The sequence below is a fragment of the Telopea speciosissima genome, chromosome 3, assembly GCF_018873765.1.
Source record: "Telopea speciosissima isolate NSW1024214 ecotype Mountain lineage chromosome 3, Tspe_v1, whole genome shotgun sequence".
In the NCBI taxonomy this organism is placed as follows: Eukaryota; Viridiplantae; Streptophyta; class Magnoliopsida; order Proteales; family Proteaceae; genus Telopea; species Telopea speciosissima.
In genome coordinates, this window is record NC_057918.1 from 6,349,793 (window position 1) to 6,493,971 (window position 144,179).

General features: G+C 39.5%; 6 protein-coding genes across 19 annotated transcripts; 2 read left to right on the forward strand and 4 right to left on the reverse strand.

Annotated features, from left to right (window-relative positions):
• Positions 1 to 860: 860 nt before the first annotated feature.
• LOC122656547 (protein RST1) lies at positions 861 to 45,147 on the forward strand. 10 transcript variants are annotated; one of them, XM_043851109.1, is made up of 25 exons: positions 861 to 1,255; positions 1,341 to 1,622; positions 1,779 to 1,862; positions 2,013 to 2,295; positions 4,853 to 5,103; positions 5,760 to 5,940; positions 6,075 to 6,262; positions 6,398 to 6,498; positions 14,211 to 14,286; positions 19,687 to 19,818; positions 19,916 to 19,997; positions 22,939 to 23,011; positions 26,107 to 26,272; positions 26,450 to 26,580; positions 26,672 to 26,763; positions 31,093 to 31,187; positions 31,262 to 31,477; positions 31,663 to 31,740; positions 33,504 to 33,686; positions 39,998 to 40,894; positions 40,966 to 41,262; positions 41,997 to 42,659; positions 42,761 to 42,908; positions 43,879 to 43,997; positions 44,693 to 45,147. In XM_043851109.1, exons 1-25 carry the CDS (start codon positions 863 to 865, stop codon positions 45,068 to 45,070), a joined length of 5,589 nt encoding a protein of 1,862 aa, XP_043707044.1. In that variant the 5' UTR covers positions 861 to 862; the 3' UTR covers positions 45,071 to 45,147. The 10 variants fall into 10 exon arrangements, with proteins under 10 accessions (XP_043707044.1, XP_043707046.1, XP_043707045.1 ...); XM_043851111.1 differs by having other exon boundaries at positions 5,814 to 5,940; XM_043851110.1 differs by having other exon boundaries at positions 2,016 to 2,295.
• A 1,585-nt stretch (positions 45,148 to 46,732) lies between these two features.
• LOC122656370 (L-tryptophan--pyruvate aminotransferase 1-like) lies at positions 46,733 to 51,145 on the reverse strand. 2 transcript variants are annotated; one of them, XM_043850858.1, is made up of 6 exons: positions 50,758 to 51,145; positions 49,274 to 49,589; positions 48,523 to 48,803; positions 47,299 to 47,603; positions 46,965 to 47,176; positions 46,733 to 46,829 (listed from the first exon to the last, which is right to left on the reverse strand). In XM_043850858.1, exons 1-5 carry the CDS (start codon positions 51,051 to 51,053, stop codon positions 46,992 to 46,994), a joined length of 1,383 nt encoding a protein of 460 aa, XP_043706793.1. In that variant the 5' UTR covers positions 51,054 to 51,145; the 3' UTR covers positions 46,733 to 46,829; positions 46,965 to 46,991. The 2 variants fall into 2 exon arrangements, with proteins under 2 accessions (XP_043706793.1, XP_043706792.1); XM_043850857.1 differs by lacking the exon at positions 46,733 to 46,829 and having other exon boundaries at positions 46,901 to 47,176.
• Positions 51,146 to 62,096: 10,951 nt separating this feature from the next.
• LOC122656368 (zinc finger CCCH domain-containing protein 27-like) lies at positions 62,097 to 90,809 on the reverse strand. Of its 4 annotated transcripts, none has more exons than XM_043850852.1 (7): positions 90,523 to 90,809; positions 80,463 to 80,581; positions 78,160 to 79,109; positions 75,800 to 77,053; positions 75,167 to 75,514; positions 71,128 to 71,677; positions 62,097 to 62,335 (listed from the first exon to the last, which is right to left on the reverse strand). In XM_043850852.1, the coding sequence occupies exons 1-7, from the start codon at positions 90,588 to 90,590 to the stop codon at positions 62,289 to 62,291; spliced, it is 3,336 nt and encodes a 1,111-aa protein (XP_043706787.1). In that variant the 5' UTR covers positions 90,591 to 90,809; the 3' UTR covers positions 62,097 to 62,288. The 4 variants fall into 4 exon arrangements, with proteins under 4 accessions (XP_043706787.1, XP_043706788.1, XP_043706790.1 ...); XM_043850853.1 differs by having other exon boundaries at positions 71,128 to 71,628; positions 75,163 to 75,514; XM_043850855.1 differs by lacking the exon at positions 62,097 to 62,335 and having other exon boundaries at positions 71,492 to 71,628.
• A 2,066-nt stretch (positions 90,810 to 92,875) lies between these two features.
• Positions 92,876 to 99,468, reverse strand: LOC122656369 (extensin-like). Its single transcript, XM_043850856.1, has 3 exons — positions 99,118 to 99,468; positions 95,302 to 95,580; positions 92,876 to 94,240 (listed from the first exon to the last, which is right to left on the reverse strand). Exons 1-3 carry the CDS (start codon positions 99,370 to 99,372, stop codon positions 93,071 to 93,073), a joined length of 1,704 nt encoding a protein of 567 aa, XP_043706791.1. The 5' UTR covers positions 99,373 to 99,468; the 3' UTR covers positions 92,876 to 93,070.
• An 18,229-nt stretch (positions 99,469 to 117,697) lies between these two features.
• Positions 117,698 to 120,753, forward strand: LOC122656570 (galactinol--sucrose galactosyltransferase). The gene is made up of 4 exons (XM_043851149.1): positions 117,698 to 119,042; positions 119,145 to 119,322; positions 119,525 to 119,892; positions 120,102 to 120,753. Exons 1-4 carry the CDS (start codon positions 117,780 to 117,782, stop codon positions 120,657 to 120,659), a joined length of 2,367 nt encoding a protein of 788 aa, XP_043707084.1. The 5' UTR covers positions 117,698 to 117,779; the 3' UTR covers positions 120,660 to 120,753.
• A 1,220-nt stretch (positions 120,754 to 121,973) lies between these two features.
• Positions 121,974 to 143,203, reverse strand: LOC122656802 (FKBP12-interacting protein of 37 kDa-like). The gene is made up of 14 exons (XM_043851454.1): positions 142,929 to 143,203; positions 142,781 to 142,829; positions 142,597 to 142,658; positions 139,118 to 139,185; positions 138,966 to 139,002; positions 136,537 to 136,624; positions 129,268 to 129,332; positions 129,108 to 129,185; positions 128,661 to 128,708; positions 128,358 to 128,411; positions 127,660 to 127,821; positions 126,383 to 126,452; positions 123,558 to 123,613; positions 121,974 to 122,271 (listed from the first exon to the last, which is right to left on the reverse strand). Exons 1-14 carry the CDS (start codon positions 142,953 to 142,955, stop codon positions 122,116 to 122,118), a joined length of 1,020 nt encoding a protein of 339 aa, XP_043707389.1. The 5' UTR covers positions 142,956 to 143,203; the 3' UTR covers positions 121,974 to 122,115.
• Positions 143,204 to 144,179: the final 976 nt, after the last annotated feature.

The window sequence follows — 144,179 nt, forward strand, 5'->3', positions numbered from 1 at the left end:
GAGTTTAAGGGTGTTAAACAGTTTGATTCTGTTTGGTTTGGTACAAGATTTTCTAGGTAAAATAAAACCGAATCGTTTAGCAAACAATTTCAAGGTCTAGATTTCAAATGACTTTAAATGGTTTCATTAGTTTTTTTATCTTTTTAATTCTATATTGAAATAGACGTAAACTTAACTTTGAATTAAATTGGTTATTGTTCATAGATGTTTATATGTTTTAATTTTGTTATTCAAAAGGTTTGAATGTCTCTTTATTTTTAATAGGATTTGTTTATTCTTACCATAATTTTTTATTTTGAATGGTTCAACTTACTATGTAGATGTTAATCGATTTAAATGGTTTATTGTGGATTTAATGGTTCGATTAAACGATCTCGATTTTGAAACCACAACAATCGAACCAACTCGGAATTCGGTTTCGATTTGGTTTTGAGACCCCTGGCTCGATCGCTCTTTGATAAAGACCTACTTGGCAGTGACCGGTTTGGTCAATGCTTAAACCATGGAGGAGAGAAAAGAAGGATTACCTTTTCCAGAAGTTGCTTTTGTCGGTTATTTTTCTCAAGAAAGGGAGAGTTGCAGACAATTAAACCGAAGAATCATTAATTTTTACCTCATTCGTCCTGTGAAAAGCAACAAACGCAGTCTTATTGTCCTGGAGCCTATACCAGTATAGCCATAGACAATGGTAGCACAGTAAGTATGGACAACAATGCATGCTCTACTGTAAACTGTAACTGTGCCAGGGAAGAGCTTACGTTAGGTTATGCTGCCACCGTTCTTCTCTTGTTAACGAACTGTACTGGGTACTTGCAAGAGGCCTCCCAAATTTAGACGAATTGATTTGAAAACCTAAAAGCGAATGGACTCATACTCTGTCCTCCTCGAGAGGATTCGTGTTCCTCAACCTTCAATGCAGAGATTTGCAGTTATTTCCATCTTTGAAAAGCTCCGATCTGCTCCGTCAAACCTTGGCGCGAACTCCGATTCCGGAAGAGATGCCATTTCTCAGTGTCTTCACTCCACTTCTGCTGCCGTCGTCGATCAGTCAGTTCGGGAACTTTGTCGTTTCGTCAAAGAGGGTCACCTTGAGGTTCCTCACGGTTTACTTGAGCTTCAATCGGCTCTCGACGGCTGCGACTTGCGTTTCGTCAATGTTTTCGTTAAAGGGATAGGTTTCCTTGTTCGCTTCGTATTTCAGAAGAACGACACGTCGTGGCGGTTGGATTCTCCGGAGACTCATCCCTTCGTCAAGGTTTCAAAATGATTTGACTAGGTCTTATTGCGTATAGTTATCGAAGATTTTGAATTCTGATGTAATGTGGGAAGTTTTATTGCAGGTTGTTTCATGTCGAACTGAGGTTTATGGGGAGCTTGTACAGCAAGTTATCTGGTTAATAGCGCAGAACAAGCGCACGGGACTTGTGGAAGTTTGTAAATTCTTGAGGCCTTTCTTGAATTTCTTGATATTGAGGGCATCTTCATCTGCTTCATCGTTTTCGTTCGCAAGGATTTTAATTTCCTCTATTGCTTCACTGTCTTGCTCGTTTCCTTTCGAAACTATGCCCATTTTGAAGTTGATGATGGAATGCTTCAAATATTTCCCGCGGAAAAATGCAGAAGTAAGTGTACTTGTTGGTCGAGTTCTCCTCCTTACTCCTTGGGAACTTTTTGACAGCTTGGTTTGCTCATCTCAATTACTCTTTTTTTAATTTCAATCCTGGCAATGAGTATTTTGTCGCACAACTCAGCTTCTTAAAGTTTGAAGGATTTATCAGGACATGAAAAATCTCATTGACGTTGCTGAATATCTGGTGGATGCATTTACGGTGATCTTGAGGCAGTCAGTTGAAACTGGATCGGTATGTTTCTGAAGCTTCATTGGTACACTCTTAGCATGCTATGATGTGTTAGAATGGTCACGTTATGTCATATTTAAGAAGCTAATTATCCGAATTTCATTATTAATTACAAGGTTTATTTGTGTTAATTTATCTCTTGCTCTTTTTTAGCAGGCTACCAAAGATGCTCAATTATGCAGCGTGAAACTGTTGGAAACTCTTCTATCATTTTATACTGATTTTCACAATCTTTCTGGTGGGAGTGAGCTCATTTTCAAACTGTCAAAGAGTGTATTGCTCATTCAGAAAGAGCTTCGATTGCCGTACATACCAGAAGAATTGTTATCAGTGAAAATGTCCTTATTTCTCATACTTACTCGAGCAGAATTTGAACATGAACAACTCTCTGTGCTGAAACTCGCAGTTATCTTGTTGAAGTGGAAAACTGAACATGGTGCGTCTCGTTTATTTGTGCTGACCTGCATGCGTTGAATTTGGTCTATTTTAGTGTTCTATTCCCCTCCCCCTTCCTGAATAGGAACAGGAATTCGTCAAAGATAATTTCTTATATCTCTAATCCTCTTCACCCCCTTAGCAAGTCCCCCTGAATAGGAACAGGAATTAGTCAAAGATAATTTATTATATCTCTAATCCTCTTCACCCCCTTAGCAAGTCAATAACTAAAATGAAAAAAAGGGGGATGTCAACACATCCGGAATTAAACAGTTGGTTTCTATCAATCGACTTTTGGATTTATGAAACCGTAGATTGCAGAGCTTTATTAATTTATTTTCTGGTTTAAACTATCTGTCATGTTGCTGAAACAGTTATTAGAAAAGCTTGCTCATGGTTTTATTTTGAAGAATTTCGTTATCGGCAATAATCACAAAAAGAAATCATGCCACACTACTTTGCCAGCTAGGCTATAGACTGGTTGACTGCTTAGATTTGATTGATTAAAATTTTAAAGGGAGAGAATCCCCCACAGCACCTGTGTGGGGAGGAATCTGCATACCACATCAGTGGTGATGCGGAGAACGGTATCATCCACATGGGGCCCACATGGTTAGAGCAGGAAAGATAAAATAATATAAAACCCATTTGAGAGGGAAATAGTACCATGGAGTTGTGGAAAACTTTTTCCCAAGTTTAAATTTACTCTGAGACGGAGATCACAGAGTCTTGTGCTCTTATAATGTGCTTTCGCCAGTCTCGTGGTGTATCTACGTAAAAAAATCCCATCAATGTTCTCACTGGTTCATCAATTAAGAATGGGGAGATTTACTTTATATGATCAATAAGTTTTGTTAAGTTATGTAATTATGCTGCAGGAGTATTTATGTCTAATCCCCTGCAGTGTAGCTGGCGTCTAGTCTTTTTCTGTAACCACGATAGAGGGAGTGTCCTCTAACGTGATTAGTATGTTTAGGTATTTTTTTGTTTATACTTTCCTTCTTTTTCTATGCTGTAATCAGTGTTGGACTCTTAGTATGATTCCTACTAAGAGTACAACTAATATTAGTATTATAAATAACAGGCAGAACACGCTAGACAGAACAATTCATTCTATCGTGTTCTGCAGTTTCCTCTCTCTCTCTAGTCTTCTACCTTTGGTGGTGTCTGATTATTTGTTTTAGTTTCAATTTTTACTGGGATAAAATGTCTGCTGGTGCCATAACAGAGTGACACTTACACTCTGTTTGTTTTGATGGGAATTAATTTCCAGAAATTTGGCCTTCATTTATATAAGTTCTTTTGTGTTTGTTTGCCATTTGTTCTTTCTTTTTTTATTGTACATGACAAGGAAGCACACTGAGTATGGTTGAATGAGAAAAAGAATTCAACCATATGATGTGATTGGTGTCCTCCATAGGTGATAATTGCTTCACGGACCAAGATGCTAGCACTTTTTACTGGAAAACAACATTAAAAAATTAAAGGCAAGTCATTTTCCAAAATTTTGTATTTTTGTTTCAGTAAAATAATTTTTATTCTTTAGGCCAATGCAATTTCTCTTTGCTTTCAAGCAATTCCCAGAAAATATTTTCTGTCAAAACAAACGGAGCATTAGAGATGTTCGTGGAAGAGTATGAGAGGTCCATCAATGTCATGGTGGCTCAAAAACCTCAGTCATGTGACATGGGGAATGGGTGGCCTCTTCTAGTTGTTTCATGTGCAAAGAGGATGGAAAGAGGATCTTGTTTCTTTATCCTTCCCTGCTACATGGAAACTTCAAATTATGAGTCATACTTATACTTGAGTCTGACACTTAATTTAAGCCATGCTAGAAATGGAATTTTTTCATTGCACCCAATTTGTATCCTTTGTTGTGTCTGAGCATAACATAGATCTTTCTTTTGACATGGTAGTGGGTGCTGGATCGATATATGTAAAATAATGCTGTGATGCTATTATGCTATTTATTAAAAAAATGGGGAAATTTCTAGGCCTTAGGAAACATTTTATGCCTTGCTTCTTGGGGAATGTATGGTGACAGATGTAACTGGGGCATTTCATTTTGTAACATCTAGCCTTTACAGAGTGATATTGATGTGCCGGGGCATCCCAGCACTTATATTGAGAAAACTTAATTGGTCCTGTAACTTTGTTTTCAAATATGACATATTACATACAATTCATGTAATTTTCTGGTGCATCAGCTTATCCCAACTCCCAAGTATATTCTTGTTTTTCTGACACTTGTTAATCTAGTAGTTGAGTTTATAAACATTTATCATAATGTATGTAATGGATGGAATGGATATCACTGCATTTTTGAGTTTCCTGAAAGGGTAAGCCAGATTCAACTCTTATTAGTGTTGGACAATGACAATTTTCTTGTTACGTAGTCAGTAATTATGATGCAAATGTTAAATCGTAATTTTATTCTCATAGAGGTGAAATATTGCATTGTTCATCTGAATGCAATTATTTCTCTGAAGTATGTTGGAATGATGATTTTTTCTTCACTGTTAATCTGGTGAAAAAATGTTTTGTATTTTCATTTTCAGAATACATCAGTGGAGAAGCTGCATCTGGTGCTAGTGAGGAGTTTCTCTTCCTTTTTCCCGTCATCAGTCTTTTATCATCTCCTTCTAATTCAATTAAAGCGGCAGCAGCTGGATTTCTCTCTGTGTTGGAAGATCTCTTAGTACATTTTTCAGTTGCTTCTAAGAAAGTACCTAATATCAGCGGGGAATTTCCATTTATCAGCAAACCTGAATCAATTATCTGTAGACTTTTGTGGGATCTGTTGCTGCAGGTTACTTTCTGTTTCATCATACAAATAATTCTGTTGAGGGAGATGGCTCTCATTTTCCTTTTTTTGCCTTTTTCCCCCTACCCTTTTCTTCAATTTATTTGAAAATGTTGATTGTGACTTTAAGAGTACTTGTTGGGGTGAGGCGGGGCAGAGAAAATTTTAGCTGACCCAACCCTGTTAGTTGCTAGAAAGATTATTGAGTTGAATTGAATTGAAAGTGGGATTGAAGTGACAGAAGGATTATTGCTTTTCTTGAAAATGTCATTGCAGTGTCAGAAAAGAGTACTCCTGTTTCTTGATCCTTCCATGGCTCATAGTTATTGCTGCTTTGCAAAATATCTATCTGCATTATCTGAACTGGCTGTTTGCATTCTGCATGGGGAATGTGTAGTTCTCTTCTAATTGATGTCTTTTCCTGGAGGATATGGCCCTAAATAGAGTAGGGATTAATGTTGCAATAGTGTGAACAACTTTCTTGTTTCTATTTGTTATACTGAGGGTTAAGTTTTCTTACCCTAGTGATAACCACTATTATGAGACATTCTGGTTGGGGTTCAGTCCTAATGTGATAAATCACAGTCTGCTAGGATAATACTTACCATATTGAATAGGGATTTGAAATTCGATCATCTGTTTTCCTGTGCTCAACTTTTCAGGACCCATCTTCGTTATCCACTTCTTACTTTCTAAGTTTGGCTTCCAGTGGTAAGACCAATATTAAAGTGATGAACAGTGATCGGAAACCGTGGATGTCTCAACTTAGGGAATATTCTTTATGGACCGTTGAAAGAAAAAAGTCTCCACTATTACCTCAATCGGAAGGAATTCTTTCATCAGGTTTTTACCTCTAAATTTGGACAAGTATTGATTAATGTATAATTGTCAAGATATCTTCTAATTTAAGCTCTTGTTTTATGACTCTTAAGTTTATTTCCATCCCATGACAGTTTTGTTACTTTTTGACCTTGTAGAAATGCCTTTTTTACTTGGTTCCATAAATGCTGTTTTAGTCATGCATCATTCGTTGGGGAGCTCTGCTGTCGATTCTTTGGCAGCCATTGGCTTTATGGATCCTAGACTGGGTATACCGTTGTTGCTAGCGATTCTTTTTTATAATAAAGTTTTCTGCAATAATAAGAGTAGCTCCCGTGAAATTTTGGTAAGCTGTCATTGTCCAGTTGTTTGCGATTAATTCTGTACTTAGTGCAGAATATATATTATGAAACAATTTTCTTTTCCCCTTGTTCCTGTTTTCCTCCAGTTTTCATCTTAATATGTTACACTTATTTTGCAGATAAAACTTCTTGAAGTTCTTCCCTCGCTTGCTTCACATTCGGTGATGATACCACTTATTGTTCAGACTATTTTGCCAATGCTTCATAAGGAAGCAAAACCGTATGTTATCCATTTATTTTATGGTTGACATTGCCTTATGTTATACTGATGGGCAATCATCCACGTGTTATGACTTATGAATGGCTATGAGGTGTGAGTAAATAGTATATTTCTGATTGTTTTTGTTCTATAACAGTTGTACTGTTCCTTTTTGAAGTTTGTTAACCTTTCTCCTGAAATATGCTGGTTTCTTTTTGGATGAATAAATAAATTCATTACCAAAGGAAAGAAAAGGGGGGGGGGGGAAGAGTGTACAAGAGCACAAAGAGCATACAAGCCGCAAACAAATTACAAGGCCCTACCTTAGAGGAGGCTAGGCCTGCAAAATTCAAAAGCCCACATGGGCACAAAGACAGAGAAGGAAGCCCAATAGAAAATTCAAAAACCCACAAGAGCAAGGTAGCCCAATAGAAAGAGAAGGGCAGCCAAGTCACTTCCAGGTAGGGATTCACAAACCCTAAACTTATCTCAACACAACATCGATCAGCCGCCAAGACGAGAATCGAAGCATCACCGGCAAACAAACAGCCACAGCAGAGGGCGCAGGCCTTGCGGAGGGTCACGGCCAAGCAGAAGTTACAGCCACGGCGGAGGGGCACCGGCCTTGCAGAGGGCAACGGCGAAGTGGCTGCCAGCCGAGCATAGCTCGGAGAGGGCAGGCTATGCAGCTGGCAGTAACATGGCATTAACCGAGCGAGCCAGGCGTATCAGATAGAAGGCTGACCGAGAGAGGCTGGCGGCCAAGCAGTTGCAGTCCGTGTGGTCTGGCGACCAAGCAACAACTGAGAGCGTTGGCGATGCTAGACAAATGACTGGCGAGGGAGAAGGCGAACGGGGTTGGAGGCGAAGAGGCGGGCCAGCAGGCCAAATGAGGAAGGCAGCCAGCGAAGGAGATGACCCAACAAAGAGAGCGGCTGTTGGAGATGTAAGCCAAGTGAAGCAGCACGATTAGGCAAGAGAGACCCCAACGAGCTTGGAGACAGACCTAGCGGGAGGGCAACTTACTAGGCAGCAAACCAGGCAGGCTGACGATCACGAAAACAACAAACCAAGAGGGCTGTCAACTGGCACGACTGCAGACTGAGCAAGGATGGCGACCTCTAGCACTACGCTGGTCCAAACAAGAAGACTAAGCTTCAAGTCCTGAAGAAGAAGAGGAGAAAGTGGAGGAGGAAGAAAGGGAGGGAGATAAGGAGCAGGAGAAGGGAGGAAAAACGAGGGAAGGAGGAGCCCAGCCTCACGGCCAGACTCCAAAACCCCATGAAGAAGAGGAAAAAATGGAGGAAGAAAGGGAGGGTGAGGGGGGGGGGGGTGGGGAGGATGAGAGAAGGAGAAGGGAGGAAGAAGGGGGGAGGAGCAGCCTGACCATGAGGCCGGGCTGCTCCTCAGCGGCGGTGCTGTTTTTTTGCTTAATGTCGCTAGGTAACGGCATATTTTAACCAAAAGGAAAATCCAAACATGCTGGTTGAATGGTGGTTATATGTAAATTATGCCCCCCAATAAAAAAAGTAGTAGTTGAGATAAGTCTTATTGAGTTGAGTTTTATACCCAAGGTTTAAAGTATCGGTATCGGATGTTGTATTGGTCAGGTGATTTTAAGAGACGTATCGTATTGGAGATACGTATCGAACAATACAGATACACATAGAAATGGTCAAAATACACATGGGAATTCTCTTTTGGAACAAAAAACAATATAAACATGCATTATATAACAAGTGTCATGCATAAACACTAAAATGGTGAACAATGTATAACCAAACCATAGATCGAGAACTCGCTAGATCTCGCCAAGTTTCTCGGTTTTTGGAAAAGCCGAGACAAGACTGCTTGCGAGTCTCAAAAGTGCAATATCTCGGTGAGATCTCGGTTTGGATCTCGGTTTCGACCCTTTTCTTACCCCACCTACCACTTAAATACCTTACCTAACTTGCCAAAACTCGACATATCTCGGTGAGATCTCGGATCTCGGGTTGACCCAAAGTTGAGGCTTCGAGTTGGGAAAAAAAAAATGCACCAACTCAGCGAGATCTCGACTCGTCTCGGTTTTTCCAAGAGCTGAGTTGGTACCGAGACCCAAGTGTTAGTACCTTAAACCAAACAACTGCATTAAATTGAAATTGTTATAAAAGATGAGGTTTCTTACATGTTGTAATCGTCTATAGCCATGAAGAGTATTTGATGATGCAAAGGATGATGTTGTAGCTCTCCTTGATTCGTTTTTTAGTCTAAAAGTGTGAAAAACCAAGATTAAATGCAAGTTTTTAGACTCTTGGTTGAGAGTTTTCCTTCATTTTTTTCATTAGATTAGGAGTTGTATCGAGTTTATGAGTGAAAATGGCTTTTTTATGGAATGTATTGATGGTATCGATATGTATTGGTGCGTATTGGTAATGTATCGAGCCGTATCGGCCGATCTGTATCGAGCCGTATCGGCCGATCTGTATCGAGCCGTATCGATACGTATTAAACTACCCGTATAACCCTTTATTGGATGTATCCATGGTATCGATTTGTATCGGTCGTATTGTATCGTATCGGCCGATACATTTCGATACAATTCGAGACAGTCCATTTAAAAGAGAAAAAGAGACGTATCGGTATGTATCGTATATCGATACGTATCGGTCCGTATTGTATCGATCGATACTTTAAACCATGTTTATACCTACCATGTCTGGTTATTTATCTTTGTCCTCTGATAGTAATGCCTAGCAAGAATGCGAACATTGTATGGAGTATAGCATTAAAGTGTCCACATAGGCTTGCAAGAGTGGGATCTCCAACTCTAAAATATGAGTAGGCTCAACTTTTAACTTTCTTGATGTCTAAAATCCTATAATTGAATGGAGTGTTTGCCAGAAACCCATTTTTCTTCATCAATGGGATCGATATCTGGAACTTAACCGCATTGACTTGAGCTCAATTATTCTTTGGATCAATTTAATCGGTCTCCCTCTTCATTTCTGGAGTGCTAAAGGCCCGAGTATCATTGGTTCGATCCTGGGTAAACCACTGTACTCGGATGGGAGAACCAAGAAAATGGATCGTTTAGCCTACGTCAGGATATGGGTTGAGATATCCGTTGAAGTCCCACCACACCACCTACCTCCATCACTGTCCTGGACGATGAAGGTTTTTCCTTCAGCCAAGAAATTATTTTCGAGTGGCTCCTTCCTCATTGCCACCTTTGCAAAACTTTTGGGCACCTTTCAACCAAATGCTCCCCTCCAGCTACTGCTAACCCTCCGTCGCAGTTCCTGCTGGTTGAAGATCCTTAACACCAATCTTCCCATTCTCCTAGTAATCATCCTCACACCATCTACCCCCTCCCCCTCCTTCCCTTCTCCATCAAGACCTTCTTCCCTCGTCTTGCCAGCATCCCCTCCGTCGTGCCCAGAGAAAGCACCGACATCGCCGCCGTCATTGTCGTTGTGGTCAACCTTCCTTTGGGTCGCCCCTCAAGACACAGTGGAGCTCGCCTCTACCTACCGCTGGTACATACCTCTACAAGGACCAGTGGTTGGAATCGATTCTCGGCTCTGCAATCTGATTTGGTTGGCTTGCCAGTTTCAGATCTTGTTGCCCCTTCGGTTGGTACCCAGACTTGTCGCCATCCTCAAGGTTCTCCTCCTGCGTGCTATCTTCCGGATCCAATCACCTCCTTTCCCTTCTTTGTCACTCTTGCTCCATCCTCTCCCTTGTCTCCTGAGATCTCCACCCTGTCCCCTCGAACCCCTTCTTCTGCCTCTACTTCTGTGGCTGTGTGTAGCAACCCCCTTCCCCCCTTTTGCTCCTCCAGCCTTCGTCACTTCGTTTGGGGCCCACCAGTCTTATCGCAAGCCTTCCATGCTCTTCTTCTTTTGTGTGTCCAGCTACTCACATATCAGCGCCCCCTGGTTCTCTTTTTTAAACTCTTATAAGCCCATCCCCTCTGAGCCCGTCTTTTGAATCTTTACCGTCCTTCCTTACGGGCCAGTCAATCAGTCAACTATTCTCGGCCCGACCCGACCCATCTATTGGTGGCTTCTCTTGCTTGACACTACCATCCTCGGCCCCTTACTCCAGGCGGCCACCTCAACACCTCTCATCCCTGCATTGTTGGACCCCACCCACCTTCATAACCTGGCCACGCACCCTCTTCCCCCTCCTTCTACCTCCCCTTCCACACTAGTTCGCACCTATTTCAGGATCCACAAGAGCCATCTGTCCTGTCTCCCTTCACCTCTTCTTAACTTTGTGAGGTCTTTGTTGCACTACTCCCACCCTTCCCAATAAATCATGGGATCCTATGGAACACTCGAGGTCTTATCTCAGTGACCAAGCAAGCCGAAGTACAATCTCTTATCAAGCTCGATAAATCTGTGTTCTGTTGTCTCATTGAAACCAGAGTAAAGGAGTCAAATGCCACCTGCATTGCCTCCTACATTGGTCCCTTTTGATCGTTTCAAGGATTGGCGATCCACTTCAGATTGCTCTATCTGGGCTGTGATTCGATGGGATCAGTCTGACTGTAATTCACTGTGGTTCAGCAGATCCATTGACAATATCTGTTTCCTGCACTCTGGATGAGCTAATCATTTTGTGTGGTTTGAAAGATCCAAGCTGCTCTACAGCTGTATACTCACTATACTGAGACCATTTCAGGGTTTGATGCTGATCCTTAAATCCTTGGTATTTTTTTTTGGACGGGAGGGGAGGGAGGGTGGCTCATGTAAATTTATACTATAGAAATTGCCGTAGATCGTAATAGTCTAAACAGGTCTGATGCAATGGAAGGGGTTGGGCAGTGTGGGTCTGAGGGGAAAAGGTTTCTCAGTTTCTCTTGGACGAGGGAAGAGAATGGCTCTTTGGGAGGGAGTGATTCTTCGTATATCTTGATTCGAAATAGACTGGTGCAATCTCCATTTGGGGTTAGATGCATATGATTTTAGGTTTTGGTAGATAGAGGATCCATTCCAATCACCATCCTCTGGTTGGATGATAAACATTGTATTGCAAGAGACGCTCTGCTACATGGATGATCAAGTGAGTGGATTCCTGCATTCCCCTCTCTTCTTTTATTTTATTTTCAATTTTTTATTGGAAATCCAATGTCGGATCTGATATTATGTATATGCAGGTGGATCAGCTCATTTGATATTTAATAATTGGATATCAGATATCATTTGATATTCCAACTCTCGAATTTTGATCTGATTTGGAAAGCCATCTCCTTTGAAGTGTCTTCCAAGCTCAGCCGTGCCCATCTTCGTGCTGTCAGGGACACCCCTAGGAATAGGCATATTGCTGTTTTTTGGGGCCTCGACCTGCCCGCCCTTTTTTCTTCAACCTCTGCGTAGGTTGGTTTGTTTCTCACTTTCTCCCCCCCCCTTTTTCCCTTGTATATTCTTTCCTTTTCCTGCCCCCTCCTGGGGTTTGGTAATACATATTATTCACCCAAAAAAAAAAGGGATCGAATATGGATATAGGCATATCTGTCTCGTATCTGACCCATTTCCATACCTATTACTATTCATGATTGAGTGGTTCTTTTAATGTCCTTGTTGATAGCGTGTTTTTGGTGAAACATGTAGACCTTATCGTTCTTTTGTGATTGTCATGCTTCCCTTGGTATTGTTGTAAGGTTACAAAGTCAGGATAGAACTGTTTGAAGGCTTTTGGCAACAGGGGCCCAGTTGGATAAAAAAAAATTGATGGAAGAGTGACTTTTGATTTGTGGCAAACAAAGCTTTACGGTTTGCCGATGTAGCTGGGTAATATACGACACATTAAGGGTAATGCAGAGTAGGTCTTTCTCTGACCTTCATGCTCCCTTGGTGTTACAGTGCTTGCAGAAGACTTTGGAACCTAAGTTTCTGGGGTGCCATCACAATATTGGCGTCAGTATATTTGTTGCTTATCCTAAAAAAAGAAAAGCCTAGGTTAACAAATGGATTTGAAGGATGACAGCATGTTTAAGTGACTTTATTGAGGTTTTAGTTGAGTTGGTAGAATTATCTCTTGGTGAAATCTGTAGCATGGTTGTCAAGGTGTAGGCGACACCTTGGCGTCCAGGCACCTTCAAGAAATGCGACCGCCTTGGACACCTAGGTGTCGCTTTCTGGCCTTGTGACAGCATGTCTTTCAATATATCAGTTTTTTGACACTTCATGAGCTTACGTTGATTTATGTCTATTACTTTGTTTTTTGATGAATATGCTTATATTATATCCAATACTTTGTTTAATATACATTGGTTTCTTATATTAGGTCATTACTAGCATAATTATATCATATTGCACTTGGCTTCTATGTTGGATATAATCATAATTATCATTGCTATATTACATATTTACATATACATTTACTGCATGCCTAGGGGACCCAGGCGACGCCTAGGTGGAGGGTGTTTTGTCGCCTAGGTGCCCTTCCAACACCTTGGGGTGCCTAGTCCCCTTGACAATTATGATCTGTAGGACTCAAGGTTTGTTTGTTAGAGCTATTAAGGGTTTTTCCTGATGTGAGAAAAATTGAGTTGCATGGTTGGTGTAGCAACGGGTTGCAGTATAACTATTGCTGTAGATTTAAAGTTGTGGAAATCGGATTTAGTTGGTATTCAAAGGACAATAGAAGATTAGAGTGAAGAATTAGGATTAGCTTTGATTCAAATCAACAAATTACAACTTGATTTTTGTCGTGGTGAAGTAGACAGGTAGAAGAATAGTTTGTGAGACTTGATGGAATTCAAGCTAGGGTGGAGATTGTTATATGTGTGGCTTCAATTGAAAGATACAAGTTTTGGTTAAGCTGTGTGGCTTCAGCAAATATCTCGGAGATTTATACACTCTCGATTTTTGGTGTTAGACTTTCTTAGAGCTCTGCTCATCTCCTATGTTAGAGGGATGTAATTGCTATTATCGGGTAGTTTTGTGAATTTGTACTGTCTTAGCACTAGAATTATCATAGTCTAAATAGTCATTTGGGAATTTAAGGGATTGGTGGGTGTTGTCCTTTGGAAACAGTGTTCCTCTTGCTGAAACTGGAAAGTGTAGTGTCCATGATTGGGTGGTTGCAATCTACTTTTATCTTGATTTAGTCACCTTTGGATGTGGCAATATATCAGGTGAACCATTTATGTTGTGTTTCTTGTGTTTTTGGTGGTTTCTGTAGTTTTCTTTTGTATTTTGTGTTGCTTTCAAATGTCAATCTGATGATTCATTCCTCCAGAACAGCTGGGGGTTATCCATTAAGCAGAAAAACCACAATATTGGGAATTTGGGATGATGTAATTATTACTGGCCAACGTTATGTGACTTCACTTGTGTTTGGAAGTCCCAAAAGATTTGGAGAGTACCCACATTGCTTTTTTTGTTCTTAATTTTCCCATTTCCTTGCATATGTTTGATTGCACTATTTCATTTTGTTATTTAGGCAGTATACTGGATGTACTGAAAAGCATATACACCTCGAATTTGGCGGTGCTTGCAAACTCTTGTTTGTTTACTTTTTGGTAGTTGAGGTGCATTCTATCTCTAATATAACCAGTATATTTGAATAATGAACATATCTTGTCATTTTTGGTTTCCATTTCATTTGACAACTATTGTATTACATTTTCATTTGCTCATATGGACACTTTTAGTTTTCTATCATCCTCCCCCCCAACAAAAAAAAGTCCTCTCTCTCCCCTTCTCATCTCAATAATTTTTCTTTATTTTTATTTGTATCAGGGTATTATATGCTACAGCTATTCGTTTTCTATGTAAGACGTGGGAGGTTACGGATCGTGTCTTTGGGAATTTGCAAGTAAAATTAGCCTTCCCTTCTCTTCCATAACCATTCTTTCATTTCCTGATGCTTTTTATGCAGTAAGGAGTGTTTTTCTCCCTGACTTGCTTATTTTGTTTGAAAGGGAACATGACATTAAGTATATGAAAAAAAATAATAGAAGATTGGCTGTAGTTGGGAACTTGGGATGATAATTTCTAATAATAATTAATTAGGGCATGTCAATCACTGCACAGGAATGTGTCTGATCATATTCTCTCTTGCAGTGGCCGGAAAGGGACGGACATTACAGATTTAGTATGTTATAAGTTGTGGTTATTTCTTCATTTGCTATTTTAATCCATATTAAAAGTTGATGCATTAAAAAACCAAACGGGCAATGAATAATTTCTTTAATTTCTTTTTTTTTTTTAATATATTTAAAAATTCTGAAATGATTTTAATCTGCATCTGTTTATGCATACAAGAAATTTCTTGTGTAGCATGGTTTTAAAGATTGGTATTGGATCAGTTGGCTTGTTTAGATCTTTTGATCCACAAAAGTATTGAATGGGACTTGTCCCATTTATCATATCTAGTTGATTGGCTGACCCCTTGTTCATATAATCTGATCTGGACTGATTGAGGTCGGTATCGGTTGGGCTGATCCAACCTCCAATACTAATTCTTCAGTCCTTGATTTTTAGGCATTTTGCTCAACAAGAATGAAGAATCTATGGTGGACTTATTTCACATGCTATGAGAAAGAATAGGCTGCCATTTCTCTATATGAGCATGTTAGACAGGTATCTCTTTATGATTGCCCTTGGCGGTTATATCTCCCATCTGGCCACTTAGTTGGTGCTGAGATCTTGTCTGAAGCATAGTTGTCAAGGTGGCCTAAGGCAGTGGAGGGGTGCCTAAGCGTTTAGGCGAGAAGGCACCCGCCTAGGTGACCAGCTCAAGTGTTATTTTTTATTTCCCCTCTTTTCTAACATTATTGAGTATGCTACAGTATGCTTATATCATTAAAAATCAGCATTAAGCCACATCAAGTCATAGAAAATCAACTTTAAGCAATATCAAGTCATAAAAAATCAACATTAAGTCACATCAAGTCATCAAAAATCAATATTAAGCCACATCGAGTCATCAAAACTCAACATAGAACTAGAAGACAGCAAAACTGAAGAAGCAAGCTATTGGAAGTTTGAAATAATCAAAACATACATTTGGTTTATACTATTCTTGGAATTGGTTATTTTCCATGTATACCTAGTCTCTCATTTGGTTTATACTGTTCTTAGAAAATATGATCTTATCAATAAGTAATTAAACTACTCTCGATTTAGAGAAATATTCTTGTTTTCTAAGAAGTTTGACTGATCAAATGATTTCAGTTTTTACATGAGACTTTTTGTATTAGGTAGAGCACAAAACCAGCTTTCCAACAAATTCAAGATTGCCTAAATCTGATTTCTATTGAAGTATTTATTGATGTAGATTCATCACCGAAATGAGCTTAATTCTTTAGAAATAAGTCTAGGGTTGGGATATATATATGTTGGGCCTTTGATCCCAAAAGTTTTTTATGTAATAGGCCACTTTAATGAACCTAAAATAGGGGTATATAGGTTGCATACGGGATTAGCCCAGTATTTAGTTTATTTTTATGTTTTTTTAATTGAACCGGTTCAAATTGGTTCAATTTAAGTGATCATGTGACAACTTAAGTGGTCATGTGATGTACTATTAGTCCAGCCATGTTTTGAGTCTATTTCTTTTAGTATTTTAGTTTCCTAGTTAGTTTAAGTTACCTAATAGGTTAATGATTGGGTTAGGCCTTTCCTTTTTAGAGTGGAAGTCTATTTTTTAGTATTTTATATAAAGTTGTAAGGGGGCAAAGCCTTGAATACGAATTTTGATTAATGAAAAAAGCTTTTGCTTGTTGGCTGCCATTGTTGCTGCTCCTATGCTCCTTGTGAGTGTGCATCCTTGTGGTTCTATCAAGGTGGAAAGGGATTGGTGGAATCCAATTGACTCCTCGCGCCGTGACGGCTGGGAGGATCCCAATTCGAAGGTGGTTTTATCATTCACTTCTGTCCAAGCTGATGCTAGTGGATTTCTACTGCAACTTGTTCATTAATTTCTTCTTCTAATCCTCTACTCCCTTCCCCAATTGATCCCGCTTTATTTTTGCTTGAATTCCATTAAACCCTAGTTCCATTAAACTCTAGATCTTGCTGCTCAGCCATATTTGTCCATCAAAACCCTAATCCCCTCATCCTTCATTAATTTCCCCAAACCCATAGTCGATCCCGACTTACTGCCTAGTTTTACAGAATTTTCAAAACACTTAAAACTCGATAATACCTACATTATTAGAGTCCTATAAACCTGCCTAGCTATACCCCCTAAGCCCCCCTTCCATTATCCTAACCTAAGCTCTAGATTTGACCTAAAACTGCAATTCTGTCCTACTAAAACTGTAAAACCAACAACCCCTGAGTTCCTTGTTATTGGTCCTGGTTTAATTGGCTTCTAGTAGGGCTTTACCCTATCTAGAACTACATTAGTTATGTTCTTGTCAAACCTTATTTAGTGTGTGCTCAAATGCTGTAAAAAATGCTCTGAATGAAAATATTTTTTAAAATATTAAATCAAATGAATACTTTACCGCACTTTTGATTTTTAGCAATGTTGTACCATATTAAGATTTTTAGAATTTTTAGATTTGAGAAAAACCCTAGCTTTAGAAAGTGGAAAATTTCACCTGTCGCCAAAAACCCAGTTTTTGTTCTTGAACTGGGGGGGGGGGCGACTTTTTATCCTTTTGGAATTTGATTTTTTTAATATTTTTATTGGATTCAAATAGGAGGATAATTGCTTATTTTTGAATAATATCTGGAGTAAATGTTTCATTTACTTAAATGATATTTGGCATAAATAAGTGTCAGAATCTGTTCCGATACCAATTAAACCAGTCATAGTACTAAAACTCGCGAGATCTCGGTTTTTCCTAGGGTTGAGATGTGATGACATACGAAACGAGAAAGTACAATATCTCATCGATCTTGCGAGATCTTGAGATCTTGAGATCTCGACCCAAACTCCTTATATGAGTGCCAGATCTCGAAATCTCGAGATCTCGACCCTAACTCCTTTATATGAGTGCCAGATCTCGAGATCTCATTGGGAAATCTTGGTATACAGACACCTATCTATGCAAACCTTGGGATATAGACACTTATTCATGCCTAGTATCATTTAAGTAAATATTTTTGTATTTGTATTTCATTTACTTAAGATATTATTTATAAATAAGCAAATACCCCTTATTTGAATCCAATAAATATTGTTAAAAAATCAAATTCCAAAAAGAAAAAAGTCAATCCCCCAGCTCAAGAACAAAAATTGGATTTTTTTTTACGGTAGGTGCAATTTTAAACTTTCTAATGCTGGGGTTTTCTCAAATCTAAAAATTCCATAAATCTTAATATGGTAAAACATTGCTAAAAACCAAAAGTGCGGTAAAATATTCATTTGTTTTGATGTCTAAAAAATATTTTCATTCAGAGCGATTTTGACAGCATTTTCGTACACCAAGTTAATTTTGACCAGTATATAACTCATTCAATATAAATCAGATTTAAGCAATCTTGGTCTTTTTGGAAAGCTTTCAAAACAAAGCTTTTATAAGTAAATGAAATGCAAATACTAAAACATTTACTTAAATGGTATTAGGCATAAATAAGTGTTTGTCTTGTGTCTGTCCTGGTTTCTGACATATGTGTCTATCCTGATTTCCCACTAAGTGAAACTCCCATTTGGACTTTGTTTTTGCAAAATCTGATAGTGCCATTGTGTTTAAATAGCCTAAAATAGGCTGAGTACTAAGTTGCAGACCCAAACTCGGTCTAAAACCCACTGAAACCAGGTTTCTAGTTGAAAAAAAAATGCACCAACTCGACCGAGATCTCAAGATATCTCGAGACAACTCGGTTTTTCCTAGGGTCGAGTTCCGAGTTTTAGTTCTATGAAACCAGTGCAGGGCACCCTGCAATAAGGCGACAATTTCCTAGACCCCTAGAAATGTCCCTGGACGCCTAGGTGGCTCCTATGGTCTGAAGTCATGTGGTAAGTTTAGTGCCAAAGCACCATACCATGTGGCAAAATCATCATTCGATTTTGGTCAAGGTTTGGGTTGCTGATGATGCAAAGGGAAATGGTCCAATACATAGAGCAACATATGATTAGGGTTGACTTTAAAATTTTGACAGCTGGCAAATACTCATGGTTCCCTATCTATCCAAGATTTAGAATGGCCACACCAATCCTCCACTGGCTCAATGGCTGAAAATATGAGGGGAGAAAAATCCACTAGATGGTGGGCCATACAATTGCGATGGCCCATGGAATTTGACTTGTTGAAATCTGAGGGGTGCTTACCTATCCAACAGTTAGATTGGCCACATCAAGTCATCTACCCTCTTCATAGGAGGACCACATTGCGTTTCAAGAAATACCTCTCTAGATGTGCTTGTCTAAGGTTATGTTTGGAAGTCATGAAGAGAAAGAAAAAACATAATGAGACGAAAATTATGGATGCAATGATTGATTTATGTGTTATCTCATTCCTCATTCAATTTTTTTTTTGAATTTTTTCTTTCTTTTTTTGGCATCCAAACACAGCCCAAGGAAAAACAAAACGATTTTGTTTCCTTGTGATTTTTATTTTGCTTCCTTAGTTGTTTCTCCATTGTTTATCAAAGATTAAGACACTGTTATCAGAAAATAGTACAGTGAATATATTAGTTACCTATACCAAAGGTAGCTCTTCATGGGAGAGATTGACTACATTTTTATTTGTGAAAAGAACACAAGAGCTGGTTTGTCTTTGTTTATGTTGGTTTACGGTTACAAAAACTGCAAGAGCACTGATGCATTACTTGTATGTGCAACATATCATGGCTTCAAATAGAGTGGAGCAGCAGAACAGGATTCATGTAGCCAGTTCCAAGTAGTTGGGGATAAGGTTTCTTGAGTTGTTGAGTTGAACATACAACATTTTGACCCATTTTCAGATGAATATTACCAAAGATATTGCAGTACAACATGAATGATAGGAAAACTTGGTGAAAGATAACGCTAAAGTGGAATTAGTGGCTACTTGTTGGGAGGAGTTTTTGTACTTGGCTTTGCTGAATGGAGTCCAATTCTACCATGATGCCCAATGTGGCTTTGAATAATGAAATTTGTTGCGTCTAAAAGGATGTTAAACACAGTTTCCATATTGGAGCCATGGACCTGGGGAATGGGATTTCTTTGTCATACCAAATTCCTTGATCATTTTCTTTATTTCATTTGCTATAGTTTTATTTTTCTAATGCCTTCCTATTGATCTGTTCTTGCTTACTTTCTGTTCGTATCCTTTTGAAGGTACTTGTACATCCAAAAAGGTTCAGTGAATTCATGTCGGAGAGAAATATTTGTATGAGTATGGCTGCTTCTGTTCGTGATGTCTGCAGAAAAAATCCTGATAGGGGTGTGGACCTCATCCTGTCTGTATCGGTATATGCTATTCCAAAACCTTTTCCCACTTCTTGTTCTCCTATTCATGTTCTATGGTCATTCTCTCCATGATTTAACATTTGTTCTGAGTCAACAGGCATGCATTGAGAGCCAAGATCCAACTATACAAGCTCTTGGTTTTCAAAGCCTTTCCCATCTATGTGAAGCTGATGTGGTTGGTAAGGCTTTCTCATTTCTTGAGTTATTATCACAGTTTTAGTTAGTGTTGTTTTGCATTCCAAAGGACCATGAAAATATTTACTTTATTTTGCATATGATATTTCTAATGCCTGTAAGAGGTAGAGAAAGTTTTCGAACGACAATGAAATGATTTCTCCTACTTTTGGTACTTTCGGAAAATTTAGCAACAGAAAATAACAATCAAAAGATGAAATTCTTCAGAGATAATATGCAGTGTAGGATCAAGGATTAAGATTTCCTATACCTATATAAAAAAAAGTGGTACCTCTCGCGCATCCCACCATCACCATTGGAATGCCACCAATCGGGTTGTGAATGAACACAATCCTCTCGAGATGACATATACTCGTCCACATCAGCACCCATCTGGGTCTGGCCTATCCCCAGCCTAATCCCTGATAGGGTCACCTTGATCCTTCTCCCAATGGTAGAGGGGATCCTCATCATCTGAGTCAACATAGAAAATGTTGACAAGCTCGATTTGCTCGTTATCACCGTCCATGCCTTGGCGAATTGGTGCATTCTCAGTTTGATATTATATTGCACATACAACAACTTCTCCAGTTGTTTGTGACCCAATCGATCCGCCTCTTGTTGTAGATGAGTGAGAATGTACTCTAGTTGCACTCGCATCCGGAGGCGGAACAAGTTTGAGAAATAATGAAGTGGACCTACTGGGGTTTGTGGATTCTGTACCAGTCACCCCGGCTGCACGACTGAAACTCCCAAGAGCACCCTGAAGTTCTTTATCTAGACTCATGTCAAAGATGCCTTGCATTAGTACAAAATCAAGTAATTACATTCGTTATAAGTTAGTGACTACCAAGTCTCACCTCATTGTTGCATTTCACATATATACTTGCATTAGGCTCCAACTTGGCGACCACATTTGCCACTGCTTCTAGTAATGATTTTTTTCCATCCCAATTCAACACTTGTAGTGATACTTGGGATTGAGATAGTATGCTGACAATTATTCAAATAACTTGTCAATCCTTATGAATATGTAAATAGAATGTAAATTAACTTAAATATCTTGAATTAAACATATAAAACTCACCAACTCTATGTAGTGGATGCATCAAATGCTTCTCCCATCTGTCGTCAATAATTTTAAGGTATGCCTTCCCACCTCGAGGTATCGTAGCTCTTGTGCGATCCTTCATTAGCTCCATGGCAACATACATCTATGGCAACGTAGGCTTCTTCTCTGAGTCTACCATCCTTAGGACCCTTCCCACTGTCTCTAGTAGAAGAAGGACCTTCTTCATGTCCTGCCAGAATTGGTCACTAGAGATGGTTGCTGCCTTACCCTTGGCAAACCTGATTCCCACTAACTAAACCACTCCTAAATTGCAAACATGGACCTCATGCCAACCATCTTCGCTTGAAAGCTCTTTAATGCAATTTAGTTGGTGGCAAATCGAGTAATGTCAGGCCTCTGCAAATCCCCTTCCCACTTTTCCCTTAACAACTGTAAAGAAAATCTATTGTTATAGACAAATGTGGTCACCTATCTTGCCCGCTCGACCACACCCCTTACCAGGGATCTCTTCCCCTTGTCCTTAAGCATGAGGTCAATGCAATGGCTACACATGGTGTCCAGAAGAGGTGGATCCTATTGCTGTATCTGTTCATCAATCTCTCCTCTGCTTTCTTAAAGTTATTTCTTCTGTCCGTCATCACTTGGACAACGTTCTGTGGCCCGACCTCCTCCACAACATCCTTCAACAACTTGTATATCTACACTGCATCATTTTTCTCTTTGGATGCATCCATTGACTTTAGGTAGACAGTCTTACCATCACAATAGACTGTGAAGTTGATGAACTGTCTAGTAGGTCTAGTCCAACCATCACACATCATAGTCACTCCATAGTTCTACCATGTCCCCTTCAACAAGGTACTAAAACTCGGGTCTCGGTACCAACTTGGCCCTTGGAAAAACCAAATCGAGTCGAGTTCTCGCGGAGATCTCACTGAGTTGGTGCATTTTTTTTTCCTACTCGAAGCCTCAACTCTGTGGGTTTTAGGCCTAGTTTGGGTCTGAAACTTGGTATTCAGCCTATGTTAGGCCATTTAAACACAATGGCACTATCAAATTTTGCAAAAACAAAGTCCAAATATGAGTTTCAATTTGGACCATAAGTTGGTAGGCAATGACATACTAAAATACCCTACTCTACACATAATTTAGTAATAGAAAGCAGGCAAAACATTCAATTAATAGCTAAACAACTTAAATAAGAATTAAAAATGTTAAAGTGATACATCAAACTGTTTAACAGTGTTACAACTATCATCACATAAAATGACTTTGAATCAAGTATTCACTCCCCGCTAGTGGCACATAGTCTTCCCATGACATAGTGTTGTTGTAATGTTGCATATAGTGCTCCACATCATGCATATAAAACTTCTGTCGAGTTAGGTAAGTAAATACATAATAGATGGGTCATTTCCATGGGTCAACCCAAGATCTCGCCGAGATATGTCGAGTTAGGTAACTAAATACATGGTAGAAGGGTCATTTCCATGGGTCAACCCGAGATCTCGACCCGAGATCCGAGATCTCGACGAGATATTGCACTTTTATGTACCGTATGCCATCTCAGCTCGGTTTCTCGGAATACCGAGAAACTCGCCGAGATCTTGCTGAGTCGAGACAAGTTTTAGAACTATGATGTAGTGTATATTAACATGGATCAGTAATTTGTCAAAAACTTTTAGGTACTATCTTGGTTACTGCATGAGCTAGCTACCATAAAAGAACTCACACTATGATTCAGTTAGGCTGTTTTTATATCAGGATGTTTTTGTTTCTTGTTCTTCTGTTTTTTCCCAAATTGCTAAATTTGGTTGATGAATTCCAAATTGTAAGAATTTTAATATTTTATTCAATTATTATTTTTCCTGCAGATTTTTATACTGCCTGGGATGTAATTGCAAAGCATGTGCTGGACTATACAGCTGATCCAGTTCTTGCACATGGGTAAGAATATCTTGATCATTTTTCTTTGTACATTCAGAGATTATTTTTAAACTTGAAACCTAGCATTAACATGTACGTATGATCTCAAGCATATCTATCGAGGTTTTTAGCCAGCTTATGTGCATGTTATTTGTATGGTGTTGTCATCACTGCTATTTGTGGGAGTGATTAGTAGCATTTTTTATATTTCAAAGGGGTAAAAGTACAATGTACAATGAAGTGTTACAACAACAACAATACAACAACAACCCACCCTCTAGCCAAGGAATGAGTACAATAATCCGGTAAATATCCCAAAACATTTAGACCCACCTGCAAATCTGAAATTGAACAACCCACCCTCTAGCCAATATTTATGAAATGTGAGGTACTCAAGGTTTAACGTATCCGTATCAGGGATTGTATCGGAAGGGTGATTTTAAGAGACGTATCGTACACTACAAATACACATGGAAATACACTTTTGGAGCAAAATACATTATAAATAAGCAATATATAAAATGTATCATGCATAAACACCAAAATAGAGAACAACGTATAACTGGACAAGAGATTTTCATCGAATTGAGTTCAAATTCTTGCAAATGATCAAGTTTGATGCATCAACTAACTTAGTTTTACCTAAATCTATCGATTTATAGGAAAAAATAGGATTAAAAACCATGATTTACACACAACGATTATGTTTTTCTATGAAATCTCCTTTTTCTGTAGAATCTCCTTCAATCTCTGATCTCAAAAACAAAATCATAGTCTAATAGTCACACGGGCCTTGCTGTATCGACGTGTATCAGTTGGAATCAACCGTATTAGTCTATATCAATCCATATTGGCTGATACATACCGATACGATAATCTCACAGAACCCTTTAACGTATGTATCATAAGCATCGGTCCGTAGTGTATCGTATCGGGCCATATCGGCCGATACAATACAATACCAATCAAGACTTACTATTTAAAAAAAAAGATATGTATTAGTATGTATTGTATCAGTATCGATACGTATCGGCTGATAGGATACGATACTTAAACCATGGAGGCACCTTAAACATAATATTTATGAAACATGGGTACCCCAAGCCATAGTTGTCAAGGCGTCAAATAGGCGTCCAGGCGGATCTGTAGGGGCCTAGGCGATTGCCGCCATAGTGCAGGGCGCCTTGCACTGGTTTAATTGGTATCGGATCAGGTTCTGATACTTATTTATGGCAAATATCATTTAAGTAAATCGTTTTATATTTGTATTTCATTTACTTAAGATATTATTCATAAGTAAGTAAATACCCCCTATTTCAATCCAATAAAAATAGTTAAAAAATAAAATTTCAAAAGGATAAAAAGTCAACCCCCCAGTTCAAGAACAAAAACTGGAGTTTTAGCAGTAGGGGAAATTTTCAACTTTCTAATGCTAAGTTTTTTCTCAAATTTAAAAATTCCGTAAATCTTAATATGGCAAAACATTGCTAAAAACCCAAAGTGCGGTAAAATATTCATTTGTTTTGATATTTAAAAAAATATTTTTATTCAAAGTGATTTTGACAGCATTCACGCACACCAAATAAGGTTTGACCGAAACCTAACTCCTTCAATACAAATCAGATTTAAACAATCTTGGATTTGTTGGAAAGCTGGTTTTGTGTTCTACCTAATACAAAAAGTCTCATGTAAAAATAACATCATTTGATCAGTCAAACTTCTTAGAGAAAAACATTTCTCTAAATCGAGAGTAGTTTAATCACTTGTTGTTAAAATCATATTTTCTAAGAACAGTATAAACCAAATGTATGTTTGGATTGTTTCAAACGTCCAATAACTTGCTTCTTCTGCTCTGCTGTCTTCTAGTTCTATGTTGATTTTTTATGACTTTATTTGGCTTAATATTGATTTTTGATTACTTAATGTGACTTAAGTCACTTAATGTTGATTTTTTATGACTTGATGTTGCTTAATATTGATTTTTATGACTTGATGTGGCTTAATGTTGATTTTTTATGATATAAGGTACATATTGTAGCATACTAAATAATGTTAGCAAAGAGGGAAATAAAAAATAACACTTGGGTGCCTAGGCGGGCGTCTTGTAGCCTAAGCTCTTAGGCACCCCTCAACTGCCTTAGGTCGCCTTGCCGCCTTGACAACTATGCCCCAAGCATAGAGAGGGCGGGCCTTGGTGCAATGGTAAGGTTGCTCCATTGTGACCTAGTTGTCGTGGGTTCGAGTCGGGAAAAAACCTCTCCATGAAACGGGGGTAACGCTGGGTGCATTATGACCCTCCCTAGACCCTACAGTGGTAGGAGCCTCGTGCACTGGGTACGTCCTTTTTATGTACCCAAGCATAATATTTACCAAAGTTTTTGAAACATGAGGTATCTCAAGCATAGTTCTTCTAAACGTTAAGTACCCCAAGTGTAATTTACCAAAAAAAAACTTTATTTCTTTCAAGGCTTTCGAAGGGATTTGGCATATGGTTCTTTGGCCTAAAAAAAAGACGTTCCCAGTGCACAAGGCTCCCGCCACTGCGGGGTCTGGGGAGGGTCATAATGTACTCAGCCTTACCCCTGCTTTCGAAGAGATGCTATTTCTAGACTCGAACCCGTGACCATTTGGTCACAATGGAGCAACCTTTGCCGTTGCACCAAGGCCCGCCCTCTTCTTTGGCCTGAATGGGGTATAAACAATTTTACAAGAGTAGAGTATGTTTCCTCTTCTGTACTCTGCTTGCTTGATTATTTGTTGAATGGTCTTTTTCCCTCGCTCTTTACAATCTTTCCTTGTCTCTTGCTCCTCCTCTTTCTCCTTTAAGACAATTTTATTGTCAAAATGCATAATCATCATGACTTACTCAATTTCTCCTACAACAGCAACATAGCCTTATCCCAGCTAAACATGCTCAACTTCTCCAAAACTATTAACTATATAAACCATTTTTTATTTCAGTATTGATAGTTGGTTGTTATTGCTGTAGTTGTTACAATTTGCTTGACACATTGCAGTTGTAATTTCTTGATCAAGTATGAAGTTCTAAATTGGGATATCTATTTATAAGATTGTTTTATTTACTTGTTCCTATCGTCATTTCTGTTTATGGACAGCATATGCATTCTTTTAAGATGGGGCGCAATGGATGCAGAAGCATATTCAGAATCCTCAAAGAGTGTGTTGCAGACTTTATGGCAAATTGGTTATAGACCACCTGGGTTTGGACCCATGTGGACAAAGGCTCGGGTCTGTGCTTTTGAATCCTTGACTCATTATGAGGTCTGCGGTTGAACTTGAAACAAAATTTTACACTCTGCACTTCTTTGATGCCTTTCTCAATTAAACCGTTGCAAAGTCTGGGTACTTTTTCCTCTTGCTCCCCTCCCCATATGGTATTAGAACTTTAATTGGTTATTTGTGTAGGGTTTTACTCCTAGGCTGTACTATGTTTTCCAGGTAGCTCATATTCAGAAAAGCATTCCTGATTTCAAGAAAAGGAACGTAGACTTCCTTATAACCGAAGATAATGCCAATGTACTGAAGGCCATGGTGGAATTTGAAGTCAAGATTATAACATTTGAGCACATGTTAGGAATTTGTCTTTGCTTATTATTTCTGTCTTGGGTTAAAGAATATGACAAGGTGAGAGTACTGATAAGCTCTTCTCAATTGACCCAGCAACCGACGCCGACTGTTAAAGGAGAAAAGAACTGCAGGGAATAAGGTTGAAAAGTTGCTCGATGTCTTTCCTCAGGTTATATTCCACTCAGGTATCAGGAAATTTTGGGATTTGTGTAAAATCTTTATAGATGAAAAGATGCCAGTGCTTCTCAAATTCTAATTAATTCGGTAGAAAAAAATGTCTTTTCATAAATTAATTTGGAGGTTGGAGTATCATTTGGCACCATGATTAAGTCATTTTTTTTTGGTGAATAAAAAATCTATTACCAAAGCCCAAGGGGAGCGAGAGGGAAAAGGGGGGGGGGATATACAAAGGAAAGAGAGGGGGGAAAGAAATAGACCCCAAACCCAACTAAGAGGGGGAATGGGACCGTAAAATAGCACTATCTTAACCCAAGGAAACAAGAATATGCCTGTTCCTTGGGGAATCCAAAAAAGCCTTATGAGTCAAAAAACTAAGCTATGAGGAGACATCCAAAAAGATGGCTTTCCAAATCAAGTCAAAGGAACGAGAGTTGGAGGTCCATCTCCTAAGGTTCCTCTCCATATAAATGTGGTAAAGAGCTGCACCAAACACAAGTTTACCAATAGTGTCGCAGATAGAGCAGCCAGGGTAAGTCATGACCAGCCAGAGCCACTCTCTAGCGAAAGGGAGGGGTCTCTTGCTACGAAGCTAGATAAACCAAAGGGCTTTTTTCCAAATGGTAAAGGTAAAGGGGCAAGCAAAGAAGAGGTGGTCAATGTCTTCGGAACTGCTCCAACAGAAGATACAAGAAGGGGGGACATGGATTCTTCGGTGAAGGTGGAAGGCTTGGGTGGGAAGGCAAGGGTAAGAGTTCTCCAGGTCAAGAAGCTATGGCGAGGGATGTGACCTTTGAACCAAACTAGCCTATGCCATAAGACAGTAGGGGTTGGGTCCTAACAAGGTTCCAGGCAGATCTAAAGCTAAAAAGGTCGTTTGGGGAGGAGAGCCAAATAACCTTGTCCGCATGAGCTGGGGGGAGGAGGGGAAGGGAATTCCAGATCAGGGAGAGGATGAGAGGAAGAGGAGAGGGGGGGCCAAGATCCATGAGAGATGATGGAGGATAGGGGGGTTGACTTGGGAATGTCGGAGGAGTAAATTGCTCTAGCCCCAAAGAAGTTATAGAGGACTCCATTGGGGTGCCAGGGGTCAAGCCAAAGGGAGATGGAGGACCCATCAACAATAGTAGAGGAAGTGGCTTTAAGCGCCAATGGGCGGGAGGAGGAGGATCTTACGCTAGACCCAGGACGAATCCGAAGGGATGGAGACGGTCCAAATGGAGTCATTTTTTGAGGAGATGGGAGTAAACCCATTGAACCCAAATGGAGTCATGCTTAGAGGAGATTTTCCAAATAAGCTTCAGAATTCCCGCAGTATTGGAGTCACGGATACGGCAAATGCCAAGGCGTCCTTCAGATTTGGGAAGGCAGATGGATTTCCAGCTGATTGGATGGAGGAATTTGGATGTTTCCTTCCCTTTCTAGAGGAAAGCACAAAAGAGGGTTTCCATTGCTTTTATGATGGCTTTAGGAAGACCAAAGATGCCACACCAATAAATTTAAGAAGATTGGAGAACCGATCTATTGCATTCAAGCCTACCCGCGTAGGAAAGAAGTCTGCCTCTCAAGAGTTGGAGACGTTTGCGGATATTGTCAAGCGTGGGGGTGCAATGACGACTAGAGAGCCTAGCAGGGATAAGGGGAAGGCCCAGGTATTTCATTGGGAGGGAGCCCAAGGAAAAGCCCGTTAGCCGGAGGAGGGTGTGGAATCCGAGATATACCGGAGAGGAAGAGTTTGGATTTAAGGACGTTGATACGGAGGCCAAAGAGACTCTCGAAGAGGTGAAGGGAAGACATGATGGCAGAGATGGAGGAGGAGGAAGCTTTGGAGAAGATCATAAGATTGTCCGCAAAGGCCAGGTGGGTGAGGTTTAGGTGCTTGCATATGGGAATAGGTGAGATAAGGTGAAGGTCCGTTTTGGCTTGGATGCTCCTCGAAAGGACTTCCAGGGCCAAAGATAAAAGGAAAGGGGAGAGAGGGCATCCTCAGTGAATCCCAACTTTGGAGTGGAAAAAGCGCGCTGGGGAACCGTTGACGATAACAGAGAAAGAGGGGGAGTAGATACAAGCCAAAATCCAGCGGATGAAGGTGGGGGGGAAGCCCATCTGGGAAAGCACATCGCAGATGAAGTCCCATCTGAGGGAATCAAAAGCTTTGTGATGGTCAGTCTTCATAAGGGCAGTGGGCGAGTGGGATTTTCGGTCGAAAGCACGCACAATTTCAGAGCAGAGGATGATGTTATCCGCAATGCTTTTGCCATAGATGAAGGTAGATTGCCAAGGATGGGATGACAAGCTGGATTTTGTTTGCCAGGATTTTGGCAATGAACTTGTAAAAAAGATTGCAAAGAGAAATAGGTTTGAAATCAGATAAAGAGGAGGCTCCATCTTTTTTAGGGATGAGGTAAAGCAAAGACTGATTGACCTAGGCAAGCTGGTTGGGGTTAAAGAAGAAGCTATGGACAGCTTTGATGTGGTCTTCTTTAATATGGTCCCAACAACTAAGGAAGAATCCCATGCTGAAACCATCAGGGCCAGGGGCCTTATTGGATTTATGGGACAAGATAGCCTTGGTAATCTCCTCATCAGAAGGAATGGCAAGGAGCGAGCTAGCCAAAGAGGAGGGGACAAATTTGTTTATGAGGCCAGGAGGGAGGGGAGAGTTAAAAAGGGAGGAGAAAAAGAGGATGGCGTCGGACTTAGTATTGAGGACAGAGGAAAGCGGGGATCCATCCCAAGCAATGAGCAAGGTGATGGAGTTGGAGCTCAACCGGGATTTTAAAGAACGGTGAAAGAAAGCCGTGTTTGAATCACCAAGCTCCAGCCATTTAATACGGGAATCTGGCGGAGAAAGCTTTCTTCCAAAGAGGCGAGGGAAGAGAGCTCTTCAGAAAGCTTTCTGTCCTCCTCAGCCAACAACGGGTTGAGAGGATCTGATTGAAGGCGGGATTGCGCAGTGGCAAAGGTCAAATCGGTGGTAGGAGACCCGGGTGAGGATATTACCAAAGGTGGAAGAGTTCCAGATTTTGAGGGCAGATTTGGTGAGATGGTGCTTTTTGGTGAGACGGGATATTACCAAAGGTCATTTATTAATTTATTGTATTGTTGGCTTCTTAATAGTTTTCTTCAGTGGTATGGGCAACTTTGATCTTCCCATTGTTTGTTGCAATCTTTAATTATCTATATTGTTGTCAATTTGTAATGCATCATATAATATAATACAACACTGGATGGACGGCTTTAGAAGTAGATATTTGGTATGCTCAAGTACCCCCCCCCCCCCCTCAATTAAAAAAAAGGATATGCTCACTACTTGACTTAGGGTGGAAAACTGGAGATAATTCCTTGAATCATTAATGTTGACTGGAAGTTCTCCCTCATTTGTATTGTCTTTCAAAATGCATGCTACATATAATGCAAGTGAGACATGCTGATGCATTAGGTTTGAGTCAAGTAGTCATGTAACATGGACTTGATGATTTTTTGTTTCCAGCTTGTAACTTAATGTTAAACCTACATTTGATTGCATGGAGAATGAGGAAAGGAGAAAAAGTGAAGGGACATGAGAGGGTTGATCCCTTGTTTTTGCAAATTTGAGAAGCTTGAATTTTTTGAGAACTCAGGAATTAAAAAAGTTCTTCCTGCCAGTTTATTCCAACCTCAAAGGCTCAAAGTAGGACAAAAAGCCTTCAAAGTTTGGCTCTTTCTATTACTTTCCTTGCCAACAAAACAGCATTGCAAAAGCGAGTTTGATTTTACTTTACTTTCCTTTCCTTCACTCTCAGAACTAACTTTTTTTTTCTTTAATATCTGGACAACCAAGCAAGCCTTAGTATTGGGCAGAAGTGATGGGGGTCTTAGCTCGTACTGTTGTGCATGGGGTGGGGGAGATAATAAGTTGCTATCAATAGATTTTTTTGGTAGTGATTTATGTATTCTACCATCCATTTATACTGTTTTGGTTCCTTATTTTATGGCGGTTGAAAGGATATTTTATGTTTGGCTGATGAATGCATTTTACTCCTAACTCTAAATAAAATATTACGCTGTTATTTGGACTGAAATATTCAGTATTTTTACCAATCTTGAAGGCTTGACCATCATAGCTATGTAAATAGAAAGTGTCTTTTTCCTTTTTCTTGATTTCATCTTGGTAGCAACCTGCTATGGGGTTACTCAATATGTTGTCTTTTATTTGGCCAATTGATAGTAAAATAGGTTAGTATTTTGATTCAGTGAATCAATAATTACTAATTTCTCTGATTGTTGCATTTGTTGTGTTTGTTGGTATATTTCTGCCCATCCTCATTCTCGTCATCATTTGCTTCTGTAAGCAGGAAAAGAAAACAGTTACACTCGAGATTTTCCTGGTGCAGCTCTTCTGTTACTTTCTGTAACTTCTAAAGATGTACATAATCAACGGACACCAAAGGTGCATATTAACAGCAATGTTTTACATTTACATGCTTTTATTGGAGATTTTCTTATAAATTTGAATTGGATCAGGAGCTATCAAACTTGCATACAGCATATGAAAATGCTCTAGTGGAAGTAGCAGAGTCTCTGCAGCTCTCAAGAAATATTCTGGTTGCACTTCTCTCACTGCAATCATGGAAACCATTCATGCAGCGCTGGATGAAAGCAGTCTTTGTGTTTGTTGATGGTAAATTGCCATCCACAGCACTAGAAAAAACTTCGAAGATTGCTACTGATATCCTGAAGGTTTGTCGTCTCATTTGGTTGATGCATGGAATAGTAGCTTTGTTCTTATAAATATCAAGTAGATTACTGTACTCACAGATTGCCCTTGAAGCTTCTTTCTTCTTTATCTGGTGTAGCTTGGTGCAATGCCACTAAAACCTTTGGTTTCGCCATCATTTAAATATTATTCTGTTATATTCAAGCAGAGTATGTGCAGAATTGCAGAAGAATCCATTCCTCGATGTGCGGAGAATATTGCACTAGCCATTGGGGCATTTTGTATGGTAAGAGTCTTTGTATTTTGCTGTATATTTTGCTATATATTTTATCTATCATTCTAGAAAATTGTACCATAATCTTGTGTGTTGCCTTGGCTGTTATTTTAAAGCTGGTAAGAGTATATACTTTGCTAGATATGACCCTCCCCATCCCCGCCACTGCTATCACTGTGTACATTATGACCCTCCCCAGACCCCACAGTGGCGGGAGCCTTGTGCACTGTGTACGCTCTTTTTTATATTCAATTTTCGTATGTGTTCTATATATAATATATTATACGTGTAGAAACACTAAACAGATCAGAACAATACCTATGTATGAATAACGAAGCAGAAAACAGAAGAGAGAAAGTTAGAGAAGATAGTAGAGAGAACTAGGGAAAACCTAGCTCACTGTTGTGTGTATCTATCTACTTTGAGCCTGGGCTAGTAATATATATTAGTCTCCTAGAGTCATTGTTTTATACAAGAACAAACAAAAGACAGTAAAGACCTCAGTTAGACTACTTAATTTAATAACTTAAACGACACTACATATAATAAACACCACCATGAATAGTCAACTGTCACCACAGTTACGAAACAACTCCATCATTGCAACTTTAACACTCCCCTCAAGCTGGAGCATAAACATCAACATGCTTAGCTTGGAACAGTCCTCAAGGAAAGAAGGATGAAACAACACCTTAACCAACAAATGGTGTAGCAAGCAACAAATTCATTATAACATCTCTCATGAAATGACAATCAACCTCAATGTGCTTAGTGTGTCTTGATAATAAGTTTGTGTGCAATATAAATGCTGCCTGATTATCATAAAACATATCAATAGACTTGGTAATAGGAATTAAAAATCCCAAGCTCTTGAAGAAGTGACTTCAACCACATTAACTTAGCTACAGTATGAGTCATACCTGTATACTCAGCTTCAGCGCTAGCATAGTTGTCAAGGCATCGCCTAGGCGTCCATGCGCCTTTTGCTGGAAGGGCGCCTTGGTCGCCTAGGCGGCTAGTTGGTATCACCTTGGTTTTTATGCTCCGTCACTGCCTTTTCGCCGTGACAACTATGAGGCTATGAGCGCTAGACCTCACCATTGTGGTCTGTTTGTGCTCCGAGTAACAAGATCTCCACCAACAAAGGTACAATAGCCGATAGTAGATCTCCTATCACCTACAACACCAGCCCAATTAGCATCAGAGTGTTTGAATGGGCTTGGATTGGTGTATTGTTTAGGTAGTTTCCTTCTTATGATTCCTTCTTTGACTGTAATTCTGATTGGTTGACATATTATAAATAAAGGCAGGTTGAGCGATACAACACACACTGGTTCTCTCCACCTTCTTCTCTTTCCATCGTCTCTTTCTCTGTTTCTCTTATTGTTTCTTCTCTTCCTCAATATCTAGGTGACTGGTTATCTGGTTATTGAGTTCTTTCTCTTGCCACAACACCAGTCTATCATATTGTCTTGGCAGTCAGAAAGAAGTGGCGGATTCCAAATTTATAACAATGATTAGAGGGTTAATATAGTGATTGTCCTGTCAGGCTGATATTTAACATAGTGGTTCTTTTAGTTGCTAGTGATCCAAACATGGGTCCCAGCTCTTCTGTATGGTGCTTATTGTGAAAGTTGAAAGTGCATACCTTCTCAGGGGTTATCATGTTCTCCACTTACAAGTTACGACAATGGCTACTACTAATTTTCATTTATAGATTGCAGTCTGCTGCTTCTTGATGTTCTCAATTCATTAACAGCTTTTCTTATTTCCAGGTTTTGCCTCCATCTGCTCACGCAATAACAGCAACTGCATCAAAATTCCTACTGAAGTGGTTGTTTCAGTATGAACATGAATATAGGCAATGGTCTGCTGCAATTGCACTAGGGTTGCTCTCTCGTTGTTTACATGCAACTGATCACAAGCCAAAATTTCAGATCATTGCTGGACTTCTTGAGGTACATAGAATTCTGCCGCAATTCTCTGTGTAACATTCTTGCAAATGGTTTGTTGGAGGCATTCATGCCTTTTGGAAAGAATTGCTAAATTAAGTTCTCATTTAGGTGAAGTATGACCGTGCAAGTAATGCAACTCCCAGTTCCAAAACACCCTAATTAGGTTGCTATGGGCCCACCAAATCATAGTTGTCACGGAGACTAGCCGACTAGGTGACCAAAGGTGTTGGAGGAACACCTAGGCAACAAGATGCCCTGGGCATGTAGTATATGATTATTTGTAAGATTGCAATGCTAATTTTATAGAGTTATGCTTGTATGCAACATAGAAGCCATATCAATGTAATATGATATAATTATGCTAGTAGTGACCTAATATTTTTTTCCCCCCTGAATATTACCTAGGACCCGGGTCAGCCGCTGAGATTTTATTAATATCCAAAAATTGGATAAAGAATACAAGGGGGGGGGGGGGGGACGTACCACCTTACCCCAACCCAAAGGAGCAAAACCTCTCAACTCAAATTTGGACCCAACCCAAACAATCATGTGGGGAAAAACCTAAACACTACTTTCTTAGAAGTGGCAAGCCAGCACTATCTTCCCGAAGAATACGCTGCAGCTCCCCCGGAGTTTGGCTTCCAAAATGGTAAAGGATGGAGTAGTCTGAATCACAAGCTAGATTGGCCATCCAGTCAGCCGCCTTGTTACTTTCCCTATATGCAAAGGAGACCAGAGGCCAAGTAGAACAAATTAGGGCCATGACTTCCTGGAACCAGTACCAACCTCTCCAAAGATTACACTTCTTGAGATTAACCATTCTAACAATGGAAGCAGAATCTGAATTAACCACAAACTCCTTAAAGCCTAAAGCATGACACAGTTTCAAACCATCTCTCAGAGCTCTTAGCTCAACAATCGAGTTTGTGCACTCACCATAGAAGTTTGAGAAGGCTGCTAGAACAACACCTCCTTATCCCTGATGACCCCTCCATCCCCACCAACTCCTAATTACCTCTAAAAGCACCATCTACATTAAGCTTCACAGAGACGAAAGACTAACACCAATAAACCGGGAGAGGACGTTTCATCCGGAAAGGAGGAGTCGATGAGCCAAAACACTGTAGAATTAAACCTTCTCTAGGGGAAGTTGAACGTTTAATCTCGGGAGGGTACGGAAGGCCTTTCACCCAGATTTTAACACTGTCAATAATAGACCTGCAGAATGCCTACATTCCTCGTGTCTTTTAGTGTTCCTCTCCTTCCAAAGCTCCCAAACAACCAGGGAAGGTAAAAGCCCTGTAACATAGGCACTAAGGCTGCTACAACGCGCCGATTCATGCCAAAGAAAGATACGGCTTTTGACGTCCTGTGATGGCAGCGCCTCAATAACAAAGACACGAGAAAAAAATCCCCAAATCTTTGCCGCAGTGCCACCTATAATCAGGCAATGATCTGTGGTCTCCCTCCTGGGGCTCCCGCAATAGTTGCATTTGGAAGCCAGGGGAATACCCACTGACATTAAAGACACATCTGTAGGAATTTTTCCATTCAGGAGCTGCCATGTAAAAAAGGCTATCTTCGTGGGCACAGATTGGTTCTAGGTCCATTTAGCATAGGCAACCTCAGTCGACCCGTACCGCACTTCATTCCAGGCTGATTTAGCTGTGAACCGACCATCACTAGAGAGAGACCACACCAAAACATCTTCCTCATCTGAAAAAGCAAAGTTACCATTCAAAATGCTTTGCCTTACCCTTGCTGAATCAATCTAGTTCAACAAGTCCTGCTTCCATGTGCCAGCCTCATCAACAGCATCCTTAACTTGCAAATCCGTATCAACAAGAAGAGTGTTATCCATGTAATCAATCAAAGGGCCAACCCCCACCTAGTTATCTAACCAGAAAGAAATTTCGCCAGTGCCAATTAACCATCTTGACTTTGCCAGCAAGGAATCCTTATGCGCCAGAGCATTTCTCCAAGACTTCGAGCCTAATCCACTCGACCTTGCCAATGCAACATGATTATTTTTAAAAAACTTTGCCCTGAAGAATGTACTCCACAGAGAGTGGTCAAAAAAGATCCTCCATAACCCTTTAAGCCTTAGAGCGAAGGAGAAATCCTCCATCAACATAATCCCCGGCCCCCCTTCTTCTAGAGGCCTACAAACCTTCTGCCAATTCACCCAATGCCGGCGCTTTCCCTACTCCGAACTCCCCGTAGGAAATCAGCGAAAATGCCATATATCGTCCTTAGGACAGCCTTAGGTGGCTCCAAAGTGGCAAGCACATGAATGGGGCTAGAGGTAAGAACGTGTTTTAACAGCGTCACACGTCCCCTAGAAGATAAAAGCTTTCCTTTCCAACCCGCTACCTTCTTTCTTATTTTTCCAACTAAATCATCAAAGAAACAAATTTTAAGCCTTCCAGCATGGAGCGGGGCCCCAAAATAAGTTATTGGCAGCGCCTTCCTTGCAAACCCGTAACAGCCCCCACCATTCGAGCCCTAGCCGTTGAAACCTTATTACCCAACACAACAACTTTTTTGTTTATTCACCAACTGCCCCGAAAAACCTTCATATCTACTGATAAATCCCAAAATTTGTTTCAAAGAGCTCTTCAAACCCCTAGCAAAGATGATGATATCATCACCAAACAAGCAATGAGAGATTCTGGGACAACCTCTTGAACGCAGGAAATACGAAGCATGCCCCTCTGAGAACAGATTTTTTAGCCCCTACTAAGAACTTCTTCTGCCAAAATAAACAGAGCAGGTGATAAGGGATCCCCTTGTCTCAAGTCCCTTGTGGATTTGAAGAAACCCTAGGCTCTCCCACCCATTACTATAGAAAACCATCAGTTCTCTATAGTCTTCCTGATTAAACTAATCCAAGCATCGGCAAAACCATATTTAGAGAGAACCAAGTAGAGGAACTTCCACTCTAGGCAGTCATACACCTTCGCCATATCCAGCTTGAGAATCACATTTCCTCCCCGAGTCTTCTTGTTCAAGTCTTGGGCGATCTCTTGAACAATGGAAATATTATCATGTATACACCTACCCTGAACAAAAGCACCCCGATCTTCCGCTACCAAAGAGGGGAGCAGCACAGCCAATCTGGAAACAACAATTTTGGCATTAATTTTATAGGAAAAATTACAGAGACTAATGGGTAAAAAATCAGACATTACCTCCGAGCTGTCCTTTTTTGGAATAAACACCAGATTTGTAGAAGTGAAGATTCTTGGAAGAAACACCCCTTTAAAAAAATCTTTAATTGCTACCCAGATGTCATAACCTACAATCTCCCAGCAAGCCGTGAAAAAATATCCTGAAAAACCATTAGGACCCAGAGCACTGTCACTCGACAAGGAGAATATTGCCACTCTCACCTCCTCCAAAGTGGGTGGAGCTAAAAGAGAATTATTATCTTCCTCTGTCACAACCTGTGGAATATGAGAAAGCAGCTCCTCATCAACAAACATCCTTGAGAAGCAAAAATGTCTGAAAAAACTCACCACCGCCGCCTGCACCCCTTCCTGGTCAATGATCCACAAGCCATCCCCAGTTTTTATTTTGTGACTTCTGACATTAACTAGAGTGAAAAAAATTTAGTATTTCGATCCCCGTCCTTTAATCAGGTGGCTCTGGATTTATGCTTCCAGAAAATTTCCTCTTGCAGTAACACCCTCTGTAAAACTTTCCTTGCCTCCACAAGGGTCTCCATGGACTCTGGGCTAGTATGATGGTCATTGTCCGCCTTCGTCCTGCTAACCGAATTCTCAGCATCCCTGACCTTCTGGTGTATATTGCCAAAAACCTCCCTATTCCATGTTCGAAGCGCACTACACAGGCGTTTAAGCTTCAAGAACAATACATTGGGAGGCGAGCCAAACGCAGGCATCTCCCATTGGCTCTTAATAAAGTCTTGAAAGTTCGGATGCAATAGCCACATTTGCTGAAATTTAAAAGCTGAAACGGACTGGATGCCAGGGTCTGAAATAGAAAGCCATAAAGGTGCATGATCTGAACAGGCTCTGCTAAGATGGGTTACCTCACACCTGGGAAAAGCAGATAACCATGTCGAGTTCACCAGAAACCGATCCAACCTGGCGAGTACTCTTCATGCGCCACTCTGATTATTCGACCAAGAGCAAATGTTGCCAACATACCCCGCAACCATGAGGGCAGCTCCATTCACAAAATTCCCAAAATCATCCAAAGACAACGAACACCCCGGCTTACCACCTATCTTTTCCTAGGGGGACAAAACAACATTAAAATCACCTCCTACCGACTAGGGAAATGAGGTAGACCTAGAAAACCGATCTAAAGCCTCTCACATTTCCCTCCGCTCAATTGCCGAGCAAAGCCCATGGACAAAAGAGATATGAAATTAAACACATGGGCCGCCAGGCATTCCAACGTGACAAACTAGCGATGCTCCTCCACCACATTAACTCACATCGTGCTCCTCCAAAACAACCAAATTCTCTCAGTAGTACACACCGAATTCAAACCAATCCTTTTCGTCACAACTTGCGCTTTAGAGGACTATGCTTTTGGCTCTGCAATAGCCACAATATCAACTTTATGCAAATTAACCATCGCCTTTAGCCACCTGGACTGTGCTTTTGGCTCTGCAAGTGTTGTCACTCTCGCCTTCTCAGCTTCACAAGACTCCGTTATCACCTGAGGTGCCACAACACCATCCTCATCACAAGGAAGTTCACCCTCCTCCAAGACTTCAATGGCCAAAGCCGAACCAGCCTCAATGCTATATACCTAAGCAGGACCACCATCTGTATTAACTTCACCACCCCGAACGCTAACGTCAAAACCCCTGACAGCGACAAGCAGCACCAGGCCCCTCTATTAAAGGACTATGAAGCACGGAAGCCCTCTGGGCAGCAGGCCTCCATCGACCTCCCCTCCCAATCAAGCCACAACTAGCCACCATACCTCCCTGCTTAGGCGTACCCCACAGTGCTGCAGAAACACCGCATGAAGAACCCTCTCCCCTTGGGATGAAGACTCCCTCCTTATTCCGATGACCATCTCCAATGCCAATAGTCACAGCTCTTGCTCTCTTGACCCCCTAAGCAGTATCCGCCTTGCCTGGCTCAGAACGAAAATCGCCGTCCTTCACCCTTACAGCCTTTCTACAAATTTCCTTTGAATGCCCTAACTTCGAGGTGTCGCAGTACAAGGGTAAGCCTTCATAAATTATCTTCAGGTGGAAACCATCAGCACCACACCCAATCCAAACCTTCGAAGGGAGCGATGCCCGCAGGTCAACTTCAACGTACACATGGGCAGCCACCGTGCGCGTACAACTGGTCGTTGCACTATCCACTTTCAAAACCATTCCAATCGCACCAGCAATAGAAACCAAGAAGTTCCCTTGGTAGAAATTAACAGGCAGCCCTGGCAAGGAAACCCAAATTGGCGCAAATGGCGATTCCCATCCTGAGACGAAATCCGAAGTCCACTTCATGAAACGTAAAAGAAATCCTTAGACGTGAAGTTGTCCCTTCATCCAAACCTTAACAAAATCCACCCGGATCAAAAAACGCAGAATCACGTCTTGGGTCCAAAATCGAAACGATTACATCCCCTTGAAGGAATAACGACTTCTGCAAATATTCCTTGATCGAGAACAATGAAGGTCTGCCATAGCTGCACTTGGCGATCAATGCAGTTGAAAAAACACGCTCACACACATCCACCTCCTCCTTGGAAAAAAACACTGCAGGCTCCCCGAAAAACAACGAAGGCTTCTTGACCTCCATCTCTACAGGAGACGTGGCCAGCGATCGTGAAACCACAGACGCAACAATTCTGGCAACGCCCCTGCCACAGCAATCCCTAGGCAAGGATTAGGTGGGCGATCCTCCCGAGGAGGAGGACTCGCCATTAGCAAAACCCTACGAAAACTTAGCTAACTTGCGCCTCCAGAGCTAAACCAACCCAATCCTTAACCTAATAGGTAACTTAAACTGACTAGGAAACTGAAATTTACTCAAAATCTAATGACCTAATATGAACAAACAAACATTTAATAAACAAAGCATAGAAAAAAATATAAGTATGTTCATAAAAAAACCGAGAATAAACATTTTTTTGTCTCAAAGTGGTCTATGTTGTTCTCACACACTAGCACATGCAATTGAGTGGAAATTTATCATAATTAGGTGATGCTCATGAAAAGTGGTGCAGTAGAGGCTTGGTATTTCTGAAATTTGTGCATTCCAATGTGTAAATTCAATTGGATGCTTCTGCAGTAACATTTCACTGTTGGTCTGTGCTTTCAGGTTGCCCTTAGTAGCAAGAGTACTCTCGTCAAAGGAGCCTGTGGGGTCGGCTTAGGTTTTACTTGTGAAGATCTCTCTGGCACAGTTGCAGCTCCTGATGATTCTGACTTGGAAGGAGAAACTGATAGGGTGAAGGAAGTCAACTTACTAGGAAAGATTGTCAGGACCTTGTCACTGATCATATGCCAGCTTATTCCTTCTTCATCTGATTCTTTGCAAAGCCTCTGTGAATATTTTCCTTTGGATACTAATGATATTGATACATACATAGATCCTGACTTATCCAGTAGCAACCATGAAAACCAGGGGGAAGACTTATGGGGTGTTGCAGGACTAATTTTGGGTCTAGGAAATTCCGTCAGTGCAATATACAGATATGGGGCACATGATGCTGTGCTCAAGATAAAATCCTTGTTTATATCATGGATTCCTTGTGTGAATGCCGATTTTCAAAATCCTTGTGGCCACAGGGTAGAACCTGAGATACCATTATCTGTGGGATCCTGTCTTGCACTTCCCATTGTAGCAGCCTTTTGTCAGAGAGTAGAGCTTATTGGTGAGAGTGAAGTAGACCATTTAGTTACTGGCTACAAGGAGCTAATATGTGAACTTTTGTCTCTGAAGAAATCTGGTGCCTTCCACCAGAGTTTGTTGATGGCTTCTTGTATTGGAGCCGGAAGCCTTGTCTCATGCATTTTGAGTGAAGGTGTGCATCCAATGAAAGTTGAAGATGTGATGAGCTTACTGGAAATGCTTCGAAAATGTTATACAAGCCCGTACCCTCCCATTGTGCATTTAGGTGGGATGCTTGGAGTTGTTAATGCATTGGGTGCAAGTGCAGGGACTCTGACTCTTGTGTATCGTCAGCCTTCTCTACGAACTGTTTATGGACAAAAGGTCATTACTTCTCTGCGTAAATACTATTTTCTTAGCATGTTTATGTGTCTTATTGTATCTTTATTCAACAGGATTCATCCTATATCAGGGAGCCTATACTAGCAAGTCCTGTTTGTGAGCCACAGTCATCATCATTGGTGCAAGAGATATTTTTGGTTTCACAGGATTCCAAGGATCAGCAGCTCCAAAGGTATGCAGCATGGGCACTTGCATTTCTTAGACATCATTGGTGGTCTAAGGAACTCCAGATTGCAAAGCATGGTTCCCAGAGTAATCAAATTGATTCTGGGCATGTTTCACAAAGCTTTCCAGAGGACAGTGTGGTCTGGAAGCTCTGCACGTGGTTGATGGATCTTAATTCTATAGGGGTTGGTTTTCCTCTTCCAGTCTTAAACTTATTTGTGTTTGTGGTCAAATTCTGGATTGAAATCATGAAATTATTCCAGCGGTTGGTTTGTTGATTATCTGGTTTCTCATAGTGATTAACTGAATCCGAAGTAATCATCATCTTTCATGCAAATGATCAATTTTTAACTCCTCTCTCTCAAAGCTTTTCTCTCAAGCATTTTTCACATTTTTTAAGTTCTAGATTTTTTATATGGAAGGGGTGATTCTGCATCTTCAACTTTTTTTATTTTTCTGATCTTGCTGGAAACTTTAAGTAGTTCTTGTTTTGAAGTTCAGACCAAGAATCAAACTGAGGAAACAGAGATACCTTAATTTCTCTGCTCATCAGAAGCAAAGTGAAGTGTTGGATGCACTCCTCTTCCTCCACAATTATAACTGAAACTTCTAAAAGAGTATTTGTGGCCTAGAATTTGTTGTGGTTTCTTTGTGTTTATGACATTGCCCTACATGATAGTACTTGGCAGAAGCTTATGGGTGTTCCCCTCTCTTTTCGCCTGTTCTTTAATCATCTGTTGTTGCTTTATTTGAAGCTGTCTGGTTAATTATACTTTCAAAAGATTGGTCTTCTATATTTCTATGTATCAAAATTACATAATCGAGCCATTAAGTATTTACTATACTTACATTCTGATACATCTCTTTGTTAGTAATTACTGCTGATTAATTTTCATTTTGTTGGCTCTCTGAAATCCAGGTAGGTATTACCGCACATGTAAACACAGTGGCAACTGTTCTAAGGTGCTTGTCACGAGCTCCCCGATTACCATCCTTGGATTGGGGAGTGATCATTCGACGCTGCATGAGATTTGAGGATCAAGTTTCAGGCAACCTATGTCCAGATCCAGCTGTTCAGAGAGTAACACTTAGAGAGGATTGCATACAGTTCTCACTGGCTCATGCAAATCAAATTAATCCCCTCCTACTTTTCCTGGATGAGCTTTCTGACCTCTCCAGGTTCAGGACACTTGAGTTGAATCTGCAGTTAAGTTTGCTCCGTCATCTGGCTGACCTGACAAAAATTTTCTCAGTTTCTAGGCTGGAGAAACTTTTTGATGATATGGCAGACTACGTACGATCTCCAGTTTCTTCATACCATACCTACAACTCAAATAAGAAAAGTTTGTTACGAATTTCGTTCTGGAAGGGCCTGAACCAGTGTCTTGATGAAGCATTTGCTGAGTCTCAGGAGTATGTAACAAATATGGAGAAGTGCATGGAGTTTTTGTTTGCTTCATTGCCTGTATTGCCTTTTGATGCCACCTTAAGACCGGAAGAGGCAAATTGTATAGATGAGTGGTCAGAGGGGGTTACCTGTCTTGGAAAGGCTCCAAGGCAGTGGTTAATGAATCTTCTGGAGGTATAGAAATATGAAAACAATGCACATATTCATAATTATTAAGTCAGAATTTATACATACAGGTCTATTCTTATAATTTCTACTGCTACTATACCCTGCAGGTTCCGGAGGGGGGTCTAGTACAAAGAAGCCACTTTACCGAACTTGTGAAAAGAATTCAAGCAAGAGCCAAGCTAGTTATGATTGGTTCGATTCCATTGACTGAACTTGGAAAACTAAAAGCTTCTATACTGAACACGGAATCAGATGGTATGTTCCTTCCATGAACATTAACTGCCACATTGAGGGTGTTGATACTTACAAGTATTCCTAAATAAATAAATCAACAAGGATACGTGTGCTTGTTACTGTGACTATGTGACGGTCTTGTGGCATGGGTGTCATTGAATAACATTGATGTGTCTGATCTTGTCTTTGTTTCATGCCATTGAATCTGTGAGCTGGAGCACCTAGCTGGCCTGAGATGCCAAGTTTGGGCTGATAGAACTGAGCCTGGGGCTTGGTCTGAGCTCAGGTGTGTCTTGAACGTGGAACGCTGTGAGATGGATGATTTTATTTTCCTACTCTTAGAATTGGATGGAAATAGTTGCAACAATTTACAAGGTCCATATCACCAACTGAAACCATATCTTGTCTTTAGGCGACTTTAACAACCAGAACCAATCGTATTCAGACCGACTTGGAGAGAGTGATAGGGAGGAAAGAAGGGAGAGCCTGATATCTTCAGAATGAGGGCTGGAGGAATGAGAGAGGTTAATAGACACTATCTCTCCTTTTTCCGTGTAGAGACAAAGAACGAGAGTTTTCTTGTCACTTGAACTTTATTAAGCAATTAAAACTCAAAATTAAACTTAAAATTACTGCTTTCGTGTGTACGAGAGAACACAGCATATAAGACCCTGTATACTGTACAAGGCCCCATAAAAGTTCACAGAAACTATGCAACAAGAGATCTCTAGCTTTCCTATGTTTGATGCCTCATTATCTCAGAGTTCTTTAGTAATTGAAGCCCCTAGACTCTCTAAAGCCCTTTCATACATATGCCCTGGTATTTTTTTCTTTCCATATGCTCCTTGCAGTGGCAGCAGGGAGTGAAAGGGAACACTGAGTATCCATGCACCTAAAAGTTGTTTTCATAATTGCATTCCAGATCTGATGATGCAGGCATGTTTCACCCTGTCTGGTGCTTTTAGTGAAGTCTTTAAGCTCATAATTGCAGGTATCTGGGATGTATTAGTAGAAGTTGCTGCAGCTCTACAATATGCTGATGGAGGAATCAAAAGACAATGGCTCATAGACGTGGTAGAGATTAGCTGTATAACCAAGTATCCTTTCACGGTATGTACTCGTTTCTTTCTCATAGGTTCAGTAGAGAATAAAATCTTGGGTGCTAGTGTGGCACTCCTTATTCCTAAGGAGCATAAAAAAGTGAAGCACGGACACAATCATGCCCGTACGGTGTCCTACATCTATACATGACTTCACCCGCTTTAAGTAGTTGGATCTTGGCCATTCTTTTGGGGATGTTCCTTAAAGGAGCGTCAGTCACCCTAGCATTTTCCTAAAATCTGACTGATGAGCTGGAAGTCAGGTACGTGTTAAATATCTATGGGGGCAGGTCAATTGTGCTAGTGACAAAAAGCAGTTACCTATTTCAAATCTGTTATTCTCAGATCATCTAAAGATATTCTCCAATGTAAGCAAAATACATAATGGATTGTTGCATCTTTTACAGTTCGGTCTACACCATTTACATAGTTGTGAGATGGCACTGTTATTATGGAAGACCTGTGGTGTTTGCTTTTTTTTTTCTTAATATTGCATAGTCTCTCCCCATTCTAATATGGATCTATGAATTATTTTCTCTGGGAGACTGTTTAGAGGGTTTACATCTTTAGACTATTCTTATGTAGTGATCCACCTCATGTTTGTGTATACCATTGTTAGTCTTGTAAGCAAGTTGTTCTGATTCATGTGGGGGAAAACAAATTCATGTTACCTTCTGACATAACCTCACTCTTTTTCTTGCACAGGCACTACAGTTTCTCGGCTTGCTGTCTGGCAGCTGGTGTAAATATATGCCTCTTCTGATTCTGGATCCAATGTCTGTGTTAAGTGACTTACCAGTCACACTTCCTTCTCTTTTGTCAGACAGCCACTGGAATTTTGTTGCAGAATCTGTAGTATTGAATCTATGGGTATTGATGGAACGCATTTATGACTGGTCCACAAGCTTAGGGAGTGGCAGTGATGGCTTTGGGCAGCAGGATATCGATGAAAGAGAAGATTGGAAGGCTGTTCTACTCGTGCGTGTGATGCATCACACCTGTGTTTCTTTACTAGAATATTTACCATTTGAAAAGCAGTTGAAGCTTGCTAATATGATGGTCCCTGAATATGGGAGTTGCTAAGCAACATCTTAGCACTGTGCCTACTTCCCTAACCAATCCTCACGAGCCTATGTCCACTCAATGCAGCTGGTCATAATCCAAGCTTAATTAAGTTGACATTAATTCTGATGGAGCATTGGATATTTACCAGGTCAGAGTTGGATCTTTCTGCTGTCAGCTTCAGTATATGAGAGAGTCCCGTCCACAGGTTGCAGCTTCATCTTGGGCATGTCACTTTTGATGGAGATACAAAAGAAATGATTAATCTACTTGAATCCACATAACCTGTACCTTTTACGACTGATTGTGCCACTGGAGCCTGTAGATTTCTTCATAATTCTCAGTTCGGCTTCTGCTTCATATGTTTCTAAAATTGGTATTCACAGACTGATTCAGTTTGCTGTCTCCACGAAACTCAAATGATTGGGTGCATTCTTGGCCAGATTGTCTGTATGATGCTGTATTTCTTGATGCATGTACTGAACTTTTAATTTATTTAATTTTCTAGTTTCTATACAAACACCCTACCCCCGGCCAAAAAAAAATTACTTTCATGATGGAAAATTGGAATTATCTCCAATGTTTTTTTTTAATTTTTTTGGTCACCTGTGGATATACTTTAAGCTTTGGTTGTTAAATTCGTGTTATCATTATAGAAGTTCGAGGGAAAAAAAAGGGAATGTATAACACATTTATAATATGTTTACGGGTAAAAATATAAAATTTTCCTTACTTTTTGTGATAAGTACTTAATATTATATTTGCAAATTAATATTCAAAGCTGTGAAATTCGTATATAGTGCATGAAGGAGAAAAGCTGGGAACATTGATCCCCAAAAAAAAAGAGAAACTGGGAATGACGACAGCTGTGCCGCATCCTAGACCGTCTCGTCTCTCCCATACCCCCCACCCCCCACTATATGGAAATGACTCTCTTGCCCTCTCCATCCTAACCCCTCCATTGGGCACAGCTGTTGGCCCCAGGAAAAGCTTGCCACGTGCGGGCGTGTCCAACCCTCTCTCGTACATGAATTAGCTATACCTAACAAAAACTACAAGAAAATTAGTACCCATTAGCAATGACTTTTTTTCCCTCGTGTCAAATGTTTCTTTACGTGAGTGTGGAATCCACTAGAGACCCATTATTGTACAAGGGCCTGTAAAGGATTTAGTTCGCCATTCAAAGTACCTATACACATGGGAACGAGAATAGTGGAAACCTTCACGGGAAGGACTCACTGTATGATGTAGAATTTTAAGGATCAACCAGCTTGTACAGTCTTCCCTGCTATTGGTAGTCTGCTTGCCATCTTGCGACACACCTAAACTCATCCTCATTATAAACTGACGACATCTGTGATACTAATCCGGATCAAAATGGAATCCATCACCAAGAACCCCAGACTCGGTCCTTAAATTCCCATAATACTATATTAACTTCTCTTCACTCTTTCTCCACTCCCATTACGGAGACTACAGTTCCCACAATAAAAGTACTTGGCTAAAAGCAATTTTTCAGCGGGTAACGAGACAACCCTTGCGGGCGGCGGGGGCAAACACCCAAAACATATTTTTCAAAAAGCCAAAAAACAAAGGATTTTGAAACTTCTCCTTAAAAACACATTTTACAACAATGTAAGGCTTGTGATGAGAATGTGCAAGCCAAGACTAAAAAACTTCTGTTTCATAACCTTTTTCCCAAGACAGTTTGATGCTTCCTTCAGATCGTGAAGGACCCAAGCACAACAATCAGGCTCTGATCTTCGATTTAACCCATATCCTGAACAAAGGCATCAACAAATTTTGATCAAGAACAACAAACAAATGAAGGTCAAGGTCAAGAAATTGTACATCTGAACCACTACACCCATCAATTTGATTTCATTTCTCATTGAATATTACATGTACATTTTACCTCATTCTCAAATCTATTAAGACCTTGTCATAAACTGATGTTTGACAACCTCTCCACAAAGAGATTAAATTTCTCATCTCGATCCAACATGCTAATCCTGACATACTTTGCCTCCATACCGAAGTGTCTCCCACCTCTCGTGATGATTTTATGCTCTCTTAGAAAGCTTTCACAGTCTTCTATATCCCCCTCACATTTCAACCATGCAAAAGCTGGAAAATGTAAAAGCAAAGCTCACACACACAACAAAAAAGTATTAGCATATCAATGAAAGATGATCACATCTTGTATTAAGTTGATTCTAATTTGAATTAATCATTTCAACAGTCATTACCAGGATGGGGTTCAGTGAATCCACCAATATAGTTGCAGAATTGTGGTGAGAACTCAGGAAGACTGAACAGACCACTGCGTCTGACTACATCTCTCAGCCGTTCCCATCTCTGAGTCATCTGATGGTAAGCATACAAGAAGAAGCTATCGGAATCCTCAGGAAAGCCCATATGTTCATTACTATCTGATATTACTTGGAGGATTTTTGCAGCCCGGAGTTGAGAGTCCTTTGATACACCTATGGTATTGAGTACTATAAATTCAGTCATCTTTTTGGCCACCTCCTTATCCTTGACAAGAGCCCACCTGCAAGGACACAGAAAGCACAACTTTGAAAAGGTTCTCTCTCCCTCTCTCTCTCTCTCTCTCTCTCTCTCTGATTTAGATTTTACGTCTGTAAAATGCCCGGTGCTACCAAGGCTCTGTTAGGTTAGAAGTGAAGAAAAGGGAAGGGAAATGGAATTAAAACAAAAGATCAAATAGAAACTTTTCTAATCATTTCTAACAATTCCGTAACTAACTCAAAAAACTTTCTAAATATACTAAGTAAATCTTACTTCACTTATCAACCAAATTCCCTGGATTTGAATAAGAAAATAAATAACCCACTTCAGAATTTAACTACCATATTTGGTAAGAATTCAAATTAGTCACACAATCAGGATTACAAAGATTCCATTTGATTTAAATTAATTACCCAGTCCCTTGATTTTTCCTTTACTTGCCATTTGGATGGAGCAGAAGTGAGAAATTGTTCAACAAAAAGGGCATACCCAGTGAACGAGGCTCCCACCACTGTGGGGTCTAGGGAAGATCATAATGTGTGCACCCTTACCCCTGCTTTCGCAGAGAGGCTGTTTCCAGACTCAAACCCGTGGCCACTTAGTCACAATGGAGAAATTGTTCAACAATCTGTCCTAATTTGTAAGATAGAGCAAGAATAATAAATGGAGAAATCATTGGCTGCAAATAAGATCTAATCACCTAACCCCACCTAAAAACCTGGTTGTGGCAACTTCTAAATGCTTATAGTTGTCTCTGTGTCTCCTAAAGCATACAACTTCATAATATGGAATCTTGTCACTATGTTAAAAGAGACTTAAAGATTAGCATTGTATGTGAAAATCAATGACCAATATAAATTAGATCATACTCTTTGAATGAAGATTTCCTGACTTCAAAATTGATTAGAGCCAGGCATAGCATAATGGAACTGGTAGCTTACCCAATGCGTGTCCCGGCATGGCCAGTGATTTTGGAGAAGGTGAAAAGCATGAGGTCATGATCTGCAGAAGTTGTAATTGGAGTGTATTGTGGCCAATAGTAAGCAAGGTCATATACCACTGTCCCTCTACTCCTGTTAACCACTGGTTGTCTTATAAAGCCATCAGGGTTGTTCGGAGAAGTAACAAGTTCTATGTAAGGTTCATCTTTAGTGAAATTATAAGCGTCTCCGTCCCATTTATAGAGTCCTGACTTCAAGTAGTCTGTCAATGATGGGTATGGCTACAGACAATGAGAAAGTTATTATTCAGAAAAGAAGATGAACAAACATTGTTAATAACATACAAGGCACATCAATGAGGGTTCAAATAGGGCACTTTTCTGCAACCCTAAAATTTAGTATCATTAACATGCAAATTTGCAAATTCAATGTATGCTAGAGATCAATATGACCCTAAGCAGGAGAGGGTACCTAAGTACCTATAAGTCTTCTCCAATTTCATTGGATTTGATAGAATTCATAGAATTAGCTGTTAAGGAGAGGGTGCCCAATACCTATAGATCTCGAACTATTCACATTCGAGGTGGAATTATTACTATTACATTACAGTTAGAACACAATAGCAGTAAATAAGACGGGGAACAGAGAGAAACCAGACAAAAGCAGAGCAGTATAGAGTAAGGTGGGGCACGCACAGGCACCGACCCACATGAAATGATAGAAGGGGGGAAATTCAAGAAAAGAAACTCACCGAGTAGTAGGGAATAGCGGAGACAACGCTGATGGGCTTCTGAGGAGACGCATGAGGAGGAAGAAGAGAAATAGCATAAAGTGCAGCTTGGAATAGCTGGGTGGAACCCGTCCCCACCACGATGTGACGATCATGGGTCACGGCATTCCCGACCGATCGGTGGAATCTGGTAATCTGTTTGGCGAATTCTGGCTCCAGGAACCAGCACAGGTTATTCAACTCCGAGAAGTAACTCATTGAATCCCAACCTCTTATCACGATCTTGCTCTTCTCTCCCGTCCTTCTCCAGTATTCTTCGAACATCGTCGGATCCCCACTGCAAATCCATCACCGTATTCAGAGATGAGATGAAAAGAACACAAACATTCAATTTACTCTCTCCTTGTGTTCATCTGAAAATCGGTTCTCACTTAAGAACGCCTTTGATAAAATAGTTGCGGGAGAGAGGGTTCTCCGACTTGCAGCATGGCCCTTGCGCCAGCACCAGGGCACATGGGAACATCAACGGATCATTAATTCATTATCCTCTCAGGTTCCTGTCCGGTACAGTTGTCCAATTTCTTTCATACAGGACGAAAATGATGACCTAACCCCCTGCCCTAACACACTTTCCAAGTGTGGTTAAATTGTCATTTCCAACCCCCATAAGAGGAACTGGATAACCAGACGTGACAGGAACCTGACAGGAAAAAAATCAACATCAATACGAATACGTTTTTAGGTTTCACATGGGTGACAAGACAGTCATTTCATCTCCCCTTGTGTCTGGCGCAACCCACATTGCTAGGCAAGGTTCTTTCTCCCACCAGTTACAGAAAAACTCGGATTAATCTAAGCGAAGAGGGTTTTCGAAAAGACAACATTATGGGAGCGGGTATGAAAGCATTAACAAAGATGGGATTTGGGCCTTTCATGGGGGTGGGGTAATCATTTTACACCCCTATCTTGTGTAGGATCATGCTACCTTTCAAGGTTCGGGAAAAAGAAAACTAATAAAAGTTCTCATTCAAATAGATCCTCCTACACGTGCTCTTATTGACTCTTGCAACAATGCAAGCGCTAGACGACTAGACAATGATTTATCACCCATTTTGGTACATAATTATCAAAAGATTCCAATCTGACGGTGCTAAAATGTTTCACCCCAATATAAAATCTGATCTATTTATGTATGCACAGGAGCCACACAACCAGGTACCCTCAAGGATCTAAAAATCGGATCGAATCCACTGGGATCGGGATTAAGACGATTCAAACGGATTCGATCCGATCCCAGATTTTTAAATACTGGTCCCGATTACCGAGCTGAGAAGACCCAGATAAGACCTAACCTCGAAGATGGAGCCAAGTGGGCACAGCACAGGACCATAGGCTATCCATTCCAAGGACAGCCAAGGTGCCAGTTAAGGGGTGACACCCAACGGTGCAGGTTAACTTACCATAAAAACTACCAAAGAAAACTAGTTGGGTGCAGGTTAACTTACTGATCTAGGTTTATAACCTGTTTCCCGCCGTCTGCCGCCTGTGCGCGCGAACTTGAACTGGTGCTGCTTCTGCTAACTTGCGCCTCCTGCTCTGAAACGCCACACATAGCCGCCTCTCTCGTGTTCACCTCCTTCTGGAAACACAGTTCTTGGTGAAGTCTCTGATGATGATCAGTTTCTATTTCGATTCCTCGCTCGTATATAAATCTACTGAGTAAACTCACATTCAGTGTAAGCGACAAGAGCAGCAAATGCCTCCATGAAAACACCCAAGAAACTCGCTTCACTTTATCCATTCTTGGATCACACCGTCTCTCTGTTTCTTTAATAGCAGCTCCAGAGATTTTCTCTTCTCTGAGTTCTATCTCAACACAGTAATGGAGTTTTTTTCCCAAAACAACCAGAAATCTTGGACTTCTTTCAAAGACGTGGTGAACCAAGAAGTGCTTCTAGGAATCGATTGATACTCGTTTTCCAATTCATCTTTATGATTTCTTCTTCCTTTCTTTCAATCTCTCTGTTCCTCAACAGATCGTCGTCTCTCAGAAGATTCAGCTACTCGTTGTGATTTCGAGCTTCCAAAGATAAAAAATTGAACTATTTTTTTTTCCCAAACCAAGATGAAACGGCATTAGCAAAACGCGACGAGTTCATAAAGGCCCTTTCTTGCAACTTGAAGCACTTCCATAATATATCTCTGCTCCACAAAGCCAGAAATCACTTCGAATCAAAACCTTTTGCCTTTTGGCACGCAGAATCACCTATTTCAATGCTGGATCTCAAACCCAACCGCACGAAAACGTAGATTCGCTGCTCGATTTAGATATTTCCACTATACCCTCCTTAAAATATAGTGTACAACTTTTAAAAAAAAAATTGAAAAGAAACGCTTGAGAAGTATATAAAACCAAAAAGGAAGAGAGCACAAAACCCACTAAAACACCAGACAACGAAAACGTGTGTACATCAGAGAAGTCTACATTAGGGAGAATTTAGAACTCAAAAGATACTTTTAATAACCAAACATTTGAGATCTTCATAGAGATTGCGCTCTTCAAAAAGAACTTTCTTCCATTACCGTGAACCTGTGAACCAATCAACACAAAATAGAATTCGCCTCTCCAGTGTACCACAGTAAAAAGAGAAGGAAAAAAAATTAACAACCTTTACTGAAACCCATTATCTCATCCAGAAACCACGATTCAAAGAGTGTTTCTCGAGCTTTGTGGACTCTTTTTGGAAAGGAAAAAGCTCTGTTCTGCTATTTGATTCTGAAGCTGCGACAGTTTGGTTTCTCAGTATTTTATGCAGAATGCCTGAAAAGCGATGGGGACACGACGATACAAGTTTTGTCAATCTTTCAACTTTCGGATTCTGATCTATGGGTTGAAAATAATTCTTTAGATCGGGTTATGATGTGTACCGTACTTTCTGTAGCCTATCATATTCTTGCTTTTTAGAGTCCGACCGGATCTAGTTAAGGTGATCTAACCGCTTAGGTTTCCGACCCGGATCTTATAAGTTAAAAACACAATTTTTGACACCTCTGTGATGCTGCTAATGTTCTGGAGAGCTTTATCACTCAAATCATTATTTCCAAATCGAAAGTGAAATACTGTGAATGACATCACTGTCCAATGGCATGTCAATACAATCCTTACTTATTTTTTACGAGAAAGTTCTCTCCCATAATAATAATAATAAAAAAAATTCACCTAAAGTAAAACAATGGTCATCATTTGCTATAAATGTCTGCCTCTATTCTATTAATGAATGGTTGAAAATATCATATTATCGTGGGAAACTCTTTCTTTGTCATGTAGACCCATCATTGTCAGTGTAGGAAAACTCGGGTCTAATTTTTAATTGGAAAGTAGTTCTATGTCCGAGAGTGTGACCTACACCAGCACTTCCATGTGTCTCTCTTTCTTCTCCTCAAAACAAGGGATAGAGATGTCTTTTCATATGGAGAGGAGAGAGATAGACTCATGGGAGTACTACCATAGGCCACACTCCTAAACAGAGAATTTTCTCCCTTTCTAATTTTAATTTTTTACTAGTCTTGACTACGAAGTCATCTTTCTATTGTTTTTGATGTGCCCTTAAAAATAGTTTATCTAACCCATTGCTATGTTTGGATGCCAATAAAAGAAAAATAAAAAATTAAAAAAAAAATTTAAAAAGAGAGATAGAGACAAATCAATAATTGCGTATTATATTTTTGTCTCATTATATTTTTTTTCTTTTTCTTTCTAAACATCCAAACATAATGTATCATTACTAAAACTCTCTCACCATGGAATAGATTTAGTTTGCAAGATTATAACTAACTCAATGCAAGGGTTTTCCATGAGAGAAAAAAATAAAAAAAAGATTAAGTTTTCCTTCATTGAGAGATCTTTTTACCAACAATAATGTGATGCTATTATTGGATTCTGAATTCGTCATTAACTCCCAACTCCCAACTCTTAAGTTACTTTTGACAAGTCAATGATGTTATTCAAGATAGTTGCTTTAAATAAGGTCGATACATTAATTAAATCATTGAGGGAAGTTTTCTTCACACACAACGCACAATACGGTGAAGGAAATGGCAGCCATCAATGGTTGTCCTTGCCAATCCCCTTACAATATAGGGTCGATAATACCCCTGTAATGACCATCTCCCTTGACCTTGGGTGTAGGAAAACTCGATCTTTTACTCCATCATTTGAAATGAAAAAATGCGGGATATTCTCCATGCATAGTTACATAAAGTAATCGTCATTGATGTTGGTTTTTTTTCTTTTATAAGTTAAAAAGATCATTTTCAGTGTACAAGGCTCCGCTCTACAAGAACTGGAGAACGTCACAATATATGCAGCCTTACCTCTGCTTTGTGTACAAGCTGTTGACCACTAGGTTGCAATTGAACCAATCATGATTACATAGAGAAAAACCCTTTCAAGATTGAGAAAAATTACGTTAGAAATAAAAGGAAGTTGTACCATAAAAAATAAAAAAAAATAGAATTTATTACCACTGAACTGAAACACTAGTTATGCCTAGTGGGTCCTAATGTGCACTTATCAGTTTGTAAGTGTTTGGGAGAGAAAAAATAATTGAAATCCTTATCCAACATTACAAAAAGAGTATAGGCCATTTAATGGGTTGGTTTTGACCACTTACGAATGGATGCTAATATGGGCTTTTATTATATTTAAAAATTGAAATGTGAGGCTGTGCTGTAATGTTCTTTCTATTTTTTTAATCTTGTGATCTGATTTTCTCATATTCTTTCTTTCAAGCATTTAAGCATATAGAGAGGCAAGTGCTCCACTATAATATTTATCGATCTAGTTCAAGATTTCACGATTTACCATCTTGTGTACTAGAGCGGAAATCTCGGCAACACATTCGACCAAATCTTTTAATTAAAGATTTTGAATGGAAAAACTTTCTCATCGAATTTTTCTCTAGAGAAGGATCAATGGTCATCATTGTAGTTGGATGGGTGTCAAGAAACAATGAAGCACATTTCGGATGATTATAAGTGCCTAGCCCATTTGGTAGCATGTAGTGCATAAAAGCTCATCACTATCAGGGTCTCGGTTTAAGTCTCTTGGTTCACTCTCCTTCCCCTTAGAATAGAATAAAGTAGGATCTATCACAAAAAAAAAATTTTAAAAAATAAAAAATGAAACACATTTCAGAGCTCCAATAAATAGGATACAGTAATACTAATGATAGATTCATGGGTATTTTCCTTCCATGGGTGAATGAAATTTTTTCTTATTATTTTGGTTAATAAAAGGGATTTATAACTTTCTTTTGATTATTGATCATTGTCTTATTTTCAAATGATCTTTAAATTAGGGGTAAAAATGATTTTTAAAATTAATTTATTATTATATAATTATCGAAAGCTATCATTGATTTTTTATTTTTTTCGAATATACATGTGAAATGATAGGATTTACCCTCATTGAAAGAAAAAAAATGTTATATTAGAATGTCGGAAAAATAAAATTATTAGACACCTTAAGGGGTACAAGAAAATTTCTTCATCTAAATATTCTTTGTAGCCAAAAACTTCCCATCGCCTCGCATGACAATGGCGTCTCAACCATGGGTATTCATTATGCCATGTGAAAAGATTTAAGTGGCAAATCCAATTGTTGGATTATAAGGAATGGCTTAGATTGGTTATATTACAATTTTCAAACCAAGTTCTATTATTTAATTTTCCATGTAATTGTTGGATTATAATGAATGTCCATGCAATTTTTTTCTGTTCATACAATTTGTTGATGGTTTAATTTGTAACGCGACCAACTCAAACTCATTTAGAACTTAACATGAGCACGGAAGACCTCTAAAAATGTCATCAACATGGTTACAAGAAATTATTCCACCAAAAGGGAAAAGAATGTTGGTTTCACAAAAAAATTTCTTTATAAACCTACATCAATATTGGACACTTTGGATTCATCATTAACTTCCATCCTCTATTATTTGAGATCGAAAATATCTTTTATCAATTTAATCATAGGGTCAAATTCCATAATTGAAGAGATTCTCTCTCCACCATGGGTGTAAAGAAATTGAGTCCTTAATACAAAATCTATTACATTTCACCTCTCTCTCTCTCATCTCATACCGAAAGGTATACTATGCGTTAAGTAGTGCCCACATTCGGTGGCTTCAGGAGTTTTGTGAAACTGACGTGATTGATTGTACTCACCCCTCTCATCAATAAACTCCCCATTTACCAAAAAAAAAAAAAGAGTAATGCCCACCACTATAATACATATGATCATTCATATGATCATATTGAGACGAAGGGAAACTAAATCCCAAAGGAAATAACATGGGGAAAGCTTGGTAATACGTTTTTTTTTTAATAAGCTTTGTAATACTTTGATAGAACAATCTAGATCCTCTACGACGTGTGCTGCCCCAACAGTCGTGTTGCACAGACACAAGACGGTGTGCAATGACCATCTTACCCTTGTTCGAGCACCTTGTCCGAGTGGGGGTAAGACGATCATTGCGCACCGCCTTGTGTCTGCTCAACATGATCGTTCGGACAGCCCGTGCCATAGAAGATCTGGAGAACATGTTTCTAAAATAGGATTGTATTTCTCTCACCCAGTACTAGCATCAGTAGCATGGGTTATTCAAGGAAAAAAATGTAGCTTCTATCCCAAATAATAGGAGGTCTCATCACATGATCACATCACACTAGTAGTAAAGGAATTTTCTTCTCCTTGTCACAATAATAAAGGAAAATTTTTACCTTTAAAATCTGAATCAAGGTCATGCATTTACTTATGGGACCAATTCGGATTGAAATCGACCTTGATTGATTCAAATCTAATCAATTTGATTCATTCGATTCATGGTCCAAAACCCTAGAATAATTGAATTAACAAATTTGAGACTCATATTTAGGCTTGTAAACAGATCGGATTCGGCTCGGATATGGATTGGATGTAATCGGATTCGGATATTTTCTGGTCGAGTACGGATACCTTTAAACGGATTCGGAGGCGGATCGAATTCGGATTTTTCGCCATCCGTTTACACCTCCACATTGTGTAACTCGCACCTTCCTCCCCCTAGTGGGTACAATTCACTCTCAATCCATAACTTTAGACCATGAATCTCTTTTCCTCATATTCTAAAACCTGTTGAATATTCAAAAACCCCAAAGATCGTTATTTATTTAATTTTTTATAATTAAGTATTCGGATTCAAATTTCTATCGGAGTATTATGATTTTTTTCTGAATATCTCTAACCGAATACGAATGTTCCTAAACGGATACGAATGCGGATCAAATTCATATTTTTTATTATCCATTTACAACCCTACTGATACTCTATAAAGGGTTTTGGGACCGATTCCAGTTTTGAAACCCTACAAAGATTGATACTTTGATTGTGATTCAAGATGCAATGAATTGAATCAGGTTCGGTCCCTGTCAGAGAAATTTTCCTTCGATGTGTTTTATAGGGAAACGATTATAATAGGCACTAGGGAAGTAGGGAGGGCTCGTTTTCCGTTCCCATGCGAGTGGTTCGTACTTGTTATCTTGTGACAAAGCAACGAGAATTTGCAGTACCACATTTGAAAATGGAAATGGAAATGCAAAAGTACAGTGTAAAATATGAGTTTTAGGGATTTTAGTTCTGTCTTTCTTCATATCCAAACGGTACCGTCTAGATCCAATCAGGGTTTAAGTAAGCGGAATCGGCAACAGGATAAGCTTCTATTATATTCGATTAAGCCGGAAACGACTATAAACGTAGAAATCCAGTACAAAATGATCGATTCGGCCAGAATCAGAATCAGGATTGGCCAAGAATTTTAAATTCGAAAGTAGGGGTTGAATTGGTCCTATCGATTCCAATCCGGATTGGATCAGAATTGGGTGGAATTGGTCCTAAAAACTGATTCCGATCCAAATTGGCTAATCCGATTCCAATTTTCTAAACTATGGAATTGGCCAATTCTGATCCGATTCAATTGGATTGGACAATCTATTTTGAATCATCGAACCACGGGCCCAGTTTTAAGGACTATTAAATTAGATTAAAGGCAAAGGTCGAAAGACATCTTACTCGCATATTAGAGAATTACTAGGCTCAGGTATGTACGAGTGTTCAATACATATTCCACCCAGTTCCATTTAGAGCACATAGAAGAGCATTTTTTTAAAGTAAAAGGATCATGTGTTGAGTAATGGTCGTACGTGCAATGAAAACAAATTAGGAATGAGTTGGACTTACCACAACTCTGTCTTATAACCACAGTTATAGGTATTGATAGTTATATCAATCACTATCGATACAGATTAGACCGTATACGCCCATATCGGATGCAAATTCAAAAAAGGAAAAAAGGTGAGGGAACCATCCCTGTTATCTCTCTCCTTCAAACATGAAATGACTTCGCTGCCCTCCTATATACCATATCGTTTTGACAACTTCATTGGTGTGCTCTATGCCGCTTGCTCAAGAAACCCTCTCCCATTCGAAAGAGACATTTTTTGGTCGATACTTCCAATCTTTATCAATATCATATCAACATAAGATACTGAAGATTCGGATACGTTTTAGCCGATACACCGATACATATACTTAGAACCATGCCCATAGGTGGTCTATGCCCAAGAAATTGAAAGTACTAAAAACAAAAATACAGTGATTAAATTTGGAGAGAAAGAATTCCAGTGGGTCCTGAGAAATGAGAATTTTGAGATGTAACTAATGAAGCTGTGAATGAATGACCAATTGTTAGATCCTGAAAACTGGAGTTTTCTAATGATAAGTCGCTTTTCCAAATTAGAATGTAAGCTATAGATAGCAAATGCGTATATATATATATGGTATTTTGTTTCTTTCACCATTGAACTGGCAATTAATGGAGAATAAAAACTGACTTTTATTTTGTCATTCTGGGCTGGGGACCAATAATCAAATTCAATAAAGTTTAAAGCCGTCATACCATGAATGTAATGCACAGAGGTCAAGAGGACCACCATTAAAAACCTTACACACTAATATTATCAAGATGGAATATAATTGAAAGTCATGAAGTGATCAAACCCTAGTGTCTGTAGAGGTCCATCTTCTTTTCACATGGGGGCGAAAATGACTATTCTAACCCCTACCCGAAAACACTGTCCAAGGTGGAGCCCATTCCCCCTATTAGAGGAATTGGAAGAATTGAAAATACCCGCGAATTGAAGGTGATAATTATTCTGTCACCTTTCACCCTGGACCATGAAGAGGATGTTTTGAGAATTATTTTTAGAGTTGAAAGTGGTCCTCTCTCTCTCTCTCTGTGTGTGTCTGGAAAGCCAGAGTGAGCTCTAAGTTAAAGCTCCTTTTGAAGGATATGCTCCATCTCTGCACCTCTGTCAGCTGCAAGTGGCAAATCACAGTAATGGAGAATTGACATTTTTGTCATTTCCAAGTGGGATGGTCCCTCACAACTATGCCCAGAGTCATTGGGTATGATGGAGTTTGCAGAAGATTGGGTTCTTCCTACTATCAAGAACCCTAGATTCCTCCCCATCTTCCCCCACTAAAAGCCCAGTTTGGAAAGATTGAAAGAGATTCTATGGGCCCTGAAGTGACCAAACAACTTTGATTGGATGATTAAAAACATAAAACACAAAAGCGGTGAGGACTCATCATAGAACACCACTACCTATCTCTCCAATGCCCGGAAGGCCCAGCTCTGAGATTAAGTACACAGAGCTCATCTGAAAACAAGCTTTTTAAGATGTGTTAAACTCCCAAAAAGATAAAAAATAAAAAAAACATAGTGACCTGAGAAATTGGATTATAGACTCAAGTCATAACCCAATTTGATTGAATCTATTGTTCTAAATCTTATCTCTTTCAAGTCTGAGAAGTATACTCTTCTGTCAATCCCTGCAATTTCTTTTTATTATCTCTGGATTGCTCCTAACAATGTTAGTTTTAGGAAGAAACTCCCCAACCCAGTTACGCTTATTTAAACTATACATCGTTGGTTAACTAACTCAGAATCATTCCATGGGAAAATTCTAAGGTAATTTCTGAAGTTCAGACTGATGATGTGTGGGGCAATGACGATTATCGTAGGTTATCATGTTGGGTGCCATAATTATCATTCATTGGAAGTTATGATACTTCAAAAAGGGCAGCGGAATGAGCTACTCTATTATCTTATTCTCGTTTTATTGCAACATATATGAACAATGGTTCTGCAGTGAGTTCACAAGAGTCAGAATTGCAAAGAGTTTACCAAGGACTATACCAAAGACTACAAGTAGGGATGTAAACAGATTGGATTCGGCTCGGATAGTGCTATATCCGCATCCACATCCGATTAGCTTTCGGACGGATTCGGATAGTGCTAAATGGATACGGACACGGATACGGATCGGATATTTTATCCGTTTACATGTAAATATAGTTTTTTGGATAGCTATCGCCTATCCGTATCCGTATCGGTTAAGCTTTCGGACGGATTCGGATAGTGCTAAACGGATACTGACACAGATACGGAAACGGATTTCGGTTATTCATTTACATCCCTAACTACAAGGAGCAAAAGATCAGGGGTGGGTGCATGCTATAGTTTGGATGGACTGTCAAGTAATAGAATGACTCAAGCAAAAGAATGTGAAAGTGTGGCTTAGGGAAATGTTAAGATTGTAAAAGGAGAGGTGACTATCGGTAATACATGGGCAGTAAGGGTAAGGCCATACAAGCTCTCGGCTTGGTAACTAGGGATGTAGATATTATGATTTTCTTAAATGATATTTTCATCATCATTAAAAAATAAAGGGAAATTTACATCTACCATCCCTGAGTTTCAAATAATTATGTCTACCATCCCTGGAGTTTTATCTATTTCTTAAATCTCCCTTGTATTTTGAAAGATTCTTACAAAGTACCCCTATCGTTAGCTAAGAATAATTAAGTGATGATTTCATCGCCTAAATATTAACTAAATGCCCATAATATCCTTAATGAAGGTAGTTTTACATTGAGACAAATAACAATAGGGTAAAATGACCAATTCGTAATGAGAAAGGGCCAAAGAAGGATATATTTGGTGGGCCACTTTAGACATTTCGTTATGCATATGCAGAACTCCATTGGAATCATTAATAGGAATATTTCCGTCAATTCATAATACCAAAAGTTGCAGGGATTAGCAGGCCGAGAGTCTTCTCCTCTACCTCCGATTTTGACTACGATAGGCCCAATAATCATCCTACGTTGAACCCTTTACCCTACCCTTACACTGAGGAGGCTCAGTAGACCGAGTATATCTGCTACTCTCGCCCCAAGCCCAAGCTTATCCCGCTTCCAGCCTCGCGGTAAAGAAGCACCCACAGTCCTCGACAACAGTAACGCATACGGCTACGGTGGTAGGCCAAGTAGTTTGTCTTTAGTTATTTTTATGTTAATTGATGAAGATACTGTCTTCTGTTTTCTAATAGTAAATAGACACCATTTGATATTTGGTTTCTGGTTTGTGCTCTAAAATTAATTGGGGTTTTGATCCATCATTACTCATTTACTTTGTTTTTCAGAAACTCGACGTAATGAATTTGGTGCCCATTTACTCTGTTTTTCAAGAATTTGACATAATAGTTTTGGTACTCGGCCAATTACTCTGTTTTTTAGAAAATTATTGGTTTTGCTTTCCATTTTGCCTGTTGAAAAATTAGAAATTGGTTTTTGTTGAAACCTTGTGGATGGTGGGGGGGGGGAGGATATTTCACTCTTGAATCTTGTCATGTTAACTAACAACCTGCGGCATTACTTTATTTGATCTAGCATGTTAATACCCCTTTAGTTGTTTTAGATCGAATTTCTAGAGCCTCACAACTAAGGATTGACCTGGCAAACTGAGCCCTTGACGAAATCTGGAGGGAGCAGCACTTCTGAGACAAGCAAGGATTCGGGCTTGTCCCTCTCCAAGTCTGAAAGCCATGTTAAAGCTAGGGAGGGTGGCAGAGAAAAAACAACTAAAGAAAATTTGAACCCTAATACTCAGAACTCGTCTTTCACTCTGCTACTCACCAGTGGCGGAGGTGTTGGGGCTAGTGCCAGGGATAAGTGACGGTGTTAGCGAGTTGCAAAGGGCGGAGATGGGAGGCGGAACCAATAGCAGGGGTGAGAGCGCAATTGCAGAAAAGTGGTTGAAGAAGGAAGATGAAGAAGGAAAAAATGGGCAAAATTATCATTTCCTTCCAAAACTAAGAGAGTTAATACTTAGGGGTACAGAAGTAATTTTATAAATTCCAAGGGTGGTAGCTGTAATTGTTTAAAAACCCATGAGTGGTAGACGTAAATTTCCAAAAAATAAAAACCCTGGTACCATTATTGTTTCTTGTAATCCTGTGCATTTAGGCCAAGTTTGTTTTTTTGGTAGGAGCATTTAGACCAAGTTAGAATGGGTTAGAATAGTTTTGTATGATCTTTTATTTTTCCATTCTAATATGCAAATTAATCTCAGCTCTGCCCTTTTTTTTCTTTCTCCATCTTTCTTTTCCCCATTTGATTTCAGCTTTTTGGTCAAGGAGAGCTAGTGTTGCATTGGGCTCGCAATAAAACAAATCCAAAGAGAGTCTGGTTATCAGGCCAGTGTGGGCTGGCCCAAGGAGGTCATCTTCACCAATGGGTGAGCTATCTCAGGGCTACTCTTCACTTGAGCCCATAAAAAATCTGCAGCTGATGTAACAGTATTTGTGAGAAAAATACAACGAACACATATGAAAGAATGCTGTTCCAGGGAAAAAGAATTCCTAAGACACAAAGGTGAAGATTGGTGTTATTTTTTTCCCCCTCTTTTCCTTCATATTCTTCTCAAGAAATGAAAAATTCACTCACAGCTAAAGTAAACCGAAAAAGGATAGATACAAAAACCTGCGGGTCACCAATTTCATGAAAACCTGCAGATATTACAATAAGAACTTAACTGTTTCTACAGTAAAAAAGGTTGAACCCGCTGAGAAGCATATGTAGGTATTGGTATGGTCATGGTCCCTCAATCACAGAATTGGATCCTTGAGCATTAAAAGGCTCTGTAAAAATCAACAATAACAGAATTTCAGAAAAACAATAGGCCAAAGGTTCTGTGCACAGCCATGCATCGCACGCAAAACATTGGATGAGGACAATAGGGGTCAAAATGACCAAAAACCTCTCCCCCTATCTGACAAATAGTTCAATCGCCATGGGCGAATATGCATGAACCACTTTCCTAAACAATATTATGTATCAAAGCATGTATTTCTTTAACTTCCACCAAGTATGTTATACATTAAAAATGTCTAAGAAACAAGAGCTATTCATAACAGAAACAGAATTTTATGGCATTGTAATCAAAAGTAACACAACCATGACAATTTCCGAGCCTGAGAAAATTGTAACACATCCATGACAATGTCTGGGCCTGTGAAAAGGTGAGGGAAATGAAGAGAAATGTGCTTACAGAAATGGGTGGCGAAGGTTGCATTCTGAACCAGATAACATATCCCACTCCGAAATCCTAGTTCAATATGCAATTACCACGGTGTTTTAAGAATCGGGATCAGTCAACCGGCCGATCCTGACTCTGGTTGATTCAATATGGCTGATTCTAGGGTTTTTTGGGCCGATTCCGTGTTTTGAAACCTTGGCAATTACCCATATGGCAAGACAAAAGCTTTGCTAATCAGGTCACTTTCTCCACCGGAAATCAGTCATCTATTCCAACCCTTTTGTGTTCCACAAGATTCAACCACTGGTTTCTCCCACTAAAACATATTGAAATCCTTCACCCAATCCTATTTCAAACTAGGTGATGCGACCTAGGGTGTTCCCAAACCCTGCTTCAGGGTCGCTATGGACCACCCAAGTGCTAAGTGGCTCAACAATTAAAGGTAATGGAAATTTTGTAAATATGTTGAACAATTTAGGCTCCCTTCGGAAGATGAAAATAGAATCAAGGACAAAGTGGTGATATGTTTAGAAGAAAAGGATAGAATTGAAATTTAATTAAAAATTGGAAGAAGAGGTAAACTATGAAGGGCTTTATTGTAAAAGGCCAAGATGTCCTTACTTGTAAGTAAGGGATTCATAATCTCCTTCCACAATCCACAAAGAAATAACAAACCAGCGGAGAAGGGAAGCACTTGAGACTGGGAAAATTTCTAATTGAATCCCAGTGCATGAGGCTCCCGATATTAGAGGGTCAGGAAGGGGCAAATGTATGCAGCCTACCCCTGCTTCCCAGGAGAGGCTGTTTCCAAATTTTGAACCCGCAACCAACAGGTTGCAATATACACCTAACTGTCGCCAAGACAAGGATCGCAACCCATAATCTTGTTGAATGCATGAAATACAGCCCCACATATCACAAAATAAAATATATTTTATTCTGCAACTGGTTCTGGCGGTAGCCAAGTAATCAGACCTGAACTTCCAACCAAATCTCTAAACAGGGGGTTGATTAAGAGCTGAAACTTGAGGACTTGGGTCATCTACACCAAGGGTGCTCATGCCCAAAATATCAGGTCAAATGAATGACGAAGGAGATCGATCAACTGTTTATGGGCTGCAACTATCGCCCAGAACAGAAAGGCCAGCAAAGAGTAATGACAGAAAATATAGGAAAAGAGGAAAGAAGAAAGGAAAGCTGACCTGAGAAAGGAGAAAACAGATTCGAATCGAGCAAGAAGGAAAGGAAGGAGGGAAAGAAGAGAGAAGAAAAACACTCAATCAACCACCTGAAAGTAATGTTGGCAGTCATGACCCAATACATTAACCTGGCCCCTTCTTAAAGGATCCGAGAATCTCCAAGAGGCCCTAGAAGGAGCGCTCAGACACTCACTATTCAAGGCAATGTCACCTACGATAATCAAATCTCTCCACTCTGGCAAGAATGAAACCTCCACCACCATCATGATAACCTTCACGAATCATGAACCAGTACACCAGATAGTCCACGGCACACTTTGATAACACCCACCCCCACCCCACTAATCGGTCCGTTTAAGAATCACATCTATTGATGCAGATTCAAGGCTCAGAGCACACACAATGCGAGGAGAACCAGACCAGGAACACCCCCCCTCCTTGTGATTCTGATTTTAGGCCTATTTTCTGGTTCAAAATGAACCATTTCAGTTCGGGTTCTCCAACAGTGGGTCAGTTTAAGCACTATCTTTTAATTTATTTTATTAATTAGTTTCCTCATAAAGGCTGGAATCCTGGGTATAAATTCCAATCATTTTTCTATTCTGTTTTGGCAAGTCCTAGTCAGTATAGGACTTTTCTATAGCTTGTGATTAGGAGGAGTTTTCCTGATTTGTTTTGGTTTTCTGTTTCATGGTCAGTTTATGAGTTCTAGTCAGTCTTTAATTTTATTTTTAGTTCCTGTGAGGGTTAGGATTGGCTCCAGTCCATTTCAGCAAGCATTATCTAGAATTTCTCTTAGATTCGAACCCATAGCTGACGATCGAACTACAATAAATATCTTTTGTTTCCTACTCACACAAACCCATATCCTTGCTTTTCTATCAAATCTCTAATTCTGATCTTCCTCCCCAATATGATATTATGGTACCAGTATAGACCGAAGTTCCATCATGGAGAAATAGGAGTAATGCACCAGAGATAATATTTTTCCGTAAAGTAAAGACCCAGAAACAGGTTCAAGAGTACCATCAATATTTAGCACTCTCTATATAAGTTTGTAAGGGGCTCCAGCCTTTTGAAAGTTTTTGAGTAAGGAGAATTGGCTTCAGCCTTTATTTATTCTGTGGTGATTCAGAATTGGCACTGTGGTGATTCAGTCCAGTCCTATTGTGGTGATTCTTCAGTAGGTTGATTGGTGGTGATTTCAAAGTCATATCCTCCTTTCTTATATTCTCTATTTTCTGGTTTTATCTTCCATTCATAAGTCAGTTCTTCCGGGGCATATTATTCTGGTTTCTAATTTTGAATCTCAGTTTTTTATCTATAAACAATTGTTTATGTCATTTATTGCTAGTCAGTACTTCTCTTGATCCTTACTCTGATTCATACCTTTGAATCAGTTCAGTTCAGCAATCGGATTGTTTTCTAGTTGAGCTTTCTTATTCAACTAGGATTCTCAAGTATCTTATAACCTACCCATTAGAATCTGCTGAACCTTAACTGAGATATTCCTCTAATCTGGAACACCCTTTGACCAGCCTTAGGTATGTTTGCTTTTTGAGTTAGAAGTTTTCTCCCATTCTGGTCCAGCAACTCTGTTGTGAGTTTCCTCAACTGAATGGAATTTGACCAGATCTCAGAATCTGACCATCTGATCACTCAAGGAATTTGATATCGTGTTCTCCTGTATCACAATAGCCTTTGAGCAGAGTTTCAGTCACATATGAGTTTTTTTATTCTGTTTTAATGAACTTCTCCTAAATTATTTTCCTTCGTTTGTGATTTTGGTTTTGGTTTATGGAATCCTTACCTTAGGTGACCCTAAAACCACATAATCTATCAATTAGACAGGAACCAGGATATTAATACAGTAATACCATCATGATCTCCAAATGCCCTTCAAAACACGTGACAGGGACTACCGAAGGAGCTAAAAATGATTTGCCCATCGCGCAGGGGGGAGGGTGTGTGGGTGTGTAAGTAAACCGTCTACTCATGGTAAATCTGATGAAGGCAATTGATGTGGAACCCGGGTCACAAAACTCATAAACTCGATCAAGTCTCTTGCGGTTCAAATCTTCCTTCATTCCAAATCTCAGACTCAAAGGACAACTCGTCAAGTCTCTTGCAGTTCGATTGGCTTGGCAGTAACAAGGTAGGGATAAAACAAATTACCAAAGGAAGAGAGAAGTGTAGGAGGGAAGGAAATAGAAGAATGGAGGGAAAAAGGAATAAGAAAGATTACCAGAGAAAAATTTTTCAGAATCGTAGAGGAAGGAGAAGGTAGCCACACAGAAAATGGATGCACCACACCGGTAACATCAAGCAGCTCAAAATTTTTCATTCCAAAATCTAACTGAGAATCATTGGCTTACATGCTATATAGAGTTAAGAAAAAGAAATCCCAATCCTATCCTATAACTGAAAAACAATAGTTAACTACTCTTAACTTTATCTACGACTCCATCGACATGAATAAATGTAAAAAGAAAAAAGAAATTTATAAAAATAACTAAAAAGAGAGATAATTCAATACCTTGACCATCTTCCGAAGTGAAAAAGAATCTAAAGATAAAACGTTGTAGGAGCAGTTCCTGAGCATAAGGATGGAGTCTCACTCAGTAAAGAGAGTTGTAGATTTGTAAAATCATGATAGAGTCTCCGCGCGCTAGTGCGCTACAACTAGTAGAGCAGCTTGTGGAAAAAGGCTAGCGCACTACTCTTCCTACGCATAATTGCATCACAATTCCATAAACTAGACTATATCCTTTGGCTACCAACCTAGCCTTATATCTTTTAATGGTACCATCTGATCGGTGTTTGATTAAATAGACCCATCAGCAACCTATGGTACCGTGGAAGGTCCACAAGATCCCAGGTACAATGATATAGCCTCTTCTGAAATCCTCTATTATTCTAGGATTCCAAGTCTAGAGGCAAAGGAAGAGAAAGTGGTTCCTGATCGACTCTCAAACCCGCTCTAATACCAAGTTTGCACTTATAATATGCTAAAGCAACAAAGAGGAAGTCAAGAAGAGAAGAGCGAAAGAAGGAGAGAGAAGGAGAGAGGAGAAGAAGAGATTACGCAGAGAGTTGAGGAGCTTAGGTTGATGCCACTCCCCTATATTCACTAACGTGAGAAAAAATAAAGTAAGATTCATAAATCCCCTTTACTAACATGTAATACACATATGTGTCTATTTCCCATTCTGTTACCTATTCTACCCTAGCTATATGTTACTCTAATAAAGCCTGATCCCAACAGCCCACATGAAGGACTATTGGATGAAGAGGTGAAACACAAAATCCCCTTCCATAATGCACAAATAGAATCCACCAAAACGTTGGTACACCTATTGCATCCATCATAATCTAATTATGTTTGCAACATCATCCTCTATTTCTACTTCTTTATTTATGATTGAACCTAGGTACCTAAAATTTTCACTTTGTGGTATCTCCCCATCAATTTTCACCACCTCACTTTCAGTTTTATTGTCACTAAAGTTACACACACTATACTCTGTTTTTTGTTCTACTTATCATAAAACCTTTTGATCCTAAGGTTGGTCACCATAATTCTAACTATGCATTTATCCTTTTTTTTTTTAATTTCATCCACCAAAACAATAATATAAAAAAAAAGCATAAACCAAGGGATCTGATCTTTAATGTCTCTAGTTAGCTCGTCTATGAATAGCCAAAAAAATTTGTGCTAGGCGATCCAAGGCGTTCGAGGTCCTCCCTAAGTGCTTAGGTGCTTACGCGGCACTTAAGCAGCGCCTAGGTGGCCTAAATCGCGTTCCAGTATTATTTTTTTAATATGTCAGTTGTATGTGTGAAACAATCAAAACACACATTTGATTTATATGTTCTTGGAATTGGTCATTTTCAGGTATACCTAGTCTCACATTTGGTTTATACTGTTCTTAGAAAATATGATGTTATCAATAGTCTTAGCTAAATGCTGGTCTAGAAGTCGAAGAATTCTTCCCTTCAGTAGAGAGTGGCTTTGGATCGATATGACTTTTGCTGGTTCTTCTATTCGCGACACAGTTGGAAAGTTAGTTTTTTGTGCAGTCATCAACCACATCTGGATGGAGCGTACCCTTAGGAAATGGACCTCCAAATCTCGATCTCATCAGCAGATTTGGAATTCCATTTCCTTTGAAATCAAAGCTCGGCTCTCTTCGGCTCCTCCCTCCTTTTGAAATGAGGCCAAAGCCCTTCTTTTCTGTTTTCTCTTTCGCTCCCTAAGGGAGCTGCGGTAGCTTTCTCTCTTTGGTAATGAATTTTTTATTCACCAAAAAAAAAAAAAATTTAACATGCTCTCGATTTAAAGAAATGCTCTTGTTCTCTAAGAAATTTGATTGATCAATTATTTTTACATGAGACTTTTTGTATTAGGTAGAACACAAAACCAGCTTTCCAACAAATCCAAGATTGCTTGAATTTGATTTATATTGAAGGAGTTATGTTCCGGTCAAACCTGAAATGGTGTGCGCGAATGCTGTCAAAATCGCTCTGAATGAAAATATTTTTTTTAGATATCAAAGCAAATGAATATTTTACCGCACTTTTGGTTTTTAGCAATGTTTCACCATATTAAGATTTATGGAATTTTTAGATTTGAGAAAAACCCAGCATTAGAAAGTTGAAAATTTCACCTACTGCCAAAAATCCAGTTTTTGTTCTTGAACTGGGGGTTGACTTTTTAACTGTTTTTATTGGATTCAGATAGGTGAGGTATTTGTTTATTTATGAATAATATCTTAAGTAAGTTTACTTAAATGATTTTTAGCATAAACAAGTGTCAGAACCTGGTTTGATGCCAATTAAACCAATGTAAGGCGCCTTACAATAAGGTGACAGCCGCCTGGACCATAGTTGTCAAGGCGCCGCCTAGGTGTCCACAGGCGGTTTTGTTGGGGCCTAGGCGACCTCCGCCTTATTGCAAGGTGCCTTGCACTGGTTTTTATTGGTATTGAACCTGGTATTGACCCTGGTATTCAATAAAAATAGTTAGCAAATACCCCCTATTTGAATCCAATAAAAATAGTTAAAAAATCAAATTCCAAAATGATAAAAAGTCAACCCTCCAGTTCAAGAACAAAAATTGGATTTTCAACGGTAGGTTAAATTTTCAACTTTCTAATGCTGGGGTTTTTCTCAAATCTAAAAATTCTATAAATCTTAATATGGTAAAACGTTGCTAAAAACAAAAAATACGGTAAAATATTCATTTGTTTTGATATCTAAGAAAATATTTTCATTCAGAGCGATTTTGACAGCATTCACGCATACCAAATAAGGTTTAACCGGAACATAACTTCTTCAATATAAATCAGATTTAAGCAATTTTGGATTTGTTGGAAAGCTGGTTTTGTGCTCTTCCTAATACTAAAAGTCTCATGTAAAAATAAAATCATCTGACTAGTCAAACTTCTTAGAAAATAAGAACATTTCTCTAAATCGAGAACAATTTAATTACTCATAGGTAAGACCATATTTTCTAAGAACAGTATAAACCAAATGTGAGACTAGTATAAACCAAATGTATGTTTGATAGTTTCAAACTTCCAATAGCTTGCTTCTTCATTTTTGTGGTCTTCCAGTTCTATGTGATTTTTTATGACTTGATGTGGTTTAATATTGATTTTTGATGACTTGATGCGACTTAATGTGGCTTAATGTTGATTTTTGATGACTTGAGAAGGCTTAATGTTGATTTTTGATGATATAAGGTATATATTGTAACATACTAAAATATTGTAGCACACTAAGTAATGTTAGGGGGTAATAAAAAATAACACTTGGGGTTGCCTAGGCAGGCGCCTTGTCGCCTAAGCGCTTAGACACCCCTCCAACGCCTTGGGTCGCTTTGCCGCCTTGACAACTATGGCCTGGACGCTGCCTTGACAACTATAGGCTATTCCTTCCAACAACATTTCTTTAACACCAAATACTCTACGAAACCACAGCCACATTAGAAGTCTACCAAAAGAATCCTTATTGAAGTAGGATCCTAAAAGCAGGAATCATCATAAAGGACAGTGGACCCAACTAGGATAAGGAATGGGAATCCTCATGAAATTTGAGAAATCCTAACCCAAATAGGAATTAGTAATGGGAATCCTAATCACAGTAGGAAACCAATGGAAATATTAATAGGTAATTGAAATTGTACACCAGTCAAGAAATTAGAATTCAAACAAAAATAAAATAAAATTTCTAGTTCAAATAGGTAATAAATCAGAAATCGGATTCAAATAGGAACTGAGCAAGCAATATCAGACTGTAATTGAGAATTTGAATAAAAACGAATGGAATAGAACAAAACAAAACAAAATTATGATTATCCCTAAATAATAGCAAACTTTAGGAGTAATAGAGGGAAAACTCAGAACAGAGGTTCACAATTCAGATTTGAGTTCTATATCAAAACCACCAACAGATTTCAAAACAAGCCTCTCAAATGAATCAGAAATTATTCCTAAATCTAGATTAGAGTTTAGAAGTGAAAACCTTACCAGAATTTGAAGATTCGAATTCAAAACTTAAACTAAGAGCAAAACCCAGAATCAAAGTAAGATACAGCAACAGCCGACAGCAGCAAGCAAATAGTAGCAATGGCTAACAATAGCCAAGAAACAGCCCCACAGCCTTCCCCAAACAAAATAACCTAATCCATTCCAATAACCTTAATTCAAGCATGCGTAACACCTATATACAATGACTGACATCTGCTATAACACTTTCGGACTCCTAACCTACCAGAAGAGCATCTCTTTAGGTTTACCTAAAGAGACTGAAAATAAAGAAACCAAATAAGAAAGGTACTGACTCTAGACATAACCAAGCTTGAGTCAATTTCTAAAAGCTAGAGAAACAACCCAAAGCAAGCTTTTGGGCTTCTGGCACTTCAAGCATTAAAGATTCTGAAGGTTGGGGAGACATTTTTAAACTTGAGAGGCTGGCTTCTGGAAGCCTAGAAGCAAAAGCCCGATAAGCGTACCCAAATATGCCCTAAGTAAGCCTCATCTTGAGTTTTACTAGCATAACCTCCATTACCAAGCGAGTAGGAATGCCAACATTTCACATACATCATGCATAAAATAACAACAAAGAACCCAAGTTTTGTAAAATCTCATAGGCAGGACCCCTGAAATTACTGTTCATAAACTAAGCAGCTTACCTATATGCACAGAACTGACATGTGTGCCTTCCTCAACTATCAAAGTATCACTTTTAGGCGAATGAGTTTCACTTGAGGACACAGGAGAAGAACTGGACTGGCAACCTTCTACCACTTCTATACACTCAGCTCCACTCTTTATCCCTTCAGAATTCCTAGAGTCACCATCCCCAGCTGCAGTTACATCCTGAGAACCAATGCTTGTTGATTTTCCTGTACTTGATGAAGACAACCCAGATACTGATGTTCTAGTAGGAAGTTCAGCTTCTGGGGGGGCCCTGGGAGTAGGAATGGGAGAATTTTCTCTGCCACCAGGCTCACTAGTAAAATTATTGGAAGTAGCCAGCCACGCAAATTGTAAGCTGTGGCCATGCCAACATTTACCATTTAAGAATGCCCTCTCAGCTGCACGACGTGTTGTGAAAGTTATACGAGCAGAACAATTTGTGGATGGACCCAAACCGGCCGATCGAGTACAGGAGTCTGAATCATCTAGTTCAACTGCAGAGAGATCACCGAATGATTGAAAATGTTCCTTCAGAACAGCAATCTGGAAATATAAAGGAATCAGTACCAGCATAATGAACCTCATGTTGTTCACCAACAAATAATTAACAACTGGAAAGAAAATAAGACACTATGAAACTTCTGGGAAGTAAATAGCACATCATAATTTACACCAGGATTTAAAAGAGGGAATCATTAGTCAAATAGATAGGGATGATAGACTATAAGAACAATCAGGAGTTCAGGACACATCTAGCTCATAAGCACGTGCTGGGTCAGTTACCTGCAAAATGGACACTCTGTATGCCCTCCCCCCCCCCTCACACACACCACCAAAAAAAAACAGAAATTTTGAGACACTCTACCCCATTATTTCTAGGCAAGTAACTAGTAATCTTAAGTGCCCAAACTAGGGATGCACATCTTTGAATGGACAAGAATGTCAACTTAATGCCAAGTTTAATATAGTTGAGTTTATCATTCTTGATTGCAAACTTCTTTTTCACTTTTTGGTGAGGGATTGCAAATTAGTTGTATGGCCTATGTAGATTATAAAAGATTGATAGTATAATGTGTGTTGGGTCTTTGATTCCATGGGTTTTCAATGTAATAGGCCACTTTTATGAGCCTAAAGTATGAGTAATAAGTTTGCATACGGGATTAGTTCAATTGAACTGATTCTATGTGGTTCAATTTAAGTAGTGGTCTAGTCCAGTTGCTCACTTGCTCGATGAATTTTTTCAAGCTGGGGAGAAGATGAATAACAGCAGATCAGGAGGTCGGTTTGGTCTGAAATTCTGATCGAATTCCCCTCCTGGGTGGACTAAAACTCGATCAAAATATTGGCCAATTCTGATGAGTGGATTGGAGTGGGGGTGGTAGACTTGGGGAATAAGAAATTAGAAGGTTAAGGGGAAAGACTTAGAAACTAGCAGAGTTGAATGGCTGAACTTACTTGACAGTGGACTAATTGTTGAAGACAACCTTCTAATGGCTTTAGAGTGATGTAGGGATGAAGAACAAAATTGATAATAGCCTCCCAGGCTTCCCACCACAAGGAGTACCAGCCCCTTCTACCTTAGATCAAACACTAAGGAAACTCCATGGGGAGCAAACAAGCATGCAAACAACAGCAATATGTTGAAGCAGAAATCATGGGCTTTCTTGTGCTTTCTTGGGTTGCTTTATAGAATAATAGAAGAGAAAAGCAAGGTTCTAAAATTAGAAGGTTCCCAAATTAAGAAGTTTCCAATTGGTTCCCCTTTGCTTGGAATACAAGGCACAATCAGTTTCTAAACTGATGTGAACTAATTGTTGACACTTTTTTTTTTGGTGAATAAAAAATTAATTACCAAAGAAAGCCCGAGGTGGGCAAGAGAGAAATACAAGGGAAAGCCAGGGGGGGGGGGGAACAAGTCCCAATCCCATTAGGGAGGGGGCTGTAAAATGGTACAATCAAGGTCCCAGGCACTAACAATATGCCTATTCCTGGGAGAGTCCAACAAAGGCTTGTGGGGGAGGAAGCTCGATTTCATAGAAACGTCAAAGGAGATGGACTTCCAAATCAAGTCGGAGGATCTAGAGTTGGTAGACCATCTCCGGAGGTTTCTCTCCATCCAAATATGGTAAAGTGTAGCTCCAAAAACTAGCTTCCCTATATTGTTGACACTTACTAACAATGAAAATAGAAAATAACTAACATCAACTAGACCAACTGGACTGGACCACTACTTAATTGAACAACATAGAACTAGTTCAATTGAACAAACCCAAAACAACTTAAAAATAACTGAGTAAAGAAATAACTATCAAATCCCGTATGCAACCTTATTACCCATACTTTAGGCTCATAAAAGTGGCCTATTACATTGAAAAGCCATGAAATCAAAGGCCCAACACATATATAACCCAACCCAAGGCTTATTTCCATTAAAATAAGGCTATTTAGGTGATCTAACTGCATCATAATATTAGTTATCAATGCGATCCCGGGTTCACTAACTTGATTACGGGGTCGCTAGGGGCCCACAAGAATGGTAAACACTTAAATTTAATGGTTGAGTCTAGGGTTAGGTCGATCACCTTTTCTTTTCCTGCCCCTTAGCCTTCACTATTTGGAAGAAAGCCTTAGACTCCACCCTTCGCTCAGGAGTGGCTTTACTTGGATATGACTTTTTCTGGCAGCTCTATTTGTGATGCTGCCAGCAAGCTTGTGTTTGGGGCCATTACCTCTCACATTTGGATGGAGTGGAATCTTCGAAGATGGACCTCCAACTCCCGTTCCATTGATTTGATTTGGAAAGCCATCTTCTTCGATGTCAGCTCTAGGCTCCATATGCTCCCCCGCGATCCCCTTTTATGATTCCCCAAGGAACAGGCATATTGTTGTATCCTAGGGTTTGAGTGTCTCTTTTCCAGCCTCCTGGACAGCCTTCTTAGGGCTTAAGGATTGTATAGCCCCCCCCCCCCCTTTTTCCCTGTGTATTCTCCCCCCCCCCTCTCTTCCCCTTTGGGGTTTTGGTAATGAACTTTTTATTCACCAAAAAAAAAATGATGTCTCACACTGTTCCTTTTAGTTGATCAGCCAAGAAACCTATGGTTCTGGATTTATGGGGGTGCCGATCCAAGATTTCTCAGACTGCGGATTTGAGACAGTTCCCCTCTAAACTGTCTACACCATGCTCCTTGGCACGGTTCTGTTACCAAGAGTCGTCTGCATTTGCCAAAGGAAAACTTAAGTATGCATATCCTTCCATGTATTCACATTTTTACCGTGTACTCTCAAGTCTCAACCATCCATTGTTTCACAATATTCAAAAACTTGACTTTTTAATGGATTTTCAAAGCTTTATTTTACCACATCGCCACTTTACGTGTAGATAAGGAGCCTTGGGTCCTACTTGTTCACAAAATTTGTGTCCCACCTGATTGCCATTTGGCAGATGTTACAGCTGTGGAGGAAGGAATTAGGGTGGGCCATCCAGAAAAGCATTTTCCTCAAAAATAAGATGTATTATGTTTTATTTACACTGTGCTCCTAACTCAATGTATAATTTACATTTAATAATAATAATAAATTAATAATCTAGTAATACATACATATATATATTTAGTAATGATACATATATGTATATCCATGCTTCTCTTATCATTTCCTGAAATATTAACAAATAATTTCAAATTTTACAAACGGTCAACAAGTATAAATATTTCAATAAAACATGTTTGACAAGTTCCGGCATGTTTCTTACTTTAAGTGACTGAAATTCCTATTGACCGACTATTTCAATCTGACAGGGATTGATATACGTTATACGATGCATTCATATCACATTCTGCTTTTATGGGTGATTCTAATTAACTGTACAACATACATGTAAATCTTTTTAACACTTCATGTTCCATTCCTCTTGAAAAAGGAATATAACCACTTTTCTTATTTGCCCAAATATAAAAGCAACCAAGAGCACAAAGAAACAAGTGCATGCATGCAAGGGAGTGAGTTGCAAATAAAGAGAAGAGAATCACTTACATTTACAAACTCAGCTGGTAAAGGCGAAAGAATTTTAAATGCAGTAGGACGGTTGTCCAACTTGAACCTATTCACCAGAAAGGGAGGCCCTATTGGTGCAGATGGACGACTTAGCTGCTTTGAATTCTTAGGCGACTGTAACATCAGGGGTGAGCTTGTTTTGGAACTGGGAGATACACCATTCTCCCCCATGTTTTTATCCACCGTATTTTCAGCACCCGGTCTTTCCCCAGTAGTACCAAGATCTGTGGGCCGTGGACTAGCAGCCTTCGCAATATCAATTGCTGTCCCCACTTTATGTCTCTTAATAGCTTGGTCAGAAGCTGCTTCACCTTTGACTGTTATAGCCTGCACAAACCCAATATCTAGGTTTGGTTGTCTCTCATTTGGTTTACAATTCTACATATTCATGCTATTTGAAATTTCTTGATAAAAAAGAAAAAAAATGTGCTCAAACTTAGTATGAGGTTCTGTTACAAACAAGCTATTACCACATCTAGGACTGGTATAGCAATTTTATTTCAGGTAAAAAACCAAGTACTAGCCAAATGGTGATAAATTATAGGCCTCTCAACATGCCAAAAATATTTAAATTTACAAAAGAGTTGGACAAAGATGGAAATTGGCTCTTACTTGTTTTTCAAGCTTATCCAGTTGGCGGCGGAAAACATTGCGTTTCTGGTCCAGCATTTCCTGCTTTTTCCGGAGTTCCTCCTTTAAAAGCTCCAAATTCTCTATCTTCTTTTGCACTGGAGGGATAGCCTTGGGACCATTTACCGCAACAGGTTTAGGGTGAACAGCAGCAGGCACTGGAACATTAGATGCAGTTATACTGACCTTCGGAGGTGCAGAAGGGGTATTTTCCTTTGCTCCATCAGTAATAGATGACTGAGATGGAACAGAAGCAGTTGTAACACCATAGGGAACTGCTGAGACAGTATTGCCACTGTTTATGCCATCATCAGGAATGCTGTCCCTATTAGCCCACCACAGCTTGATGAAGCGGTTGCCCATCACAGCATCAGGAGCCTTCAGAGCAGCCTCTGCCTCTTCTCTTTTAGAGAACTGAACAAAGGCTCTTTCGCTATTCAGTGGAATATAAATGTCAATAACCTCCCCAAATTTTTGGAAATGTGTAAGAAGGGTCTCCCTCTTGTTGCCTTTTTGGGGAATCCCATTAACAAAAAGTGTACGTAAGGCCTTCTGCAATGATCGTCCACCATTACGCCCATGATCATTTCGTCTCTTTGGAGTAGCAGAAGAATTCATAGATTTTGGATCAATGTCCCCCATAAAAGTCGGTTTCCCTCGATGAGCAGTACCTGAAAAACTAGGTAATGCTTCCTCAAGATCTTCCTTTGCTTCGTCCCCAAGAGAACCCAGGGACGGTAGCGCATTATCATTTGTCCCTGTAGTTTCTATTTTAGTTCCCGAAGTCCCAATTCGTCCCCAAACAGATGAAGCTGAACTCTGTGAACCTGCGGTTGTTGTGATGCTTTTACCTGGCCGTTCACTGTCAATGCCATCAGAAACCCTTAAGCTGTGGCGATAAGAAGTATCAGTCTCCCATAAGGACTCAACATCATTAGTCTTGGGGGAAGGGAGTCTTAAAAGGGCACTTGAAGTCTCTTGACGGTCAGTATTCCACAGAGGCTGGTCAGGATCATAGAGGTCAGCTTCACCCAAACCAGCAGAAGAAGCTAGCACTCCATTCAAGCCTATTCCATCATCATTTGTCCCAGGTTTGGTACTTTTACCATGCAAACCTTTGCCAGTTGTCAACAGGCCTGAAGGAGCACTAACTGAAGTTAAAGGTCCCGTTCCAGATGGTACTCCCAACAGGCGTGCACTTGGAAGTGAAACAGGGAGATTGAACTGTGAGAGGCTCTGCAATTCAGAAATCAACTGTTACAGCCATTTAAAAAGGGAGGGGGGGGGGGAACTAACAACCCAAGCAACAACAACCACAGCCTTATCCCAACTAAATGGGGTCGGCTACACGGATCCTTGACCTCCAATCAGCTCTATTCGAAGCCATACTTGATACAAGGCCTAAGCTAAGCATGTCTTTCCTCACCATTTAGGCCTGCCCCTGGCTCTTCTAGCTCCCTCAATCTGAATCAAATCACTTCTACATACTGGGGCATTCGACGGAGAAGTGATTTAATTCAGATTGAGGGAAACACCAACATGCACTAAGTTGTTTATGTGCTCAGCAACTCAGCTTTATGATAAATTGTGTTGAGGGCCAAATTTTCATCACTTGATTGATCCTAATCTTTCAAAATTGAAAGTGAACATATGAGGATGCAAGCACAAAAAAGAAACCCTTATCCCAGCCTGTTCACAGATCCAAGGAAATAATGAGTCCTGATTCTCCTGAAACAGTAGACAGGTAGAAAGGAGATCTTTGAGGTCAAAGACTTGATCTGATAAGACGATCATAAACATCAGACCCGTGTAGTTGGTATTGATGATCTGAATTTGCAATTGGATAGGTCTACTCTGTTGGAGGGATATCTTTCGGTTCATGTTTGTAAAGAAGGGGCTGTTGCTTATTTTTGTAGAGGGCTTTGCTGGTTTTCATTGTAGAGTTTTTTATCCCCTTTGAGGCTTGTACAGTGCCTGAGTGTACAGGTTGCTTACTTTTTGTTTTTCATCAATGAAATTTTATCTTATATTTCTTCAAAATTGATACCCAAGTAGTGTTTTTAGACTATTTTCCAGGCTTTTCTGTTCCCCAGCCATTCAAATACAAGACAGGTTAGATTGTTGGGTAATCTAATTCAATCAGTTTCCAATGTAGGAGTTCCCCTAGATTGGATCCATCAATTTATGGTATCCACTCCAAGCTTGCCACATGCACGGCAGAGGCGAGGAACAATGCATTTTTCCAGCCTTTTCATCTTCACTCAAAAATTCTTCACTACACTGGCAACAAACGCTTTATACCAATGGGACAATGACTGCAAGCATTTAAAAATGAAGTGTACCTGAACATCTTCAACAACGATCCGATTTACACCATGCTCCATCGGGCACATATCCCCTCTCAAACAAAATCCACGCTCCTCAAAGTCTTTACACCGTTGGCGGGACATGCCAATACTCAAGGAAGGATTGATTGGAGGTTTGAGTGTTCCTTGCAAACCAAGGGGATGGAATGTATCAAGGCTTCCATTGGGCATTCCTGGAATTAAGCCAAATGCACTCCAGGATCCACTTTGTGCATTTCCAGCATTTGACAATCCCCTTCCTGGAAATAGACTAGGAGGTGTAGCTCCTTGTGGAGCCATTTGTAATGCAAAATCAAGCATGTCCACAGAGCTGAACCTGGAATCATGTTGGCTCCAGGGGCCAAAACTCCTCCCTCTTCCCCTACCAAAGGGAGGACTACCTAGAGATGTAGATAAATCAAAACGAGCACCAGGATCACCACGAAATGCCTGGTTAACTATTGTCCTCTGACCCAAATCCAATGGAGCAAAAGGCTGTATTGCCATGCCAGGACGTCTTTTTTCAAACTTTGCAGAGAAGTCTCTCTCCGAATGGGAAAGGTTATATTCTTTTCGTGTTTCACTAGGCTGAGGATCACTTTCGAGGTATAGCTGCCCATTTTCATAAGGCTTGTTACGCTTTCTGTATGGCCTGCTCAAGAATTCTTCCTGTGCATCTTTGTCAAAAGACTGAGATCTTGATTCCCTCCTACGATGCTTATGATTACGATCATCATCTTCATCGTCACTCACCTCTTTCTCCTCAGGGTCACTGATAGGAGAAAGGCCATCTGGCTTTGGAGACGAAATCGTCAGCTCTGCTGGATCCTCTGCAATGAAAGATGGAGGTGGTTCAACCTTCCGGATGGCATCCAAACTCTCGGCAGGTGCTACAATAGAACCATCATCTAGGGCCTGGAACAACTTTGTGATGAAAGGCTTTGTATCTGCAAACATGAAAATTGGTTGAAGCAGTGCCCAGCAACCTAGAGAGGAATTACACTATAAAAACTAATGAAAACTACAGTTTTTCTTCTGGTCATCTGCAATAAAAAACTATGTACAAAAATAATTCAGGAAAAGCAGTCAAATAGGCTTGAGCTCTTTACATGAAGAAAATGGGCTTGCAATTTAAGGGAAACTCAGGTGCAGTAGAAATGGAGAAGAAGGAAATACTCTTGTATTTCTTTGTCTATGGTCTTAAATCTTGTTGACCCACTCATCTCTGGGGTAGGGTTTGAGAGAAGGGGATCCAAATGCAGGTTGAAAATCATGGAGAATGGCCCCTTGCTATTTTGCCTGAAATTCGGTGATGACATAGTTCATATGTACTAAGCCCTCGGTTCGAATTTTGGACAAAAGAAGTTGGAAAGAAGCCTTCATGCCAATCAGCATGCCAAATTCAACATGTTACACTTTTCACCTACTTCTAGTGTTAAGAAAGAAAGTATAATAGTAGTTATCGCAGGGTGTTTTAGTCATTGGAATGTTCTGTTTTGGATTTATGTGTGAATACATTTAAACCGAGGGTGCTGGTTGTAAGTTCTGAAGTTTAGTTAGTATAAATAAATGTGTGGCTACCGATTGGGTTACTATATTTTCTCCCAATTGGTAGTTCTTCTCTACATCTCTTATCTCCTCTATTGTCTTCTTCTTCTCTTCTTTGCTGGTTCTCATTGTTTTGCTTTGTTACTCTTTTATTTATTTATTTATTTTTTTAACCCCTTTTTGCCTTTTTTACTTCCTTCTACTGCTCTTATTTCTATTTCTGTAATGGCCCCTTCGGACCCATGTAGCCAACCCCATTTAGTTAGGATAAGGTTATGGTTGTTGTTGTTGTTGTTACTCCTTGTTGCCAAATTTCATTCCCCTTAGTTGTTTTCAAGAAAATTTTGCTTGAACATCAGTGGCTAAAAGGAATTATAGCATTTGCATTAAAGTGCATTCACCCTTTACAAACAAACATTCCCCAAGAAACAGAGCAGTAAGCCAGTAACCATGTTGAAGTAGGCCAATAAGAAACATAACTTCTAGAGTTCTAGCTCAGATAGTTTCTTCTCCAAGTGGCCAGTAAAAAGCAAGTCCAAAAATACAATAAAACAACATAACATAAAGCATTTCACACTTAACATCGATTAGTAGCAGGCGGTCATTTGCATTAAGAATACAATATTCTACAAAAATATGCAGCAATTCATTACAGACTGCCACACAATTACGCACTTGAAGAATAGGAATAATGTTTCCAAAGGTATGGGGAGGGTAAAAAGAAAAAGAAATTCACCACAAATTAAACATACCCTGACCCAGAAAATCAACTAAATTCTCAGCGCAGAGCTTTTGTAGTTCTTCAATAGGTTTGTCCTTCTTTAATAATGCTACCACATATTCTGCAAGAATTACAGGGTCAGCCTCTGTCCTGCAAAATGCAAAATCCCTCAATCAGAAACTATTGGCCTTCAAACCTTTCTTTTTTTTTTTTTTTTTGGAGGGGGGGTGGTGAGGGGGTTGGGTGGGGAGCCACCCAAGAAAATCGCATCATCAGAAGCAGGAATAAAAGAAACACAACCTAAAAGAAGATTTTGCTTCCCGATGGATAAAGCCATGATAAGAAGATAGATCATATCATCAAAGCCTTCAACCAATGAGTGAGCATTAGAGGAAGCAGAAATTAGAGAGTTGGAATCTAAGAGAAACAGATTCAGGTTCATCCAACAGCATTATTGTGACGGGATTATCTTTTGGACAATTCAAGCCGACTTACACACAATAGACTACCAATAAGTTGAAGTAGTAAAAGCATACTGGTACCTGATTAGAGCATAAATTCATAAAATTGATGATTAAGTTCTAAGGATCCCATGATACAATTGAAAGAGTAGGTAATCCACCCAAAGTAAATCAAGGCCAACTTCCCAGCAACTGAGTGCCTCTAATGGAACTAATAGATAATTCTAGTACTTCACCTAGGAAGCATCATTCTGAGAGATTAGTGAAGACAATCTGTTGTAATTTCCAATTTCACTGATGTTTTAAATAACAACCTTGATCATATTAATTATTAATTACAACCCCTTGGACTATCAGGTCCTTCTGGGACCTGGTAAATCATTCCCAGATCCTTGAAATTAATGGATAATGTAATGCTTGATGTGGACCGGAAGGGCCTAAGCTAGGTTTTTGAGATTCTCAAGAAAAAAGTCCAGAATAAGATTATGGATCAAATAATGTCACCGAGTGGAGGAAGATTGCTTTCTAAGAAATTTCCATCTGCAGTTATAGAAGTAAGCTCAAGATCAGGATTCCAAGTAAGAAATTGGAGAATAATGTGAAGACAAGCCTGTAAATCAATCCAAGGTGGGATAAATTTATAAGACGATAAGATCACCTAATGCCTATCCTTGAACCAAGAGAGGAATATCTTTTGCTCTACCGCTGGTTTCAGGATTTCATGGAAAAACAAAATTTACAGCAGGAGTTCTTGAAATTATACAGCAATCAATTAGTAGGGTCTCACAACAGAAGCAAAAGGGTATGTGCTGAAGATCAAAGCAATAAACTTGAAAACAGAATTTGCTGAATGCATGGTAAACATGTGCACAAATAGTAGCAGAAACAAAAATCAATAAAAGAAAGAGAACAAGGAAGTCTGCATGTATTTGTTGAATTAAAGTGTGCCCATTTTGTAGAATGGCTAGATTTGTTAATCATATTCCCTAAACTACACAAATATTTGAAATTTGAAAGTTAGTAAACAGAACCCTACAAAAAAAAAAAGAGAACCTAGCCTAAATGGTCTTAGTAAGATCATCAAGAAGATACAGAAATACAGAATAATGCTTATCATTGAAGTTGAAAAGCCACAGAAATTTTCTGATTCCTGAGCATTCAGCATTTTATTTCCTCAAAGGCAACTCAATGGATGAACAAATTCCTCACTTGAGGACAAAATCATCCCAACAAGAAGAGCTGATGCAGCTACAGCTATTTTGCTGATTGTTTTATGGAGCTTTTGGACCATCCAAAGCAACTAAGTCATTTAAACAACATTTAACTTTCATGGGAATAGGGTACTCAGATTAATTACCAGTAGGGACAATTGGACTTGTAGAGTCATTACAAGGGGAGAAAAGAATTTTACTTCATCATTAGGCAAATTTTCAGAGCATAAGACATCAGTCTGCAGAAAATTGTGAGCCCAGGGTTACATTTTCCCCTTTTCATATGTTCCATTTTCTTAAATTGTTCTGTTTTGTGTGCAGTGGTTACTGGGATCTGCAGTTGACAATTTCTCTTTGACCAGATTCGGGTTTTGTTTTTTATGATGAATGAAAAAAATTTCATAACCAAAGGAAGGAGAAGGGGGGGAGAATAAACAAACAATCAACAATTACAAGACCTTGCCTTTATAAACAGAACAAAATCAGCCAATTACAACTGGGCAAACAGCTCCACCCAGAAAGAAAGAACACAACCAGAAGAGTAAAATCCTCAAATTGCAGGAGAGCCCACTAATCGCACTTAGATGTCCCGGCATAGGACGTGATCACAGATATCCCTACTTAAAGGCAATATCTTCATGTTATTGGGCAAGGAATAAGGAGGGGGGCGCTTCTTGGCATAGGGACGTGGTCAAAGTAAAATCCGGTTTTATAGCTTAGGCAGTATGAGAATCTTTCCTGAAGCACCTCTTCTGTATGAAATAACAGTATCTTATTTCTTATCATTGCATTAACTTCTTATATTTCTTAAACCCTATCTTCCCCATAGTTCAGACCTAGAAATCTGAACTGTAGGCAGTCCTACATCACTAAGCTTCCCAGAAGCTTAAACATGTGAGCACTAGAGAGTTCTCGAGGAATTGGAATCAGTGATATCCCCCTGTCATGACATAATGTTGGCTTGACCAACACCCTAACAAATATAATTAACTTTGGCATTTGCTCTCTTAAAAATCTGGGTTCCTCAAGGATTGACAATCCCTTTAGAGACAATAAGGATTTGATTCTTTGTTCTTCTTTAAGCCCACAAAGCAATGTAAATCCAACAACAGTAGAAAACTGATGTCCTACGATAAGTTTGAGTTGGAACTTAAAGGTAGGTCGAATCTGGTAAGAGAAGAGGTTTACAGCAAGAAGAAGGAGAGAAAAGGAAAGAAGAAGAAGAAGAGAAGAGAATGGGAGAATCGATTATGTGTGTTGAGTGATTCTCAACACACATATTAGCTTCATTAATTAACTCTTCCAAATTACACAAGCCTCCCTAGGGAGGTAAAGGGAAATAAGACAAGAAAGTAAAAATACAACTTAGTCATGTCTTATAACTAGACAATGACAGAACTACCCCTATACAAGATATTCCAACAACTCTAACACTCCCCCTCAAGCTAGAGAATAAATGTCATACATTCCCAACTTGCACAATAGAGTACTAAATAGACTAGGAGGGAGACCCTTGGTGAAGATATCTGCTACTTGATCACCTGTCTTCACAAAGGGAATACAAATGTACCCAGAATCCAGCTTCTCTTTGATGAAGTGACGATCAACCTCAATATGCTTGGTTCGATCATGTTGAACCGGATTATGGGCAATGCTTATGGCAGCTTTGTTGTCACAATAAAGTCTCATTGGCCCTGCAATTTCAAAGCTCAAGTCTTGAAGAAGCTTTTTCGGCCATATAAGCTCACATACTCCATGGGCCATGGCCCTAAACTCGGCTTCAGCACTGGATCGAGCAACAACTGGTTGTTTCTTGCTCCTCCAGGTAACTACATTACCACCCACAAAGGTACAGTACCCAAAAGTAGATCTCCTGTCACAGACTGAACCAGCCCAATCAGCATCTGTGAAGCCTTCAATCTGCAAATGGTCATGCCTGGCAAATAGAAGACCTTTTCCTGGACAGGATTTCAAGTATCTAATGATGCGATACACTGCATCCAGATGTCCACTCCTGGGAGCATGCATGAACTGACTCACTAATCCAACTGCATTAGAGATGTCTGGTCGAGTCAAGGAGAGAGAGATTAGTTTCCCAACTAACCTTTGGTACTTGCTTGCATCTATAAGAGAAGAACCACATTCATCACCAAATTTATGATTCGGATCAATGGGGAAAGTGGCTGGTTTGCACCCCATCATCCCTGTTTCTTTCAGAAGATCCAAGACAAATTTCCTTTGGCAAATGTTGATCCCTTTCCTTGATCTAGATACCTCAATACCCAAGAAGTATTTCAAGAGTCCAAGGTCTTTGATCTCAAACTGTTTAGCCAAATAAGACTTCAATCTATTTATCTCAGCACCATCATTCCCAGTCACCACAATGCCATCAACATAGACAATGAGAGCTGTAACTGTACCATTACCTCTCCTGATAAACAAGGTGTGGTCAGCTTGACTCTGATAATACCCATTCTTCAGAATAGCTTGTCGAAATCTCTCAAACCAGGCCTTAGGAGACTGCTTTAGGAGTTTGGGCCATAGAGAGCTTTCTTCAACAAACACACTTTCCCTTCAGCTGAGGGACACTTAAAACCAGGTGGAGGCTGCATGTACACTACTTCTGCTAAATCTCCATGAAGAAATGCATTCTTCACATCTAAGAGGGAGAGAAGAGGAAAGAAGAAGAAGAAGAGAAGAGAACGGGAGAATCGATTATGTGTGTTGAGTGATTCTCAACACACACATTAGCTTCATTAATTAACTCTTCCAAATTTCACAAGCCTCCCTAGGGAGGTAAAGGGAAATAAGACAAGAAAGTAAAAATATAACTTAGTCATGTCTTATAACTAGACAATGACAGAACTACCCTTATACAAGATATTCTAACAACTCTAACAGTTTGGTATTAAAACTGGCAAACTGCTTCTAAGTAACCCCTTCGGCTAAGTGCTTCAAGGTAACCCCTCCCAAGAAGCAGTTACTTGATTGCTACTTATTGAATGTATATAAATAGAATTCAATACACCTTACATAAAAAGCTTCTTATTGACTATATCCGGAGTATTGTGTGAGCGGCGTATTCCTTGAAAGCTTAAAAGAAGATTTTATAGGACTATCATCCGACCAACTATGATGTATGGTGCAGAATGTTGGGCTATTAAGAAGTGTCATATTAATAAACTAAGCGTAGAAGAGATGAGGATGTTGAGATGGATGTGTAGGAAAACTAAGGAGGATAAAGTAAGGAATGACCATATTAGAGCTGGATTGGGAGTAGCTCTGTTCCATGATAAGCTTAGAGAGAGTCGTTTGAAGTGGCATGGCCATATTCAACGGAGGCCTTTGGATGCCCCAGTACGGAGGAGTGACTTGATTCAGATTGAGGGAACCAAAAGAGCCAGGGGCAGGCCTAAAATAATCATAAAGGAAGTGATGAGAAAAGCAGGCTTAGCTTAAGCCTCGTATCATGTATGACTTTAAATAGAGCTGATTGGAGAGCAAGGATACATGTGGCCGACCTCATTTAGTTGGGAAAAAACTATTGTTACTGCTACCTTTGTTTTGCTTTCTTCATTTTGCTCTATTATCTTTCTTTCCCTGCCTATTTACCCATTGAAGGGAAAAACCAAAAGGTAAAAAGAGTCATGCGATAAATGTGTTATATCTTTCACATTTCTTGTTTGTTGGAGGTCTCTCTAGTTTTTTCCTAACCTACGTAAAGTTCCTATAGTTCCTATTGTTAAATTCTCTTTCCATGTTACCAATGCTGCCAAACATAGTTCGAGAACTCGCAAGATCGAGATCTCGGCGAGTTTCTCGGTTTTTTGAGAAACCGAGACAAGATGGGATACGATACAAAATAATACAAAATCTCGGCGAGATCTCGATGAAATCTCGGATCTCGGGTTGGCCCATGGAAATGACCCATCTACTGTGTATTTACTTACCTAACTCAACAGAACTCGACATATCTCAGCGAGATCTCGGATCTGGGGTTGACCCATGGAAATGACCCATCTACTATGTATTTACTTACCTAACTCGACAGAACTCTTATATGCTTGTTGTGCAGCATTATATGCAACATTACAACAACAATATGTCATGGGAAGACTATGTGACACTAGCGGGGACTGAATACTTGATTCAAAGTCATTTTATGTGATGATAGTTGTAACATTGTTAAACAGTTTGGTGTATCACTTTAACATTTCTAATTCTTATTTCAGTTGTTTAGCTATTAATTGAATGTTTTGCTCGCTTTCTATTACTAAATTATGTGTAGAGTAGGGTATTTTAGTACGTCATCGCCTACCAACCTATGGTCCGAATTGAAACGCATATTTGGACTTTGTCTTTGCAAAATCTGATAGTGTCACTGTGTTTAAATGGCTTAAAATAGGCTGAATACCAAGTTTCAGACCCAAACTAAGTCTAAAACCCACCGAGTTGAGGCTTCGAGTCGAGAAAAAAAAAATGCACCAACTCGGCGAGATCTCGACTCAACTTGGTTTTTCCAAGGGTCGAGTTAGTACCGAGACCCGAGTTTTAGTACCTTGCTGTCAAATAATGTGCCATTAAAACACAAGCAACGAAGGAGGATACTTAGAAAACACTAGATTATGACTGCAAAGAGTCTTATTCCTCCTACAACACATTTACTACTTGTGACAACTACACAACATATTGAATTTCTAATTCACATAAAACTCAGCTGATATAAGCCTCACATAGATTAGTTGGCTATTTGATTCTGGTTATGTATTTCCACCTTCCACTCCATTAAAGGCCAAACTTCTATGATATATATAACAGACTTTTCAGAGTACGCATAATGGGTAAGTCTCCACAGTGGTAGACTGGAATCACATTGATATGGAGAAAACTTAATATCACAGGATTATTAATGGACCATAAGACCCCACAATTGCAACAAATAATTCTAAAAAGTAATGACCAGCTTAAATTATTCTCAAGCTCGGCAACTTAGACACATTTGGAAGTAGGGATGTAAACGGATTGAATTTGAATTGAATATAACACTATCCGTATCCACATCCGATCAGCTTTCGAACGGATTTGGATAGTTTCTGGAAACCGCTTTTTCGAAGATGGATCCCCTTCAACGGTTACGAACAGGAATCGAATACGGATTTTTTACTATCCAATTACATCCCCAGTGGAGACTGGAGAGTCTGGAGAGAGCGGTGTTGCAGTCTCACTGCCTGTGTTGAGGAGCGGAGAACTAGGGAAGACAAAAATTCTAGAAAACGATAAGGTGAAGGGCTGAATCCACTACTGCAGTAGAGTTGATGTTGAAGTGTCATATCTGAAGTTACATAGATGTTTTCCTGAATCTTTTTTTCTCATTTATTTTCTCTTTCTTTCTTTTTTCTTTTTTTTTTGGTGAATAAATATCATTACCAAAAACCCCAAAAGAGGGGAATAGAGAGAGGGGGAGAATACACAGGGAAAGAAAGGGGTAAACTATACAAGCCTCAAGCCTTAAGAAGACGAGCTATGAGACCGAAAAAGAGAAATATCTAAACCCCATGATACAACAATATGCATGTTCCTTGGGGTACCAACAAGAGATTATGTGGAAGCATGTGGAGCTTGGAACTAACATCGAAGAAGATGGCTTTCCAAATTATGTCAATAGAATAAGAGTTGGAGGTCCACCTTCGGAGATTCTGCTCCATCAAAATGTGAGATATAGCAGCCCCAAACACAAGCTTGCCGACGGTATCATAGATCATACTACCCAAAAAGCCCTGTCCAACCACACCCACTCCCTGGCAAAGGGAAGAGGTCTCCTACTACAGGGCCAAATGGAGTGTAAGGCTTTCTTCCAAATAGTGTGGGCTAAGGGACAGGAGAAAAAAAAGGTGGCCAACATCCTCATTACCATTCCAGCATAGAGTACATGAGGGGGAGACAAGGATGTGGCAGTGGAGGAGAAAAGATTGGGTGGGGAGGCAAAGGTTAAGGGTTCTCCAAACATTAAAGCTATGGCGGGGGATGTGGTCTTTGAACCAGACTATAATGTAGCAGGGGGCAGGGGGCATAGGGTCTTACAAAGTCCCAAGCAGAGTTAGAGCTAAAAATCCCATTAGGGGAGGGGAGCCAAGTAACCTTGTCCAAGAGTTCATGGTAATTACTTGTAATATACTGTGAATTGATATGGGTATTTTAGTATTATAAATATTATCTACATGAATCATATTTTTATAATTGGACCTAAACGGATCAAGTAATATCCAGTCCGAAACTGAAACATCGTATTTGCATCTAATTAGCTTTTGAATGGATTCGAATAGTTTCCAGAAACAAAATTTTCAAACATAGTTTCCTCTTTGCAGCTATGAACATGAATCGAATACGGATTTTCAGCTATCCATTTACATTCCTATCTACAAGTTCGACTACTTAGACACATCAACCAAACAAAGAGTTTTTTTTTTTTTTTGGGTGAACAAATAATTCATTGCCAAAACCCCAGAACAGGGAGAGAAAGAGGGGGGGAGAATACACAAGAGGGGGAAGGATGGGTGCCATACAAAGCGCAAGAGGCAGGGGGCTGAAGCAAGGAACAAGGTAAACCCCATGAGATAACAATACGTCTGTTCCTTGAGAAGTCAACAATAGAACAGTGAAGTAACAAGTGAAGCTTAGAGCTAACATCAAAGAAGATGGATTTTCAAATCAATTCAAAAGAACGACATTTGGAGGTCCATCTTCAAAGATTCCGCTCCATCCAATTGTGAGAGATGGTGGCGCCGAACACAAGCTTGCCCTTAGTATCACAAATAGAGCTACCTGAGAAGGTCATGTCCATCCAAAGCCACTCCCTTGAAAAGGGGAGAGATCTTTTGGGGCGAGGCCAACAACTGCCTAGAGCCTTTTTCCAAACAGAGGCTGTGAAGGGGTAGGAGAAGAAAAGGTGGTCAATGTCCTCAAGGCCATTCCAGCAGAGAACACATGCATCTGTATACGGATGAGAAAGGATTGAGTAGGTAGGAAGTGGGTAAAGGCTCTCCAAACAGTGAAGCTATGGCGGGGGATATGACCATTAAACCAGACTAACTTGTACCAAAGAGCGGGGGGGGGGGGGGCGCGAAGTCTAACAAAGTCCCAAGCGGAGAAGAAGCGTAAAAGACCGTTAGAGGAGGGAAACCCGGAAACAGAGTCGGGTAGAGAAGTAGGGGTGGTCAAGAGGGGGGAGGAAGGCCCAAACCAGGGAGAGGGTAGGGGGGAGGAGAGAGGGACAGACCAAGAGCCATGGGAAATAATGGAGGCAATAGTGAAGTGCTTAGGGATGCCATAAGAGTAAACCACCTTTGCACCAACAACGGAAAAGAGAACACTCATAGGGTGCCAGTGATCAAGCCAAAGGGAAGTGGAGGTCCCACCAGTGATCCTATAGATGATGGCTCTAAGAGCAATGGGTCTAAGGAGGAGGATTTTCCACCAGACCCAGGAAGAGTCTGAGGTTTGGGGAACAGTCCACAGGGAATTCTTCTTGAGGGGGCAAGAGTAGACCCAATTGACCCAAATACTGTCATGTTTGGATGTAATTTTCTAGATCAATTTGAGGATACCTGCAATATTGAAGAATCCCTGATCCTTCTCAAACTGAGAATCAAACACAAATTAAATGATCAAATAAAGTGAAATGTTCCACAACATGATTTTGTCGCCCATGCATTGTCATCATCCTGGAGATGAGAAAAATTCATGAACCATGTTCTAGTGCATGAAGCTTCATTACTCAGTGTAGTACTAAACCTAAATGAAGCAAACTATCCTTTTTCCATAGAGAAGGGTGTATGTCGAAAATTTTGCTTTTATTGTTTTGGCTACTCGAGCATATTTCCTTTCAAATTTCAAACTACATAACCTGTACTCTTCGGGGTCCTAAATCTCAAATTAATTAAGCATGCTCATCACCACTTACTGAGTTCGAGTTCAATTTGTCATCTAACAGAGCCCGAAAAAGAACTGAAAGAAATCAGAGTGTTTGAGACGACATCTTAGCTCAGTAATAACAAATATCGAATAACAAATACACACAATACAAAGTAAAGACAAAAATATAAAAGGCTCTACGTGTAACAAATTGATCGAAAAATGGATTAAAATATTTTCTGAGATTAATGAATGAGCCATGTCATCGACCGAATGGTCTCAGGACCTATTAACAAATTTCCATTCGCGTATAATTAAATTTATCTTCTCAAACTAAGATTTAAGCAGACTGAATGTTTTTTGCATCGAACATGGTCACAAATAAACTTTTGAAATACAGACGCTTCATCGTCCATAAACAATTATGAGCGCCCAAACTGTATTAGGTATCCAGAGATTGAAGAAGGAGACGGGAAACGAAGAAAATAAAGAACCACATATCACTCACAGTGGTTCAAGATTCTTCACGAGATATCCAGTTAATGACGACTCCCCAAATTTCATATCTCCAACCATTCCTCTTCATCGTCTATCACCAACCGCAACGAAGACGAATCCGTATAACACCATTACTAGATAACGAAACTAGCAGAGTTGATTCACGACATTAATTATAAGACGATCAATGGAGGTTCATTCAAGACCTTCGCTGTAAGACCCTGGTAGGGTTTTTTTTTTTCCTTTTGTTTTTTTTTTTTTAAGCTATATTTCTTTTCCATGGGAAAAAGCTGAGACGGATATAGGATTTTCTCTTTTATTTATTTTTTGTTTTCTCACCTCTCAAGCTAATACGGGTGGGCCCGTGGAAAAAAAAAACAGAGCAAAATAAACCAAAACCAAATCCGTTTGGTGGACGATAAAAATAACTATTTTTATCTTTCTTGAAATGGACCTAGAATGCATAGCAAACACAGCCTTACTTTCATTGGTGATGAGAGAATTTCTTCAGCAGTGGGATCTAACCGTATGATTTAGATATTCTAAATGTTTGATGAAATTAATTATGATATTCACTGTTCTAGGAGTCCAATCATAACATTAAATCACTATAGATGAAGCATGCGCTTTTATCTTCTGAAAGCTAACTTCTAACAAATGGGGCGGGGGGGGCGACATGGTATAGTAGTTAATTACATCTCGATATTCTAACGCTAAGCTAAAGATCCCTTCGTCGTCATCTGAGGTATTAATTTTACCTACTAAAATATCATACGTTTCTACCCAAGATCCTAGCATCTCGACTTCTACCAAATTGGAGTTTAAACCACTTTGCTCAAAGCAATTGAATATCGTGTCACACTCGTCCAGTTTGGGATTGTACCCTGTCATCACCTTGGTATTTTTTGCCAAAAATGGAAATACTGAAGGTAAAGAGACAATCAAGGTTTTAGTGCATGAGCTGGTATCTGCCGCCATTGATACCAATATTTCTGTATTAGGCCAGATTAGACTGCTTTACTTCTCAAAATATCGATACAGATTTTTTTTTACCACTTTGCTCTCTCCTATCCTCATATCATCGATTCGGTATCAATCAGGTATTAGTATTGGTGTCAACCACGTCATACCTAAAACCATGGAGAGAATATCATATGGGACAAGAAACATTGCTTCGTCACGTAGCCCTTGCACGCAGATATATAAGCACGTGAAATTAACACCTTACCCTTGTGAAATAAAAAAATCACATCCATGTATTTATCCATATGCACTCTCATTGGCCTTTGCGTTGGTGTAGGGGCTATGAGACCAGACAGCGATATCTTGCTCATTTCATTTTTGTATATATGTTCGATGTTGATGAAGGAGACGCCTCCAATCATTTTGTGCATAGTTTAAAAATCCGAAGTTGGACAAGGTATCAGCTTTCATTATATTCGATTTAATTGGATTGAAATTGATCAAAATCGGTCTAAACCATAGATATTGAAATCAAGACGAAAAAGTAAAGATTTCTCCAAAATTTGAGATTTTTTAGATTTTTTAATTCTGAATAATTGTCGAGTTTGGTAGCAAGGTATATTTCATGTATTTTTCTGCCATTTTACTGATTAATGAAAGAAAAAATGGTCAAAAGAAAAAAAAAGATCCAAGTGCATTCATGACCCATGGCCGATTCATAAAACTATAAGAGGGTTGTAAGAATTAGACAAAATCAAGATTAGGATTCACCTGATTCAATTCTTAGTTTCTTAAACCATGGTTTTGTGGACTTTCTTTTAAAAAAACACGTACACCAAATTATTATACATAGAGAAAAAGGATGCTACCTGGTCACACGACTCCTGTGTCCTGTGCACGGAGACAAGAGCATACGAAAATCTCACCTTCACCATGAAATAAAAAACTCAACCAGTGAACCCTTTTGATCCTGCTGCATGCGTGGACCAGGTAGCGTTCTCTTGCCCTCTACCCCACCCCACAGAAAGAATCACTGAAATAAATGGACGACATGAACAGCAAATGACTATAACAAACTCTCTCCGACAGCTGAGCATTGCACACTGTCAACCACATTGGAAAGAGTTTGTTATAGTCATTTGCTGCTCATGTCACATTGGAGAGAGTTTGTTATATAGTCATCTGCTATTGTGCCCAAAGATGACAAAACTGGTTCGCCATCGTCCCAGGGTTCAGCTAAGAATTGCACACTGTCAATCACATTGAATATCTGCAGCTACGCACTGTGACACAAGATGGCCCAGAATAAATCACAAGAAACTTGGTTTACATAAGGAATTTGGAAGATGTACAGAAACTTACAACTCAGTGCTGCACAATAAGCACTATAGCAGATCCCAAAGACCATTAACAATTTCTGCAATTATTATGAACAAGCAATGACTAATAATCAAGAAACGACGCAGGTCCAGTGAAAAAGAAAAACCTACACATGTCCAAAGTAAAGGACCCTTGAACCAAGTAGATTGTATCCCAAAGAAACAGTAGCTCACTTTATACAAAACAAGTCAAGAATGGCACTAGCATATCAAACATCACCTGCCGAACCAACCTTTCTGGGGATGCACTTCCCCATCATTCATCAGTTTATCTAGCACCACATTCAAGTCAACAGATTGACCATTCTCCGTCAGTTTCCTCACAGTTGCCCTCACCTGGTCCCTTGAGAATCCCATCAATGCCACCTTATCAACCACATCATCAACTGGGACCCTGTTTCCAGTGCTGCCAGAACTGGAGCTACCAGGTCCACCAACACTGGTTGCAGTTGGCAGTGCATGTGGTAAAATCTGTGCAGTTGGTAGACGTGGGTAACTGCTTCCACCACTTGGCGCTGAAGGAGCCGAATGCTGAGATGGTTTCATCACTGAGGCTCCATAATGAGAAGGTGACCCACTGTAAGGGTAGGAATCATTATAGTTAGGCCCAGAAGTTGGGCCATATCCTGGGGGAAACCCTGAACTGGGCTTGCTTGAAGGAGGTTCATATCCATGGGCTGGAGGACCATAAAATTGCTGGGTTGGAGGAGACCCACTTGGTGGTTGAGCCATTGATGGTGGTTGGCGGATGCTAGGAGGGTAACTTTGAGACGGCATGTAGGCGGCTTCTTCAATATGGTGGCTTAAAGAAGGTTGGAGTTGCTGAGGATGGACAGGGCCGATAGGAGAGGGCTGTTGAGGTGGCTGGGGTAGCTGAGAGTATTGTGGAAGCTGAGGAGTCGGCTGATAGTGTTGATGTGGTGCTTGAGGTGGGGGTTGGGACTGCTGAGTTGGAGGTAATTGATATTGCTGATGTGTGGCTTCAGGTGTCTGAGCAGGGGGTGGGAAGTAAGGTTCTCGTGGTTGGTTAGCTGGCATCTGGTTCTGGGGCAATTGGACAGGAAGCTGAGCTGGAGGCAGATTTTGCTGGCTTGGGAATGGAGGTGGTGGAGCATTAGGAGGGAGAGAAGGAAGTGGTTGAATTGGTTGTTGAAGAGAAGCAGCTGGAGGAAGTGGTTGAGTTGGTTGTTGAAGAGAAGCAACCGGCGGAAGCAGTTGGTGAGACTGCTGAGAAGCAGAAGCTGTTTGCTGCACCAAATCTGCTTGCACGGTTGTGGTCTGATTTTCAGGTTGCTGCTCTACCCTGGATACTTGCAGCTTTGTTAGCTGCATGTGGGTCTCTGCAATTTCTTGCTTATCCCTCACCACTTGGACACCAGTTTGCACCTGCAACAGATTGTTGATATACAATACTGGGTATCACAAAATGATCAAGAAACCAATGCATGTAAGAGGCGAACATGCCTAACAGACAAAAGCCAACATGCATTACCCATTCTTACAAACAAATAAGAAAGCATCCCGATGAATGAGATGAATAAAAAGAAGCATACAATACTATTACACCAATGAAAAACTAAATATTTTCACCCAAGGTTTTTCTTCATTCCAGCCTCAAAACTCAAACACTAGCTTTAACCTGGCCTGGGGTGGGGGTTCAGATGAATATAAACCTTAGCAAAGGGGCCAAGGAGAATTGGCTGCGACCAAAGCTTGTTAAGGCTCCCAGTCATGCAGCTTCATAGTCATCCAGATACACAATCGACCTATACAGCTATGCACACCTAATTCCAACAGCATACTTAAAATCACCCAACGGCCAAAGATAAAACCAAATCAAGCATCCAACTCTCACAATCAACTCCCATGCAATCAATCCATTCAATAACATCAGGCAGTCCAGCCACTTCAACACACGACACTTCAAAATGGAATTAACTAAAAATTTTGCAGTTTTGTCTAAATTTACTGGTACATGAAGCCAAACTAAGCCAGCCACATTCGAATTGAATCTTAGTCTGGTGCAACAACTAATTAGCAGTGAAAACATGCCAGAAATGCTAAAAATTCCACATAAACTATTAGATATCACTTGCAGTAACAAAATGTATTCAAGATGCTAGCTTGGTTTATTGGAAATGCCCGTCAGTTTTGATAATACAGGCTTTGGTTCAAAATCACAATCACCATTCAACTAACGAACTGTTTGCCATCCAGAAGAAGTTATTGCCAATATTCACCATATTGTTGGCCCTTAAGAATTATTCTTTTACTGTTGTGTTCAAAATTTTTACTTCTTTTACTTCCTCTTCAGGATTCAACATACTACTTTGTAGTTACACATCATGTGATTTTGGTGCAGAACGTTGTTGTGGTATAGCTAACTTAAAAGGCAATGGTGGAGAACATTGCGTCAATTGTTAAGAGCATCATAGACGGGAAGATACCTCTCTTAGAATATTCTCCAGCTGCCTCAGTTTTCCATCAATGCTGCCAAGGTTATTCCCCACTGATACTTTCAAATCATCAACAGAACTCTCAAGGTGATGAGTTCTGCTCTCCAGCTGAGATAATCTTGCACTAACTCCTTCCAGTGCCTGAAGCAGATTATCAGCATGCTTCTTCATTGTTCGATCAATCTCAGAAACTGTTGCTGCATCATAGACACTCCGATCTTTCTCCAGGGCAACTTTAGCAGATTCATTGGGGTCTAAAGAGACATAATTCTGCAGAGGGTGTAAGAACCAACAAGATATTATAAACTTCATGAACAACAATGGATTAATAAAAAAAGAAGAAGAACACACATGGTTTTCAAAATTCAAATAACTTCAGAACTAACAATTAAGCAGATGTTGGACAGTTGCCAATGTGAAACCAGCCAGGAAGTCTTCAATGAAACAGATTCTTAATGAGTACTACTACACACTAAAATGAATTTTCACGTGCTTGTGGAAGTGTCAACATCTAAGTTTTTAATTAACCTTTGCCATGCTCCATATCACCTTTCAATGGTGCATCAGTTGGAATTTGTTGCATATGGGTTATGGCCTGCATATCCCACTCAATTTCTGCTACCAGGCATCCATCTCAACATCCTCATCTGGGTTATGCTAGTTTTATATATGTTTTTCCTCATTCAGAAACATCAGCTATACAAAACATGGCCAGTAATGCAGCCAACTTATTAAATGTACCATTTATTTCTAATGGAATGCATCAATCACACAACACTCCAGGGGTACCATTATTCATGCACCCAGTTCTAATAATATAGATAGCATCATCATCAATCTTTCCATTCTTAATGGATAGAACAAGACAATGAAAATGGCTGCTATGGATATCAGTTATCAATCTTAAACACTAGATCGTTTCTACTCCTATTTAAATAAAGCTGCACATATATTCGACGTTTTCATAATATCATCTAGACTATGTTTAAACTTCTTGATGGCTGACGCTAAAGTATGCCTCCATTTTCTAATTTAGTATTTACAATCAAAACCATATCATAATCAAACAGAATAAACCATGGAATTTCATTCTACACACCAAGTCAAAACATCCATAAGCAATGCAAATGGGTACTGGGCCCAATGATAATTCTAGGGACGAACTTCCTGTCATTCAAAAAGAAGTGATCTCTTGCACAGTTGGTCCAAAACTAGGGTCTAGATTTCTTTCCAAAATATTCACCATACGAGCTCAGACAATAAACCCCCATCATTCAAATTCATGGTTCATATCAATCAAATATGTGTACCAACATGATGAGTTGCCAATAACCCACAGACAAGATCCCTCAACAAGACAAGCAATTCACCATGCAAGGATATTATAGGAGGGGAAGCAAGGACATTAGACTCCCCAAAGTACAAATTACAGTTCCAACACTAAAGCAATGCACCTACACATAATTACAGAATCCGTACACAAACCTCTACAATAAGGTGCTGAAGATGAATGACTTGCTGCCATCTAATATTGGATAAAACAGAATGGTCATATAAAAATTCCTAGTATGACTTCTTTCAATAAATGGGCAGCATTTTATGTCTTACCTTGACTGGACTACAAGAAATTCCTTGAGAAAAGCTGTCAACAGGCTCCAATTTTACCAGGATCCCATCCAGGCAAACCTCTCAAACCTCTACCAGGATCCAATCCAACTGAAGACTGATTATCGCGGACTCTGATAGAGGTATGGTTCAGGCTTCATCAGAGATCTATATAAACAGATAAACAGACACATAACTGGACATCCAGATGATTTCATTTTTGAGTTTCTGCACTTTAGTTCGGTTTGATACTTAATTTTTTTTTTAAAGCAAGTCCCATGTGATAAGGGAATTAATGAGTAGGAACTTACTAAGTTACAAAGAATTGTAGCCAACATAAGGCAGAGGGTACATCCAAAGTGAGCAGACAGTGTAATAAGTTTGCTCTAAAGAATTGAAATGAAGTTGGAATTAGTGAGTGGGGACTTAGAAATTATCAAAGAATTGTAGCCAACACAAGGCAAAAGGGTACAGCCAGAATGGGTAGATGGTCTAATGAGTTTGCTTTTGTGAAGTGAAATGAAGTTGTTTCTATTCTCTGCTGCTCCTGTGGTTGTAGGCTTCTAGCCCTTGAGTTCTTGCGCTAGTTGGTGCTTGAGCTAGATAACAGATCAGTTATAGCTCATCTAGTTCTCTCTCTTTTTTGTGTAGTTATTTTTCTTTCGAGTTTCTTCCCTACAAAAAGAGGGAGAGGGGGGGGGGGGGCAACTACTGTTTTGGGCCCAGACAAATAATTGGTCCAAACATGGATTTACCTATATCACCTGGCACTCAGTCCAGTTACAGACTGAAGTGCCTTCCACTACATTGTTTATGGTGATGGGACAAGCCAATAGTGTTCACAGTTACACCACTATATTTGTTGTTTCAGAGGGGTTGCTGCTAAGTAGGTTAGTCAATTTTTTACTTATTCAGTGGGAACACACTTCACTTATTTAAAGGAAAAAATCATAGGAAGATCATGATGAAAAAAAATAGAAACTAATACACACAGTTAATTTCAAATAGCATGAGATTCCACATAAAAAGTTGTCAATAATCAACATGGATGTAGTGATGCCATCATGCCATGCAGATGCAAGTATGATGAGTTTCCACCGGCTCTATTTGTAAAATCTGGTCCTGGTAGAGTTTATATTCATGATATTCTTTCTCAACCTTTTCAACTAACCTGAAATGCATGATCAGTGATTTTTTTTTTCTTTAGACAAATTGATCATTCATCACATATTCACATCATGCACAAACAAAGGCAACAGTGTGAGAGTAAATTCATGAGGAGCAAGCAACAAGAGCGACCAATCAGTTTCAAACCTTAATAGCCAGTAGCCAATTAGATCTATGTGGACCTACCACAAACAAGTGTGCTACAACCACTTCAATTTTTTAAAATTATTTATCTAAAAAAACATTTCGGGGTGCCATGATTTTCTTTTAAGTGCCTCTTTCCTCTTACTATCACTTATCATTTCCCATTCCTCATCTTTCATTTCTTCATTCCTTTTACTTTCAGTCAGTTTTCCCTACTTTGTTTTGCAAGGATCCATGTAGCCGACCCCATTCAGCTGGGATAAGGCTGAGTTTGTTGTTTTGTAGTTGTATAGTTTTCTTTTAAGTATAAAGCATACAGCAGTGACTAGCAACCAATTACGCAGTCCATTAAGATAACAGAACATCATGAAATCATTGCCTGCATCTCCAAACATCAACCAGGAAACTCATCAACACGCGTACAAATTTATTTTTCCTAGAGTCCCTAGAAGAACAAATATAAGTTTCATAAAATCTTCTCAAAGATTACAAATTAAGTTCTCAACACTAATAATGTGATGATTTCTCCAAACATTAACGGACAAACTAACCCACAAAACGATACCAAAAATAATTATTCATACCCAACAAATACCTCGAGCGTATTTCCCATATATCTGTCTTACAACTTAAAAATCTGAAACCTGACGGCAACGATAACTTATAGATCAACAAACACAAAGAATCAAATAATTATTTATCCATGAACAGATTCAAAGGAAAACCCAGCAACATCTAAATATCTAAAACTACTGTCCAACTAGAATGGTAACGATTTTACTCGCCATTAAATTGCACCAATAAAATATCATGGTTCACCCCAAACCCCACACTTAATCAAACAATAAACCCATACAAATCAAATTATAAGAGAAAGTAAAAAAATCATACTCTTATATTAGATGCACTGGTCCTTGAATCCCCCGAGCTCGAAACCCTAGTTCCACCAACATTACTTCCCTCCAGATTCATCGATTGCGAAGCACCGGCGGGGCGAATCGGTTGGAAATCATAGCTGGGCAGGATGTCTTCTTTCTTCGAGCCACCGTTGTGTTCATCCTGAGGGTTCAAAAACTCGAAGATATCGTTATTTTGGGAACCAGCTAGACCCAAGATCTGCTTATCCATGAACTGAGACGAATTCATCGAGCTTCGATTTCTGTGAATCGACTCTCGGGGATCAAGACTTCAAACAATCCAGAACCAAAAATAATCGAGAAAGGAAACGAGTCTACTGTCCTGAAATTTGAGATGTGGAGACGTGAAAAACACTCCGATTACTACTTGGCAAAAACGGTTCGGATTCCGAACTTCGGAACGTAATTCACAAGACTTGAAATTTGAGCGTGTGCTGCTGAGGTTGTCCCTGGACTGTGCAGGTTAGCAAAACTTCATCCTCATCATTTTGACACGATGTCATCGTACGTCTTTGATCCACAGAGAATGGGGGTCCCATGAAAATCCGATTATCTAGAACGTGACATGTATGGATACCGATCCATGTCCAATTACTGGAAAAATAACAAGGAATATAAAATTAGCATGTGGAAGGATATGTTGATACGGTTGTGCTAGTATTAGGGCTGCAACAGGTCGGGTTGGGCCGGGCTTTACATAACCCTAGCCCAACCCTGAGTCCCCTTACCTGGGCCAGGCCCGATCCGACCTTGACTCAGGGTCTGAAAAATCTAAGTCTGACCCGCCCTCAGGGTCAGGCCAGGTTGACCCACCCTTGACCCTGATCATGGGGAGGGAGAAGGAAATGCATGGGTTGGAATGAGCCGGTAAGAAAATTATCAATTTTATGTAAAATAATACTATAATAAAATATATTATATCACTTATGATCTTTATATATAATATATTTATAACAAAATGTGTGTGAGGTTTAAAGTTTATAATATATATATTATATCCATATATATTTTATAGTATAACTTAAAACAGGGTCGGGCCGGGCCAGGCCAGGCTTAGCCTAAGGCCTCAACCCTAACCCGATCCGACCCTGATTCAGGGCTAGAAATTTCCAACCCTAACCTGCCTTCAGGGCCAAATATCTCAGCTCAAACCCTGTTTGGACTCAGGGCGGGTTCAGGCCGACAGGGCCAAACTTGCACCCCTAGCTAGTATTACCGGTAGAAGAATGATAAATATCGAGTTCGGTTCCTCTGAACGTACCAACAGGTGAGCGTACATGTGAGAGCCAACCACCTATCCTATTTTTGCCATTTACAAGGGGAGGAGGGGTTTTTATGAAAATAAAAAGATGTACATTCCTGTTGGTACATGCAGTTGATCCATTCGCATAAATGTCCTTCCCATGTCTAAAAGTGACATGTGGTCAATGACAAATGGAGAGGCCCTTGCTATCATGGTCAAAAGTATTGGTATTGGTATCGGAATCAGTTTGGTCTCGATCAAAATCGAAACGGATCAGTTCCGATGGATTGGCCCGAATTAGATTGTTTTAGCTTCACTTCGGTGGTTTTTTTTGACAGATGTACCCTTGAATCGGACCATTACACCGATACGAAATTAGGAGGTTGCTGATTAGGGTATCAAAAAAAGTCCGACCAACACGAACTCGCAATTGAGCACGGACAGGGCCTGGGCTGAACTATTCAACCCGTAGGGCGGGTTTGGGCTAGGATTTTGAAGCCCGAGGCCTGGCTGGGCCGGGCTTGGATTGAGGCATTGGGCTAAACCCAGCCCGACCAACCCGATATACACTATGTCTATCATAGTCTATACATATAATAATATGGGAAAATGAACGCCACCTGATCACGCAGCGGTGAGCGCGTAGATAAATGCCGCGCCTCAGACTGGTTAGCATTCTTTCTCTAAAAATATATATCACCTCGAAGACACCAAATTCATTATAACTTATACCAACCGACACCCATTCTATCACCACCATCCACATCCACCCACACTCATTATGATTTATGATCAAGGTCAATCAGTGCCAAACTGAGTCGTGATGAGTCCAGCAGGGTTGGTCTTTAACTGAGATAACCTAATCCAACCCAGGGTTGGGCTGGGCCTATGCAAAGTTAAGAGACCTTAGAGTTGGCTGGAATTTTTTACAACCCAACCCAAACCGGCCCATTAAACACCCCTATTGCTGATTATTTGGGAACCATCCATCATGAATGTCATTTCAAGGAATTGATTGTTAAGTAATTATTACTCAATTTCAACGAGAAGGATGTTGGTATCCTCTATCTCTTCAAATCAAGCTTATGTTTTCCCCTTAGACATGTGGCATGCTGCTATAGATGCCACTGAAGATGTCATCAACCGTATTGAATCGTATGCTGTGACCACTATCAGGGCCAATACCCTTATGTTTCTGATGTCCCACAAGATTAATGAATTTGACACTCCTCCAGCTGTGGCGGGAGCTAGAGGATGAGGAGGATCCAGTCCAGCCAAAATAGGGTTGTTTGGGTCAGTTCACAGATGGGCCCAACCCTATGAAATGACCAAACCCCCTTCCTTGTTTTGGAGGGGCTCGATCCTCCAACTCCCGCCATGGCTGGAGGAAAGCCAAGTCCAAGATTATAACTCACTTATGGGAGTGAAGATGATAATTTCCAGTGATGAGGTCTTTGGCATATACATGTATTTTCACAAGGAACCAATCAAGGAAGAGGAGTGCTAGACATGCCATAAGGTAAGTTATGCTCTTTGCATCGGCAATTACTCGTTATATTTAATCAACTTTATGAAATTAGAAGAATCTAAGAGTCCAGTTCACGTCGTGTGGTTCATAACTATGCAGATGGAATATCCACTTTGTGGGACTCACATGTGGTGGATTCCATCTATACGGTTGTGTGAATCTCGTTCTCATACATGAAGGTACGTGAACGTGAACCCAACTCGAACCTAAAGGGTTCATAAATCCAATTTCCAAAAAAAAAAAAGCATTTTAGTAGAACCTAAAGGGTACATATAATCAAATTTCCAAAAAATTCATTGTTTTCCAAAGTAGGGTCAACACTCCCCCCACTCACATCATACTCCTCGGGAAGAAACTACAGTTGTTGCATTGGTCGTCGCTTGAGCCTGGCTCTCACCTGGTAACCTCTACTGAATTACCAGATTTGCCTCTCTATTGCCACCTCGAGCTGTTTCTTCAGTTGCGCAATCTCTGCGTCCCGTAGAGCTATTGCCAAGTCCCGCTGGCTGATCTTCTCCTCCTGGCAATTAATTATTCTCCCCGTGTCAGGCCGTTTACAAAATTACTAACCGTAGTCATCAATTTTAACAAACACTCACCGAGCAACGAACTTCCACAGACAAACTAGCCACCATCTTACGCAGTCCCGCGTGCGACCTCAGCATATCGTTAAATCGGGCGCTGTCAACCTACATGGGTCGCATACCGATCGCGATTAACCATTGTTCCAAGAAATGCAAGAGAAATTGGAATTCTGTAGGGTAAGGATTACTCACATAATCGTAACCCTCCGGAAGCAGTAGCACATCGCCCGGATCAGTGATCAAGACCTCCTTTATACCATCGGACACAACCCAGTTAGGCATTGCCTTGAACTGCATGTCTCAACGTAAGAGTCGAGAGCACGATTTACTCACTCCTTCTCGACAGAATGTGGCTGTGGCTGCAGGTGGAAGCTGCGAGCACATGGACGTTAGACCCTTATCTAGGTAGCAACTAGAAAAACGCCAAGACAACACAGGTATATTTTCACCCGGATACCTAGTAATTATAGTAAGATTACCTCTTCTAGAATATCTTCCAGCTGCGCCAGTTTTGCATCAGTGATGTCATGGTTATTCCCTACTGGTACTTTAAAATCGTCAAAAGAACTCTCAAGGTGATGAATTCTGGTCACCAGCTGCATGAGTTTTCTATTAGAGCTGTCATGGTTATATTCTACTAATACTTCCAAATCATCAATAAAACTTTTAATGGGATGAGTTATGGTCTCCAGCTCAACTAATCTTGCTCTAACTCCTTCCAATGCCTCAATCTCAGAAATTTTCGCTGCATCATAGCAACTCTGATCTTGCTCCAGGGAAACTTATCAGATTCATTGGGGTCTGAAGAAACAGAATTCTGCACAGAGAGTGGTAGAACCAACGAAATATTATACAAATTCACAAACAGATATGGATTACAAGAATCAAATTATACGAGAATGTCAAAAATCTTACTCTAATATTAAATGATGCATTGTTCCTTGTTGATTGAATCGTATGTTAGAGAGAGGGAAGAAAAATAATAGAACTGGTTGATTTAATGAGAGAAAGACCCCCTCTATTATAAGGGAAAAATTATAACTTATATAAGCTAGGCGACGTGGGAGTAAATCCACACAACCAATTAAACACTTAATAACATAAAATACCCTCAAAAAGGATTAGAACTACCCCACGGTGTTTTGGAGTACATTATTCTAACATTCTCCCTCAAGCTGGATTGTACAAATACGAAAGAAGGAAGATCCAGCTTGGACTAAAAGAAGAAAAAAACCCTCTCCATAACAATACTAACAGTCCTTGAATCTGCCGAATACGAAACCCTAGTTCCATCAACATTACTGTCCTCTAGATTCCTTGATTGCGAAGCGTTGGAGGGGTGAATCGGCTGAAGGTTCAAAAGCTCAAAATCCTCGAAGAAATCGTTGTTTTGGGATCCTGATTGAACCAAGCTCTGCTTGTTATCCATGAACTCAAACGAATTCGAGCTTGAGATATTCCCCTTACTTTTCATTAAAAACTGGTGTTTTTTTTTGTACAATTTTTCCCGATCCAAGATTGGCCAAATATCGGTATTGGCATCGATCAATACCGATACAATCCCGCCCATCCAAGACCCATATGGCAATACCTCAATGGCTAAATCCATGATCGATACCGGGGTAGCAATATTACATGGTTATGGGAGAGATCAGATTGTTTGCTAAGAGTGTCCATATTTAATTTGACTTGCGCGCCAAGAGTTCCCATATTTAAATCTCTTCTCCTTCCTTTGTGTTTGGAATTGAATCAATCACTCTTTCAAAGATTTCTTACTAATTACAATGAGAACTCTTAGGCAAATCAATTTAAATATGAAAACTCTTGGCGCTCATGCTGGTCTCTCCCATCTAAGACCATGTAATAAGCAACAACGTTTGGGTTAGATTGGTTTGGTTTTTGTTGAGCGCGACAGAGTTAGGGCCCGGGTAGAGATATCCCAACCTTGAGCTTGGGCTGAGCTAAGTTTTGAAAAAACCAACTCAACTTTGCCCAATTGCATCCTACGGTTCTTACTTTTTATGTCACACACTTAGTTCTGATTTGGTATGATTTATATTTTGATTTTAGGGGGTGTTTTCTATTTTCGAAATTGTTTGGTTTGATTTTTGCATCTTATTTCAGTGAAATAGAAATCAAGTGGAATAGAAATTCTGAAATAGCTGAGGAGCTGTTTCAGAATTTCTATTTCATTTGATTTAGCACTCTTGCTCTTGAATGAGCACATGGTTAATTTCATGGGTAAAGTAGTAATTTCATGTTAAAAATAAAACACCCCCTTCTTCTCCTAATGGTCTCCCCACCACCACCCCACTCTCACCGTTGCCACTGCCACCACCAACACCACCGCCACTACTTCGACGTCACCACTACCCTGCCACCACCATCGCCACTACCTCGTCGCCGCCACCACCACCATCCTTCCCAAAGAAATATAGAGAATCTATTCTCAAAATTTGAACGATCAAATGGATTTTTTTTTATTTTTGAAATATTTCATATTGATACATTCAAAACAATTTCAATTTTTTGACCAAAAATCTGTTTGTTGACTATTTCAAGAAATCAATCCAAAATTGAAATAGACATCATACCAAATCAGGCCTAATTAGTTCGTGCGTCCTCCATAGCAAAAATTGGGATATTAGTATGGTTATCAGCCCAAATACTGATTCGGATCAGACAATATCGGTTTGGGTCGGTCAATTTTACCCATATTTTTCCTTCAAAATCATTTTTTGTTACAATTTTATCCTTGATCCAATACTATTATCCAATGTATAATCGGCCAAGTATTGGTATAGGTATCGGCCTCAACCAATACGATCCGATATCAATACCGATACCTCAACCCATGCATGCTCTAGATGTTACAATTGCACATCACATGGACATGAAGTTTGATTCAAACTCATCGCTCGGTCGCGTGATGGTGCGCCGACGTAAGGGAGTCTGTTTGGAGAGGTAATTAGTGCGAAATCGGAGTCTGGTTTGGTCGTCGTTCACGGAGAAGAAAAATGGTGAATGGAGTGAAGTCTTTTGAGATTCATTCTTAGAATTTTAATTTGGACCGTTGGATGGTCATTTGACACATGTTGACCTTCTAGGGATGCATTGGATGTATAATGGGGATCATGCACTGGGGCGATACCTTATCCTAGCGGTGTCAACCGGTATGGTTTTTGTCACACCCCTATCCCAACAAGGGATAGAATACAATATCAGGGTATGATTGGGGTGACACGCGTCATCCCACCTCACCGCTAGGATCTCGTCGATGGCCAACTCACGATCATAAACCAATATTAAAATACAATAATATCAGAGTACGAAAGACAAAGGAATATTACATTCCAAGACAATGTCGAGTTTGCAAAGCGTAAATGAAATGATTATAAGATGTTCATTGGCTAATGATAATAAGTAACATAGTTACAAAATTCCTATGACCATCAAGTAGCTACCAAAAGGTAAAACATAAAAGTTTATACAAAGCACAATGCTCTAAAATAATAATAAAACGGGAACGATCCCAAGTACCAAGTACAACCCGTAGGCACAATCATCATGGGCAACCATCGCCATGATCCTCGATCCACGGTCTCTCGGCTCCACAAGAATCATCCGCATCCAAATCTAAAAAGAATGTGTACACGGGGTTAGCTCCACCGAGCTAGTGAGAGAGAGAAAAGGGGATGCACAATCACACAATCACAAATAGTCCATGGTGCATGCTATTATTAATTCATTTACCACCTAACACACAATGCTAAGTCAATGGGTATATGCTACGCAATAACTCGGGAAGACATTGTGGATCCTTCCATTCTCACCACAATGCAACCTCAATTATTACTATGGAGCCCGCGCGGTCGTAGTCATCACCACCCGAGAGGCGAGACCCGATAACCATTACTACCCCTGGCCTGGCCTCTCTAACTCTCCACAAAGCGGGGTGCTCGGCTACCCAACGCCTAAACCCCTGTTGGTAAGGGTCGTAGCATAGGGAACCGAGCCTAACCACGGATATACTACATGAATCCTATTGTGTTGAGAGGTACATCCGGGTGTGTCAACGTCCCATTCCATCTAACACCGGGTACCGACAACAAACGCATACAGCAAGAATGAGATGCAATATATAATTCCACGTAATACGGGGTTCGGTGCAGTACTTCAGACCGTAACCCAACACAAATCCATATCATCCAAATCATCATCATCGAATAAGAATAAATGCAAATATGCAATCATGCTTGAATGATAATGTCACAATATAATTCATAAATGCATGAATAAGCAATAGTAAACAAGCTCAAACAGTTACCCAAACCCACTCACCAATTACTTCAAATGGAATTTGTATAAGCGCAACGATTCCGCTCAAAATCACCCCATTGCACATATGTTGGCGCCTATGGAAGTGAATAAGAGTGTGAGAGAGTGTAGGGGAGGCCTCATAGAGAAACCCCACCGTTTACATAAGTTATAAGCCTTAAAACGCATCGGAGGCAACGTCGGACTCAGCAGGCTTGCCTCGACCTTGCCTCCGACCTTCCCTGCGAGCTCGGGACACATCGGAGGCAAACATCGGACTCACGCAGTCTTGCCTCCGATGCAACCCAAGTGTGATTTCAAGGTCTTTAAAAGCCCGGGGTTGTCCCATTTGGTTCTCTAAGCCTCAAGGGACAAGGGAGGGGTGTCTTGGAGTCTATTTGGGTCTTAGAAACACCCAACATTCAAAGATTTAAGGGGGTTTAAAGGATCAAAAGCTCAAAAATCCAGATTTGGGGTTTTCTTTGGTGGTTGAAGCTTTAGAATCAAATAGATTCACAAGAAGAGGTCAAAATAGAGGTCTTTATAGGATTGTAATGAAAATAGGAAAGCATCCTACAAGGGGAAACTACACATGACTCGAGCTAACCCTTTGGGTTTCAAAAAGAAATCCCCATCTTGGGGCGCAACCAACGAACCACCCAAGCTCAAACGAGCAAGGGGAAGAGAGAAAAATGGGGGAAAAGGGCACTTGGCTTACCTGGTTTGAGGTACACACGATGTACCTTCTTTAAAGCTCAAACCCAAGACCGTTTCCTTCTTCTTCTTCCCTTCCTTCTCCTTCTTCTCCTCCTTGCCGCCTCCTCTCTTCAAAGCTCTCCTCCTTTTCACGATTAGGTTAGGAAAGAAAAGAAAAAGAAAGACTAAGGAATAGTCTTACCCCTCTCTCTCATATAGAAAATCACTTTTAATGGCCTGTTTGGATAAGGCCTCATAAGTGTAGGCTAGGGTCTGTTTGGATAGGGTCAAACAACCATCCACCCCTACACAAGCTCTAAAAATCCTAACTTGGGCCCCAAGGCCCACATAAGGTCAAGTTAATAAAAGGGGTAAGGGTAGGGTCAAACATGGCGGGACACCAATAGTACCTTAGCCACGGGGTCTCACCCACAAGGGTCCTTGTCGCGACATTGGATGCGGGTCGGAGGCAACCAGTAACCTTGCCTCCGATGCGAGTAGGAAGGTGGTTCCCACCATAAGAGGTCGGGGCCTTTGGACCATCTTCGAGGGCTTTGAGAGGCGATAAGCACACAACAAATTTGGTCAACTACTTACCGACATGTCAGGTGCAACCTCCGTGGTCCCGACTAGTTTCCCGGCAAACTCGTACTATGGTCAATAATTTTATAGGGTTTGACCACCGGTGAGAACAACTCACCAGATAAGTGGCATGATAACTACGCGGGAAGAATTAATAATTAATTATTCTCGGTGCGGTATAACGTTTGTGCTGATCGGAAAATAGGTACCCAATATCGATATCGTATTGTTTAAGAATCCCATTTCCAATATCGATACCGTATCGCTACAATATAGAAAAACGGTATGGATTTGGTACAGAAACAGTATAAAATTTGGTTTTTAAAAATGGTATTAAAAATGGTATAAATTCGGTACGAAATGGTTTGAAATTCGTTTTTTTATTTTATTTTTTACCGATATTAAAAACGGTGCTTATTAGATATTAGAAACGATATTTTATTCATTATTGAAATGTTTTTATCATGTGAATCTGAGATCAATAACACAAAGAATGCCATATTGTGAAAGCACATGAAGCTGGTGTTGTTATTAGTGTTTTTTTTTTTAATGGGATTATTAGTGTTGTTTTATTACTCTTATTATCGGCTCTACACTTTAATTTACTGTTCTGCAATCAGAAACTCTGCTGCAGCCACTTTCGTCTTCTCCCAACCCCTCTAAACTGGAACCTTCTTGTAGTTTACCCATGACCATTAGACCTGTTTCCTGAACCTGATTTCCCATCATAAGACGCCCATGAAAGCTTGAAGAGATATAACTCGAGTCTCACTCCTTTTTTCTGTCTCTTACTAATTATTATGGGGATTTTGAAATAAATCCATGGATGGATCTATATCTACAGTACCCTTAACCTCTATTACACAGCCAACTACAACTATGCTGTCTTTGGATTTGCACCTCAAGGGCTTTACTGGCGTGAGCTTAAGAAGATAAGTTCTCTTGGGCTTTTCTCCAAAATCCGGTTTGACATTCTGTAGATGCTGCTGGAGAGTAGAGATGATGATGAGGCTAGAAGATCTGAGAAAGGTTTAGAAGAACTCGCAAGGTTAAGATCCAAGGAGGCTCTGACGCTCTGGGCGCCGCGAAGAAGCCAGGAAGGGCAAAGGAGAAAGGGAAATTGAGAAAAGCCAAGAGTGAAATGCTTGAAAGGATTAGGGATTTAGGCTTTAGGTATTTTTTTTATTTTACAAGTTTACGCCCCTAAAACGGTATGATTTTGATATAATTTCGGTATAATGGTACGGTTTCGATACATATTGATGGTATTAATTTAAAAACCAATTCTATACCATACCGTGGTTAATGCCATTTTTTGGTACCATGCCGTATCGTTTTTACAATGGTGCAATTTAATACGATTTTATACAGATCGGTTTCGATTTTGATATATGATTTCGGTTCTAAATTGACACCCTTACGGGGGTTAACCTGTTAGTTTTGCCTTAGTGCCTCAGTCCCTCGGTTCATCGAATCGAAGTATCTCCTCCTTCTCAATAAAGAAAAATACTTCCCTTGAGAAATGAATTTACGAGAATCAAGAAGGAAAAGTGAATTTTACCCAAAAAAGAAGGAAAAGTGAAAAGTCTCTGTAGGACTGTAACTTAACAACTAAATAAACATACATGGAAGTATGGAACGTAGTCTCATTGTAAAGAGGGATAAGGATTTTTCTTAGCTAGGCTGTTGGGGTGTCTAAGCATTACTGTTTTGAGTTATTTATTACTAGCTTCTCTTGTGCTTCCTTTCAATAATAAGAAATCATGAGTTGGTCGTCGTCTGATAATTTATTTGTGAACAATAGTTTAGAGGTCTTCTCCGTCGACCTCTTTTCAGAACCATTAAAACTGGAACGGAGCGCCGCCGTCTACGACGGACCCCAAGGCAATGGTTTCAAAAGCTTCTTGCTTTTTAGTAACTTTCTAGTTAACCATCAGGGAAAGGCTATCGTTCGCGTCCCAAAGCGCGATTACCTCGGTAGATACAACCTTGAAGATTATAGTTTCTTCGTCCTAGAAAAGGTAGTACCATTGCACAATTTTGGGAATTTCCCAAACAAACACTTATCGAAGAATCCCCCACAAGCATCGAAGGAATTGAAAAGCCTCCTGAAGTCTATCAAGTCTGAATTGGCGATGAGCACAGAGAATGAAATAGAGAGCTCCATTACTGATTCAGATTCAAAAGGCAAGGTATTAAGCAAGTTAGCAGATTTCAATTTCTCCCCTTCACGTGTATTAGGTAATCGTTGCGACTTCTTGGGGTTCTTGCGGAGGATGAATCGAGCCTTCGTTAACAGGGCAGGGACATATCTCAAGTTTAATTTTATTGCAACCAGGTTTTCAGGACCACGGGTTTTTCTTGACAATAAGATTCGCTATTATGATCAACAATGGCACACTTATGATTTTATGAGAATGGTTCAGTTTGATGCGAATGAATGTGAAGCAGGTCTTGTAGAACGAGGAGTTTCATTACCTGTTTCACTCTCCATTGTCCATAACGCTGATCATGCAGACTGGATTGTCAAACGAGCTCTCGGTAATCCCTGTGCTTTCACTTTCAATGAGTTTTGTTTTATTGGGAGAATAACGAAAGATACCTCCGCTACTACTTTCTTTGTTTTGCAAACAGAGCAAACAAAATGGGAGAAGAATGATGATATGAAGATTCCTGAATTTATTTAATTGGAAAATTTTTGTATTTTTACAACTAATGCTGTGTCTTGAAATGCATTTTAAGTCAATTTCGTATTTTCTGTCAAACTGTTTTTATGCATGTCAAGCACTGCCTTTTAAGTGTCTGGTATCCCGTATCTGTAGCTAATAAGTGCTTATGTGCTTAAATGGATAGAAGTAAGTAGATATCTATGCATGTTAGTCATGATGTAGATCAATTTCTGTTTTATTAATGAATATTTTTCTTTTCTCAAAAAAGTAGTTAATATTTTTGTTTCATTATTTTTTGCTTAGTTTATTTAAGGGGCGCTGTTCTCTGTGCCGCTGGGCCCAGACATATGGGGGGTGGGTGCAATGACCACCTTGCCCCCCCTGCACAGGCTGCCCATGTGCCTGGACGCATCCTGCGCTGCAGCACAGAGAACATTCTCCCTTTATTTAATTAGTGTTGATATGATTAGAAATAGAAAAGTTATCTAAGCCAACATCTCATTGGTATAACTTCAGCTTGAAATAGACATTTTTTCTGTTTGATCCTTTAATCCAGTTAGGAAAACTATGAATTAGAAGAGAAATATTTATTTGGGGCATGAAATCATTCACAAGTTAGAAGTATATGATTTTAAATAATACGACAAATTTATGATTTCATTAGAGCAAGTTACATGACAAAATTTATGCAAGAGTAAACCGTACAAGCTAAATCTTCACTAGACAAAGTCAGAAATACCCTTAACACTGTTCCCAAAGTCCCTACCAGAACCTCTGGCCCGGCAGGGTTTGAGAAACCATATCACTTCCAAAACACTTAGAAATTTTGAATAGTTATACAAAGGGAAAAATCATTGAATAAGATAATCCAACTTTGATAAGTTTATAAAGGCAGTTCATCTCTGACCGTTAGATAGCCTATAAATTCCTTGGATTAACAACGTATCAAATTTCATAGTCTAATTCAAATAAATATTTCTCGCATGTATTAGTGTGTATTCCTATATATGGCCGTGCATATTTACAATATCCCTACTATAATTGTGCACTCTCCCATAATTCTGATTTTCTCACCTCTAATTTTTGCTACTTTTGGCAATTCTGGTTGGCTGAAATTTTACATGGGAAGAGAAGACAGTGAGGTCTACCTATACACTCAATTAGAAGTCACGCAGAGTGATATTTTCCTGAATCCCTCCCTTGCATGGTTTTAGGTATCGGCATTGGATCGTCCATATTGGTATTGATCACAATCAATACCAATATCGGCAAAAAAGGTGATGGCTTTTGAATTTTTGGCCAACATGAATCGATACCATTTGACATGAATTGATATTGTGTTAGTGTTGGCTGTGACCAATACCGTGAACTAAATCCTTGGGCCTAAGGTCAAACACCATGTATGTTGAGGGTTGATGCCTTGTATTTTGTAGTTTGGGTTGTGGGCTCTTCGAAGGGTTAATAAATATTTAGGGTTTAATTACGTCAAGATAATTCGGAAAATTGTATCTTTGTGTTCCTTATAAATTGGTAATGATAGGGTTATTAGGGTTACTAAGAATTCTTTGGAAACATACAAAAAAAATGAGGTAGAGAGCTTGTAATTAATCTTTTCTCTATTGCTAATGAAACTACTCTCATGTTTTCGTAGATAAAATTATATAAATACTTTGTCGATTTGTCCAACCATGTATATCCTTGTATTGTGTAATTATTTGTTTGACCTTTCCGTTGTTTCTCTACATCTACATCTTGTATGGGATTTGGTTTCTACAATATAATAGGAACGTTAAGTTATGTTGCATTAAAAACAACAAAACAGAAACAAAAGAATCGCAACTCACAAGAAGTAGACATTTTGGTGTAATCCCTAACAACAGGATCTATATACTCTTCACGGAAGATATGCTGTGAATAGTAAATTATAACAATTGTAGGCCGGATCATTATCGTCTCCTATTCCCTGCTTGGTACAATGGTCCAATTCCACTCATAGGAACCGAAAATGACAATCTAACCCTCTATCCGAAGATATTATCCGAGGGAAGATAAAACATCATTTTTGCCTCCCTATGAGTGAAACTGGACCACTATACCGGACAGGAAAAAAATTCATTGCAGGCCACCCATTCTTGATTCATTGTATGATATGGGTTTCGCAGTTTCAACATCTCAAAATGTTTTTGCTTTTCCCCGCTTATCTCACACCATACACATCCGTTCTATTTATCCGACAAAGGTTAAAGATTCTATTCCTTTTGATGGGCCAAAGCCCAACAATCGCTTTGATCAGAGGGCCCATTACAAGAACCTTCCAAGAAATCTGGAACTTTGAAAGGTTTTTTTTTTTTTTAGTTAATTGGAAGTTTTAACATATCTAGTTGATAGAAGTGGGGATCCAACCTGGGAAGGGATAAGATACCAGCCAAAAGACTGGAACTCAAGACATCTTGGTGAGCATGGGCATGAAGCGCACCATGGCTCACCATGCTCAAGAAACTTTATACTATAGTTCAGTCGCTCAGCAAATGGAAACGCTACACGAAATTTAAATCATTTTTTGGATAATCAAACGTTGACGGTTACACGTGCTCTTATCTTAATTACATATAACAAAACGGATGAGGTGGCAAGTGCTCATTCGACTGTGAAGTTCGTTGAACTAAATGGTAGTTGGGGGTTCTTAGAAGTTGCAAACAACCGTCTCCCACAACCCCTTCGCGGCTTCACGTGCCTTGCAAGTCTTCCACTTGGCAATATCTCCGGGTTTCACGTGGCGCTTAATCTCGAGCCCATGTAGAAAAAGTAAGACACAGGAACGAGGGCCGTGGTTGGACAATGGGAAGCTGACACGTGGAATGTCGGCAACCCACCGCCCACTCTTATTTTTCGAATAATATAATGTTGTGGCACAACGGGAGAGGGTATTCTGGGAGAAGACGCCACAACGTTCGATATTGAAGTTTGGCTTTTGAACGAAGGAACAAATTATTATTATTCGCTCCGGTTAGTGGGTTATCTTTTCCACTTTATTCTTTCTTTATATGCTTTTTTGTTACGAAATCCCATCTAAAGGAGCTGTATCTAAATTATGAGGGGTTTTATGGATAAAAAAGAAAGAAAATTGTGCTATGAAATTGGAACTTAGACAAGATAGCTATTGTAAATAACAATATAAAAGGGAGACAATTTGTAATTTATGACCAAATTTTAAGACCAAGACAAAGTCTGCGTGCCATTTTTGGTAGGAAAACTTGGGTAATATTGGGAGGTTAAGAACATAATTGCGTTCGTAGGCTTATTCAAATTGCTAATAGGTTCCATTTGATACTTGATGTGGTAACGACATTTGGCTCTCTTTGAAAAGGAATTATTAAAGAAAAAAAAAAAAAAAAGTAACAATTGATACATCTTTCTTTCTTTATTTTCAAACAGGGAAAAGGTTTCTCAGGATGCCCATGTCTGGAGGGATTTGCACGCTGCATTACTAACAATGCAAAAAATAGTATCATCCATGGATTAGACTAGGAGAGAGAACGAGTGTCAATGTGGGTCTCATATCTCATTATGTGCTCTACAGCTAGCATCACGTAATTTATTGCCTTCCAAATGTTATGTTGGTTTTTACAGTATGATGCCTTTGGAACTATCAGAACCATTCAATTTGTTATATAGTTTCAGGAGCACTTGCTAAGTCAAGGATTTAAATTTGAAGTTGTTTTGATTAATAAATCTCATGGTGAGATCAATCAAATTAAGTCATGTTCCTATCTAAGTACATCACAAAAACCCTAAAATCCTGAGAATCTTGATAGAGGAGCATCACAGCAATCAATCAGTTGTATGAAAGAGAGTTTTTATTTCCCATCTCCATTTTATTATAGACGAGATGCTTCAAGATGTGTTGACATTAAAGTTGCAATGCTTTTTCATGAAGATTCTAGCAAAACCCTAATAAGGTGAGACTCAATTTTGTTGGCAGGATGTTGAGATGGAAAAATAGGGGGATTGGACCCAAAAGTTGTGATATTTTGAGGTAGGAATATTTAAATAAAGAAAATTTTGTGATTTTCCGAATCTTGGCATTTTTATTGGTTTTTTAAGTTGCTGGATATTACTCCCCCTTCCAAAAAAACAAAAAAATGAAGAGGCTGCAGCAGAGTTAGTTAAAATGGGAACAGTAAATTTTTTTTTTGTATGGTATGGCGTGTTAAAAAGGATTGGAATTCAAATAAGGCGATAAAAAATATAGTCAAACATATTGATAACGGAAAAAAATGAAAATAGATGGTATGTGTTTTGACTTGTTTAAAATGATTTAGAATTTGAGCGAGATGGTCAAAAATACAATCCAACATTTTTTAAAATGAAGAAAAAAATGAAAACTAATTATACATGTTTTAGATGTCAAGATTTGAAAAATATTGAGCAAAAAAGGGATATAAATTATGAGACCAACTCTTGTTTCTTCCATTATATATTATTAAGGAAAAAGAAAACTGCTAAGTTGTGTAGCATACATCCTCTCCAATGACATTTAACCACCAAAGTTGATCTCTCACCATCCATGAGGTGTGGTCCTCACATCCCAAAGGTAGTCCCCACATCCAATGGATGGTGGAAGATTGACTCTAGTGGTTAAATGTCACTAGAGAGGCTTCGAACTCCATATGCTAATGCGGACCTTTATCCCTTGAGGTTTGCTGACCAGTACGGTTGTGTGGTTCCTTGCATAGGGGGCTAAAATGATCTTTCCAACTCCTGACCGAACACACTACCCCGGTGGGGTTCACACCCCTTTTATTAGAGGCACTAGGGAACCACACCGGGTAGGAGAACCGCAGGTGATAAAAATTCATGCTAATGCACCCTTATGTCAGTCAGTCTCTCTCCCCCTTCCTATCAAATGACATATCTACCCCTATTATGGGAGGAGAGATAGATATAAGAAGCACCAATGACAACATTCTTTCGCCCTAAACATTTGATGTACTAATTATAAATTTATAATTTTAAATTATTATTTTTTTCAAAAATAAAATTAAGTTTTTTAAAATGTCAGGCAAACGACTTTAAAAAATTTTCCTACTATTTTGGGTGTTTTTTACCATATAATTGAAGTAAATATGGAAGGCGGTAAAAAAAGGGGGAGGGAGGGATGAAATGGCAAAAAAATATATTTAAAATGCATTTTATTAACTAACTATGGTCTTCCTCAGGCATTCAAATTTCCCAACTTTTGAAAACCCAATGAAACTTACAAGACTCCCTTTATTGTTCATTCCCACCTAAGCTTAAAAAATACGAAATCGGCGGATCGATCTCAAAAAACCCTAGATTCAGTCCTCAGATCTGAAAACTCAACGGTTTTAGGGTTTTAACATATGAATAATCAATTCCCCGATTCAATTTTTAATTCTTAAAACCGCGTTCCAACTCTATTAATTAACTCCCCCCCTATCCAATAAAATGAAGCCTAAGTATCGTACATTTTGTATACGATAGCACTTAACAAAAGTATATTATCACAGATACATACTCATGTGTGTTTCAGAGGGAGAGAGAGTCCATCCATATGACTAGACATAAGAGTCTCTAACCAAGGTTCCTAATCTTGGGATCGGGCATGACCGATATCGATTCCGATCGGTCAAAATTGTCTTGAATCGACTAATAATGATAAAAATCCGAGTCATAAACAATATTAAAAAATAAAAAAAATAAAAAAAGAAGACTGATAAAACGGTAATTGAAATTTGAATCCTCTACTATCGAGTTGCTAGAAAAGACGATACTGTCGAGACACAACGAGGTGATGAATGACCGCCTTACCCCCCTGCTCGGGCAAGGGTAAGGTCATTCCTAGCCTTGCTGTGTCTCGAAAGTACCGTCTTACCGGGCAGCTGGACAGTAGAGGATCGGAATCGTTCTTAATCCTATTTTTTAGGTTGAGGTTACCTTTTTCACCTCCTCAACCTCACCCACTAACACCATTATCTAAAAAAATCCTCCAATTTTATTGTAAGATCAAATCAATGTTTTCATAGAATGAAATTTTCTCATAATAGATTCGTAGTCCAAAATGGTTAGATCCCCCTTTTATACACTCATTCAAAAAAGAAATATTTCCTTAATTCTTATTCTCAAAAAAATATTCCATTAATCTTTCTCTTACTTTAAAAAAAAACAAAGAAATATTCCCTTAATCGGTTCTTGGTAAAAAAAAGTAAGATCGCCCATTTTCCTCACAGATTTGAAACCCTAAATCCATGAATCACGGCTTGAAAGATTTGAAATTAAGAAAAAATATGAATTTTAAACCAAAAAAATGACAGTATGACGGATCCAACAAAGTTGGCCGGGGAACGAACCGACAAAACCTTGTCATATCAATCTGATCCGAGATTACGAACCTGCCTATTATCCTTCAAAAATTGGTGTCATTAATTGCGTAAAAATGGAAGAATTTGGAATCGGAATAATCTTTTGAGAAGCTTAAGAGAAATGCTTCAAAAGCCATGGAAGATACATAAAAGGAAATTTCCTAAAGTCCTTCCAAAGGACACGGGGGTCCATACTTTTTTCTGCTTCTCCATAAAAATTCAACATTGATAATGAAATACAAAAAAGTCACAAAATCTCAAGTCCCCACCGACCTCATCCATCAATACAGTGGCATAGATACTTTTTTCTTATTCATCGGAAACCATAAAGTAAAGTAAAGTTATTACTAGAACAACCCATGAATCACTCTCACAGTCTCACTCTCTCTCACATACACTCACACCCACCAGTTGAATTTAATATTTTATAAGTCACAACCTCCTTAACTTCAACTATACCTCTTTACTACCTTCGTCGTCTATAAATAGTCTACTTTCCCCCAACCAACAAACCATTCAACTACAGATCAAGCTTAATTTCCAAATTTTTCTCTTTACCACTATAGTTTCTTCCTTTCTCTTGGTTTTTAGTGTTTCGCAGAACAAGCTTTTGTTTCTGAGCTTTCCAATTTCCATGGCTCCTAGCTTGACTAAAAGTAATTCAGACCTTCTTGGTCTCATCGACGACCAACCACCATCGCCGATTAGTTTGGAACAATCAACCTTTTTGGCCAACGGCCACCCATTCCTCTCCGATGTCCCTTCAAACATCTTAGCTACTCCGACCTCTTTTGTATCCATAGATAAGGCGGCGGCGGCTGCAACCACCGTTGGTTGCTACGTTGGCTTCGACGCCGATGAGGCCAAGAGCAGGCACGTGGTGTCGATAGGGAAGCTGAGAGGAATACGTTTCATGAGCATATTCAGATTCAAGGTTTGGTGGACAACTCATTGGGTTGGAGACAAGGGGAGCGATGTAGAGTACGAGACCCAAATTATGATCCTCGACCGGTCCGAATCCGGTCGACCCTACGTCCTCCTCCTCCCTCTCATTGATGGTTCATTCCGTGCTTCTCTCCAACCGGGTCAACACGATAACGTCGATTTATGCGTGGAGAGCGGTTCAACTCAGGTTACTGAGTCGAGTTTCAGAAGCTCTCTGTATATACACGTAGAAGGTGATCCTTTCAATCTGGTGAAGGAAGCAATGAAGGTCGTGAGGGGTCACCTGGGAACCTTCAAGCTCCTAGAAGAGAAGACTCCACCAGGTATAGTAGATAAATTCGGGTGGTGTACGTGGGATGCATTCTACTTGACGGTCCACCCGGATGGAGTGTGGGAAGGGGTGAAGGGTCTGGTCGAAGGGGGTTGCCCTCCCGGTCTGGTTCTTATCGACGATGGGTGGCAGTCTATCTGTCACGACGAAGAAGACCCCGCAAACCAAAAAGGGATGAGTATGACGTCAGCAGGAGAGCAGATGCCATGTAGGCTCATTCGATTCGAGGAGAATCACAAGTTCAAAGACTACCAGAGTAAGATGACGGTGGTGGATACAAATGGGAATACAAATGAAGGTAGGGGTAGAAAAGGTATGGGAGCCTTTGTGAAGGACCTGAAGGAGTCCTTCAAGAGCGTAGACTACGTATATGTGTGGCACGCATTTTGTGGGTATTGGGGTGGGGTCAGACCCAATGTCCCAGGAATGCCAGAGTCCAGGATCATAACCCCAAAGCTGTCTCCGGGCCTACAGATGACCATGGAAGATCTGGCCGTTGATAAGATCGTCAACAACGGTGTGGGATTGGTTCCACCAGAGAGGGCCCACCAGATGTACGAAGGCCTCCACTCTCATCTTGCATCAGTTGGGATTGATGGTGTCAAGGTGGATGTCATCCATGTAAGTTTCAAGTTCCTCATCTTTTTATTCGCAATTTTAGAAAATAACCATTTTACCCTTCATTTTAATGAAATGGACTTTGACTCTGTGTTGATGATACAGTTACTGGAGATGTTATCTGAAGACTATGGTGGAAGGGTGGAGTTAGCCAAAGCTTATTTCAACGCCATAACAGCTTCTGTGAGGAAACATTTCAACGGAAATGGGGTCATTGCTAGTATGGAGCATTGCAACGATTTCATGTTCCTAGGAACCGAGGCCATCACACTCGGTCGTGTCGGTGAGTTTCCCACTCTCCTTGACTCGGTGTCTCCTTCTCCAGTCGAAACGTCTCTCCATTAGTCTATTCAAGTTAATAAATGTGTTTGGAAAATAAATGCGTTTTATCGCTATATCTTCCACGTACCCCCAATTTACCGTTAAACCACCAGTCTTAGATGGACCCCACGTTAAATTCCTGTTTAATTGTTGATGTTCTGCAGGGGATGACTTCTGGTGCACGGATCCATCTGGTGATCCAAACGGGACCTACTGGCTTCAAGGGTGTCACATGGTGCACTGTGCGTACAATAGCTTGTGGATGGGGAACTTCATACACCCTGACTGGGACATGTTTCAGACAACTCACCCTTGTGCACAATTCCATGCTGCTTCTAGGGCCATCTCCGGTGGGCCGATCTACGTCAGTGACTCGGTCGGAAAGCACGATTTCCGGCTACTCAAGACCCTTGTCTTGCCCGACGGCAACATACTCCGGTGCGAATATTATGCCCTTCCGACCCGGGATTGCCTCTTTGAAGATCCATTGCATGATGGGAAGACCATGCTCAAGATTTGGAACCTCAACAAGGTAAGCTGTTGGAGACTTTTGGCTTTGCATCAATGAGGTGCAAGTGGACCAGACCGGGCCTTGCCTGACTCATTTTGGTTTAAATGGAACCCAAATTTGGCCCAAGTTAGTTTGACTAATTATTCATTGATCGTGTTTGTTTGTAAAGAAATCGATAGAAAAATATTTACTCATTATTACTTTTTGTCTTATTTATTTTTTTCGAACAGTTTACAGGAGTCATAGGAGCGTTCAACTGCCAAGGTGGGGGATGGTGTCGTCATGATCGGAAGAACAAATGTCACTTAGAGTTTTCACAAGTCATGACATCGACAACGAACCCAAGAGAGATAGAGTGGAAAAAAGGAAAAAACCCAATTTCCATTGATGGAGTAGAAATGTTTGGTGTGTACTTGTTCCAAGCAAAGAAGCTTTTGCTCTTGAAGCCAAATGAAAACTTAGAAATCTCATTAGAACCGTTCAAATTTGAACTTCTTACGGTTTCTCCCGTGAAGGTATTGAAAACGATCCAATTTGCACCGATTGGATTAGTGAACATGCTTAACACTGGTGGTGCCATCCAAACATTGGACTTCGATGAAGAGAAGAACTGGGTTCGGGTCGGGGTTCGAGGATCCGGAGAAATGAGGATGTTTGCATCCGAGAAACCCAAAGCTTGTGGTATTGAGGGGAAAGAGGTGGAGTTTGGATACGAGGATAGTATGGTTGTGGTCCAAGTTCCCTGGCCTAATTCTTCCAATTTTTCTGTAATTGAGTACTTATTTTAACACTGGAGAGGATGACTTCCTCATCTATATATTTAGTTTAGTGTTCGTCTTGGGGATGGTAACTTATGAAAGTTGATTAATAAAGTGTGCATTGTAAATTGTATTTCTCATTGTTTTAACAATGGAAGTGCCAAGCAATGTTGTACAGCCACTCACTCTCTTCCTTCAAAATTTCCCCTTAAAAGAATTAATTTAGTTGTATATAATGTAAAATAATGTAACCAGATCCAGGTACTCAGGTAGCTGATCCCTATTAAGTTGGAAAAGGACTAAGCTGAATTGGTTTTTTTTTTTCATATAGGAAGTAAAGCAAATTTAAAAATGAAAATCTCTAACTCAACCTTAATCTATAGTAATTATTAGACTAAAAGGAGAAATTAAATTACAATTTGTGAATTTTCTCATACATTGTTCAAGGTTCCCAACTTTTAAGGTTAGGTACTTTCTCATACAAGATTCCCAAAGTCTTGGCAAGCCAGAGGGATACATTGCAATGATTTGTACTCTCTTTGCAACACACTTGTGTACCATTTGATGGAAGTTTGATGGACAGCGAGAATACAATAAGGAGGGAAAAAAGTTTCCTACCCACGTTACCATGTGTACAGATGATGTGGCTATTTCAGACTGATAGAGAGGTCATAGACTAGATTAGCTCTCTGTTATACTCCAGTCTTATTCAACTATATATCTTATCATATATTGGCATAAATTCCATGTATGGTCATGCACACCTACGGTATATTGACAAAAATTATGCACAGATGCACTATGACCCTCCACAGACCTCGCAATGGCAGAAGCCTCGTGCACTGGGTACTTATTAGGTTCTCAACAAGAAGAGAAAAAATGTCACATTTCAGCTCAAATCATGGACCACTCAAAGCACACTCAAATATTCATACAGCTAGGGTATGGATGCTCATGCCTTGCAAGTTGGGGCAATACTAAGGCAGTTGTTATTCTATATGGTCAATATTGTATGAGAATTGATGGAATTGGTCCAAAACCCCTAAGAGAAGATCCTCTATTTCATGTTAGCAAGAATTATCTATGCCACACCAACGCAATGATATAGATAAGAGCATAAAAAAGGTGCTTGGGAAAAAATATAAATTGACAACTCTACGCAAGTATAGGTGCAGTTGCTAAAACATCCTAGAAATGCGGTTTCTCTTTTCATAATGAAAGCAACCATAACAAACCCTGTATGCTGGAGAGAAACAATAATTTTTTTTGGTTAAAAGGTACACAGCTAGTCCTCTTACATGCCTTCTAAATTGCCTCTCTTCCAGAGATGTATCACTACTACTAGTGATTCCACAACAATTGATTGGGGAACGCAAGCTCAGATTTATTCTAAAAAAGTTTGCAATGAAGGTAATAGAGCACAATTCAGGCAAAATTTCAAATGTACAACATAAAACTAATCAGTTCCTATTGCTACATGTAAATCTCAATTTCCAGCTTCGCCAGAATTAACATCACTCACTTTCTTATCACCAGCAGCCTCAACATTATCCTCTACCGCCGGTTCTTTATGGGACAGTTCATCCCTCAGTCTTCGAACCTCGGAATCCTTCTCTTCTATTTTTTGTTGTAAAATAAGCACCTGAAATACAATTTAACTTTTTTCTTAGATATGTTATAATCTAGTTCTAGGGCTAGTAATTTCTGTCAAAAGTATATAGATGCTAATCGTACAAGACAATCGTTATACAGAGACAAATCATAATTCATCTACTTAAGCTAGAGGTAGCACCAGTTTTATTCATTTAAGTTAAAAATAGAACCAGCGTCATTCTTGATATTTTTTTCTCGTCAGAAAAGAGAGAAAATTGTTTTCAATGGTTGGTTAATTCCCAAACCAATTGTTGTAATTTTATTTAGGCTAGTTATCCAGGTAACAATGGAAGGTGATGTTTCCAAAAATCACAAGACAAATCTAAGTCACCCAATTTATGGGTTTTTTTTTAAAAAAAAAATTAAAATCTAAACCATTGGTTCCCACTCAAAGTTGGAAGAGTGCATAGTTGTCTAGAGAACCAGTACACACGTGCATGCACAAACAAGGGATGTGTGTCAATACAAAAGGATTACTTAATTGAATTAGATTCAGAAATTTGACATGTTCATGTCCTCCATCCAACGGTCATAATGGAGGACATATCATCTGTCAACGAGGGAGAGTAGATGCCTTGTGTCATTTGAAAAAATAACACAGTTTTTGTGATCCGGCTCCTCTCCACTGAGTGGAGAGCCCAAAGAGGCATCCTGACGGCTGGGCTGTGCCGCACACATCTTAACGCGTGCCCAGTCAGCCTTTGGGATGTGTGCGGCACAACCCAGCCATCGGATACCTCATTGGGCTCTCCACTCAATGGAAAGGACCCCAATCCCAGTTTTTGTAACAATAATTATCCACCTTTAATTAATTACAAAAATCTTTTATACCATTTTCACCTCAATGAGAAATTTTGGCCTAAACAGCTGCATCAAATGCAAAATAGCAAATGTGAAATCCATCATGGCCACCATTACATGTCTCTTTTTCTCGTTGAATGCTGTTCCTATTTAGGAGAGTGTCACCGGCATAGTTGTCATGGCGTGTAGGCGATCCTAGGTGTTGAAGGAGGGAAAAAATCAAGCAAAGCGCCTTGACAACTATGGTCACCGGCAGAATACTGCGTTGCAGCTATCACCATTAACTTGTGAAACTTGGAGCTATCACTAGTTTTGATCTGGGATGATCAGTAAATGACATAAGATGCAGTGTGGTATCACCGTGAAGCAGAATTAACGGATAAATCTTTGTGATAATTTTATCAAAAGGCATCAATAATCCATTTCAGACCAAGCGAATCAAATAACCGAAAAGCAGTAGCTATGAGTTGTTACCATTTCATTAGATTTTTCCATGTCATTTGTCAATCCTTCCATCTGGTTATATAATCCTGTAAATACCAACATGAACAATCAGGTTAGATGAACCAAGCAACACAAGTCATGCGAAATAAAGAAAAGTATTTTTGAATTGAAGAGATGCGAATTTCGGAAGTCAGATTATGTGTTGTGTTTGAAGATAGCCAAAATATATGCTAAAAATATAAAATCCATAGGTAGATTGCCGGGGGTAGATCAACAATCTTTTTGGATTAGCCAAAGACAGACTGCAAATAAGAAACTTAAAGCTCTTGATTAAATTCAGTCAGGCGGTCATAAGCTCAAGTAACTGGTATTCAGAATTTGGAATCGGAATTCAGGCCCAGATCAGTAATAAATGAGGAATTAGAAAGAACATGGGAAGAGTAACTCTGAATTGCCTAGCTTGAAAAATCTAATAATCATGATAATGATCACCACCACAACAATGATAACAATGACAATCACTGTTATTACATAGGGTAATATTATTGTCCCAACTATTTGTTAAGTTACTGATAATAACAAGACAAAGATTACCCATTCTAATAACTTTATCAAGCCTTATATCCTACAGTAGGAAGATGTAATTGAGTCCCTTCCTCCTTCAACCCATATCTCTTCTTTCTTCGAAGAACTTACTTCCTCTCTCAACAAGTCCGGTAACTCTGGCTACAATTTTTACCCCTCTTAGGGGATCTTTTTCCCTAACCACCTCCGATGATCCTCTCCCCCATGGCCCCATCCAGTGATTGGTCTCAGTCACTGCATCTGGTGATTTTCCACTTCCCATCTCCATCTCCATCTCCAGCAATCTCCCTCTATGTCTCCTATTGTCTCTTCAAATCTGGCTAGATTTGCAACCACAATGTTCTCTTAACATCTCCATTTCCATCTCCAGCTCCAGCAATTCCCCTTTGTCTTTGATGGTGTGCTCCAATCTGACAATCTCCCTCTGGATCTATTTGTTCAGCTGCCTCTCTCCGTATACTTGCCCCAAACGATTTGTTTGTATATGTGGTTCATCGTTGGTAACTGGACATCTTGCCGAAACACCAAGGTTTTCAAGCTTTGAAAATGAAAGGTCCATAGGAGGTAAATCTTAAAATAAATGGTCCACAACTATTGTGCAGAACAGACAGTCACAAATAATATTGATGCCATATTTATAAATAATAATTTGTGAAACATTATAGCTAAAATATATTATATGAAAAGGTTTATCAGCTGAGGCACAGCCAGAAACCTTTTCAGCTGTCTTGTTCACTTCTGCCATGTGCACTGATCATTTAGTCATACAATTGGATAGGTGTGGAATCTTCCGAATACCACACATCAAATTTGAAGGCCTACCTCGATACCATGACATGCCTCGTGTCCAATTGCTTTCTCAATGATCCTTGGTTCACAAATAATTTTTAAAGCATTATTCTGACACAGAGTGAAGCCATTATTAGAAGACAGCAAGATTTTGGGTGCCAACAGAAACTGCTATATAGCAGAAAATCTGAGACAGCCATGGGGGCTTCCGCATAGGGCTGAGGCACAGCAAGATCCCCCTAAAACATTTTATTAATCTAATACAAATTTCATTGATATAGTATTACAAAATCAACAAATATTCAGAACGCAAAGAAAAAGAAGAAAAAATTATTAAGATCTGATCAGACACCTTTACTGAAATTGTATATTTAATTGGTATCATTATAATATTACTATCTTTGTCTCTCCAGCTTTAGTTCAAGTATCAAAGGTGTAGCCAGTTCCACTCGTCTACCTAGAAATCTTAATTTAGGAATTGATTCCTAATTCCAATTCCCAAAAAAGAAAATCCATGGGAACCACATTTAGTCGTCCACCTAGTGACTGAGTACAAGGGAATCACCAAGATCACTGGAAGATACCAATCCAACTTTTTTCATGAGAAGTTAAACGTTGTATGTTAGAAGAGTAATTCCCTCAAACAAAATTTAATCTAATTATTTCTAATGAAAAGGCAAACAACAGGCAATAAGGCACAGGGATGCACTCACAAGCATCTGATCAACGAATAGGCAGGGCACCACAAAGCATTGGCCAGATATTATGACAATTCCTTACTTCAAGGAGCAAGGCACCACAAGGCACTTGCCTCTTTGAATCCCCCCCCCCACCTTTTTCTTTTTCCCTAATAAAATATTAGCGACCATCCCTTTATGTATATATTTGTTTACTTTCTATTTTATTTTACATCCATATTTCTCCGGTACAGCTTCTTTTTCCCAATTTATTATATATTTATGGTGAAATTTTTTTATTGGGTCACTACCCTCATCCTGATGTACATATTGGTGGAAGCCCAAACTGCGCAAGCAAATCAAGATCAAGTTTCAGGTGAAAAAACTACCATCTGGGCTCAATCACTAAATGCCTAAAGATTTCAATCCAACAGCTAACCCCAGCAATGTCCAGATGAAATAAAGATTGTCCATACGAATTACTTCAGGTGAAAATGAATTGGATAGTTCATGAGAGAACACCAAATTCAGGATACCTATGCTCATGTATATATGTACATATCTATAATAGTTTCATATTTTCATGAAAGAGGAGAAGACATATATTGGACTGTGGTTGTTCTGAAGACAACTGAAAGAACCACCAGGGTGCTGCATGCTTAGTTTGTATCAGAAAACTGTTAAGCCATTACCGCCAAATCAGACTTTGAAGACCAGACAATTAATGTGTTTTGATGAACCCCCAGGTTCTATTTTCAGTAAATGAACTGCATAAGATAAAGATCCTATTGATATGATACAGACCTTCAAATTGGCTTCGGATTTCAGCATTTTGGGATTTCTGCAAAGCAAGTTTCATTGATAACTCATGGATCTGCAAATTAAAACTGTCAGCTACCAGAAACAGTTATGATTTAATAAGTATTAAGGACCTGAAGGCGTACCAGGTCGATAAATAGACTAAACATAAACACCTAAATGTTTGGATTATTAAATAGAAACAGTTCCGACATAGTTTAAATTTGGTTCTATGTATATAGGCACCATAGAAATTCAATCAATAAAAGATCAAATAGACGCATCACATGGTACCGAGCAAAATGGACCCCAAGAGCATAGTAATCACGGCATCTATGCGACCAAGGCATTGGAGAGGGTGCAAAATCAAGGCAACATCAACTAGGCGACCAAGGCACCTGGACGCCTAGGCGACGCCTTGACAACTATGCCCAAGAGTAGACCTCAAGAATTTATGGTTGGTGGGACCAGCTGTCATGCTTAGCTTGCTGTCTGTCACATGGCAGCTTCACCTTCCCATTCTTCAGTCAAAGTTCAGTCCAAAGAACTTTGTCAAGTGACAAAGTAAAATGCTCTTTTTCAGTCATGTTTACCTAAAAAGTAAATATTTGGACTGCAGAATTAAAAGGGGGAGTCAACTAACTGGTGAGCTATGCGGTTGGGTTGGGACCTAAATTTGACAAGCAGGCAACAAAGAGTGCCCCCCATTTCAACAAAGGGTTTTAAGGATTGGTCCCGTAGTGTAGGTTGGTCCAAGCAATCCAGATGCAGATCATTTGGGATTGACAATCCAGAGAAATGATCAGCAGTTCCAGGAAGGAAAAACCCATTAAACACAATCAATTTCCCCACCTTTATTTTCTGTTGATAAGTAACAGAAATTTTTTTTGAAACAAAGTAGATATATTATACTGGATCCTGATACATTTCAGACAATCCAAATGATCTGATACCGAATTTTAAAATCTTCATGTGGCTCAAATCAAGCTGCCTGTCTTGGTAAGCCTATTAAGACATCAAAATTTTCCCCATTCAGTTATATCCGACAATTTATTTGGGTACATTCAATTTTTCTTTCATTTAGTTATCATTCAACACTGAAGATGTTCTTTTATTTAGGTGCAGTGGCTAGAATTTGGCCTCATGGAGCGCAACAAAGAAATAAATTTTCACAATCTACAAGAAAGGTGGAACCAGAACCACTATTACGGCAGCAGAATATATTACTAACTCCCACATAAGAAAGGAATTTCACCACATCCAAGCAACATAGTTTGTAGTACCTTTCCCTCAGAAGCCATCGTTCCAATCTCCTCATTCTCCTCCTGTAGAGTCCTACATTTGGCCATTAGCATCTTCCCCATCTTACTTTGTGGCGTAAAATTTACAGCAGCAACATTATCCTGCAACTCTTTCACTTTCTTCTCCTTCTCCTCGACCAAATTCTGGCATTATGTCATTCAAGGCAAAATTGAACATCATAAACAACTTTATATGCTACTAGTGCCCCCCCCCCCCCCCCAACAAGCATTTGCATTTCTTCAATAAAGTTATCAACCCTCAAGACTGGTCCAACATCATGGCCCCAACCATACACCAAAGAAAGGAAGGATAATTCCTTAAGCCACTTGCATGAAAAAAGAAAGAAGGAAACAGAAACCCTAAAGCAGAGAAAATAAATATCTACAAAGATGGGTAGTCCAAATATGTGGGTGGGTTTCCACCAGTGATTCCCAGAGGGGGATGCTATGAGCATCAGACAGGTCAAAAGGACAAAAGTGACTAGACACAAAATCCCACAACTTTAATTTTTGAAGTATCCAAAATAAGTTTCATTATGTTGTCAATATCAATAGACTTATTCATCTTATGACTCATGAATTGTTTAATTATTAGACAGCATATGGAATATAATAAGTTTAAAAAAGGTACATTTGCTCTTACAAAGATTAAAATGCAAGGTGGAATACTTTCCATGTACCTTTAAACGTGTAAACTCCTCATGTATAGCTGGATCAAGTAATAATCTCCTTGCCTGTCAGTATTGACAGCACCAACAAGTTGAAGTCATAATGAGAGCTACACAAACAGATCAAGCAGCAGTGGATGTCTACAAACCAAGCATGCATTGAGTGTGGGGGGAAGAGAGTAAAATTTAACTCTCATTCCGGTATTCCACACAATTGAAAGGGAAAAATCTAGCATTAATTACTTATCCAAATGTTCCAAATTGTTGGGGGTGGTGAGGAAGAAAAGAAAACAGACAAAACTAAAGTTAAGGTACCTGCATTGATGGTGGCTTCAATTGTGCCCTCAGATCACGAACTGCATACTGGAAATTTGTGTGAATTTGGACATCAGATATGATAAATATCGAAAATTCTTCCAGGAAAGCTAGGTCACACTACAAGGATAGTAGTCTAAAGTAGAAAATTGAATGAAGTGTTTGCAAGAGTAACTAAAACTCTACCCTTTTTGAGCACACATTTATGGTAATGTATTAGATGCAGAGTACAATTTTATAAATGAAAAAAAGATTTCAATTATTGACAGGATCCTATATTCCCACAAAATGTAGGTTAAACATAAAATTGGGAAGAAATGAGTTACAAATGAATAAAATTATAATAACTATTGTTCAAAAACTCCCAATAAGATTTCTTTATCCCTCAAAAAGAAAGATAGTATACTATTTATAAGAATACATAGTACATAAATGATCAGCAGGCACCTTCAATTCTGCGATCTCCTGCTCACGTTTCGCAAACGTTACAATGAATGCAGCTTCCTTTTTCTTTGCCTTTTCAAGCTGAAAAACAAAGAAGCACATCATATCAAAAATATTAAATACACTTTCTACTTAGGCAGCTCATAAGTAGTGAACAACTAACCTGATCTTTGAATGACTCTTCAGAGGCTTTTAGGGTATGAAGATAGCTAACCACTAATCCAGGTTCTACATAAATGAGTAGTCAATCAATGGTTCACGTATACATGATATCAAATGAAAAGGCATTACATAGTCATAACTATATCGGTTGCAATTATTAAAAGAAAAACAGCAGGAAAAAAAAATAACCCTACACGCTGAAATGTTTTCAGAAGAAAAGAAACAGTTAAACAGTATAGCGTGGGGGTTTATGCTACGCCTTCATTTATTAGATGGGTTTAGATCTAATTACAGTAGAGTGTCCTTATTTGTAATTTGACAATTGTTATGCTATAAGTAGGTGGACTTTGACCATGATAGGAGTTATTTTGAATCCTATTGTGGCTCTAGGGTTCTCTCATTCTTCCTCTTTTCTCTTGTAGGTACTGATTTACAGGTTCTCACATCATTACATGGTATCAGAGCTTGCCCAATCAGTCCCTACTCCTTTACTCTTTGGTTTGAAATTTCCTTAGGGTTTTCCCTTTGTGGTCTGCAGCAACCTATGCTTCCATATCTGTTCTATGGAACCCTAGTTGGTAACTATTTAGAAATAAACTAGAGTTTCCTCTATTCAAGCAATCTTAAATGGGTCGGGCTAGGTGGGCAGTAATCGGGCAGGCTAGGTCGGGCACCTGTTGGGCTAGGACCCCACATCAGGACCGCCTGATTATTAAACGTGTCGGGCTTAGCTGGGCTTTAACCGGGCGGGCTTGGAATTGACACCCCTATCTATACTGCACTCAAGGGCATGTGGAAGAGCTTAATGTCTACTGACCTCGAAGTCTTAAAATCTCAACATGTAGAGTTTCTTGTGGCTAAATTTTTATCTATATTAGATACTGACTTACAGCTAGTCAAAAGCCAAATTCTTGCAGGCGAGAAGATATCATCGATGGAATATGAATGAGGCGTCCTGTCAGATTCAACTTATTGTGTCTCCCTCATTCACCAATCTGAACCATCCTCTTCTACTAATAATTCAGCCTTTATTTCAAATAGTGGTAGTTGTAGCTGTGGTGCTGGTTTTCCTGGCAAAGGTCGAGGTTTAGGGGGGGTGGGGGGGTGGGGTCAAGGTCATGGTGGTAGTATGGGCAGAGGAAAGTAACATGATCAAGGCATGCGTCAATATACTTACTGTGGAAAAATGAATATATGTTGTTGATACATGTTGGGCGAAGCATGGTAAACCCAAAGAGGGCTCAGTAACTGTATGCTAATACTCCAAGTTACCAAGGCGTCCAGGCTCCTTGGTCGCCTTGCTTTTAGCCCCTCTCCAATGCCATGCTCGCCTTCCCGCCTTGATAACTACACTAATACTATTAAATCTGATCAGAGTTCTACAGAGGGCTCACCTTTTGACGCCAATCTTGCTTCTACATTGCTTTTAGCCCCTCTCCAACGCCATGATCGCCTTCCCGCCTTGATAACTATGCTAATACTAGTCCATCTTATCAGAGTTCTACAGAGGGGTCACCTTTTGACGCCAATCTTGCCTCTACATTTGGAGGTTTTGCCACATTTCTTGCATCCTCTTCTTCTACACCATGGGTCATTGACTCCAGTGCCACCTCTCATATGACTGGTAAGTCCCACTTATTGTCCTCATTTCAAAAGATTATGCACCCCTTTAGAGTCATACTTGTTAATGACTCCTCTATTCGGGTGCTTGCACTTGGTTGTGTTTCTTTACTTTCTCTTCCTATGTTAAAATATGTTCTTCATGTTCCTAAATTATGTTTAAATCTTATCTTTGTTACTAAAGTAACTAAATCATTAAATTGATTAGTTACTACTTCTTGTGTTTTTCTGGATCTCAAGACAAGAAAGACAATTGGTGGAGGGCGTGAGAAGGATGACTTATATTATTTGATGACGTTGATCCTACTGTCGCTTCTACTACTTCTAGTGTGCACTCTCCTCTTCAGTGGCATTACCGGTTGGGATATCTCTCCATTTCCAAGCTCTAGCATATAGTTCCAGGTAACTTGAGTGTGAGGCGTTTGAGCTTTGAAAGCATTATCATACGATCGTACCTTGTTCCTTTCACATGATGCTTCTCGGTGTTTTTTGTTTTCTTTAGTTCATTCTGATGTTTGGAGTTTGCGTTGTGTCAAGAGTCGATTTGATTTATTTTTTTTTTGGGTTACCTCTATAGACGATTGTTCTCAAATGACATTGTCATATTTATTAAAAGGTCAATCTAAATTTTTATCTATGTTCAAGCAATGTAGTTTTATCATGAAATAAAGGCCAAGTTTGGTGTGTCAATTAAAGGAAGAAATCTAGTTGGCTACTGTGATGTCAACTTTTGAAGGTAACTAAATGTTCCCAAAATTGTAACTTACTACTTTCATCCAATCCTACTTGAGGTGTGTAAGCGCTAATTATACTGACAATCACTTTCTCCGACACAAGCTTGATGGATATCTCCAAATCTTTTAACTTCCACCACATCATTCTTTAAATCTTTATCCACTACAATGCCCATTCCGATTCTATTGCTTTTATCCCCTATATACCAAAGCTTAAAGTCGTCCAACTCCTTAGCTTTTCTATCCTTCCATCTAGTCTCTCGAATACAGGCTATGTTAATCCTCTTCTTCTCCTCATAACATCTATCAATTCTAATTTCTTACCTATTAAAGATCCAATGTTCCAAGATGCTAATCTAATCCTACGCTTTTAAACTAACTTCTTTACCCGCACTCATCCACAATGCAAGCAAGGTTTAAAATCTCGTTTTGTTTCGGTATTTCGGTCTGACTGAAATTTTCGAGATACCAAAATTTCAATGAAATTTCGACGAAATATGGTATATTTTCTATGGGTGTAAAATGCCAAAATGACCGAATTTCCGAAATTTCCGAAACAAGATGACCGAAATTTCCAAAACGAGATGATCAAAATTTCACCAAAATTTCCAAAATTTTGAAATATTGCATTTTTTCAATTCGATGTTGCATTTCGATGTTGCATTTCGTTTCGACTCGACCAAGATACTCGAAATTCTCGAAATCTCGACGGAGACGAAACGAGTTTTTGTACTATGGGTGCGAAAACCCTTGCCTACTTTTCACCACATCGGATGCCAACGCGGGGTGTCGCTTAGAGGGGATGCCCTAGCTAACCCTTGCCCACTTTTCACTACCCCTGGGTCATTGTGTAGTCCGTCGCTTATTCTGCCAAGTAACGCTCTAGCATAGTAGTATAATGTTTATGATATAAGGTTGTAGAATCCATGTAAAAGGGTTTGGCTGGGTTTTTTTTTTTTTTTGTGCCAGCTGCCGGCCTGACACACCAACCCTCCTTTATCCGGGCTTGACCGACAGTATAGAAGGCTTGTAAGAAAGCTAATCTACTTTATTGTTACCAGACCAGACATTTCCTTTACAGTAGGTGTCATTAGCCAATTCAAGCAGTCACCAAAGCAGCTTCACTGAGCAACAGCTTATGTAGTCCTATATAGGCAAGGCCTAATAGGAACTAGGAAAAACAGAATTTTGTAACTGTTTACAGATGTGGACTGTTTAGGGTGAAATTAGGGTTAGGTTTAGGAATTCAGCTATGGTTTATATATGGTTTTAACATGCAGGTTTAGAGGATTAATATGGTATAAAGAAAGTAGGGTTTGGATAGGTTTAGAAGTTCTGGTTAGGGTTAGGGTTTTAGGTTTCGGATTTTAGGCTAATTCTAGGTTTAGGAAGGGGCTTTGGGGCAGAGTTTGTGATCGAGTGTAGCTGGCAGTAGGAGGGGTGACTCAATCTGGCTTTGGTGGTTTTGATGGTTAATTAGGGTTAGACATAATTTAGAATGGTTTTTAGGGTTTTGGGTTTTATGGGAGATGAGGGGGATTAGGGTTTGAGTGGTCTGATTGGGCTGAAAGTACGATCGAGTGTGGGGGGAGTGTGGTGGATGTATGCTGAAAGTTTGGGACAGCTCTGATGGTGGGATGATGGTTGCTTAGAAACTAAGCTATGATTCAAAGGTGGAAGTTGCAGGTTTAATGGAGGGCTAGGTTTGATGGATGGAGAGGGAATTGCAGTAGGTTTAATGGAGGGAATGCTGAACAGTATAGGTAGGCTAGGGTTAGAGGATTAGAAAAAGAAGGTTAAAATAAAATTTGCTACTTCAAACTCACTGGATTGCAGAGAACAATGGCAGCAGCTTGAAACTAGAAGAAACCTCCCGATCTTCAAGATGCAAGGAGTCACTGGGGATTCCAGTCCTTCAATCCTTGATATGGCTCACAAGGGGTGGGGGTCTTGATATGACTCACAAGACTGGATCTCATAGGAGAGAATAGCAGCAACAAAGGCAGCAAGCATAAAGCTGAGTTTTTATTAATTAAAATTCGTATGCAATGCTGACCTCCCTTACAAACTTATATAGAAGACTCAAAAAATAGACTTAGACATTAAAAATGAAAGGCCTAACCCAATCCTTAACCTATTAGCTAACTTAAACTGACTAGGAAACTGAAATAGACTCAAAATAGAGTCCTAATCCAGCCTAACCAAACAACTAAAAGAAAAACTAATAAAATCACTTAAATTGAACACCATTGGTTGAACCGGTTCAATTTAAAACACCAAATAAAAAAGCAAAGTATGGAAATAAAACTAAGTATGGGAGCTAATCCCATATGCAACCTATTTACCCATATTTTAGGCCAATAAAAGTGGCCTATTACATTAGAAACCCATGAGATCAAAGGCCCAACATGTATATAACCCAACCCTAGACTTATTCCCAATGAAACAAGCCCTATTTGGTGATGAATCTGCATCAACAGCTTGTTGTATTTTAAAGTATCAAAGGGGGCTCCAGGAGACAGGCTCATTTATCGTCCTCATCGCAAATTGATCTAATAGGTTTGTCTGATGCTGACTGGGCCGGTGCTGATGGTGATCGTAGATCAACCACAAGATATTGTACATTTGTTGGTGGAAATCTAATCACATGGCAAAGCAAGAAGCAGACAACTATGGCTAGGAGCAGTGTTGAGGCTGAGTATCGAGTCATGGCTCATACTGCATCCGAGTTGATGTAGTTGATGTATTTACTTTAAGAGGTTGAGTTTTCTAGTTACCAAACCCATGAAGATGATTTGCGATAACCAAGCAACTATCTACATTTCCAACAACCCAATGTTTCATGAGCGAACAAAACACATTGAAGTTGATTGTCACTTTGTGAGAGATGTTGTCATGAAGAAAATGATTGCTACTCCATTCGTCTCCTCTGCTGATCAGCTTTGTGACTTGTTTACCAAGCCTCTATTTGGTCCTGCGTTCTAGAAAGGCTGTTCCAAGCTGGGCATGGGTGACCTGTATGCTCCAGCTTGAGGGGGAGTGTTGAACCATGGGATATTGGTTGTGTTATTGTATACCATAATAGAGGGAGTCCCTCTATCGTGGATTAGTGTTGATATGTCCTAGCGGCAATGTTTAGATTGCTTAGGTGTTGCTTTCTTATCTCTTTAGTTGTTTCCTATTAGTCTAGAATACTTTGTCTCTAGATTAGGTTGTTGATATAATTTCCTAGTCAGATTAGGAAATTATGTAATCTGAAACTTATATAATGATATGGAGGGGAGACTACAACCATCGGTTGTTAGACTTTGTAGCAGCCTTCTCTCTCTTCTTCTTCAATCTCTTTCTCTTTCATTTCACATTCGTTGTAAAGGGTCCAAGGTTGTTATTCTTGTTGTGTATGCTAATGATATTATAATTTCTGGTAATGACCCTTCTGAGACTAAGGATGTCAAGGCTTATTTACATCAATATTTTCTGAAGAAGGATTTAAGGATGCTCAGATACTTTTTGGGGATCGAGGTTGTTTGTATTAAAAAGGGTGTTAGTTTGTCTATGTGCTTGACCTTCTAAGTTCTATCTGAGATTGGCATGTTGGGCTTTAAGCTTGTGGATAATCCTATGGATCCTTATCTAAGCTTGGGGTGTGTGAAGACAAAGAGTCTGCAAATAAACATCAATAAAGACTATGGAGAGGGTCCAGATGTAAGGCGACACCAACAAGACCACAAAGGCGTCCGCCTAGGCAACCAAGGCACCCAACGTCGCCTAAGTGACGCCTTAACAACTATGTACCAACTGTTAGTCGACCAAATATTTCATTGGTTGTTGGTGTTATCAGTCAATTTATGGAAAATCCTAAGCAAGCTCACTGGAACATTGCATGTCGCATTCTAAGATATTATGAAGGTGTACCCAAGCAAGGCCTAATTTATCAGCATCATGGTCATTCTAATATTATAGGTTACTTTGATGTTGACTGGGTTAGGACTGATGGTGATCACAGATCTACTATTGGATATTGTATGTTTGTTGGTGGTAATCTTGTTACCTGGAGGAATAAGAAGCAGACTACGGTGGTTCAGTCAAGTGCAAAGGTTGAGTATATGGCTATGGCATATACGGCAGCCAAAGTAATGTGGCTGAAATCTCTTATTCAAGAGTCGGATTTTGTCACTAAACACATGGAGATTTATTGTGATAATAAAGATGCTATCTATATTGCTAGTAATCCGGTTTTCCATGCGCGGACTAAACACATTGAGGTCGACTGCCATTTTGTGAGGAATGTTGTTATGCAGAAATTGATCTCTACTCTGTTTGTTAACTCTAGCAATCAGCTTGTTGATATGTTCACTAAGGCATTGTTTAAGCCTGCATTTCTTAGTGGTTGTTCCAAGCTGAGTATGGGAGATATATATACTCTAGCTTGAGGGGGAGTGTAAAATAGTACAGCGTGAGGGTTTATGTTATGCCTTTATTTATTAGATGGGTTTAGTTGTGGTTACAGTAGAGTGTCCTTATTTCTAATTTGACAATTGTTATCTTATAAGTAGGTGGACCTAGGCCAGATAGGAGTATGCTGAATCCTATCGTGGCTCTAGGGTTCTCTCTTTTCTCTTCATTGTAGCAGAGTTTGGTTTTTTGGGGGGTGATAGTGGAAAAGTTGATAGATTAGTCACCCTTACAGTCACTCTACAGAATCGTACATGAGATTTTCAACTCATACGGCTCCTCGTTCAATTCTTTCGAAGTCATTGGATCCTTTTCCTCCTTCAAGAATCTCCTCCCTTCTTCCACTCTCCTTTTCTCTTTTCTTTTCTTCTTCCTCTTTTCTCTTGTAGGAACTGATTTACAGGTTCTTATATCGTTGCAGAAACAAACAAGGTTAAACAGATAAAATTAAAACCACTAACCTGGAGATGTTCCGGCTGGAATAGCAGGTTCATTCTGAAATGCGGAATGCCACTTTTGAATCTCTGATTTTGCTGCTTCAAGCTCCGTCTAAAACAGATCCCATAGTTTTCACATGAGTTTGCAAGGAGAAATCATGTTAAAAGTCTATTTTGGTCAATAAACAAGTCCTCTAATTGTGAGAATACAAGCCACAACAATATTGACTTCACAAAACTACAGAAGGAATTACGATATAACCACATAGCAAGCACTCAATTCAATGAAAGTTAATAGCAACAAACTGTATGTATTTATCTATTTTTAGTCAGTAAACCCAAAAAGTGGAGAAAAGTTAGTACACGGGATTAGTAGAAATGCCAGCCTGTTCAGGGTTTCCATTTTTTCCTATGATAATGTTTTACAAAGGGTCAGTACTGGAGTTGCTCATTGGGCTGAAACTGATTTCTCTATTCAAGGATGTTCATGACAGCTATTTATTAAGGCATTGCTTTGTCCTAATTTCCTTGAGGAACGCTATTGAAAGGATTGCTCATAAGTGGCTATCCCCTCCTACCAGCATGCTTAAATTGATGTTGATTGGGGAATCCAAGTAATGTACATCATAGACAGAAAGAGAAGGGTCTGGTTCATCATTGTACCAATTTTACCCAAACCACGTCATGCGATTGTGATTATTTTTTTATGGGACTTCTATCTTTGTTTTAGAAAGTATTTAGGAGTTTTATCTTTAAAAATGCATGTAATCCATCAAAATATTTCAGAAAGTGGAATAATGAGTTGAAGTTTACATCACGGGTTGTGAGTTGCGTGCAACCAGGTTGGTTTATCCCTCCCTATCTCCCTTCTTATTTCCAATTTTTCTTCCTGTTCTCACTTTCTATTTTGTTTTCCTTCTTCCTTTCTATTCTCTTTATCTCCCTGTTCTCCTGGATGGAATTAGCAGTCCCCAAAGATTGAACCGAATCCCATATATTCAAACTCTTTCACGTTGAAGTTTGGGTCAAAGGAGCCCCTACCCTAAGCGACTTGATCCCAAGGACCTAATCCCCAAGAACCCCCTGCTGTAAGATCGAAATTGAAACCTATACATGGTTTTTATTCCTACCACCAGTTCAGTTTCAGTCCTTCAATCACTGCACCACTTGCTCTGTCGAGAGTATGTTGGTTAGGATCAATAGGACTTCTAGTTACAGATCTCCAGCCCAAGTTTCAATTTGATTAGCCTAGGATTGGGTGAGATTTCTCATCGAGATCTAGCCTGGCTCTGCCATGTCAGTGTGAGTGTCGTGAGGAAGAAGAGACAGTATTTGTAATTTATGCATAAGGGCTTGCTTTCATTAATTACCTACAAACCCTTCCTTTCTTAAGTTGGTTGTGATCCTTCACTCTTTTATTTTAAATTTCAAAATTTTCTACCTCTTCAAATACAGTGACCAATTAATCCCTGCTCTTGTTTACCTTCCTCAATTGGGTTCTGGACTTCCATCTATTTACAGTTTTGCCACAATCCCTTCACTTTGAGTTACCTAGTATTCTTGTGGGCCCACAACGATCCCAAAGCAGGGTTTCATGACCCAGGATCGCATCACCAGGTCCATCAGGAATTGGAAGTGTAGCCAAAAGACAGTCTGGGCCTCTGGGGAGTATCTTCTTCGCCTACTCAGGCCTTAATAGGAGAGGACAACTCTATCAGGACTGAACTTCTATCTACATGTACAGGTTTCAACCTTGCTATGAAGAAGGGCTCATTGGCTCAACAGTATTCAGATTGAGGGTGGTTCAGCAATGGTAATAGGGTGGGGGGAGGAAAAATGGGGACTACCAGTGGAGGTTCCCGCACTTATCAGACTCATTCAGCTCTTGGCCTCCTCTGTGAGCATCTCTTTCCAATGAAGAGCAAGATCAGGTGACTCTCTGGCAGATGAGCTTGCTAAGCAAGACATTATGAGATTCATTATTCCAGTTGGAGGTGATTACCCTTTCTGAGATTGTAGATTGGGACTTGGATGGCATTGTTTAAAGTTGTTACGTCCTGTGAGCTTTTGATTTTGGGTTCAGGGGTTTGTGGGCCTGTAGTTGCTGTGAACTATTGTGATTAAGATTCTTTTCCTCAAAAGAACTGTAATTCATTGGACAGAGGGAGGGGGCGAGAGAGAGAGAGAGAGAGAGAGAGAGAGCGGTTAATTTAACATATCAAACATTCTAAATGCTAACCTTGAGGAATGATGAACCTTCACCGTTATTAATTAATTTATTTCCATATAAGGATTTCTAAGAACAAAAAGGATAGCCAGAGGGCAGATTGTTATCCTGGAAATCTATAAGAATTCCTAACCTTTCCAGAATGGACAAGCATGCAATATAGAACTAATACAACAAAAACCCAAAGAAATCAAGGGAAGGAATAGATAATATCCAACGGTAATACCTGGCACGTTGCGAGTGTATCCTTACAGCTTTGTAGACTGCAAAATAAATCACAAGGAAATTGAATGAATGTAGAGATAGATAAATATGCAAAACTGAATGGGTAGAAACTTTAAAACAACAATAAATTGCTAAATCTAAGTCTAACAGTACCTTTCGCGAAGGGATAAAATCATTCCTGTGGCCACACCAGGTGCAGTTTCTTCTAATTTGGAATTTCCCTACATCATGAAGATAGGCATCAATTTTTCAAAATTCACAAGGATCAACTCCCCCAGTTCATTCACTCAACACAAGAAGTGATCTTTTGAATCTTTCCTTCAGAATAACAATAAATAGCAAGCATGATCAGGAAATATCTAGGGATTCTCATGAACAGAAGGCTATCTAACAACGAAATGAAGCACTAAATAAATAAATAAAAGTGAAGAAATGAAATAGAGACATTAAAATTCACCACAAAGTACCAAAATATCACAATTAAAAAGAATATATAAAAGGGCAACAAAAGTTTGCATTTACCTTTAGAATCTAAACACCCAATTGAGGGACAAACAACCAGTACAGGATGTGGGAGCCCTGATGTGCCTCCGGCGTATGGGCATTTGTTCAATGATAGGACAATTTATCATAGCTAAAGAGGGAACAAGTACATCACAATGTTCAGGTTTCTATTCAGGCCTTTAAGTTATTTGATATTTAAGAGTTGGTTCTATGTTGAATGTCCTTGCTAACATGGATCTTAGAATTTTTTATAAGAAAGGGAGAGCCATAACCCAATGCAAGCCCTGCTTTGGAATGGTCTCAGGAGGGTTGGATCGGAGTTAGCCATAACCTTCAGCACTTTTTGCATAAAGTGGCCATCCTTACTCACACGTACGTCTTCATGCTGCCAGCCAAAGCTTTAATCATCACACAAGCAATGGCCCCTTTGGGTCTTATCGTTAGGAGTCACAATTTTTAGATTTTTTCAATTAAGCAATTAGGAGTCACATTGAAGAGTCTTGTGTTTATTTCCTCTACAGATATGTGATGCTAAACTGGTACAAAAATTTTAAGTTATCTGAGTAAAAAGACCAGTCATATGCTCGGGAATTTGGGTTTCCTTAAGTTTCATAACATTGAGAACTTGAGAACCACTGCGGGTTTACTGAGTGATTTGAGTCTTGAATCCTGCTACTCAAATTCCTGAGAAACTTCAGACTAACAAGCATCAAGCACATCTCCAAACAGCATAAAAGATTTGAGTTGCTGATTGCTAGCTAATTTTCTTGTTGAAGAATTGTGATTGCGAACATCACAGTGGAAATCTTAATGAGCCAAAAGCACTGTCTTCTGCTGAACAGGTAATCTATAGGTGACAGCCAACATAATTTCTTAGAACTTGACATTTAAACTTGAGTCTAAGTCCCCGCTGATCTCATTTCAATCCTTCAACATCAGATTGCTTTCTTAGTTGCAAGGCCAGGACAGGAAAACTTAGATTCAACCACTCCAAAGTCTTGACTCACCTAAGTGATCTCCTTTACATTTTCCAATGCTATCCCCTAGAAATATATAAGTGCAGATGTGAAACTTATGACTAAAAGTTCTTCTATCAAAAAATAGCAAAAGAGACATAATAAGGCAAAGATTATGGATATCCATATCGACATCACAAACTGAACTTTGCGCACCCTTTTATCCTTGTACTCTTCAGATTTTTGAGCTAAGGTTAATCAGACAATTTAATAGAGATACCTCTCAAGGTCACCCTACCCCTCCCAAGTGCCCACGCAGGACCAGAAATTTGAAACAAAAACAAGATAGTACCCCCGAAGATCCAAAGTACTTTAGAAGAAGGTTCAACTAAATCCAATTGAGCATTATGCCTGAATGGTATCACAAACAACAGGGACTTACTGAACTGATCATGATTGGAGAGAGAGAGAGAGATGATAAACTTAGTGACACCAATAGTGACGAGGAGGGCTTTCCAAACTCACACACCAAGAAGATTCAAAAGATATCCAGGTTATCATCCATCTAAGCCACTCTATGTCTCTCCACTTGCTCCAAAGACTGACCACAACCACCAGTTTACCATGATTTCAGTAATGCCACTCTTGACTTGAGTTTCTGTGGCAGGAGCATCTTCCAACTCCAAGTCCACTTACTGAACTGATCATGATTGGTGTTCCTTTTGTTTAAAACGAAAAATGGTCATGTCTGTGCAGATGCACCAAATTAATGTAAATGTGATACATCGGATCATTTCAATTTTATATTACTATTTTTTGTAAATCCTTGCCCAATGTTGTTAGTGATTTACAAGTTTTATGTTTTGGTAAGTTACATTTAACTACTTTTGTAAATATTAATTTTACTACTTATAGTAAGCCTATTTTACTATTTTCAGAAAATTTTAGTTCATTTAATTTGTGAGGTTACTTTTGAAGTTTTATATATTTCAATATCTAGTTTAATTAGCAAAAAGGCTGTCAGCAAGGAGGTCACTTTAATCAAGTCCAAGCGATTACGAGCAGTCACGATAAAATTCTTGAGTAGCATAGATCCTAGTAATGGTCAAAGCAAAAAGTTCTGTGAAAGGAACTATTAAGCGATTGTAAGGACAGATTATTGAGTTTCAAACTTTAAAGACATAGTTATATTTTCTTCTTAGCTATGGCAAAGTTAGCTTGTAGTTGCTACCATCACTATATGAATGCCGATCTATGTGGATTTAGTGCTTCATTATTTACGCAGTTCTTCTTGTTTCCTTGACCTGCTACTGTTCCACTTATTCGTTTCTTGATCTTCTACTGTCCTAGTTGCTAGGTCTTCACAGATATGACCCTCTTGATTCTTTTGTGCACTTCCATTGATCTCTTACTTTTGCAATTTAGCTGACAGCTCGTTTGTTCTAACCACATTGTCAATTATCTTCTTCAAAACAATAACCTGTTTTCCTAAAGAAGTACAACTCAATACCCTGGTTGTACTACAAGAACTGGAAAAAATCAATATTAACTGCATGGTGTGGTTTTTAATACTTCATTCCTATCAATTTTGATTCGACTACCACACCACAACAGCTACTTTCTTACCATCTTTATTTAAAACCCAATTTGGTTCATCCTTTCCTGTACAAGAACTATTGTTCTCTGCTCAAGAATCATATTAATTAGACAGTGATTATTTGGCTGAAGGCAAACATGTCTTTAGTTTGATAAGGTATTATTGTTTTCTCTGGGCATTCACCAATATTCCTGAAACTATCCTTCATAAAATTTGTTTATCCAAGACCTATCTGAAGTGGCATACTGTCATGTATCTACCTTATTCATTCATCCAAAATTTGTTCTTTCAAGCATTTCTTATCTATTTAACATTGACCCACGAAAGAATTACGAGTATCAACCTATCTTCTCCAAAAGTAGCTTGAACGGCTTTCGTGGCATTGAGTTACAGGTCCGTGAGGCTAGTAGTCAAGGAACCGTGAGTCAAACCCATCACTACGACTGAGGGCTTACAATGTACCCACCAACGCTATGCAAAAATGAATAAATAAGCAAAGAAATGTAACTTTTGAATCGTTTGGAAAATAGGTGCTTTACTAACTCCCATTAAAAGAGAGCGAAGAGAGAGACTACCTTTTTGGACCCAAAAAAATCATCTTCGTCGTCGTCAAGATCACCGAAACTCCTCTTGTTCCCTGAAATGAAAATTATAAATTGTAAACCAAAAAAAAGAAAAAAAGTTTGACCGGCATACCAGTTCCATCCAAATGTATATCAAAAACAGCAATTAACCCTCCGGGAGAGTGGAAAGCAAAACCTGAACGCCTGCTATGAGTTCCGGGATAATCGCCACCGAAATCATCCTCCTATGACCAATAAAAAAAAAAAGAAACATAAACCTAGCTTACAAAAATGATATGAAGAATCTTAGAAGAAGAAGAAGTAGATGAGAAACAAGAACTTACATCGTCCAGATGCGAATGAGAAGCCATGAAAACTAGAAACCCTAAAAATTTATTTAACGTTCTATTTTTCTTGGCTTTGAGATTTAGAAGATCGATTTAATACTCCTCTGAACCTCAGCCAAATGAAGCCAACTCTGCCCAATGATGCAAATACTTACGAACAGCAAAGCCCCGGTGATACAGACTACAACGTCTCCTGCGTTATTAGCTTTCGCAGTTTCCTTCGTAATTGCGCCCTGCGACCCTGCCCCTGCAGCACCACGAACTTGAGGGCGAGACGGCTCGATCACTGTTTTTAAGCCCGGTCCGGGCCAGAGTGGGTCATATTAAGGTTGACCCAACTATGGGAATGCTTTTATAATTTTGCTTTAACTGGTTACAGGATTCGTCTCCTCTCCTGTGAGCCCAATGCCGTTGGATGCCGGACCTTTATCCCCTCAAGTACAATACACCCTTAAGTGCACTAAAAAAGTACATTTGATGGTGCACATTGATAGAGTCCTTCCTCACGTTAACTCTTCCAAGTCACAAGAAGAGTCCTTAACCGATAACACCTCTCAAGGGTTATCATCAACTGAGTCCTAAACTGTAACAGATCTTACTTCTTATTGTAAAACTCTTGTATACATATAATATAAATATACAACCTCACATACCTAATCGCTGAGGAATTCAATTCATTCTTAAACTGTTACACACATGCACTTGGGAAAGTGTTTTAAACAAAATCAAGTGCACCGTCAGATGTATCTTTTGGGGCACTTGAGGTGATAAAAATTCTTGGATGCTACGGTGCTGGGCTGCTGGGCGCACTAGGATGCATGCTAGGCCCCACGCTGGCACACATAACTACATGCCTAGCAGTCCAGCATTGTTGGATGCCTCCCTAGGGACAATTATTGTCTACGATCGGTGCGATTCCCTAGTTCCTCTCACAAGAGGGGGGTGGGACCCACCCGGGCCACCTGACCGAACTATCTGCCCAGGTGGGGTCCACCCTCCTCTTGTGAGAGGAACTAGGGAACCACACCGGTCAGGGAACCGTACAGAAAAAAAATTCGCCTCCCTAGGTACTCTGGCACACTGGGGTTGTAGGAGAGGAGCCCTGTCCCTGGCTACATCCATCTCGCTCTCTCTCTATCTCTACCATTTTTATTCTCAGTTCTCCTTTTTTTTGGGGAAATTTTCACATACCTCCCCTGAGGTATCATGTAATTATAAAAATACCCATCAATTTTGTAAAATTATGCG

Excerpts from the sequence above, each read along its gene's own strand:
- LOC122656547 (XM_043851109.1), top strand. The coding sequence starts at position 863 with ATGGACTCATACTCTGTCCTCCTCGAGAGGATTCGTGTTCCTCAACCT. Across the intron at positions 26,581-26,671 it reads ATTATAACATTTGAGCACAT|CAACCGACGCCGACTGTTAA; the intron begins GTTAGGAATTTG and ends CAATTGACCCAG. Across the intron at positions 41,263-41,996 it reads TGGATCTTAATTCTATAGGG|GTAGGTATTACCGCACATGT; the intron begins GTTGGTTTTCCT and ends TCTGAAATCCAG.
- LOC122656370 (XM_043850858.1), bottom strand. The coding sequence starts at position 51,053 with ATGGATAAAGTGAAGCGAGTTTCTTGGGTGTTTTCATGGAGGCATTTG. Across the intron at positions 48,804-49,273 it reads CCGCTATTCCCTACTACTCG|CCATACCCATCATTGACAGA; the intron begins GTGAGTTTCTTT and ends CATTGTCTGTAG. Across the intron at positions 47,604-48,522 it reads CATGCCGGGACACGCATTGG|GTGGGCTCTTGTCAAGGATA; the intron begins GTAAGCTACCAG and ends GTGTCCTTGCAG.
- LOC122656368 (XM_043850852.1), bottom strand. The coding sequence starts at position 90,590 with ATGGTTGGAGATATGAAATTTGGGGAGTCGTCATTAACTGGATATCTC. Across the intron at positions 77,054-78,159 it reads TCGTTGTTGAAGATGTTCAG|AGCCTCTCACAGTTCAATCT; the intron begins GTACACTTCATT and ends TCTGAATTGCAG. Across the intron at positions 62,336-71,127 it reads TGTCAGTTCTGTGCATATAG|AGCCTTTTAATGCTCAAGGA; the intron begins GTAAGCTGCTTA and ends TGATTTTTACAG.
- LOC122656369 (XM_043850856.1), bottom strand. The coding sequence starts at position 99,372 with ATGAATTCGTCTCAGTTCATGGATAAGCAGATCTTGGGTCTAGCTGGT. Across the intron at positions 95,581-99,117 it reads CCAGTGCATCTAATATAAGA|AATTATGTCTCTTTAGACCC; the intron begins GTATGATTTTTT and ends CACCCTCTGCAG. Across the intron at positions 94,241-95,301 it reads TGGAGAATATTCTAAGAGAG|GTGCAAACTGGTGTCCAAGT; the intron begins GTATCTTCCCGT and ends AATCTGTTGCAG.
- LOC122656570 (XM_043851149.1), top strand. The coding sequence starts at position 117,780 with ATGGCTCCTAGCTTGACTAAAAGTAATTCAGACCTTCTTGGTCTCATC. Across the intron at positions 119,323-119,524 it reads CATCACACTCGGTCGTGTCG|GGGATGACTTCTGGTGCACG; the intron begins GTGAGTTTCCCA and ends GATGTTCTGCAG. Across the intron at positions 119,893-120,101 it reads AGATTTGGAACCTCAACAAG|TTTACAGGAGTCATAGGAGC; the intron begins GTAAGCTGTTGG and ends TTTTTCGAACAG.
- LOC122656802 (XM_043851454.1), bottom strand. The coding sequence starts at position 142,955 with ATGGCTTCTCATTCGCATCTGGACGAT. Across the intron at positions 129,186-129,267 it reads AAGAGTCATTCAAAGATCAG|CTTGAAAAGGCAAAGAAAAA; the intron begins GTTAGTTGTTCA and ends TTTGTTTTTCAG. Across the intron at positions 126,453-127,659 it reads CGATGGCTTCTGAGGGAAAG|ATCCATGAGTTATCAATGAA; the intron begins GTACTACAAACT and ends TTTAATTTGCAG.